Source organism: Malaclemys terrapin, chromosome 17, assembly GCF_027887155.1.
Source record: "Malaclemys terrapin pileata isolate rMalTer1 chromosome 17, rMalTer1.hap1, whole genome shotgun sequence".
Classification (NCBI taxonomy): domain Eukaryota; kingdom Metazoa; phylum Chordata; order Testudines; family Emydidae; genus Malaclemys; species Malaclemys terrapin.
Window position 1 is genome coordinate 31827 of NC_071521.1, and position 123748 is coordinate 155574.

The window sequence follows — 123748 nt, forward strand, 5'->3', positions numbered from 1 at the left end:
AATTATAATCTTTACCCATTTTCAGTTTAGAGCCAAAAATATCTAATAAAAGCTGGTGTGTTGCTAAACATCTTACAACTTAATATCCATTTTAGTTGCTTTTTAGTTACACATAAATTATGTTTCCACTTTGATAGCTTAATTACCTCAAATCTACAATGTTTCTTGGAGGTTTCTACTATTTAGTCAAATCAAATTTGGAAAGTCAAAGTTTAAAGAAAGGAGCTTTGCATGCCTTAAATTATAATGAAGCACCCTGACTGAAGAACTATATAACAAATTGTGACTCAAAGCCATAATGATTAGATTATATTTTCTTTTCTACAAAAATCATAATTTGTTTAGTACATGTTTATTACATATATTATGTTTTTGCTCATATAGCTCTCCAGAGATGGTTGACACAATTTTCAAGGCTGAATCTGTATCTGTACAGGCCAGGCATTTTACAAAGTGAAGAAGGGGCAGATTTGTTTGTATTGGTCAAGTATACTTTCAATCCCCTCATCAAGAATAAGCAAACCTCAAAGACACAAAAATAGACCCTGAGTAAAAAGAACAAAAACTGATATAAGATAGATACAGCCAGTGGAAATGAGAGCAGGGAACACACATGCTTGGAATCAAACAAATCAAAGCTAGCTTAAGCAGGCAAAGTGAAAATGAATTTCCCTTGCATAAATCACAACGAGTCAAATGTACATTGTTAATTAGGGGTTTACAATTGAATTGACATAGCTAAAGACGCAGATGAAACACCTTGATAAATGGACTCTGCACAGAGTTATGAAACAGGAGACAAAAGACAAATCATTAGCTATTTCCCCCATGCTGCTTCTCCTCTTTTTGTCAAACACAGCAGACACCAGACAATAGAGAAGAGTCTCCTTGTGCCCAAGAAAGGTAAGAATCCTTTCTTTAAATTAAATTACATACAGATGTCAAAGCATGTGAATAAAGTGATGATATCACTGTCTTACCCATTATTATGTACATTTTAAGCTTAAAAGGAATTATTAACTGCAGCAGATCTCATTTCTCACCCAACAGTGGGCATACCAGGACAAGCTACATTATCCAAGCTTTCTATATTTTCACTGTGCTACATTTGCTACACAGGTAAAGTGTGTGAAGGAGATGTGTGCAAGATTCTATCTTCTGTGGCTTCAGCTAAAACCATACTGTTGCTTTAAACGGAAAAAGAACGGTTACTTAGGCTTGGTCTACACTAAACCCCCAAATCAAACTAAGGTACGCAACTTCAGCTACGTGAATAACGTAGTTGAAGTCGACATACCTTAGTTCAAACTTACCGCCGTCCAGACCCAGCAGGCAGGCTCCCCCGTCGACTCCGCGTACTCCTCGCGGCGAGCAGGATTACCGGAGTCGACGGGGAGCACTTCTGAGTTCGATTTATCGCGTCCAGACTAGACGCGATAAATCGAACCCAGAAGTTCGATTGCCTGCCGCCGAACCAGCGCGGTAAGTATAGACAAGCCCTTACCTTCTGTAACTGTTGTTCTTCGAGATGTGTTGTTCACGTCCATTACACATTAGGTGTACGCGCGCCGCGTGCACGGACGTCGGAAACCTTTTCCCTTAGCGGCTCCCGTCGGGCCGGCAGGGCCCCCTCCCTCCCGCCAGAGCGGCGCCCCGCTCTAGGGTATATATATCCCTGCTGACCCGACCCCTCCGGTTCCTTTTTGCCGGAGACTCCGACAGAGGGGAAGGAGGGTGGGAAGTGTAATGGACGTGAACAACACATCTCGAAGAACAACAGTTACAGAAGGTAAGTAACCGTTCTTTCTTCTTCGAGTGATTGTTCACGTCCATTACACATTAGGTGATTCCCAAGCTTACCACTGGAGGTGGGTAGGAGTCAAGGTACAACTGACTGTAGCACAGCCCGTCCGACCACCGCGTCCTCTCTGGTCTGATGGTGGATCGCGTAGTGGGCTGTGAACGTATGTACGGACGACCAGGTGGCCGCTTTACAGATTTCCTGGATAGGGACCTGCGCCAAGAAGGCCGTCGAGGACGCTTGGGCCCTAGTCGAGTGGGCCCGGATCTCTGGGGCCAGAACATTGGCGAGCTCATAACATGTGCGTATACAATGCACAATCCACGCCGATAAGCGCTGTGTCAAGATAGGCAGGCCTCTCATACGTTCCGCAATGGCAATAAACAGCTGAGGTGTTCTGCGGAACAACCTGGTCCGCTCCAGGTAAAACGCCAATGCCCTTCAAACATCGAGGGTCTGTAGGCTGCGGTGATGAGGGTCCGTATGGGGTTTAGGGAAGAACACCGGTAGACAAATGTCCTGTCCCATGTGAAACTGCGATACCACTTTCGGGAGGAATTTGGGGTGCGGCCTCAGTTGCACCTTATCCTTATGAAAAACTGTATAAGGGGGTTCTGAAGTGAGGGCCCTCAATTCCGATACCCTCCTGGCCGATGTGATGGCCACGAGAAACGCCACCTTCCACGAGAGGTGCATGAGGGAGCAAGTGGCTAGGGGTTCAAAGGGGGGCCCCATGAGCTTAGTTAGGACTAGGTTCAGACTCCACGCAGGGACCGGTGGGCGCGAGTAGGGAAACACCCTCTCCAGCCCCTTGAGGAATCGGGCTACCGTGGGGTTGGAGAACACTGACACTCCCAACTCTCCCGGATGGAATGCCGAAATGGCAGCTAAATGCACTTTAATCGAGGCGGGGGCAAGCCCCTGATGCTTGAGGTGTAGTAAGTAGTCCAGGATTGACGGAACTGAGGCCTGTAGAGGCTGTATGTGCTGAGGCTCGCACCAGTGGGAGAACCTCTTCCATTTGGCCAGGTAGGTCGCTCTTGTGGAGGGCTTCCTACTACTAAGGAGAATTTGTTGAACCTGGTGAGAGAACCTGTGTTCCACATCGTTCAGCCAGAGAGATACCACGCTGTGAGATGTAGCGATGACAGGTTCGGGTGGAGCAGGCGACCCCTGTCTTGTGTGACTAGGTCGCGATGGAGTGGGAGGGTGATCGGGTCGGCTATGGACAATTCCAGCAGGGTCGTGAACCAATGCTGGCGTGGCCAGGCCGGGGCGATGAGTATAATTGTCGCCCTGTCCCTGCGGGTCTTGAGGAGGACCTTGTGGATGAGCGGGAATGGAGGGAAGGCATACCTCAGGCTCCCTCCCCACGGAATCGTGAAGGCATCTGCCAATGATCCCGGGCTGAGGTTCTGAAATGAACAAAACTGAGGGCATTGACTGTTGTCCTTGGTGGCGAAAAGATCCACCCGGGGAAAGCCCCACCTCCGGAAGATTGAATGCAGGACGTCCCGCCTCAACGCCCATTCGTGCATTTGGTAGGATCGGCTGAGGCGGTCCGCTAACCCGTTTTGGATCCCCGGGAGATACGTTGCAATGAGATGGATCGCATGGGCTATACAGAAGTCCCATAATTGGAGTGCCTCGCGACAGAGGGGAGAGGACCGGGACCCGCCCTGCTTGTTTATATAGAACATGGCGGTAGTGTTGTCCGTCAGGACTGCCACGCTGTGACCTTCTATGGTGGTGTGGAAGGTCTGACAGGCGAGGCGAACCACTCTTAGCTCCTTTAGATTGATGTGAAGCAACCTGTCTTCCCTGGACCACAAGCCTTGGGTCCGCAGTTCCCCCAGGTCTGCCCCCCAACCCAGGTCCGATGCATCCGTTACTAACGTCAGAGTGGGCAGTGGGGCAGTGAAGGGGATCCCTTCGCAGATCTGCTGTTGATCGAGCCACCAGCGGAGCGAGCCGAACACCCGATCCGGGATCGTCACCACCAGATCCAAGGGGTCTCTGTTGGGGCGGTACGTTTGGGTAAACCACAACTGCAAGGGCCGAAGCCTTAGGTGGGCATGCCTGACTACATGTGTGCAGGCTGCCATGTTCCCCAGGAGCTGCATGCAACACCTTGCCGTTGTCGTGGGGAACTTCTGGACTGAGCTTACGGCCCTCTGAATTGTCAGGAACCGCGACTCCGGGAGGCTTGCCCGCGCGGTCACCGAGTCCAGTACTGCACCTATGAAGTCCAGTCTCTGTGTGGGGGCTAACGTGGACTTGGGCACGTTGACCAGGAGGCCGAGCCTGCCCAACATCTGTAGAGCCAGCGTCACATGAGAGCGGACCTCGGCCTCCGACCTGCCCGCGAGGAGCCAGTCGTCCAAGTACGGGAACACGCGCATCCTTCTTTTCCGAAGGAAGGCTGCTACCACGGACATGCATTTCGTGAATACTCATGGTGTTGATGCCAGGCCAAAAGGCAGGACCGTAAATTGGAAATGGCGCTGGTTGACGGTGAAGCGCAGGAACCGCCTGTGGGCCAGATTGATGGCGATGTGAAAATAGGCATCTTTCATATGGAGGGCAGCGTACCAATCCCCCGGATCCAGGGATGGGATATTAGTTCCAAGGGAGACCATACGGAAGCGCGTTCTGCCCAGAAACTTGTTTAGGTCGCGCAGGTCCAAGATAGGACGGAGGCCCCCTTTTGCCTTGGGAATCAGGAAGTACCTGGAGTAGAATCCTTTTCCCCTTAGGTCTGGTGGGACCTCTTCCACTGCTCCTACTGTGAGAAGGGTCTGTACCTCCTGCATGAGAAGTTGCTTGTGAGAGGGGTCCCTGAAGAGGGACGGGGAAGGGGGATGGCAGGGAGGGGGCGAGGAAAACTGGAGGGTATAGCCCGCCTTCACTGTGCGCAGGACCCAGCGGTCCGATGTTATGCGCGACCATGCCCGGTAGAAATGGGACAGGCGGTCCTTGAAACTCAGAGGAGGATCCGGTATGAAATGTGGTACGCTGTCCTCGAGCGTAACTTCAAAAGCCTGGTTTGTTCCCTGGCTGCGGCTTGCCTGGACGTGACCTTGGCTTTGGTTAGGCGTATTGTTACGTCTCCTCCTGTTATCCCTGCCACGACGGCGGTACGGTTCGTGCCGAGGGCGAGGGTGGTACTGCCTCTGTGGTGGTTGAGGCTTAAAGGGCTTGCGCTGTGTCACCGGGGTATGCATTCCTAATGACTTTAGGGTTGCTCGCGAGTCCTTGAGGCTATGTAGCCTGGCGTCCGTTTGGTCTGAGAACAAGCCTGACCCTTCAAACGGGAGGTCCTGCAGGGTGGTCTGCACCTCTGGCGGAAGGTCTGAAGCCTGTAACCATGCCGAACGCCTCATCACTATCCCTGACGCAATCGTTCTAGCCGCTGCATCGGCTGAATCGAGGGAGGCCTGCAATGAGGTCTTGGCCACCGCCATCCCCTCGTCCACCAGGGCCGTGAACTCAGGATGTGCGTCCTGAGGTAGGGAATCTTTGAACTTGGAGACTGATGCCCAAGAATTAAAATTGTGCCTATTTAGAATCGCCTGCTGATTAGCGATCCTCAGCTGGAGGCCCCCAGACGAATAGACTTTCCTTCCGAATAAGTCCAATCGTTTTGCCTCCTTGCCCTTGGGCGCAGGGGCTTGCTGGCCATGACGCTCTCACTCGTTGACCGCCGAGACCACCAGCGAACAAGGAGGCGGGTGTAAAAAGAGGAAGTCAAACCCTCTAGATGGGGCGAAGTATTTTCTCTCCACGCCTTTTGCAGTTGGTGCACTGGAGGCCAGCGTTTGCCACACCATCTTATAGTTGGACTGGACTGTCCGTATAATCGGGAGAGCGACTCTGGAGGGCCCCTCCGGGCTCAGGATGTTGACCATGGGGTCCTCCTGTTCTACAGTCTCCTCCGCTTGCAAGCCCAGATTGAGGGCTACCCGGCGAAGCAGGTCTTGGTGCGCCCGATGATCAATCGGGGGAGGGCCGGACACTGTCGTGCCCGCTACTGCCTCGTCCGGCGAGGAGGAAGAGGTCGGGGCCTTTTGTCCATCCTCACCTTCCTGCAACCCTTCATCGCCTGGTTGTTCCTCTGGGACCTGTCCCACGGTGTGGGACTGGGACGGTACCATGCTCGGTGCCGAGTCCGCTCCCTCCCGCTCCTGCGGTCTAGAGACCGTTGCCTCCTTGTGAGAGGGCGGGCGGTACCGCGGAGAGCGGTACCCCGATGGCCCGGATCTCGAGGTCCTGGATGGGGGCCCTTGCTGGTGGTAGGCCCAGGGTGTCCAGAACGGCCATTGGCTTGGTTGGCCCCATTGGGGATGGCCAGAGGCTTCGTAGTCCCTACTAGCCTGTGCCCTATGGGCATACCCGCCGTACCGGCCCGAATCAGTCTCCGACACCACGGACGGTGATCTGGAAGGCCACGGCGGAGCCGTAGAACGGTGCCGGTCCAGGTTTGGGGAGTAGTGCCTCTGCGACCAGGACCTGGAGTAGCGTCTCGCCGACTTGGACCTGGATCGGTACCGGTGACCACGGGACCGGGAACGACTACGGGTGGTCGGTCTCGGGGAACGTACCGCCGACGCATCCCGGTGCCGACTCGAGTATGGCTGCTGAGTCGGTGCCGACCGCTTACTGAGGCCCGACTGCTGCGGCGCTTTCTGCGCGGAGGGCAACCGGGAGTCCAGCGAGGCGGAGCTCGACCGGGACCGGTGCCTTGAACGGTGCCGAGATGGCGACCGTGATGGGCGCACCATCGCCGGCTTGCCTCTGTGTGGCAGTCTCGGCGGAGTGTCCTCAGTTTGTGGAGGGCCCTCAACGGACAATGCAATGAGGTCCTTTGCTGCCTCAAATGTGTCCGGAGTGGAGGGCTGTTCCAAGAGCTCCTCCAGCCCTTCTTCCTCACTCGACGCGCCTATCCCGGGGCTCGACGGGCCTTTCGGCGCCGGAGCCACTACCGGGGCCTGTGCCGGGGCCGTGCTGGTCTTGGGCGCACTCGAGGTCTTCGCCGGCGCTAACCTCTTATGTGGGGAGCGTCCTTGGGCCTTGGGTTGGCCCTTCGATTTTGTCGGCGAAGACGACCGGTGCCGTACATGCCCCCGTTGGGTCGGTGCCGTGGGCTTCGAGTGACCCGCCGGCGCCGGTTCCCGCACCAATGCCGGGGCGCTCCGCACTGAGGCAGACGGTGCCACCGAAGTGGAGGGCTGTAACGCCGTCTCCATGAGCAGCTGCTTGAGGTGAAAGTCTCTTTCTTTCTTAGTTCTGGGCTTAAAGGCCTTGCAGATCTTGCAGCGCTCTTTCTGGTGAGCTTCCCCCAGGCAGCGGAGACACGAGTCGTGGGGGTCGCTCAATGGCATAGGCTTACGGCACGTGGCACAAGCCTTGAAGCCTTGGGCGTGCGGCATGCCCCGCCGCCCAGGGCCGGTGCCGGCGTTGACCAAGCAACCATGGCAGGAACTTTAAGTACCTAATGAGCTGTTAACTACTAAGCTTAACACTAACTACTAATAACTGATAACTGTTGTAGATACCACTAATGACTATGCTAAGGGACACTCTCAGATGAGAGACAGAGTTGTTCCAATGCCGCCACGGACGGTAAAAAGGAACTGGAGGGGTCGGGTTGGCAGGGATATATATACCCTAGAGCGGGGCGCCGCTCTGGCGGGAGGGAGCGGGCCCTGCCGGCCCGACGGGAGCCGCTAAGGGAAAAAGTTTCCGACGTCCGTGCACGCGGCGCGCGTACACCTAATGTGTAATGGACGTGAACAATCACTCGAAGAAGAAACTGGATGAAAAGGCAGCCAGAAATGCCTGTCAGAAACAGAAAAAGTTAAGTGTAAAAGTGAGATCTCAGCAAGCTAAAAAAGAGAAGGAAAACAAGGTAGTGAAAGCAGAACTAAATTGGAACACTGCTAGAATACAACAGGTGACAGTTAAGCAGCCCACAGTTATGCTCTCTTGTTTGATTGTAATTTGAAAAGTCTCCTTGTAATCTTTAAGAATATCAACCCTACTTTAACTTTCTCCTCTCTGAAACCATCAGCTGAATAAGATGAAAAGATTTTTTGAATTTCTCATAATAAAATGCCTAACCCACAGCAAGGAATCACAGTAAATCATAACAACAAATTACATTTTGTTTCTTTTCAACCTTAAAGAAACATAAGATGTAATCAGCCTTGGATGCCAAAAACTACTTGTACAGATTCTAACACTTTAAAATTGATTGTTAATTTATCAGGATAAGAGAATGTGCAGCTACATGGATTCAAGAAAAAACAGTGATTCACAAAAACAAAACATAATTGGATGGTTGTAGATTAAAAAAATATATTATAATCTGGAAAGACTTCCACCTTCATCTTGATGGGCGAACGAGACAAAACTACTAAAATAAAAAGTAACAATAATCCTCAGCAAATCAAAAGACTTAAAAAATTGTTAAAACCATCCTGCTTTTCTTTTAAATAAGAGAGATCAATTTTTTTTTGGACCTAGCTATTGGCTAAAATGAAGCTAAAAGTCCCTATTATTTAACTATATAATCCAAACATTTATCTTTGTTACAAATTGATAGATTGGATTGATCCATGCACATCACCCCACCTCCTAGAACATGTGTGCACCCAAATAAACACATGCACTTAAGATTTTTGTTGTTGTTTTTCAAATAGTTTTACTTAAATTTCTATACTTAAATACATGCATCAAAAATCAATATCATTAATAAATAAATCTCAGAGTATCTACACAATTTGATAAAGCCCTTACATACGGTAATAACTATATGATCTGACAGTCTTGGAAAAAGGATGAATGTAAAAAAATTATCTTTGTAGCAGTATAGTCTAAGTATGTCTTGTGAGGTATCATTTGAAAACTCATAATCTGCTGAAAATTACATACAATGTTACCACACGTAATTTACCAGGATGATAAAATTGTAACATTCTACTGTGTGGGATTGCTACATTTAGAAAAACAGGCACAGGCCAGTTCCTTACAGGCAGAGGGCTAGCCAACACCTTAATCCACTTGATTATGCTGATATCTGGCTATTGTGGAGTAGCACCTGGATAAACAGCCATTTTTTTGCAGGAAGAAGGGTGTGAGCAAGAATTTTGTCAATATGTAAAGACACATTCCCCAGGCCTCCTCTCACCTGAACCCCAGAGGGATATTACCTCTGTATAAGGAGAGAGGAAAAATCACCTCTCTCCTCCACTCCTCTCCACTCATAGCAGCAACACCACCTAAAGAAACACTTAACTGACAGACAGGTTCTAGCCTGGAGGCCTCCATACAGTACAGACTGTGAAGAGCATATGGTAAGAAAAAGCTTAGTTTTGAATCCATTTAACTTGCTAAATTAGGTATTACTTTGCATTTTATCTTATTTTCTTTTTAACCAAATCTCACTTTTATGCCTCAGTACTTGTAATAATTTAAAACAGACAAACAATCTCAAACATTTTGGCTGGGACCCCCTTTGAAAATATTGACAAGTTTCAGAGTAACAGCCGTGTTAGTCTGTATCCGCAAAAAGAAGAACAGGAGTACTTGTGGCACCTTAGAGACTAACAAATTTATTAGAGCATAAGCTTTCGTGGACTACAGCCCACTTCTTCGGATGCATCCGAAGAAGTGGGCTGTAGTCCACGAAAGCTTATGCTCTAATAAATTTGTTAGTCTCTAAGGTGCCACAAGTACTCCTGTTCTTCTTTTTTTGAAAATATTGCAGGCTGTGACAACCTCCCTCCCCATACCATGCCACTCTTAGTTATGCGCTGCCTTCAAAGCTGGGCAGTGATACAGCATCAGCTGCTGACCTGGCATGGTATGGTACTGCCACCCGTACTTCTGCACTGCTGCTGGCAGCGGTGCTGCCTTCACAGCTGGGCACCCAGCTAGCAGCCACCACTCTCCAGCCACCCAGCTCTAAAGGCAGCACGCAAGTAAGGTTTGCAATACCGCAACCCCCTTTCTCATCAGGGCCCCCAGTTGGAGAACTGCTGACTTTTAACTACAGAAAGAAAGAATAACAATAAAACAATTGTATTAGCTAACCAGTGCATTTGGGACCTTCCACTTGAGATAACATGGCTTCAGCGTATCATTTTCTATTAATGAAACAACAGCCTTTATATGAGCTCATGCTGTCCACTAGTGTCCTGGGCAGTACAAGATGCACATTGCTGGAGGTGAGGGGGAGTCTGAGACTGGGAATTTGCTGCTCTTCTCCTGCAGCGTAACATTGTGTGGCTGGTTGCCGACACTCATGCTGTATAGCTGGGAGTAATTCACAACCTGGAGGCTGTGTATGAACTGACCAGTAGTGGTGCTTATCACAGCAAAGCAGTGTAAAAAGCACTCCAGGTTGGAGAACTAAGGGGACACATCTGTTCAACACCCTTTCATGCACCTCTTCCCGCCCAGGCTTTGATGCAGCCACCAACCCCGCCCCCTCCTTCCCCTCCCCCCCACCAGTACAGCCATACTAGTCATAGCAACAGTCTGGGCAACCTAACCTCTGCTCGGACAAGTCCTGGCTTTTAGGGACCACCCCAGATTATCCTTGTGTGAGGCTACCATCTCGGCTGACCCCAACGATCAGACAGGGACCTGCAGAGATAAACGCTGGAGCTTTTGCTAACGAGCAGATTCCACTGCTGGGGTGGACCAACCCACAGAGATCGGGCACAGAGGGACAACCTGTAACACACCTACATTTAGGGAGTGGGCAGGCAGGCACTCCAGGCAGGGCTATTTGCCAGGAAAGTTTCCCTAAGAAGTGGTGGAAGCCCCAGCATTTTGGGTATTTTTATCTAGATTAAGCAAATTGTTATACGTTATTATTTACTACAGTGCTCTTCACTATCTTTGAAGTGGGGGCCACTTTGGGGAAAAAACCTTCAATGTGAGAGCCGGATGGGGCTGAGGGGTTCAGACTGTGGAAGGTGGCCCAGGTTAGGGCGGGGTGGGGGGTGAGGGCTCTGGCTGGGGCTGAGGGATTTGGGGTGGAGCTGTGGATGAGGGGTTTGGGGTGTGGGAGGGGCTCAGGGCTGGGGCAGAGGGTTGGGATGTGGGGTGGGGCCAGGGATGATGGGTTCAGGAGGGGGCTCAGGGCTGGGGCAGAGGGTTGGGATGCGGGGGGAGAGCTCTGGCTGGGGGTTCAGCCTTTCCAACCCTGATATTCTATGATTTTATGAAAGGAAATTTTATACAACCGTGTCCCCTAAGGAAGTTCCCGAGAGACAAGATGGAGAAACCCACGTCCCACACACAGCAAGAACCAATCCCGCACTGACCCAGTAGGATGGACCCGACGGGAGCAGCTGGGCTATCTCCTCTGATTTCTGAGGCGTGGTATCGAGTTGTTTTGCTTTCAGTGGGATATTTTCACACTGCCTGACACGGCCTCCCTGACACACACCTGCAGCTGGAACATCGCTCAGATATTTACTCCAACGAGGTTTGTAAACAACAGAACATGAAAATCTATAAAACATGAATCCACTAAGCAGCTTGTTTTAGACAGAGTCAGGCATGGTAGATGAAGTGGAAGTGTCTGCAGGTAGCACAGACCTGGGGCGGATTGATACCAGACGCAAGGAGCCTGAATCTTCCACAGGCCAGGCTCCTTGGAAATGTCAGGGCAGATGTACGGTGGTAGGGCAGGTTCCTCCGTTTTCTCCTTACACTAGAAGTGATCTGGGATCCCAGCTCAGTTCTTGAAAGGTTCCTCCTCTCACTCCTGGAGTTGGTCTATTCCTTTTCAACTTGATGCTACTAGTTTAAGAGAAGCTCCACTACGTGGCACATCTCCCTGCCTGGCCTGCAGTCAGGGAGCTGTGCAATGGAAGAGGAAGGGCAGCCCTATCAAACAGTCTGGGCTTCTCACCTCTAGAAGTAGGAATTCAAGTGAGTTCACGTTGGGGAAGGGGCTGAGGGTGAGTGATTTCTGTAGGGGGAGGGCGTCCTTCAGCTCTGCCCATTTCAGAATAATTAGCAGCCTGTGGAGCGGAGAGTCAGAACTGGGGTACCAGGGGCTGCTGGGGATCAGGACTCTGGGGCACCAGCAGAGCTTGGGAGGGAGGAACAGTCTTCTCTGGAATAATGGGGATGCTGCAGGTCAAGGCTGATGGGCAGCTGATGCAGCCCTTGTCTGCTGTGTGCCTGGCTCTCCGCTCAGCCTCACAGTCTTACTGAGGACTAACATTCACCCCCGCAAATGTGTGTGCTATCTTGCTCTCTCTCACACACGTGCGCTGGCCCCTTTCTTTCTGCCCACAAGTTTCCTGCAAGAAGACAAAGCTCTAAACACAAGAAATGCTGTTGCACGGGACACCAGGGCCTGTTTGTTGAAGATGTCACCTAAGTAGAACAAACAAAAGACTGCCTCCGCTCTGGAGAATTCCCCAGGACCGGATAAATCCCCCATCCAGAAACTGTGCCAGGAGGGGCTCAGTGCCTGCAGGCTGCACTGACTGGGGACCGTACAGGAGACATCTTAAAATGTATCTTGTGACTTGGTTGCTTTTTAAAAGCACAAGTGATCCCTGACACCAGTGCTGAGTTTACACCCATAAACCATTGACACCACAGCAATAAATGTACAAGTGGAGGGGAGTCTAAGACAGAAACCATCTGTGGGGCATTCAGAACATCCACCAATGCTCAAGAAATACACTAATCCGTCGTAAAAACAACTGATTCGCTTCAATACTCAGGGCAGCGGGCTTCTGCTATCACTGCTAAGAGGTGCCTTTAGATTATGAGCATTAGGAATGCATAGGGTCAGATGAGCAAGAGGCAATAAATGCAAAATCCTAGACAAATGTTATGTCCCCTTCCTCGGGATGGTCCATGCAGAGGATAACAGCCCACTACTCCTATCTGCGAACAGTTACTTGTTTAGGTCGAGTGGCAGGGACTTGTGCCCTGGGTTTGACTCTAGTGGGGCAGGTTGTTAAATAAACAAGGGGTGACAGTTAGGAGTGTGAGAAGGCGCCTAGGCTTTCCCACCTGCATTTCCATTTGACCCATTAGCTCGTGTAGCTGAGGGGCCCCCAGGTGCTTTCTGACCCCTTGAGCACTGAGCTGAAAGTTTCCCAGCTCCCTCCTACGGCAAGCCCAGTGTGCCCGTTTACCACATCTGATGCCAGGCTGCTAGGCAGCCCAAGGTGGCTCTGCTAGCTGGGGGTGCATATTGGGGGTGGGGGGCCAGGGTGTTTTCATGCATGGCCTCCAGGGATGCATGCAGTCTCTTCTGAGCAGAAAAGTTAATTCCTCACTGCCAAGCACCCGCCCAATCACCCACGCTTCCTCGTGTCCTACTTACCGGCTGTCCGGACCCAGGGCTGGAGTAGAAGATGGTGTACTTCCGGATGATCCTGTTCGACTTAGCTGGGGGGAAGCCAGGACACGACCATGCTGCTGGCAGAAGATGGGAAGGCTTTTATCCCGGTGCGGGAGCCTGGAACTGAGCAAGAGACAATTCATTTTAGACCCAGCAGCTTCAGCAAAGCCAGCTAGATCCACCACGACCTCCCGAGCAGGGCGCTGATTCCTCCTTCCCGTGAGGGGAAAGGCCAGACCGTTCTTCCTGCATGCCCACTGTCCGCAGGCATTCACATCATTTGAGGTCTTGTTCTAAGAGGAATTCCTTATAACCAGGAATGCCACAATTCTAGCAGGCATCAATGCTGTGGAATCCTGGCTCTGGATCCTGCCCTGGCTTGGTGTTGGATGCAGATGCTATATTGGCACAGGACCACTTTGGCTGCACAAAATGGAGGAAAGCTATTCTGGAGGCTGCACGTAGGGTACCTCCACTGCTGCAGGGCTGAGCCTTTCACCCTCCCATGCCAGGGAGGGAAGATGCTGAGTCAGCCAGAGGGGCAAAGGAAACAAGTCCAGATGACTGGAAAAAGGCTAAGGTAGTGCCCATCTTTAAAAAAGGGAAGGAGGAGGATCCGGGGAACTACAGGCCAGTCAGCCTCACCTCAGTCCCTGGAAAAATCATGGAGCAGGTCCTCAAGGAATCAATTCTGAAGCACTTAGAGGAGAGGAAAGTGATCAGGAACAGTCAGCATGGATTCACCAAGGGGAAGTCGTGCCTGACTAACCTAATTGCCTTCTATGATGAGATAACTGGCTCTGTGGATGAGGGGAAAGCAGTGGATGTGTTATTCCTTGACTTTAGCAAAGCTTTTGATACGGTCTCCCACAGTATTCTTGCCACCAAGTTCATTCCCTCGGAGGCACCTGGCATTGGCCACTGTCGGCAGACAGGATACTGGGCTAGATGGACCTTTGGTCTGACCCAGTATGGCCGTTCTTATATTCATGGTCCCTGCCCAGAAGATCGGGCAGCCCAGCAGCCCGAGCACAGCTGCAGATAGCTATGCCCAGCACACAGCAGTGTGCCCCTGACCATCTTTGGGAGATTCGCACCCTGCTCTGCCATTGCCTGAATGTGCTTGCAGGGCACAGCTTCTCTTAATGCATTGCCTCTGCCCTGGTGCAATCTAGCCTAGCTGGGTCCTCCTCCTTCGAGGGGAAGGCAGACCGGTCATCAGGCTGAGCAGGGCTGACTTTGTCAGCTCCTTGGAGTTAGATGACTGGATTAATGAGCACTAGATCAGCATAATAAGTAGAAAAGCATATGCTTGTCCAAAAAGCCCCTGACAGATTGCAGCCTGCAGTGGTCTAAAGATGTACAGAGCAACTTGGCACCACATCAGCCAGTAAACCGATTGCCCATTGAACTGGAAATACAGACGTATCAACTGCAAAATGGAACATGCAAAAACAGCAAAAAAAATCTGGTTTTTGAGCAATACAACGCTGGCAACTGCACTGCCAAGGTCACCCAGCGTCCCTGGTCTTACCCCACTGGGCCCAGAGCTGCAACTCCTCCTGTATTTTTATAGCACCTTTTATCCCCAAATGCGTTCCATCCCTACAAAAAGAGCACTGCTGAAATGCAGCCACATCTGGGGGTCAGGGTAACAGCTGACTGGCTAAGCAGCAGATTGTAGAACAGGGAAGGCTGGGGGAAGGGATATTTCTCTAAGGACTTCCAAGGAAAACCCCATCCTCTTGCAGAAAAAACTCTCTCTGGCAGGTCCTGCTGCTCTAAGAACTCACCTTGAAGCCCCACACAGAATACTGTACGGTGTATGGAGCTCAGCTTCTCCAGCTATCTGCCGCCAATAGCAGGCTCACTGGAAATAGCTACAACAGGGAGCTTAGAGGCCGTCATAAAGTGAAGGGCTGGGCCCATGCTGTCATTTACCAAAGAGTCCTGGAGAGTTCACACCAGGTGGTCCAGGCCCCACACCCATCCGCTCCTGCACTCCATGGCTCTCAGTGTGGCAGTGAGGATCATATGCATACAAAAGAGCCATGCCTGGGCAAAGCAGCTAACTTTGGGCCCATTCCTGCTCCAGCTGGACTCAGCAGCAAAGCTCCAATTGGTTTCAATGGCAGCAGGATCAGACCCGGTGGATTCACCCCTGCCCCAACCCTCCAGATACAGCCTTTCTCCGCTCACATTCCTTAGCCAAAATCCGCTCCTGCTCATGTTTTTAGACTAGAAATGTCTCCTACAACAGCACTTTAATGTACACTAATGTAGGAAACTGCACTGCCTGGCTTCCTGCCCCTCAGTCACCTAGGCCCTAACATTCAGAGCTGAGCTACATTTCAAATATATTGATTTCAGTTACAATACAGAATGCAAAGTGTACAGTGCTCACCTTATGTTACTTTTGATTACAAATATTTGCATTGTAAACAGATAAAAGAAATAGTAGTTTTCAATTCACCTCATACAAGTACTGTAGTGCAATTTCTTTATTGTGAAAGTGCAACTTACAAATGTAGAATTTTTTTTTTACATAACTGCACAAAACAATGTAAAATTTTAGAGCCTACAAGTCAAAGCATGAAAGGCCATGCAAATGTTTAGCGTATCTGGTATGTAAATACCTTGCAACATTAGCTACAACACTGCCATATGAACGCCAGTTCTCACTTTCAAGTGACATTGTAAATAAGAAGCAGGCAGCATTATCTCCCGTAAATGTAAACAAACTTGTTTGTCTAGAGTTTCGCTGAACAAGAAGTAGGACTGAATGGACTGAAATTAATCTAGTTAATTTGTTTTGCGTTAATCGCTTGCGTTAACTGAGAGTAATCGACAGCTGTAGTCCTAAGCGTGGCAAATGATCTGGTCCAAAAGGTGAATGTAGCTGAGCAATATCCCCAACAATGCAATCCCTTTCCAAAAGGGGAATTACACAAACAGGAGGCTAGTTAGCTGGCAATAAAAAGGATCAGTCACAGGGTGAAGTGCCTGCATGCTGCGTAGAAATTCTTTAAAAGGTTCATGAGTGTTGGGCTGGGCAGCTGAGTGAGCAAGCAAGCAAGCAGCTGGCGGGCAGTGATCCAGCCTGTCTCTGCTTCATCTCTGCTTCATTTCCAGAGACTTGGAGGTGGGTCCAGCTGACAGGGTGGGAGGTGTTGGGCGGGAAAGGTCACTGAAGAAGCTGGCGCTGACTGGGCAGGTGGTGTTGGGAGGGAAAGCCCAGAGGTGGGTGGTGCTGACTGGGTATGAGGCGCTGGATGGGAAAATCTTTGAGGGGCTGGCACTGACTGGGCAGGAGGAGTTGGGAGGGAAAGCCCAGAGGTAGGTTTTGCTGATTGGGCAGGAGGTGGTGGGCGGGGAAATCACTGAGGCAGCTCGCGCTGATTCGGTAGGCGGTGCTGGGCAGGAAAAGTCACTGAGGGGGGGCTGGCGCTGACTGGGCAGGAGGCTCTGAGTGGGAAAATCACTGAGGTGGCTCTTGCTGACTGGGTAGGAGAAGTTGGGAGGGAAAGTCCGGAGGTTGGTTTTGCTGACTGGGTGGGAGGAGTTGGGCTGGAAAATCACTGTGGGGGTTGGCGCTGACTAGGTAGGAGGTGTTGAGCGGGAAAAGTCACTGCAGGTGACTGGCGCTGACAGGGTAGGAGGCGCTGGGCGCAGAGCTGGCTTTAGGAAGTGCAGGGCCTGATTCGAACAGTTTTGACGGGGCCCCGGCAGGGATGACTGAAAAAAAAAAAAACCACTTAAAAAAACATGTGGGGCTTGTTCTCACCGGGCGGCACTCGTAGTCTTCGGCGGTTTGTCCTTCACTCCCTCCGGGTCTTTGGTGGCACTGAAGGACCTGCTGCCAAAGTGCTGCTGAAGACCCAGAGCGAGTGAAGGACCCGCCGCTGAAGTGCCGCCGAAGACCCGGAGAGCTGCCGGCTGAGTAAAATTTAAAAAGGAGCCTCTAGCCAGGGAAGGGATTCTCGGCCACTGGGCACGGGGCCCTCTTAGGCGCGGGGCCCGATTCGGGAGAATTGGTGGAATTGGCCTAAAGCCGGCCCTGGCTGGGCGGGAAAATCACTGAGGCGGCTGGCCCTGACTGGGTAGGAGGCGCTGGGCGGGAAAAGTCACTGAGGTGGCTGGTGCTGACTGGGCAGAAGATGTTGGGAGGGAAAGTACAGAGGTGGGTCGTGCTGACTGGGTATTAGGCACTGGATGGGAAAATCTTTGAGGGGCTGGCACTGACTAGGCAGGAGTCTCTGAGTGGGATAATCACTGTGGTGGCTCTTGCTGACTGGGTAGGAGGTGTTGGGAGGGAAAGCCCAGAGGTGGGTTTTGCTGACTGGGTGGGAGGTGTTGGGCTGGAAAATCACTGAGAGGGCTGGTGCTGACTAGGTAGGAAGCGCTGGGCGTGAAAGCCCTGAGGTGGGTTTTACTGATGGGGGAGGAGGTGCTGGGCAGGAAAATCACTGGAGGTGCCTCGCGCTGACAGGGTAGGAGGAGCTGGGCGGGAAAATCACTGAGGTGGCTGGAGCTGACTGGGTAGGAGGTGTTGGGAGGGAAAGCCCAGAGGTTGGTTTTGCTGACTGGGTGGGAGGAGTTGGGCTGGAAAATCATTCAGGGGGTTTGTGCTGAGTAGGTAGGAGGTGCTGAGCGGGAAAAGTCACTGGAGGTGACTGGCACTGACAGGGTAGGAGCTGCTGGGCAGGAAAGCCCTGAGGTGGGTTTTGCTGATTGGGCAGAAGGTGCTGGGCAGGAAAATCACTGGAGGTGGCTCGCGCTGACAGGGTAGGAGGTGCGGGGTGGGAAAATCACTGAGGCGGCTGGCCCTGACTGGGCAGAAGATGTTGGGAGGGAAAGTACAGAGGTGGGTCGTGCTGACTGGGTATGAGGCGCTGGATGGGAAAATCTTTGAGGTGCTGGCACTGACTGGGCAGGAGTTTCTGAGTGGGAAAATCACTGTGGTGGCTCTTGCTGACAGGGTTGGAGGTGTTGGGAGGGAAAGCCCAGAGGTGGGTTTTGCTGACTGGGTGGGAGGTGTTGGGCTGGAAAATCACTGAGAGGGCTGGTGCTGACTAGGTAGGAAGCGCTGGGCGTGAAAGCCCTGAGGTGGGTTTTGCTGATGGGGGAGGAGGTGCTGGGCAGGAAAATCACTGGAGGTGCCTCGCGCTGACAGGGTAGGAGGAGTTGGGAGGGAAAGCCCAGAGGTTGGTTTTGCTGACTGGGTGGGAGGTGTTGGGCTGGAAAATCACTGAGGGGGCTGGTGTTGACTAGGTAGGAAGCGCTGGGCTTGAAAGCCCTGAGGTGGGTTTTGCTGATTGGGGAGGTGGTGCTGGGCAGGAAAATCACTGAGGCAGCTCACGCTGATAGGGTAGGAGGCGCAGGGCAGGAAAAGTCTCTGAGGGGGTTGGTGCTGACTGGGTAGGAGGTGTTGGGAGGGAAAGCTCAGAGGTTGGTTTTGCTGACTGGGTGGGAGGTGTTGGGCTGGAAAATCACTGAGGGGGCTGGTGTTGACTAGGTAGGAAGCGCTGGGCTTGAAAGCCCTGAGGTGGGTTTTGCTGATTGGGGAGGTGGTGCTGGGCAGGAAAATCACTGAGGCAGCTCACGCTGATAGGGTAGGAGGCGCAGGGCAGGAAAAGTCTCTGAGGGGGTTGGTGCTGACTGGGTAGGAGGTGTTGGGAGGGAAAGCTCAGAGGTTGGTTTTGCTGACTGGGTGGGAGGAGTTGGGCTGGAAAATCACTCAGGGGGTTTGTGCTGACTAGGTAGGAGGTGCTGAGCGGGAAAAGTCACTGCAGGTGACTGGCGCTGACAGGGTAGGAGGCGCTGGGCGGGAAAATCACTGAGGCGGCTGGCCCTGACTGGGTAGGAGGAGTTGGGAGGGAAAGCACAGAGGTAGGTTTTGCTGATTGGGCAGGAGATGGTGGGCGGGGAAATCACTGAGGTGGCTGGCCCTGACTGGGCAGAAGATGTTGGGAGGGAAAGTACAGAGGTGGCTTGTGTTGACTGGGTATGAGGCACTGGATGGGAAAATCTTTGAGGGGCTGGCACTGACTGGGCAGGAGTCTCTGAGTGGGAAAATCACTGAGGTGGCTCTTGCTGACTGGGTCGGAGGTGTTGGGAGGGAAAGCCCAGAGGTGGGTTGCGCTGATTGAGCAGGAGCCGCGGGGCAGGAAAATCACTGAGGCAGCTCGCGCTGATTCGGTAGGCGGTGCTGGGCGGGAAAAGTCACTGAGGGGGCGCTGGCGCTGACTGGGCAGGAGGCTCTGAGTGGGAAAATCACTGAGATGGCTCTTGCTGACTGGGTAGGAGGAGTTGGGAGGGAAAGCCCAGAGGTTGGTTTTGCTGACTGGGTGGGAGGTGTTGGGCTGGAAAATCACTGAGGGGGTGGGCGCTGACTGGGCAGAAGATGTTGGGAGGGAAAGTACAGAGGTGGGTCGTGCCGACTGGGTATGAGGCGCTGGATGGGAAAATCTTTGAGGTGCTGGCACTGACTGGGCAGGAGTTTCTGAGTGGGAAAATCACTGTGGTGGCTCTTGCTGACTGGGTGAGAGGTATTGGGCTGGAAAATCACTGAGGGGGCTGGTGTTGACTAAGTAGGAAGCGCTGGGCTTGAAAGCCCTGAGGTGGGTTTTGCTGATTGGGGAGGTGGTGCTGGGCAGGAAAATCACTGAGGCAGCTCACGCTGATAGGGTAGGAGGCGCAGGGCAGGAAAAGTCTCTGAGGGGGTTGGTGCTGACTGGGTAGGAGGTGTTGGGAGGGAAAGCCCAGAGGTTGGTTTTGCTGACTGGGTGGGAGGAGTTGGGCTGGAAAATCACTCAGGGGGTTTGTGCTGACTAGGTAGGAGGTGCTGAGCGAGAAAAGTCACTGCAGGTGACTGGCGCTGACAGGGTAGGAGGCGCTGGGCGGGAAAATCACTGAGGCGGCTGGCCCTGACTGGGTAGGAGGAGTTGGGAGGGAAAGCACAGAGGTAGGTTTTGCTGATTGGGCAGGAGATGGTGGGCGGGGAAATCACTGAGGTGGCTGGCCCTGACTGGGCAGAAGATGTTGGGAGGGAAAGTACAGAGGTGGCTTGTGCTGACTGGGTATGAGGCACTGGATGGGAAAATCTTTGAGGGGCTGGCGTTGACTGGGCAGGAGGCTCTGAGTGGGAAAATCACTGAGGTGGCTCTTGCTGACTGGGTAGGAGGAGTTGGGAGGGAAAGCCCAGAGGTTGGTTTTGCTGACTGGGTGGGAGGTGTTGGGCTGGAAAATCACTGAGGGGGCTGGTGCTGACTAGGTAGGAAGCGCTGGGCTTGAAAGCCCTGAGGTGGGTTTTGCTGATTGGGGAGGAGGTGCTGGGCAGGAAAAGTCTCTGAGGGGGTTGGTGCTGACTGGGTAGGAGGAGTTGGGAGGGAAAGCCCAGAGGTGGGTTGCGCAGACTGAGTAAGAGGTATTGGTTGGGAAGATCACTAAGATAGCTCGCGCTGACTGGGTAGTAGGCGCTGGGCAGAAAAGGTCACTGAGACGGCTGGTGCTGATTCGGTAGGTGGTGCTGGGCGGGAAAAGTCACTGAGGGGAATGGTGCTGACTAGGTGGGAGGCGCTGGATAGGAAAATCACTGGGGGTCTGGCACTGACTGGGCAGGAGGATCTGAGTGGGAAAATCACTGAGGTGGCTCCTGCTGAGTGGGTAGGAGGTGTTGGGAGGGAAAGGCCAGGGGTGAGTTTTGCTGACTGGGTGGGAGATGTTGGGCTGGAAAATCACTAAGAGGGCTGGCGCTGACTAGGTAGGAAGTGCTGAGCAGGAAAGCACTGAGGTGGGTCTTGCTGACAGGGCAGGAGGTGTTGGGCAGGAAAAGTCACTGAGGGGGTTGGCACTGACTGGGTAAGCAGTGTTGGGAGGGAAGCCCAGAGGAGTGTTTTGCTGATTGGTCAGGAGGTGCTGGGCAGAAAAATCACTGAAGCAGCAGCTGTTGATTGGGCAGAAGGTGCTGGGTCAAAAACCATGGAAGCCAACCTCAAGGACTGGGCAGGAGGTACTGGGCAGGTAACCCTGTAGATTATACCCTTACTGGAGAGGAGACATGGAAGGGAAAGGGGAACAGACTCTTCTACTGATATTACAAAAAGTACTGGGTAGGAAACTCCTAAAGCAGCTTGCACTCACTAGACAAATGGTCCTAGGGGGCAAATGTGTGTGCAGGCTTGAGCTTACCCGGAAAAAGACACCTAGCAGGAAACCTCAAGCAGTTTGTGTTGATTAGGAAGAAGGTGCTGAGTTCTTGTGAAAGCTCTCCTAACTTCTGCAACACACAAGTGCTGAAAACTAGGAATTAGGGTAATTTCCACACAGGGAGATTACCTTGTAATCCTGCTGTCTAATGAGCCACATTTAAACTAGGTTTCAGGGTAGCAGCCGTGTTAGTCTGTATCCTCAAAAAGAACAGGAGTACTTGTGGCACCTTAGAGACTAAAATTTATTAGAGCATAAGCTTTCGTGGGCTACAACCCACTTCTTCGGATGCAGCCGAAGAAGTGGGTTGTAGCCCACGAAAGCTTATGCTCTAATAAATTTGTTAGTCTCTAAGGTGCCACAAGTACTTAAACTAGGGGAGCCTTGTTCCACCTCTGGCTGAGAGATTCCCCCTCCCCCTCCCACATGAGAAGGATTGAGGTCCTGTTTCTATTAGTCACAGTAAATTCCCCCAGAATACTTTCTACTTGGCTTTTTTGAGATTTGAAGTGAAATCTTACTTGGGACCTATCCCGGTCAGATGGAACATGGTGTGGTGAAGGGGCGGCTGTAAGGGGATGGCGGAGGCCGTGGAAAATTCGCTCCTTTTCTCAAAAAACCCAAGAAATGGCCCAACGTCTGGAAATGAACAGGGGAGGTAGGGGGCTCCCTTCGGACCCTCACTTCCATGTAATCCTTCCTCAAGTCCTTTTGCCCTGCCCAATTTACACCGCTCAGCCAACCACAACTTTCACCCTTTGTTTTCTTGTGCACAAGAAAGAACACTGTCGGACTGACGAGCGTCAACCTTGCCAATGTCATCTGAATGTACCTTGTACACGTGCTATCTACTGAGCCACACCTAACCCGCTTCACCTCTCTCTTTCTAGCAACTCAAAGGACAAAATGGACAAGACGACACAAGCACCAAAGAAACTGCAGGAAAAGGGAAGAAAAAGCCACGGCCAACGGCTGCACACACCGCACCCCTGTACCGAGGGATCGGGTTCGACACTTCTCCTCACAGGCTTAATCCCCCTTCAGGTGCCCGGTAAAAGGACCTCCCTGTAAACAAGGATCAAGGTCCATTCCTTACCAACCAAAATGCTTTATGGATCCCTTCCATACCTGAGGTGGAGCGAACCCCCTTTAAAAAGGGTTGAGGTCTCTGTGGGTTTGAGCTCCTAAGGACCTAGCCTTTAAAATTCCCCGTGCCCTTGACCTCTCCCTGTCAGAAGGGTGCAGGTCTCCCCTTTCTAACTCCTCTTGGGCCTTTGGCACTCGCTGGGCAACGACACCACCCATTTCTGAGGGAACGGAGGTCTCTCCTTTACAGCGCTTTTCCCTCTGGCCCATTGGAAGGCCCCAGGCTTAAGGATCACCCTGTAAGGAGGGTTTCGGTCTCCTTTGCCATGCAAATTAAAAGGTCACTTTGACAGGCCCGGCAAAATGACTGCCCTGTAACCAGGGTGTAAGGTCTTATACCTCTCACGCTTAAGCTAGGGGAGCCTTTCCGTGCCTTTGGCTTAGCGACTCCCCCCGACCCTCCACCACTTGAGAAGGGTTGAACTTCTGTTTCTCTTAGTCACAGTAAATTCCCACAGAATGATTTCTACTTGGCTTTTTTGAGATTTGAAGTGAAATCCTACTCGGGACCTATCCCGGTCAGATGGAACATGGTGTGGCGAAGGGGCGGCTGTAAGGGGATGGCGGAGGCCGTGGAAAATTCGCCCCTTTTCTCAAAAAAGCCAAGAAATGGCCCAACCAAGCAAACGTCACAAAGTCTGGAAATGAACAGGGGAGTTGGGGGGCTCCTTTCGGACCCTCACTTCCGTGTAATCCTTCCTCAAGTCCTTTTGCCCTGCTCAATTTACACCGCTCAACCAACCACAACTTTCACCCTTTGTTTTCTTGTGCACAAGAAAGAACACTGTCGGACTGACGAGCGCCAACTGCAGGGATTCGGACAGCTCCGTTAGTTGTGTCCGAATTCCTGGCCTTGTGTCTCTTTGGTGATAAAGAGAGGAGATTCCTCGGGCTACCTTTGAAGAGATTGATGTGGCGGTCCTTTCTGAAATGTGTTGATGTTGAGATGTTGTAGGTAGATGCGGTGGTATTCAGAGCCGGCACGTGGGTGCACCTAACCCTACTAACAGGACCGCGTCACAAGTCAGAGGGGTCTTTTTTGGTAAAGGTAGGGGGCACAAAGTTGTCATTTTCTTGGTGGGGTAGGAGGTAAGTCGGGAAGGGTGTCGCTGAGGGATGGAGGATTGATTGGAAAGGGGACACTCAGCAGGATCCCTCCCTTACCTGTTCATTTCCAGATCTTTTCACATTCAGGACTCCCCCACCCCAACAGTGTAAAGGAGGTATATTTTACTAAAAAAAGGGTGACTGCCCTGTAATCAGGGTTCAGGTCGCTTTCCCTTTTCTCCTCCCTACATTGGCCCTCTTCACGCCAAGGTCCAAAGTGAGCGCCCTCTAACTAGGGTGTGGATCTTTCCCTGCCTTTCACAAGGTAACACTGCCATTTGGAAGGTAGTTCTAGAAACCAGCCTCTTGAGAGGGTTCAGGGTTTGTCCTACTAGCTGTCCCGTGCCCTCCTCACTCACGCACTCAGCCAAGTCAAAGCCCGCGTCCTCTGCATCCACCTGGACCCGCCTTCTGCTGCAAGCTCTCCTGCGTTCTGAAAGAGATCGGTGCCGAAAAGAAGGAATTAGGGTAATTTCCGGCAGGGCCGAGTACCTTGCCAATGTCATCTGAATCTACCTTGTACACGTGCTCTCTACTGAGCCACACCTAACCCGCTTCACCTCTCTCTTTCTAGCAACTCAAAGGACAAAATGAACAAGATGACACAAGCACCAAAGAAACTGCAGGAAAAGGGAAGAAAAAGCCACGGCCAACGGCTGCACACACCGCACACACAGCACACACCGCACCCCTGTACCGAGGGATCGGGTTCGACACTTCTCCTCACAGGCTTAATCCCCCTTCAGGTGCCCGGTAAAAGGACCTCCCTGTAAACAAGGATCAAGGTCCATTCCTTACCAACCAAAATGCTTTATGGATCCCTTCCATACCTGAGGTGGAGCGAACCCCCTTTAAAAAGGGTTGAGGTCTCTGTGGGTTTGAGCTCCTAAGGACCTAGCCTTTAAAATTCCCCGTGCCCTTGACCTCTCCCTGTCAGAAGGGTGCAGGTCTCCCCTTTCTAACTCCTCTTGGGCCTTTGGCACTCGCTGGGCAACGACACCACCCATTTCTGAGGGAACGGAGGTCTCTCCTTTACAGCGCTTTTCCCTCTGGCCCATTGGAAGGCCCCAGGCTTAAGGATCACCCTGTAAGGAGGGTTTCGGTCTCCTTTGCCATGCAAATTAAAAGGTCACTTTGACAGGCCCGGCAAAATGACTGCCCTGTAACCAGGGTGTAAGGTCTTATACCTCTCACGCTTAAGCTAGGGGAGCCTTTCCGTGCCTTTGGCTTAGCGACTCCCCCCGACCCTCCACCACTTGAGAAGGGTTGAACTTCTGTTTCTCTTAGTCACAGTAAATTCCCACAGAATGATTTCTACTTGGCTTTTTTGAGATTTGAAGTGAAATCCTACTCGGGACCTATCCCGGTCAGATGGAACATGGTGTGGCGAAGGGGCGGCTGTAAGGGGATGGCGGAGGCCGTGGAAAATTCGCCCCTTTTCTCAAAAAAGCCAAGAAATGGCCCAACCAAGCAAACGTCACAAAGTCTGGAAATGAACAGGGGAGTTGGGGGGCTCCTTTCGGACCCTCACTTCCGTGTAATCCTTCCTCAAGTCCTTTTGCCCTGCTCAATTTACACCGCTCAACCAACCACAACTTTCACCCTTTGTTTTCTTGTGCACAAGAAAGAACACTGTCGGACTGACGAGCGCCAACTGCAGGGATTCGGACAGCTCCGTTAGTTGTGTCCGAATTCCTGGCCTTGTGTCTCTTTGGTGATAAAGAGAGGAGATTCCTCGGGCTACCTTTGAAGAGATTGATGTGGCGGTCCTTTCTGAAATGTGTTGATGTTGAGATGTTGTAGGTAGATGCGGTGGTATTCAGAGCCGGCACGTGGGTGCACCTAACCCTACTAACAGGACCGCGTCACAAGTCAGAGGGGTCTTTTTTGGTAAAGGTAGGGGGCACAAAGTTGTCATTTTCTTGGTGGGGTAGGAGGTAAGTCGGGAAGGGTGTCGCTGAGGGATGGAGGATTGATTGGAAAGGGGACACTCAGCAGGATCCCTCCCTTACCTGTTCATTTCCAGATCTTTTCACATTCAGGACTCCCCCACCCCAACAGTGTAAAGGAGGTATATTTTACTAAAAAAAGGGTGACTGCCCTGTAATCAGGGTTCAGGTCGCTTTCCCTTTTCTCCTCCCTACATTGGCCCTCTTCACGCCAAGGTCCAAAGTGAGCGCCCTCTAACTAGGGTGTGGATCTTTCCCTGCCTTTCACAAGGTAACACTGCCATTTGGAAGGTAGTTCTAGAAACCAGCCTCTTGAGAGGGTTCAGGGTTTGTCCTACTAGCTGTCCCGTGCCCTCCTCACTCACGCACTCAGCCAAGTCAAAGCCCGCGTCCTCTGCATCCACCTGGACCCGCCTTCTGCTGCAAGCTCTCCTGCGTTCTGAAAGAGATCGGTGCCGAAAAGAAGGAATTAGGGTAATTTCCGGCAGGGCCGAGTACCTTGCCAATGTCATCTGAATCTACCTTGTACACGTGCTCTCTACTGAGCCACACCTAACCCGCTTCACCTCTCTCTTTCTAGCAACTCAAAGGACAAAATGAACAAGATGACACAAGCACCAAAGAAACTGCAGGAAAAGGGAAGAAAAAGCCACGGCCAACGGCTGCACACACCGCACACACAGCACACACCGCACCCCTGTACCGAGGGATCGGGTTCGACACTTCTCCTCACAGGCTTAATCCCCCTTCAGGTGCCCGGTAAAAGGACCTCCCTGTAAACAAGGATCAAGGTCCATTCCTTACCAACCAAAATGCTTTATGGATCCCTTCCATACCTGAGGTGGAGCGAACCCCCTTTAAAAAGGGTTGAGGTCTCTGTGGGTTTGAGCTCCTAAGGACCTAGCCTTTAAAATTCCCCGTGCCCTTGACCTCTCCCTGTCAGAAGGGTGCAGGTCTCCCCTTTCTAACTCCTCTTGGGCCTTTGGCACTCGCTGGGCAACGACACCACCCATTTCTGAGGGAACGGAGGTCTCTCCTTTACAGCGCTTTTCCCTCTGGCCCATTGGAAGGCCCCAGGCTTAAGGATCACCCTGTAAGGAGGGTTTCGGTCTCCTTTGCCATGCAAATTAAAAGGTCACTTTGACAGGCCCGGCAAAATGACTGCCCTGTAACCAGGGTGTAAGGTCTTATACCTCTCACGCTTAAGCTAGGGGAGCCTTTCCGTGCCTTTGGCTTAGCGACTCCCCCCGACCCTCCACCACTTGAGAAGGGTTGAACTTCTGTTTCTCTTAGTCACAGTAAATTCCCACAGAATGATTTCTACTTGGCTTTTTTGAGATTTGAAGTGAAATCCTACTCGGGACCTATCCCGGTCAGATGGAACATGGTGTGGCGAAGGGGCGGCTGTAAGGGGATGGCGGAGGCCGTGGAAAATTCGCCCCTTTTCTCAAAAAAGCCAAGAAATGGCCCAACCAAGCAAACGTCACAAAGTCTGGAAATGAACAGGGGAGTTGGGGGGCTCCTTTCGGACCCTCACTTCCGTGTAATCCTTCCTCAAGTCCTTTTGCCCTGCTCAATTTACACCGCTCAACCAACCACAACTTTCACCCTTTGTTTTCTTGTGCACAAGAAAGAACACTGTCGGACTGACGAGCGCCAACTGCAGGGATTCGGACAGCTCCGTTAGTTGTGTCCGAATTCCTGGCCTTGTGTCTCTTTGGTGATAAAGAGAGGAGATTCCTCGGGCTACCTTTGAAGAGATTGATGTGGCGGTCCTTTCTGAAATGTGTTGATGTTGAGATGTTGTAGGTAGATGCGGTGGTATTCAGAGCCGGCACGTGGGTGCACCTAACCCTACTAACAGGACCGCGTCACAAGTCAGAGGGGTCTTTTTTGGTAAAGGTAGGGGGCACAAAGTTGTCATTTTCTTGGTGGGGTAGGAGGTAAGTCGGGAAGGGTGTCGCTGAGGGATGGAGGATTGATTGGAAAGGGGACACTCAGCAGGATCCCTCCCTTACCTGTTCATTTCCAGATCTTTTCACATTCAGGACTCCCCCACCCCAACAGTGTAAAGGAGGTATATTTTACTAAAAAAAGGGTGACTGCCCTGTAATCAGGGTTCAGGTCGCTTTCCCTTTTCTCCTCCCTACATTGGCCCTCTTCACGCCAAGGTCCAAAGTGAGCGCCCTCTAACTAGGGTGTGGATCTTTCCCTGCCTTTCACAAGGTAACACTGCCATTTGGAAGGTAGTTCTAGAAACCAGCCTCTTGAGAGGGTTCAGGGTTTGTCCTACTAGCTGTCCCGTGCCCTCCTCACTCACGCACTCAGCCAAGTCAAAGCCCGCGTCCTCTGCATCCACCTGGACCCGCCTTCTGCTGCAAGCTCTCCTGCGTTCTGAAAGAGATCGGTGCCGAAAAGAAGGAATTAGGGTAATTTCCGGCAGGGCCGAGTACCTTGCCAATGTCATCTGAATCTACCTTGTACACGTGCTCTCTACTGAGCCACACCTAACCCGCTTCACCTCTCTCTTTCTAGCAACTCAAAGGACAAAATGAACAAGATGACACAAGCACCAAAGAAACTGCAGGAAAAGGGAAGAAAAAGCCACGGCCAACGGCTGCACACACCGCACACACAGCACACACCGCACCCCTGTACCGAGGGATCGGGTTCGACACTTCTCCTCACAGGCTTAATCCCCCTTCAGGTGCCCGGTAAAAGGACCTCCCTGTAAACAAGGATCAAGGTCCATTCCTTACCAACCAAAATGCTTTATGGATCCCTTCCATACCTGAGGTGGAGCGAACCCCCTTTAAAAAGGGTTGAGGTCTCTGTGGGTTTGAGCTCCTAAGGACCTAGCCTTTAAAATTCCCCATGCCCTTGACCTCTCCCTGTCAGAAGGGTGCAGGTCTCCCCTTTCTAACTCCTCTTGGGCCTTTGGCACTCGCTGGGCAACGACACCACCCATTTCTGAGGGAACGGAGGTCTCTCCTTTACAGCGCTTTTCCCTCTGGCCCATTGGAAGGCCCCAGGCTTAAGGATCACCCTGTAAGGAGGGTTTCGGTCTCCTTTGCCATGCAAATTAAAAGGTCACTTTGACAGGCCCGGCAAAATGACTGCCCTGTAACCAGGGTGTAAGGTCTTATACCTCTCACGCTTAAGCTAGGGGAGCCTTTCCGTGCCTTTGGCTTAGCGACTCCCCCCGACCCTCCACCACTTGAGAAGGGTTGAACTTCTGTTTCTCTTAGTCACAGTAAATTCCCACAGAATGATTTCTACTTGGCTTTTTTGAGATTTGAAGTGAAATCCTACTCGGGACCTATCCCGGTCAGATGGAACATGGTGTGGCGAAGGGGCGGCTGTAAGGGGATGGCGGAGGCCGTGGAAAATTCGCCCCTTTTCTCAAAAAAGCCAAGAAATGGCCCAACCAAGCAAACGTCACAAAGTCTGGAAATGAACAGGGGAGTTGGGGGGCTCCTTTCGGACCCTCACTTCCGTGTAATCCTTCCTCAAGTCCTTTTGCCCTGCTCAATTTACACCGCTCAACCAACCACAACTTTCACCCTTTGTTTTCTTGTGCACAAGAAAGAACACTGTCGGACTGACGAGCGCCAACTGCAGGGATTCGGACAGCTCCGTTAGTTGTGTCCGAATTCCTGGCCTTGTGTCTCTTTGGTGATAAAGAGAGGAGATTCCTCGGGCTACCTTTGAAGAGATTGATGTGGCGGTCCTTTCTGAAATGTGTTGATGTTGAGATGTTGTAGGTAGATGCGGTGGTATTCAGAGCCGGCACGTGGGTGCACCTAACCCTACTAACAGGACCGCGTCACAAGTCAGAGGGGTCTTTTTTGGTAAAGGTAGGGGGCACAAAGTTGTCATTTTCTTGGTGGGGTAGGAGGTAAGTCGGGAAGGGTGTCGCTGAGGGATGGAGGATTGATTGGAAAGGGGACACTCAGCAGGATCCCTCCCTTACCTGTTCATTTCCAGATCTTTTCACATTCAGGACTCCCCCACCCCAACAGTGTAAAGGAGGTATATTTTACTAAAAAAAGGGTGACTGCCCTGTAATCAGGGTTCAGGTCGCTTTCCCTTTTCTCCTCCCTACATTGGCCCTCTTCACGCCAAGGTCCAAAGTGAGCGCCCTCTAACTAGGGTGTGGATCTTTCCCTGCCTTTCACAAGGTAACACTGCCATTTGGAAGGTAGTTCTAGAAACCAGCCTCTTGAGAGGGTTCAGGGTTTGTCCTACTAGCTGTCCCGTGCCCTCCTCACTCACGCACTCAGCCAAGTCAAAGCCCGCGTCCTCTGCATCCACCTGGACCCGCCTTCTGCCGCAAGCTCTCCTGCGTTCTGAAAGAGATCGGTGCCAAAAAGAAGGAATTAGGGTAATTTCCGGCAGGGCCGAGTACCTTGCCAATGTCATCTGAATCTACCTTGTACACGTGCTCTCTACTGAGCCACACCTAACCCGCTTCACCTCTCTCTTTCTAGCAACTCAAAGGACAAAATGAACAAGATGACACAAGCACCAAAGAAACTGCAGGAAAAGGGAAGAAAAAGCCACGGCCAACGGCTGCACACACCGCACACACAGCACACACCGCACCCCTGTACCGAGGGATCGGGTTCGACACTTCTCCTCACAGGCTTAATCCCCCTTCAGGTGCCCGGTAAAAGGACCTCCCTGTAAACAAGGATCAAGGTCCATTCCTTACCAACCAAAATGCTTTATGGATCCCTTCCATACCTGAGGTGGAGCGAACCCCCTTTAAAAAGGGTTGAGGTCTCTGTGGGTTTGAGCTCCTAAGGACCTAGCCTTTAAAATTCCCCATGCCCTTGACCTCTCCCTGTCAGAAGGGTGCAGGTCTCCCCTTTCTAACTCCTCTTGGGCCTTTGGCACTCGCTGGGCAACGACACCACCCATTTCTGAGGGAACGGAGGTCTCTCCTTTACAGCGCTTTTCCCTCTGGCCCATTGGAAGGCCCCAGGCTTAAGGATCACCCTGTAAGGAGGGTTTCGGTCTCCTTTGCCATGCAAATTAAAAGGTCACTTTGACAGGCCCGGCAAAATGACTGCCCTGTAACCAGGGTGTAAGGTCTTATACCTCTCACGCTTAAGCTAGGGGAGCCTTTCCGTGCCTGTGGCTTAGCGACTCCCCCCGACCCTCCACCACTTGAGAAGGGTTGAACTTCTGTTTCTCTTAGTCACAGTAAATTCCCAGAGAATGATTTCTACTTGGCTTTTTTGAGATTTGAAGTGAAATCCTACTCGGGACCTATCCCGGTCAGATGGAACATGGTGTGGCGAAGGGGCGGCTGTAAGGGGATGGCGGAGGCCGTGGAAAATTCGCCCCTTTTCTCAAAAAAGCCAAGAAATGGCCCAACCAAGCAAACGTCACAAAGTCTGGAAATGAACAGGGGAGTTGGGGGGCTCCTTTCGGACCCTCACTTCCGTGTAATCCTTCCTCAAGTCCTTTTGCCCTGCTCAATTTACACCGCTCAACCAACCACAACTTTCACCCTTTGTTTTCTTGTGCACAAGAAAGAACACTGTCGGACTGACGAGCGCCAACTGCAGGGATTCGGACAGCTCCGTTAGTTGTGTCCGAATTCCTGGCCTTGTGTCTCTTTGGTGATAAAGAGAGGAGATTCCTCGGGCTACCTTTGAAGAGATTGATGTGGCGGTCCTTTCTGAAATGTGTTGATGTTGAGATGTTGTAGGTAGATGCGGTGGTATTCAGAGCCGGCATGTGGGTGCACCTAACCCTACTAACAGGACCGCGTCACAAGTCAGAGGGGTATTTTTTGGTAAAGGAAGGGGGCACAAAGTTGTCATTTTCTTGGTGGGGTAGGAGGTAAATCGGGAAGGGTGTCGCTGAGGGATGGAGGATTGATTGGAAAGGGGACACTCAGCAGGATCCCTCCCTTACCTGTTCATTTCCAGATCTTTTCACATTCAGGACTCCCCCACCCCAACAGTGTAAAGGAGGTATATTTTACTAAAAAAAGGGTGACTGCCCTGTAATCAGGGTTCAGGTCGCTTTCCCTTTTCTCCTCCCTACATTGGCCCTCTTCACGCCAAGGTCCAAAGTGAGCGCCCTCTAACTAGGGTGTGGATCTTTCCCTGCCTTTCACAAGGTAACACTGCCATTTGGAAGGTAGTTCTAGAAACCAGCCTCTTGAGAGGGTTCAGGGTTTGTCCTACTAGCTGTCCCGTGCCCTCCTCACTCACGCACTCAGCCAAGTCAAAGCCCGCGTCCTCTGCATCCACCTGGACCCGCCTTCTGCCGCAAGCTCTCCTCCGTTCTGAAAGAGATCGGTGCCGAAAAGAATGAATTAGGGTAATTTCCGGCAGGGCCGAGTACCTTGCCAATGTCATCTGAATCTACCTTGTACACGTGCTCTCTACTGAGCCACACCTAACCCGCTTCACCTCTCTCTTTCTAGCAACTCAAAGGACAAAATGAACAAGATGACACAAGCACCAAAGAAACTGCAGGAAAAGGGAAGAAAAAGCCACGGCCAACAGCTGCCCACACCGCAAACACAGCACACACTGCACCCCTGTACCGAGGGATCTGGTTCGACACTTCTCCTCACAGGCTTAATCCCCCTTCAGGTGCCCGGTAAAAGGACCTCCCTGTAAACAAGGATCAAGATCCATTCCTTACCAACCAAAATGCTTTATGGATCCCTTCCATAGCTAAGGCGGAGCGAGCCCCCTTTAAAAAGGGTTGAGGTCTCTGTGGGTTTGAGCTCCTTAGGACCTAGCCTTTAAAATGCCCGGTGCCCTTGACCTCTCCCTGTCAGAAGGGTGCAGGTCTCCCCTTTCTAACTCCTCTTGGGCCGTTGGCACTCACTGGGCAACGACACCACTCATTTCTGAGGGAACGGAGGTCTCTCCTTACAGCGCTTTTCCCTCTGGCCCATTGGAAGACCCCAGGCTTAAGGACCACCCTGTAAGGAGGGTTTCGGTCTCCTTTGCCATGCAAATTAACAGGTCACTTTGACAGGCCCGGCAAAATGACTGCCCTGTAACCAGGGTGTAAGGTCTTATACCTCTCACGCTTAAGCTAGGGGAGCCTTTCTGTGCCTGTGGCTTAGCGACTCCCTCCGACCCTCCAGCACTTGAGAAGGGTTGAACTTCTGTTTCTCTTAGTCACAGTAAATTCCCACAGAATGATTTCTACTTGGCTTTTTTGAGATTTGAAGTGAAATCTTACTCGGGACCTATCCCGGTCAGATGGAACATGGTGTGGCGAAGGGGCGGCTGTAAGGGGATGGCGGAGGCCGTGGAAAATTCGCCCCTTTTCTCAAAAAAGCCAAGAAATGGCCCAACCAAGCAAACGTCACAAAGTCTGGAAATGAACAGGGGAGTTGGGGGGCTCCTTTCGGACCCTCACTTCCGTGTAATCCTTCCTCAAGTCCTTTTGCCCTGCCCAATTTACACCGCTCAACCAACCACAACTTTCACCCTTTGTTTTCTTGTGCACAAGAAAGAACACTGTCGGACTGACGAGCGCCAACTGCAGGGATTCGGACAGCTCCGTTAGTTGTGTCCGAATTCCTGGCCTTGTGTCTCTTTGGTGATAAAGAGAGGAGATTCCTCGGGCTATCTTTGAAGAGATTGATGTGGCGGTCCTTTCTGAAATGTGTTGATGTTGAGATGTTGTAGGTAGATGCGGTGGTATTCAGAGCCGGCACGTGGGTGCACCTAAGCCTACTAACAGGACCGCGTCACAAGTCAGAGGGGTCTTTTTTGGTAAAGGTAGGGGGCACAAAGTTGTCATTTTCTTGGTGGGGTAGGAGGTAAGTCGGGAAGGGTGTCGCTGAGGGACGGAGGATTGATTGGAAAGGGGACACTCAGCAGGATCCCTCCCTTACCTGTTCATTTCCAGATCTTTTCACATTCAGGACTCCCCCACCCCAACAGTGTAAAGGAGGTATATTTTACTAAAAAAAGGGTGACTGCCCTGTAATCAGGGTTCAGGTCGCTTTCCCTTTTCTCCTCCCTACATTGGCCCTCTTCACGCCAAGGTCCAAAGTGAGCGCCCTCTAACTAGGGTGTGGATCTTTCCCTGCCTTTCACAAGGTAACACTGCCATTTGGAAGGTAGTTCTAGAAACCAGCCTCTTGAGAGGGTTCAGGGTTTGTCCTACTAGCTGTCCCGTGCCCTCCTCACTCACGCACTCAGCCAAGTCAAAGCCCGCGTCCTCTGCATCCACCTGGACCCGCCTTCTGCCGCAAGCTCTCCTCCGTTCTGAAAGAGATCGGTGCCGAAAAGAAGGAATTAGGGTAATTTCCGGCAGGGCCGAGTACCTTGCCAATGTCATCTGAATCTACCTTGTACACGTGCTCTCTACTGAGCCACACCTAACCCGCTTCACCTCTCTCTTTCTAGCAACTCAAAGGACAAAATGAACAAGATGACACAAGCACCAAAGAAACTGCAGGAAAAGGGAAGAAAAAGCCACGGCCAACAGCTGCCCACACCGCACACACAGCACACACTGCACCCCTGTACCGAGGGATCGGGTTCGACACTTCTCCTCACAGGCTTAATCCCCCTTCAGGTGCCCGGTAAAAGGACCTCCCTGTAAACAAGGATCAAGATCCATTCCTTACCAACCAAAATGCTTTATGGATCCCTTCCATAGCTAAGGCGGAGCGAGCCCCCTTTAAAAAGGGTTGAGGTCTCTGTGGGTTTGAGCTCCTTAGGACCTAGCCTTTAAAATGCCCGGTGCCCTTGACCTCTCCCTGTCAGAAGGGTGCAGGTCTCCCCTTTCTAACTCCTCTTGGGCCGTTGGCACTCACTGGGCAACGACACCACTCATTTCTGAGGGAACGGAGGTCTCTCCTTACAGCGCTTTTCCCTCTGGCCCATTGGAAGACCCCAGGCTTAAGGACCACCCTGTAAGGAGGGTTTCGGTCTCCTTTGCCATGCAAATTAACAGGTCACTTTGACAGGCCCGGCAAAATGACTGCCCTGTAACCAGGGTGTAAGGTCTTATACCTCTCACGCTTAAGCTAGGGGAGCCTTTCTGTGCCTGTGGCTTAGCGACTCCCTCCGACCCTCCAGCACTTGAGAAGGGTTGAACTTCTGTTTCTCTTAGTCACAGTAAATTCCCACAGAATGATTTCTACTTGGCTTTTTTGAGATTTGAAGTGAAATCTTACTCGGGACCTATCCCGGTCAGATGGAACATGGTGTGGCGAAGGGGCGGCTGTAAGGGGATGGCGGAGGCCGTGGAAAATTCGCCCCTTTTCTCAAAAAAGCCAAGAAATGGCCCAACCAAGCAAACGTCACAAAGTCTGGAAATGAACAGGGGAGTTGGGGGGCTCCTTTCGGACCCTCACTTCCGTGTAATCCTTCCTCAAGTCCTTTTGCCCTGCCCAATTTACACCGCTCAACCAACCACAACTTTCACTCTTTGTTTTCTTGTGCACAAGAAAGAACACTGCCGGACTGACGAGCCCCAACTGCAGGGATTCGGACAGCTCCGTTAGTTGTGTCCGAATTCCTGGCCTTGTGTTTCTTTGGTGATAAAGAGAGGAGATTCCTCGGGCTATCTTTGAAGAGATTGATGTGGCGGTCCTTTCTGAAATGTGTTGATGTTGAGATGTTGTAGGTAGATGCGGTGGTATTCAGAGCCGGCACGTGGGTGCACCTAACCCTACTAACAGGACCGCGTCACAAGTCAGAGGGGTCTTTTTTGGTAAAGGTAGGGGGCACAAAGTTGTCATTTTCTTGGTGGGGTAGGAGGTAAGTCGGGAAGGGTGTCGCTGAGGGATGGAGGATTGATTGGAAAGGGGACACTCAGCAGGATCCCTCCCTTACCTGTTCATTTCCAGATCTTTTCACATTCAGGACTCCCCCCCCCCAACAGTGTAAAGGAGGTATATTTTACTAAAAAAAGGGTGACTGCCCTGTAATCAGGGTTCAGGTCGCTTTCCCTTTTCTCCTCCCTACATTGGCCCTCTTCACGCCAAGGTCCAAAGTGAGCACCCTCTAACTAGGGTGTGGGTCTTTCCCTGCCTTTCACAAGGTAACACTGCCATTTGGAAGGTAGTTCTAGAAACCAGCCTCTTGAGAGGGTTCAGGGTTTGTCCTACTAGCTGTCCCGTGCCCTCCTCACTCACGCACTCAGCCAAGTCAAAGCCCGTGTCCTCTGCATCCACCTGGACCCGCCTTCTGCCGCAAGCTCTCCTGCGTTCTGAAAGAGATCGGTGCCGAAAAGAAGGAATTAGGGTAATTTCCGGCAGGGCCGAGTACCTTGCCAATGTCATCTGAATCTACCTTGTACACGTGCTCTCTACTGAGCCACACCTAACCCGCTTCACCTCTCTCTTTCTAGCAACTCAAAGGACAAAATGAACAAGATGACACAAGCACCAAAGAAACTGCAGGAAAAGGGAAGAAAAAGCCACGGCCAACGGCTGCACACACCGCACACACAGCACACACCGCACCCCTGTACCGAGGGATCGGGTTCGACACTTCTCCTCACAGGCTTAATCCCCCTTCAGGTGCTCGGTAAAAGGACCTCCCTGTAAACAAGGATCAAGATCCATTCCTTACCAACCAAAATGCTTTATGGATCCCTTCCATAGCTAAGGCGGAGCGAGCCCCCTTTAAAAAGGGTTGAGGTCTCTGTGGGTTTGAGCTCCTTAGGACCTAGCCTTTAAAATGCCCCGTGCCGTTGACCTCTCCCTGTCAGAAGGGTGCAGGTCTCCCCTTTCTAACTCCTCTTGGGCCGTTGGCACTCGCTGGGCAAGGAGACCACTCATTTCTGAGGGAACGGAGGTCTCTCCTTTACAGCGCTTTTCCCTCTGGCCCATTGGAAGACCCCAGGCTTAAGGACCACCCTGTAAGGAGGGTTTCGGTCTCCTTTGCCATGCAAATTAACAGGTCACTTTGACAGGCCCGGCAAAATGACTGCCCTGTAACCAGGGTGTAAGGTCTTATACCTCTCACGCTTAAGCTAGGGGAGCCTTTCTGTGCCTGTGGCTTAGCGACTCCCTCCGACCCTCCAGCACTTGAGAAGGGTTGAACTTCTGTTTCTCTTAGTCACAGTAAATTCCCACAGAATGATTTCTACTTGGCTTTTTTGAGATTTGAAGTGAAATCTTACTCGGGACCTATCCCGGTCAGATGGAACATGGTGTGGCGAAGGGGCGGCTGTAAGGGGATGGCGGAGGCCGTGGAAAATTCGCCCCTTTTCTCAAAAAAGCCAAGACATGGCCCAACCAAGCAAACGTCACAAAGTCTGGAAATGAACAGGAGAGGTGGGGGCTCCTTTCAGATCCTCACTTCAATGTAATCCTTCCTCAAGTCCTTTTGCCCTGCCCAATTTACACCGCTCAACCAACCACAACTTTCACCCTTTGTTTTCTTGTGCACAAGAAAGAACGCTGTCGGACTGACGAGCGTCAACTGCAGGGATTCGGACAGCTCCGTTAGTTGTGTCCGAATTCCTGGCCTTGTTTCTCTTTGTTGATAGAGAGAGGAGATTCCTCGGGCTACTTTTGAAGAGATTGATGTGGCGGTCCTTTCTGAAATGTGTTGATGTTGAGATGTTGTAGGTAGATGCGGTGGTATTCAGAGCCGGCACGTGGGTGCACCTAACCCTACTAACAGGACCGCGTCACAAGTCAGAGGGGTCTTTTCTTTTAAAGGTTAGGGGGCACGAAGTTGTCATTTTCTTGGTGGGGTAGGAGATAAGTCGGGAAGGGTGTTGCTGAGGGATGGAGGATTGATTGGAAAGGGGACACTCAGGAGGATCTCTCCCTTACCTGTTCATTTCCAGATATTTTCACACTGGTGACTCCTCCCCCGCCTTGTGTAAAGGAGGAATATCTTACTAACGAAAGGGTGACTGCCCTGTAATCAGGGTTCAGGTCTCTTTCCCTTTTCTCCTCCCTGTATTGGCCCCCTTAACAGCACCCGACATAGTCACTCTGTAGAGTAGACTCTGGCCCCTCCGCAGCCTTGATACCACAGATCCCCTACCCAACGAGGAAGCACACGGCCGGTGAAGAAACTAGAGGGAGCACACATGAGGAATTCAAAGCACTGACCTCTTACTCAGAGCCAATTATCTGGGAGGCGGAAACCTGAGGACTGTTCATATCTGCTTAGAAGGATTTCCAGGTTGCTCAGGTCCACTTGTATCAGCTTCTCCTGTGGCTGGGGCTCCTGGGCGATTCCTCTGCAAACACAGCATATAACCCAAGCAGGAGCCATCACTGCCCAAAGGTCTATTGGTGTACAAGATACTGCCCTCCCTCTCCCATCCACTGTACATCAGCCCCACTTGATGAACAGTGACAGTCAACTCCCACAGTCACCCCCACCACTACCAATGGAGGATCTCGTACCATCATGCTCCTCTTCCCCCTCCCAATGCCCCAGTGGGTTGCAGATGCCCCAGACCAAGCCTGTGAGCATGCACCATTGCCCACGTTCTATGCAAGGAGACAGGACAAGGGGAGAGAGAGAGTATGTTGGCCAACATATGAGAGCTCAGAGAGAGACACATAGGAAGAAAGACAAACTCAGCACCAGTACTCACCTTTCCGGTTCCAGGCCTCTGCTCAGGTGAACATGCTCCTCCCTGTCCAGGAAGATCAACTGCTCCCAATATAGAGAAATTCTCCCTCTGCACCCAGAACAAGGATGAAAACTTTTATTACAAACCGAACCCCACCTAAAGGGAAGCAGACATCTGTACTCAGCCTTTACCACACATGTATCTTAGAGGCCACCTGGGGTATTTTTCAGAATGTAGTTGCCCTGGAGCAACAATGACACCCAGTGGCCAATCACGGCAATGCACAGAGCATGTCCCCCATGCAGCAGCAGTGACACTTGGTGGCCACTCGCGGCAAAGCACAAAGCATTTCCCTCGTGGAGCAACACAGACACTACGTGGCCACTCAGGGTAAGGCAGATATCATTTCCCCACCACAGCGCTGCACTGATACTCGGTGGCCAGCCGGGGTAATGTCTGGGCTGTCTGCCTTGGACCATCAATGCCATCCGGTGGGCAGACAGGGTAACATACAGACTGTGTTTCTCCTGGAGCAGCGGTGACATTATTCTTTCTGCTTTGTCCTTCCGCCCCCGCCAGGCTGCAAGCTCAGGCTGCCGTCAGTCATAGGGGCACCAGTTTAATAATAATGCATAGGGACCCATAAATCCTAAGGATGGCCCTAAGGGGTGCCAAAAAGCGGTGACCTGGCTTGGCAGGGAGGAACCGCCTTCCGGAGACACCAGAGAGCCAGAACATCGGCTTGCGGGGGGCAGCGAGCCCCCACCATGGAGGAGCCGGTGCGGCGCGGGGGGGAGGAGCCCTGCAAAGGCGGGAGAGCCGCTAGTGGGGAGCAGCCATGCCCCTTGCCCCTCCTGCCCAGGGTGCGGACAGGCGGCCCCCCCGGGGGCGCCAGCAGCTGCAGCAGATGCATGCGGGCAGAGGCCCCCGTGCGTCCCCCAGCTCCCCCCTTGCTGTGCTCGGGGTCTGTGGCTCCCGGGCATGTGAGCCACTGCCGGGGCGCGGGGCCCGGAGCCTGCTCTTTGGAGTGGCAGCAATGGTGGCAGCTCACACTCCCGGGAGCCGCAAAGCCTGAGCGCAGCGAGGAAGGAGCCGGGGGACGCATGGGGTCCACTGCCCGCATGCATCGACTGCATGGAGCAAATGTGACACTTTCTGGCCACACGGGGTAATGTACAAGCATTTCCTTAAGGAATAACAGTGACACCGTATGGCCTTGTGGGGTAATGCACAGAGCATTTTCTGCATTGAACAACAGTGACACTGTGTGGCCATGTGAGGTACTGCACAGGGTATTTCCTTCATGGAGCAACAGTGACACTTTGTGGCCATCGAAGATAATGCACAGAGCATTTCCTTCAAGGAGCAACAGTGACACCATGTGGTCATGCGAGGTAATGCACAGAGTATTCTCTGCATCGAACAACAGTGACACTGTGTGGCCATGTGAGGTACTGCACAGAGCATTTCCTTCCTGGAACAACAGAGACACTGTGAGGGCACGCGAGATAAAACACAGAGCATTTCCTTAAGGAGCAAAAGTGACACTGTGTGGCCACCTGGAGTAATGCACGAGAATTTCCTTAAGGAGCAACAGTGACACTGTGTGGCAATCAAAAGAAATGCACAGAGCATTTCCTTCATGGAGCAACAGTGACACTGTGTGGCCATGTTAGGTAATGCACAGAGCATTTCCTTAAGGAGCAACACTGACACTGTGTGGCCATCCAAGGTAATGCACGGAGCACTTCCTTCATGGAACAACAGTGACACCGTGTGGCCACGCGGGGTAATGCACAGAGCATTTTCTGCATCGAACAACAGTGACACTGTGTGGCCATCGAAGATAATGCACAGAGCATTTCCTTCAAGGAGCAACAGTGAAACCATGTGGTCATGCGAGGTAATGCACAGAGTATTCTCTGCATCGTACAACAGTGACACTGTGTGGCCACGCGAGATAAAACACAGAGCATTTCCTTAAGGAGCAAAAGTGACACTGTGTGGCCACCTGGAGTAATGCACGAGCATTTCCTTAAGGACCAACAGTGACACTGTATGGCAATCCAAGGAAATGCACAGAGCATTTCCTTCATGGAGCAACAGTGACACTGTGTGGCCATGTTAGGTAATGCACACGGCATTTCCTTCATGGAGCAACAGTGACACTGTGTGGCCATCCAAGGTAATGCACGGAGCATTTCCTTCATGGAAAAACAGTGACACTGTGTGGCCAGGCGGGGTAATGCACAGAGAATTTTCTACATGGAGCAACAGTGACACCATGTGGTCATGCGAGGTAATGCACAGAGTATTCTCTGCATCGAACAAGAGTGACACTGTGTGGCCATGTGAGGTACTGCACAGAGCATTTCCTTCCTGGAAAAACAGGGACAATGTGTGGCCATGCCGGGTAATGCAGAGAGCATTTACTTAAGGAGCAACAGTGACACTGTGTGGCCATGCGGGGTAATGCACAGAGCATTTCCTTCATGGAGCAACAGGGACACTGTGTGGCCACGTGGGGTAATGCACAGAGCATTTCCTTCATGGAGCAACAGTGACACTGTGTGGCCACGCGGGGTAATGCACAGAGTATTTCCTTCATGGAGCAACAGTGACACTGTGTGGCCACGCGGGGTAATGCACAGAGCATTTCCTTCATGGAGCAACAGGGACACTATGTGGCCACGCGGGGTAATGCACAGAGCATTTCCTTCATGGAGAAACAGTGACACTGTGTGGCCATGCGGGGTAATGCACAGAGCATTTTCTGCATCTAACAACAGTGACACTGTGTGGCCACACGGGGTAATGCACAGAGCATTTTCTACATGGAGCAACAGTGACACTGTGTGGCCACGCCGGGTAATGCACAGAGCATTTTCTGCATCGAACAACAGTGACACTGTGTGGCCACGCGAGATAAAACACAGAGCATTTCCTTAAGGAGCAACAGTGACACTGTGTGGCAATCCAAGGAAATGCACAGAGCATTTCCTTCATGGAGCAACAGTGACACTGTGTGGCCATGATAGGTAATGCACAGGGCATTTCCTTCATGGAGCAACAGTGACACTATGTGGCCACGTGTGGTAATGCACAGAGCATTTCCTTCATGGAGCAACAGTGACACTGTGTGGCCACGTGGGGTAATGCACAGAGTATTTCCTTCATGGAGCAACAGTGACACTGTGTGGCCATGCGGGGTAATGCACAGAGCATTTTCTGCATCGAACAACAGTGACACTGTATGGCCACGCGGGGTAATGCACAGAGCATTTTCTGCATCGAACAACAGTGACACTGTGTGGCCATGCGGGGTAATGCACAGAGTATTTCCTTCATGGAGCAACAGTGACACTGTGTGGCCACGCGGGGTAATGCACAGAGCATTTCCTTCATGGAGCAACAGTGACACTGTGTGGCCACGTGTGGTAATGCACAGAGCATTTCCTTCATGGAGCAACAGTGACACTGTGTGGCCACGTGGGGTAATGCACAGAGCATTTTCTGCATGGAGCAACAGTGACACTGTGTGGCCATCCAAGGTAATGCACGGAGCATTTCCTTCATGGAACAACAGTGACACTGTGTGGCCACGCGGGGTAATGCACAGAGCATTTCCTTCATGGAGCAACAGTGACACTATGTGGCCATGCCGGGTAATGTAGAGAGCATTTACTTAAGGAGCAACAGTGACACTGTGTGGCCACGCGGGGTAATGCACAGAGCATTTCCTTCATGGAGCAACAATGACACTGTGTGGCCACGCGGGGTAATGCACAGAGCATTTTCTGCATCGAACAACAGTGACACTGTGTGGCCACGCGTGGTAATGCACAGAGCATTTTCTACATGGAGCAACAGTGACACTGTGTGGCCAGGCGGGGTAATGCACAGAGCATTTTCTGCAACGAACAACAGTGACACTGTGTGGCCATCGAAGATAATGCACAGAGCATTTCCTTCAAGGAGCAACAGTGACACCATGTGGTCATGCGAGGTAATGCACAGAGTATTCTCTGCATCGAAAAACAGTGACACTGTGTGGCCATGTGAGGTACTGCACAGAGCATTTCCTTCCTGGAACAACAGAGACACTGTGTGGCCACGCGAGATAAAACAGAGAGCATTTCCTTAAGGAGCAAAAGTGACACTGTGTGGCCATGTTAGGTAATGCACAGGGCATTTCCTTCATGGAGCAACAGTGACACTATGTGGCCACGTGTGGTAATGCACAGAGCATTTCCTTCATGGAGCAACAGTGACACTGTGTGGCCACGCCGGGTAATGCACAGAGCATTTTCTACATGGAGCAACAGTGACACTGTGTGGCCATCCAAGGTAATGCACGGAGCATTTCCTTCATGGAACAACAGTGAGACTGTGTGGCCACGCGGGGTAATGCACAGAGCATTTCCTTCATGGAGCAACAGGGACACTGTGTGGCCATGCCGGGTAATGCAGAGAGCATTTACTTAAGGAGCAACAGTGACACTGTGTGGCCACGCGGGGTAATGCACAGAGCATTTCCTTCATGGAGCAACAGTGACACTGTGTGGCCACGCGGGGTAATGCACAGAGCATTTCCTTCATGGAGCAACAGTGACACTGTGTGGCCACGCGGGGTAATGCACAGAGCATTTTCTGCATCGAACAACAGTGACACTGTGTGGCCACGCGGGGTAATGCACAGAGCATTTTCTACATGGAGCAAGAGTGACACTGTGTGGCCACGCGGGGTAATGCACAGAGCATTTTCTGCATCGAACAACAGTGACACTGTGTGGCCATCGAAGATAATGCACAGAGCATTTCCTTCAAGGAGCAACAGTGACACCATGTGGTCATGCGAGGTAATGCACAGAGTATTCTCTGCATCGAACAACAGTGACACTGTGTGGCCACGCGAGATAAAACACAAGGCATTTCCTTAAGGAGTAAAAGTGACACTGTGTGGCCACCTGGAGTAATGCACGAGCATTTCCTTAAGGAGCAACAGTGACACTGTGTGGCAATCCAAGGAAATGCACAGAGCATTTCCTTCATGGAGCAACAGTGACACCATGTGGCCAGGTGGGGTAATGCACAGAGCATTTCCTTCATGGAGGAACAGTGACACTGTGTGGCCATGCAGGGTAATGCAGAGAGCATTTCCTTAAGGAATAACAGTGACACAGGGTGGGCAAGCGAGGTAATGCACAGAGAATGTCTTTCATGGAGCAACAGTGACACTAGGTGGCCGCTTGGGGTAATGCACGAGCATTTCCTTCATGGAACAACAGTGACACTGTGTGGCCACCGAAGGTAATGCACAGAGCATTTCCTGCATGGAGCAACAGTGACACTGGGTGGTCACACAGGGTAATGCACAGACCATTTCCTTTATGGAGCAACAGTGACACCGTAATGCCATGCGGGGAAATGCACAGAACATTTCCTTCATGGAGCAACAGGGACCCTGTGTGGCCACGTGGGGTAATGCAGAGACCATTTCATTAAGGAGTAACAGTGACACTGGGTGGCCACGTGGGGTAATGCACAAACCATTTTCTATATGGTGCCACAGTGACACTGTGTGGCCACGCGAGGTAAAGCACAGAGCATTTCCTTCATGGAGGAACAGTGACACTGTGTGGCCACGTGGGGTAATGCATGAGCATTTCCTTAAGGAGCAACAGTAACACTGTGTGGCCACGTGGGGTAATGCACAGAGCATTTCCTTCATGGAGCAACAGTGACACTGTGTGGCCACGCGGGGTAATGCACAGAGTATTTCCTTCATGGAGCAACAGTGACACTGTGTGGACATGTTAGGTAATGCACAGGGCATTTCCTTCATGGAGCAACAGTGACACTGTGTGGCCACGCGGGGTAATGCACAGAGCATTTCCTTCATGGAGCAACAGGGACACTATGTGGCCACGCGGGGTAATGCACAGAGCATTTCCTTCATGGAGAAACAGTGACACTGTGTGGCCATGCGGGGTAATGCACAGAGCATTTTCTGCATCGAACAACAGTGACACTGTGTGGCCACGTGGGGTAATGCACAGAGCATTTCCTTCATGGAGCAACAGGGACACTGTGTGGCCATGCCGGGTAATGCAGAGAGCATTTACTTAAGGAGCAACAGTGACACTGTGTGGCCACGCGGGGTAATGCACAGAGCATTTCCTTCATGGAGCAACAATGACACTGTGTGGCCACGCGGGGTAATGCACAGAGCATTTCCTTCATGGAGCAACAGTGACACTGTGTGGCCACGCGGGGTAATGCACAGAGCATTTTCTGCATCGAACAACAGTGACACTGTGTGGCCACGCGGGGTAATGCACAGAGCATTTTCTACATGGAGCAAGAGTGACACTGTGTGGCCAGGCGGGGTAATGCACAGAGCATTTTCTGCAACGAACAACAGTGACACTGTGTGGCCATCGAAGATAATGCACAGAGCATTTCCTTCAAGGATCAACAGTGACACCATGTGGTCATGCGAGGTAATGCACAGAGTATTCTCTGCATCGAACAACAGTGACACTGTGTGGCCATGTGAGGTACTGCACAGAGCATTTCCTTCCTGGAACAACAGAGACACTGTGTGGCCACGCGAGATAAAACACAGAGCATTTCCTTAAGGAGCAAAAGTGACACTGTGTGGCAATCCAAAGAAATTCACAGAGCATTTCCTTCATGGAGCAACAGTGACACTATGTGGCCACGTGTGGTAATGCACAGAGCATTTCCTTCATGGAGCAACAGTGACACTGTGTGGCCACGCGGGGTAATGCACAGAGCATTTTCTACATGGAGCAACAGTGACACTGTGTGGCCATCCAAGGTAATGCACAGAGCATTTCCTTCATGGAACAACAGTGAGACTGTGTGGCCACGCGGGGTAATGCACAGAGCATTTCCTTCATGGAGCAACAGGGACACTGTGTGGCCATGCCGGGTAATGCAGAGAGCATTTACTTAAGGAGCAACAGTGACACTGTGTGGCCACGCGGGGTAATGCACAGAGCATTTCCTTCATGGAGCAACAGTGACACTGTGTGGCCACGCGGGGTAATGCACAGAGCATTTCCTTCATGGAGCAACAGTGACACTGTGTGGCCACGCGGGGTAATACACAGAGCATTTTCTGCATCGAACAACAGTGACACTGTGTGGCCACGCGGGGTAATGCACAGAGCATTTTCTACATGGAGCAAGAGTGACACTGTGTGGCCACGCGGGGTAATGCACAGAGCATTTTCTGCATCGAACAACAGTGACACTGTGTGGCCATCGAAGATAATGCACAGAGCATTTCCTTCAAGGAGCAACAGTGACACCATGTGGTCATGCGAGGTAATGCACAGAGTATTCTCTGCATCGAACAACAGTGACACTGTGTGGCCACGCGAGATAAAACACAAGGCATTTCCTTAAGGAGTAAAAGTGACACTGTGTGGCCACCTGGAGTAATGCACGAGCATTTCCTTAAGGAGCAACAGTGACACTGTGTGGCAATCCAAGGAAATGCACAGAGCATTTCCTTCATGGAGCAACAGTGACACCATGTGGCCAGGTGGGGTAATGCACAGAGTATTTCCTTCATGGAGCAACAGTGACACTGTGTGGCCACGCGGGGTAATGCACAGAGCATTTCCTTCATGGAGCAACAGGGACACTATGTGGCCACGCGGGGTAATGCACAGAGCATTTCCTTCATGGAGAAACAGTGACACTGTGTGGCCATGCGGGGTAATGCACAGAGCATTTTCTGCATCGAACAACAGTGACACTGTGTGGCCACACGGGGTAATGCACAGAGCATTTTCTACATGGAGCAACAGTGACACTGTGTGGCCACGCCGGGTAATGCACAGAGCATTTTCTGCATCGAACAACAGTGACACTGTGTGGCCACGCGAGATAAAACACAGAGCATTTCCTTAAGGAGCAACAGTGACACTGTGTGGCAATCCAAGGAAATGCACAGAGCATTTCCTTCATGGAGCAACAGTGACACTGTGTGGCCATGTTAGGTAATGCACAGGGCATTTCCTTCATGGAGCAACAGTGACACTATGTGGCCACGTGTGGTAATGCACAGAGCATTTCCTTCATGGAGCAACAGGGACACTATGTGGCCACGCGGGGTAATGCACAGAGCATTTCCTTCATGGAGAAACAGTGACACTGTGTGGCCATGCGGGGTAATGCACAGAGCATTTTCTGCATCGAACAACAGTGACACTGTATGGCCACGCGGGGTAATGCACAGAGCATTTTCTGCATCGAACAACAGTGACACTGTGTGGCCACGCGGGGTAATGCACAGAGTATTTCCTTCATGGAGCAACAGTGACACTGTGTGGCCACGCGGGGTAATGCACAGAGCATTTCCTTCATGGAGCAACAGTGACACTGTGTGGCCACGTGTGGTAATGCACAGAGCATTTCCTTCATGGAGCAACAGTGACACTGTGTGGCCACGTGGGGTAATGCACAGAGCATTTTCTGCATGGAGCAACAGTGACACTGTGTGGCCATCCAAGGTAATGCACAGAGCATTTCCTTCATGGAGCAACAGTGACACTGTGTGGCCACGCGGGGTAATGCACAGAGCATTTCCTTCATGGAGCAACAGTGACACTGTGTGGCCACGCGGGGTAATGCACAGAGCATTTTCTGCATCGAACAACAGTGACACTGTGTGGCCACGCGGGGTAATGCACAGAGCATTTTCTACATGGAGCAAGAGTGACACTGTGTGGCCAGGCGGGGTAATGCACAGAGCATTTTCTGCAACGAACAACAGTGACACTGTGTGGCCATCGAAGATAATGCACAGAGCATTTCCTTCAAGGATCAACAGTGACACCATGTGGTCATGCGAGGTAATGCACAGAGTATTCTCTGCATCGAACAACAGTGACACTGTGTGGCCATGTGAGGTACTGCACAGAGCATTTCCTTCCTGGAACAACAGAGACACTGTGTGGCCACGCGAGATAAAACACAGAGCATTTCCTTAAGGAGCAAAAGTGACACTGTGTGGCAATCCAAAGAAATTCACAGAGCATTTCCTTCATGGAGCAACAGTGACACTATGTGGCCACGTGTGGTAATGCACAGAGCATTTCCTTCATGGAGCAACAGTGACACTGTGTGGCCACGCGGGGTAATGCACAGAGCATTTTCTACATGGAGCAACAGTGACACTGTGTGGCCATCCAAGGTAATGCACAGAGCATTTCCTTCATGGAACAACAGTGAGACTGTGTGGCCACGCGGGGTAATGCACAGAGCATTTCCTTCATGGAGCAACAGGGACACTGTGTGGCCATGCCGGGTAATGCAGAGAGCATTTACTTAAGGAGCAACAGTGACACTGTGTGGCCACGCGGGGTAATGCACAGAGCATTTCCTTCATGGAGCAACAGTGACACTGTGTGGCCACGCGGGGTAATGCACAGAGCATTTCCTTCATGGAGCAACAGTGACACTGTGTGGCCACGCGGGGTAATGCACAGAGCATTTTCTGCATCGAACAACAGTGACACTGTGTGGCCACGCGGGGTAATGCACAGAGCATTTTCTACATGGAGCAAGAGTGACACTGTGTGGCCACGCGGGGTAATGCACAGAGCATTTTCTGCATCGAACAACAGTGACACTGTGTGGCCATCGAAGATAATGCACAGAGCATTTCCTTCAAGGAGCAACAGTGACACCATGTGGTCATGCGAGGTAATGCACAGAGTATTCTCTGCATCGAACAACAGTGACACTGTGTGGCCACGCGAGATAAAACACAAGGCATTTCCTTAAGGAGTAAAAGTGACACTGTGTGGCCACCTGGAGTAATGCACGAGCATTTCCTTAAGGAGCAACAGTGACACTGTGTGGCAATCCAAGGAAATGCACAGAGCATTTCCTTCATGGAGCAACAGTGACACCATGTGGCCAGGTGGGGTAATGCACAGAGTATTTCCTTCATGGAGCAACAGTGACACTGTGTGGCCACGCGGGGTAATGCACAGAGCATTTCCTTCATGGAGCAACAGGGACACTATGTGGCCACGCGGGGTAATGCACAGAGCATTTCCTTCATGGAGAAACAGTGACACTGTGTGGCCATGCGGGGTAATGCACAGAGCATTTTCTGCATCGAACAACAGTGACACTGTGTGGCCACACGGGGTAATGCACAGAGCATTTTCTACATGGAGCAACAGTGACACTGTGTGGCCACGCCGGGTAATGCACAGAGCATTTTCTGCATCGAACAACAGTGACACTGTGTGGCCACGCGAGATAAAACACAGAGCATTTCCTTAAGGAGCAACAGTGACACTGTGTGGCAATCCAAGGAAATGCACAGAGCATTTCCTTCATGGAGCAACAGTGACACTGTGTGGCCATGTTAGGTAATGCACAGGGCATTTCCTTCATGGAGCAACAGTGACACTATGTGGCCACGTGTGGTAATGCACAGAGCATTTCCTTCATGGAGCAACAGGGACACTATGTGGCCACGCGGGGTAATGCACAGAGCATTTTCTTCATGGAGAAACAGTGACACTGTGTGGCCATGCGGGGTAATGCACAGAGCATTTTCTGCATCGAACAACAGTGACACTGTATGGCCACGCGGGGTAATGCACAGAGCATTTTCTGCATCGAACAACAGTGACACTGTGTGGCCACGCGGGGTAATGCACAGAGTATTTCCTTCATGGAGCAACAGTGACACTGTGTGGCCACGCGGGGTAATGCACAGAGCATTTCCTTCATGGAGCAACAGTGACACTGTGTGGCCACGTGTGGTAATGCACAGAGCATTTCCTTCATGGAGCAACAGTGACACTGTGTGGCCACGTGGGGTAATGCACAGAGCATTTTCTGCATGGAGCAACAGTGACACTGTGTGGCCATCCAAGGTAATGCACGGAGCATTTCCTTCATGGAACAACAGTGACACTGTGTGGCCACGCGGGGTAATGCACAGAGCATTTCCTTCATGGAGCAACAATGACACTGTGTGGCCACGCGGGGTAATGCACAGAGCATTTTCTGCATCGAACAACAGTGACACTGTGTGGCCACGCGTGGTAATGCACAGAGCATTTTCTACATGGAGCAACAGTGACACTGTGTGGCCAGGCGGGGTAATGCACAGAGCATTTTCTGCAACGAACAACAGTGACACTGTGTGGCCATCGAAGATAATGCACAGAGCATTTCCTTCAAGGAGCAACAGTGACACCATGTGGTCATGCGAGGTAATGCACAGAGTATTCTCTGCATCGAAAAACAGTGACACTGTGTGGCCATGTGAGGTACTGCACAGAGCATTTCCTTCCTGGAACAACAGAGACACTGTGTGGCCACGCGAGATAAAACAGAGAGCATTTCCTTAAGGAGCAAAAGTGACACTGTGTGGCCATGTTAGGTAATGCACAGGGCATTTCCTTCATGGAGCAACAGTGACACTATGTGGCCACGTGTGGTAATGCACAGAGCATTTCCTTCATGGAGCAACAGTGACACTGTGTGGCCACGCCGGGTAATGCACAGAGCATTTTCTACATGGAGCAACAGTGACACTGTGTGGCCATCCAAGGTAATGCACGGAGCATTTCCTTCATGGAACAACAGTGAGACTGTGTGGCCACGCGGGGTAATGCACAGAGCATTTCCTTCATGGAGCAACAGGGACACTGTGTGGCCATGCCGGGTAATGCAGAGAGCATTTACTTAAGGAGCAACAGTGACACTGTGTGGCCACGCGGGGTAATGCACAGAGCATTTCCTTCATGGAGCAACAGTGACACTGTGTGGCCACGCGGGGTAATGCACAGAGCATTTCCTTCATGGAGCAACAGTGACACTGTGTGGCCACGCGGGGTAATGCACAGAGCATTTTCTGCATCGAACAACAGTGACACTGTGTGGCCACGCGGGGTAATGCACAGAGCATTTTCTACATGGAGCAAGAGTGACACTGTGTGGCCACGCGGGGTAATGCACAGAGCATTTTCTGCATCGAACAACAGTGACACTGTGTGGCCATCGAAGATAATGCACAGAGCATTTCCTTCAAGGAGCAACAGTGACACCATGTGGTCATGCGAGGTAATGCACAGAGTATTCTCTGCATCGAACAACAGTGACACTGTGTGGCCACGCGAGATAAAACACAAGGCATTTCCTTAAGGAGTAAAAGTGACACTGTGTGGCCACCTGGAGTAATGCACGAGCATTTCCTTAAGGAGCAACAGTGACACTGTGTGGCAATCCAAGGAAATGCACAGAGCATTTCCTTCATGGAGGAACAGTGACACTGTGTGGCCACCTGGAGTAATGCACGAGCATTTCCTTAAGGAGCAACAGTGACAATGTGTGGCAATCCAAGGAAATGCACAGAGCATTTCCTTCATGGAGGAACAGTGACACTGTGTGGCCATGCAGGGTAATGCAGAGAGCATTTCCTTAAGGAATAACAGTGACACAGGGTGGGCAAGCGAGGTAATGCACAGAGAATGTCTTTCATGGAGCAACAGTGACACTAGGTGGCCGCTTGGGGTAATGCACGAGCATTTCCTTCATGGAACAACAGTGACACTGTGTGGCCACCGAAGGTAATGCACAGAGCATTTCCTGCATGGAGCAACAGTGACACTGGGTGGTCACACAGGGTAATGCACAGACCATTTCCTTTATGGAGCAACAGTGACACCGTAATGCCATGCGGGGAAATGCACAGAACATTTCCTTCATGGAGCAACAGGGACCCTGTGTGGCCACGTGGGGTAATGCAGAGACCATTTCATTAAGGAGTAACAGTGACACTGGGTGGCCACGTGGGGTAATGCACAAACCATTTTCTATATGGTGCCACAGTGACACTGTGTGGCCACGCGAGGTAAAGCACAGAGCATTTCCTTCATGGAGCAACAGTGACACTGTGTGGCCACGTGGGATAATGCATGAGCATTTCCTTAAGGAGCAACAGTAACACTGTGTGGCCACGTGGGGTAATGCATGAGCATTTCCTTAAGGAGGAACAAGTATTAGGGGGTAGCCGTGTTAGTCTGTATCTACAAAAATAACTAGGAGTCTGGTGGCACCTTAAAGACTAACAGATTTATTGGGGCATAAGCTTTTGTGAGTAAAATCCTCACTTCTTCAGATGCATAGAGTGGAAGTTACAGATGCAGGCATTATATTCTGACACATGAAGAGCAGGGAATTACTTCGCAAGTGGAGAACCAGTGTTGACAGGGCCAATTCAATCAGGGTGGATGTAGTCCTCTCCCAATAACAGATGAGGAGGTGTCAATTCCAGGAGAGGAAAAGCTGCTTCTGTAATGAGCCAGCCACTCCAGTCCCTATTCAAGCCCAGATTAATGGTGTTAAATTTGCAAATGAATTTTAGTTCTGCTGTTTCTCTTTGAAGTCTGTTTCTGAAGTTTTTTTGTTCAATGATAGTGACTTTTAAATCTGTAATAGAATGACCAGGGAGACTGAAGTGTTCACTTACTGGCTTATGTATGTTACCATTCCTGATGTCCGATTTGTGTCCATTTATTCTTTTGCGGAGGGACTGTCCGGTTTGGCCAATGTACATGGCAGAGGGGCATTGCTGGCACATGATGGCATATATAACATTAGTGGATGTGTGGGTGAATGAGCCCTTGATGGTGTGGCTGATGTGGTTGGGTCCAAAACCCCAGAACCCCGACTAGGTGTATTCTATCTGCTACCCAACATCCATAAACCCGGAAACCCTGGACGCCCCATCATCTCAGGCATTGGCACTCTTACAGCAGGATTATCTCTCCTCAGACCCTACGCTACCAGCACTCCCAGCTATCTTCGAGACACCACCGACTTCCTGGGGAAACTACAATGCATTGGTGTTCTTCCTGAAAACACCATCCTGGCCACCATGGATGTAGAAGCACTTTACACCAATATTCCACATGAGGATGGACTACAAGCTGTCAGGAACAGTATCCCTGATGAGGCCACAGCATGCCTGGTGGCTGAGCTTTGTGACTTTGCCCTCACCCACAACCACTTCAGCTTTGGGGACAACTTATACCTTCAAGTCAGTGGCACTGCTATGGGTACCCGCATGGCCCCACAGTATGGCAACATTTTTATGGCTGACTTAGAACAACGCTTCCTCAGCTCTCGTCCCCTAGTGCCCCTCCTCTACTTGCGCTACATTGATGACATCTTCATCATATGGACCCACGGAAAGGAGGCCCTTGAAGAATTCCACCTGGACTTCAACAATTTCCACCCCACCATCAACCTCAGCCTGGACCAGTCCACACAAGAGATCCACTTCCTGGACATTACAGTGCAAATAAGTGATGGTCACATAAACACCACCCTATACCGGAAACCTACTGACCGCTATACGTACCTACATGCCTCCAGCTTCCATCCAAGACGCATCACACGATCCATTGTCTACAGCCAAGCCCTAAGATACAACCGAATTTGCTCCAAACCCTCAGACAGAGACAAACACCTACAAGATCTTTATCAAGCATTCGTAAAACTACAATACCCACCTGGGGAAGTGAGGAAACAGATTGACAGAGCAAGACGGGTACACAGAAATCACTTACTACAGGACAGGCCCAACAAGGACAATAACAGAACACCACTGGCCATCACATACAGCCCTCAGCTAAAACCTCTCCAGCGCATTATCCACGATCTACAACCTATCCTGGAAAATGATCCCTCACTCTCACAGACCTTGGGAGGCAGGCCAGTCCTCGCTTACAGACAACCCCCCAACCTGAAGCAAATACTCACCAGCAACTACACACCACACCACAGAAACACCAACCCAGGAACCAATCCCTGTAGCAAACCTCGTTGCCTACTCTGTCCCCGTATCTACTCTGGCGACACCATCAGAGGACCCAACCACATCAGCCACACCATCAAGGGCTCATTCACCCGCACATCCACTAAAGTTATATATGCCATCATGTGCCAGCAATGCCCCTCTGCCATGTACATTGGCCAAACCGGACAGTCCCTCCGCAAAAAAATAAATGGACACAAATCGGACATCAGGAATGGCAACATACATAAGCCAGTAAGTGAACACTTCAGTCTCCCTGGTCATTCTAGTACAGATTTAAAGGTCACTATCATTGAACAAAAAAACTTCAGAAACAGACTTCAAAGAGAAACAGCAGAACTAAAATTCATTTGCAAATTTAACACCATTAATCGGGGCTTGAATAGGGACTGGGAGTAGCTGGCTCATTACAGAAGCAGCTTTACCTCTCCTGGAATTGACACTCCTCATCTGTTATTGGGAGTGGACTACATCCACCCTGATTGAATTGGCCCTGTCAACACTGGTTCTCCACTTGCGAAGTAAATCCCTGCTCTCCATGTGTCAGTATATAATGCCTGCATCTGTTACTTTCACTCTATGCATCTGAAGAAGTGAGGTTTTTTCCCACGAAAGCTTATGCCCCAATAAATCTGTTAGTCTTTAAGGTGACACCAGACTCCTTGTTCTTTTTAATAAGGAACAGTGACACCGTGTGGCCACACGGGGTAATGCACAGAGCAATTCCTTCATTGAGCAATAGTGACACTGTGTGGCCACACGGGGTAATGCACAAAGCATTTCCTTCATCAGGGGTCTGGGGTGGAGGTGTGGATGAGGGGTTTGGGGTGTGGAAGGGGCTTAAGGCTGGACCAGAGGTTTGGGATGCGGGGTTCAGGAGAGGGCTCAGGGCTGGGGCAGAGGCTTGGGATGCGGGGGGTGGAGGAGAGTTCTGACTGGGGGTTCAGGCTCTAGGGTGGGGCCAGGCATGAGCAGTTTGGGGTGCAGGCAGGCTGCCCTAGGGCTGGTGCCGGAGGACTCACCCCAGCAGGAGGGCCGACAGGGAGGGAGCATGGGGCTCCGGAGAAGGGCTCGCTCTCCCCCTTGCCAGCAGCAGGGAGCTCCGGGCCTGGGGAGAGGCCCACAGCAGCCCTGCAAGCCCCAACTTGCTCCCCTCCCCAGTTCCCGCCCACCCCCTACCTCTCTCCTCTTCAGGTGCCTGCCGTGTGGCCCTTTAGAGCTGCTGCACGGCTAGTTATAGCCAGCTGTGCGGCCGCGCAGCTTAGAGGGAATTTAGTGCACTTAGGCTCGATGGGAGCCGCCACTGGCTCGCGGGCCTTGCAATGCAGAACACTGATTTATTATCTGAATTATCGTAGCAAATGGCCCATGACCCCATTGTGTTAGGCGCTGTACCCAAAGGGAATAAAGAGACAGGCCCTGCCCCTGCTCTAGTCTATGCCATCTCTAACATTAACAACTCCTGGCTCATGTCCCACGTAAGAGACAGCCCCAAATCCCTGCCTTTGTATCTCCTCTGAACAACCCGGGAATAGCAACACCTGCTTCTCCAGCCCCATGATGCACCCAAACAACCCTGTAGTTCAGTTAACAGCACAGCTGCAGGGGCTGGGGGCGCTGCCCTCACAGGTGTTCCCCTTACCTTGCGCTCTGATCGGCTGGGAGCACAGAGCGCAGTTTGTATGGGAGCAGGGCAGCAGCAGCTGCTCCTGAGGACTTCCAATAAAAGTCATAAGAACGTAAAAATGGCCCTACCGCGTCAGGCCCAAGGTCCATCTAGCCCAGTATCCTGTCTTCCCACAGTGGCCAGTGCCAGGTGCCCCAGAGCTAATGAACAGAACAGGGAATCATCAAGTGATCCATCCCCTGTCGCCCATTCCCAGTTTCTGGCAAACAGGGGCTAGGGACACCATCCCTGCCCCTCCTGGCTAACAGCCATTGATGCATTTATCCTCCGTGAACTTATCTAGTTCTTTTTTGAACCCTGTTATAGTCTTGGCCTTCACAACATCCTCTGGCAAGGAGTTCCGCAGGTTGACTGTGCATTGTATGAAGAAATACTTGCTTTTATTTGTTTTAAACCTGCTGCCTATTAATTTCATTTGGTGACCCCTAGTTCTTGTATTATGAGAAGTAGTAAACAACACTTCCTCATCTACTTTCTCTACACCAGTCATGATTTTATAGACCTCAATCATATCTCCCCTTAGCCGTCTCTTTTCCATGCTGAAAAGTCCCAGTCTTATTAATCTCTCCTCATATGGAAGCCGTTCCATACCCCTAATCATTTTTGTTGCCCTTTTCTGAATCTTTTCCAATTCCAATATATCTTTTTTTGAGATGGGGTGACCACATCTGCACACAGTATTCAAGATGTGGGCGTACCATGGATTTATATAGAGGCAACATGATATTTTCTACCCTATCTTTTAACCAGTTACCAATCCATAAGAGCATCTTCCCTCTTAACCCATGACAGCTTACTTTGCGTAAGAGCCTTTGGTGAGGGACCTCGTCAAAGGCTTTCTGAAAATCATAGTACACTATAGCCACTGGATCCTCTCGGTCCACGTGCTTGTTGACCCCATCAAAGAAGTCAACGTTCAGTGGTCGAGCGCTTCTCCCTGTTGTCAACGTATGTCCCTGTCACAAACATACAACTAAGGGTACCATAAAATCCCTCTTTACCCTGTAAAGGGTTAATTCCTCTTTTACCTGCCCTGTTGTCATTTGTGCCCCCTAAACTCGCACCCTGCTCTGCCACTGCCTGAATGTGCTGAAGAATGGGGGTCTCTTGCAGGGCAGACAATGCATTGCCTCTGCCCTGGTGCAATCTAGCCTAGCTGGGTTCTCCTCCTTCGAGGTGAAGGAGGACCGGTCATCAGGCTGAGCAGGGCTGACTTTGTCAGCTCCTCGGAGTTAGATGACTGGATTAAAGAGCACTAGATCAGCATAATAAGTAGAAAAGCATATGCTTGTCCAAAAAGCCCCTGACAGATTGCAGCCTGCAGTGGTTTAAAGATGTACAGAGCAACTTGGCACCACATCATCCAGTAAACCGATTGTCCACTGAGCTGAAAATACAGATGTATCAATTGCAAAACTGACTATGCAAAAACAGCAACAAAAGTCTGTTTTTTGATCAATACAACGCTGGCAACTGCACTGCCAAGGTCACCCACTGGGCCCAGAGCTGCAACTCCTCCTGTATTTTTATAGCACCTTTTATCCCCAAATGCGTTCCAGCCCAACGCAAAGAGCAGCGCTGAAATGCAGCCACATCTGGGGGTCAGGGTGACAGCTGACCGGCTAAGTAGCAGATTGTAGAACAGGGAAGGCTGGGGGAAGGGATATTTCTCTAAGGACTTCCAAGGAAAACCCCATCCTCTTGGAGAAAAAAACATCTCTGGCAGGTCCTGCTACTCTAAGGACTTACCTGGAAGCCCCACACAGAATACTGTACGGTGTATGGAGCTCAGCTTCTCCAGCTATCTGCCGCCAATAGCAGGCTCACTGGAAATAGCTACAACAGGGAGCTTAGAGGCCGTCATAAAGTGAAGGGCTGGGCCCATGCTGTCATTTACCAAAGAGTCCTGGAGAGTTCACACCAGGTGGTACATTCCCCACAGCCATCCCCTCCTGCATTCCATGGCTCTCAGCATGGCAGTGAGGATCATAGGAATACAAAAGAGCCAGGCCTGGGCAAAGCAGCTAACTTTGGCAGGGCCGCCCAGAGGATTCAGAGGGCCTGGGGTCTTCGGCGGCGGGGCGTCCCTGCCGCCGAATTGCCGCCGAAGACCCGGCACTTCGGCGTCGGGTCCCGGGCCGGAAGGACCCCCAGCCGCGAGTCTTCAGGGCACTTCGGCAGCAGGTCCCAGAGTGGAAGAAGCTTCGGGGGCCCGGGCCCCGCAAGAGTTTTCCGGGGCCCCCGGAGCGAGTGAAGGACCCCGCTTCAGGGGCCCCGAAAAAATATCGTGGGGGCCCCTGCGGGACCCGGGACAAATTACCCCACTTGCTCCCCCTCGGGCAGCCCTGAACTTTGGGCCCATTCCTGCTCCAGCTGGACTCAGCAGCAAAGCTCCAATTGCTTTCAATGGCAGCAGGAATAGACCCGGTGGATTCACCCCCGCCCCCCCACCCCTCAATCCTCCAGGTACAGCCTTTCTCCGCTGACATTCCTTAGCCAAAACCTGCTCCTGACCATGTTTTCAGACTAGAAATGTCTCCTACAACAGCATTTTAATGTACACTAATGTAGGAAACTGCACTGCCTGGCTTCCTGCCCTTCAGTCATCTAGGCACTAACATTCAGAGTTGAGCTACATTTCCAAATATATTGATTTCAGTTACAACACAGAATGCAAAGTGTACAGTGCTCACTTTATATTACTTTTGATTACAAATATTTGCATTGTAAACAGATAAAAGAGGTGTTGGGCGGAAAAATCACTAAGTGGGCTGGTGCTGACTGGGAAGGATGTGTTGGGAGGGAAATCCCAGAGGTGGGTTTTGCTGATTGGGCAGGAGGTGGTGGGCGGGGAAATCACTGAGGCAGCTCGTGCTGACAGGGTAAGAGGCGCAGGGCGGGAAAAGTCACTGAGGGGATTGGCGCTGACTGGGTAGTAGGTGTTGGGAGGGAAAGCCCAGAGGTGGGTTTTGCTGATTGGGCAGGAGGTGGTGGGCGGGGAAATCACTGAGGCAGCTCGTGCTGACAGGGTAAGAGGCGTTGGGCGGGAAAAGTCATTGAGGGGATTGGCGCTGACTGGGGGGGAGGTGTTGGGCTAGAAAATCACTGAGGGGGCTGGTGCTGACTGGACAGGAGGCTCTGAGTAGGAAAATCACTGAGGTGGCTCTTGCTGACTGGGTAGGAGATGTTGGGAGGGAAAGTCCAGAAGTGAGTTTCGCTGACTGGGTGGGAGGTGTTGGGCTGGAAAATCACTGAGGGGGATGGCACTGACTAGGTAGGAGGTGCTGAGCGGGAAAAGTCACTGGAGGTGACTGGCGCTGACAGGGTAGGAGGTGCTGGGCGGGAAAGCCTTGAGGTGGGTTTTGCTGATTGGGCAGAAGGTGCTGGGCAGGAAAATCACTAGAGGTGGCTCGCGCTGACAAGGTAGGAGGCGCTGGGTGGGAAAAGTCACTGAGGCGGCTGGCCCTGACTGGCTAGGAGAAGTTGGGAGGGAAAGCCCAGAGGTGGGTTTCACTGACTGGGTTGGAGGTGTTGGGCTAGAAAATCAGTGAGGGGGCTGGTGCTGACTAGGTAGGAAGCGCTGGGCGGGAAAGCCCTGAGGTGGGTTTTGCTGATTGGGCAGGAGGTGCTGGGCAGGAAAATCACTGAGGCAGCTCGTGCTGACAGGGTAGGAGGTGCAGGGCAGGAAAAGTCACTGAGGGGGTTGGCGCTGACTGGGTAGGAGGAATTGGAAGGGAAAGCGCTGGATGGGAAAATCTTTCAGGGGCTGGCACTGACTGGGCAGGAGGCTCTGAGTGGGAAAATCAATGAGGTGGCTCGTGTTGAGAGGGTAGGAGGTGTTGGGAGAGAAAGCCCAGAGGTGGGTTTTGCTGACAGGGCAGGAGGTGTTGGGTGGGAAAAGTCACTGAGCGGGTTGGTGCTGACTGGGTAGGCGGTGTTGGGAGGGAAGCCCAGAGGTGTGTTTTGCTGATTGGGCAGGAGGTGCTGGGCAGAAAAATCACTGAGGCAGCTCATGTTGATTGGGCAGAAGGCGATGGGTCAAAAACCACGGAAGCCAACCTCAAGGACTGGGCAGGAGGTACTGGGCAGGTAAACCTGCAGATGATACCCTTACTGTAGAAGAGACATGGAAAGGAAAGGGGAACAGACTCTACTACTAATATTACAAAAAGTACTGGGTAGGAAACTCCTAAAGAAGCTTGCACTCACTAGACAAATGGTCCTAGGGGGCAAATGTGTGTGCAGGCTTCAGCTTACCCAGAAAAAGACGCTAAGCAGGAAACCTCAAGCAGTTTGTGCTGACTAGGAAGAAGGTGCTGAGTTCTCATAAAAGCTCTCCTAACTTCTGCAACACACACATGCTGAAAACTAGGAATTAGGGTAATTTCTATACGGGGAGATTACTTTGTAATCCTGATGTCTAATGAGCCACACCTAAACAAGGGGAATCTTTTAGAACCTGTGGCTGAGAGATTCCCCATCCCCCTATCCCATCAGAAGGATTGAGGTTCCGTTTCTATTAGTCACAGTAAATTCCCCCAAGATAATTTCTACTTGGCTTTTTTGAGATTTGGCCGAGTACCTTGCCAATGTCATCTGAATCTACCTTGTACACGTGCTCTCTACTGAGCCACACCTAACCCGCTTCACCTCTCTCTTTCCAGCAACTCAAAGGACAAAATGGACAAGACAACACAAGCACCAAAGAAACTGCAGGAAAAGGGAAGAAAAAGCCACGGCCAACGGCTGCACACACCGCACACATAGCACACACCGCACCCCTCTACCGAGGGATCGGGTTCAACACTTCTCCTCACAGGCTTAATCCCCCTTCAGGTGCCCGGTAAAAGGACCTCCCTGTAAACAAGGATCAAGGTCCATTCCTTGCCAACCAAAATGCTTTATGGGTCCCTTCCATAGCTGAGGAGGAGCGAGCCCCCTTTAAAAGGGGTTGAGGTCTCTGTGGGTTTGGGCTCCTTAGGACCTAGCCTTTAAAATGCCCCGGGCCGTTGACCTCTCCCTGTCAGAAGCCACAGGTCACTTTGACACGCCCGGCAAAATGACTGCCCTGTAACCAGGGTGTAAGGTCTTATACCTCTCACGCTTAAGCTAGGGGAGCCTTTCCGTGCCTGTGGCTTAGCGACTCCCCCGGACCCTCCACCACTTGAGAAGGGTTGAACTTCTGTTTCTCTTAGTCACAGTAAATTTCCACAGAATGATTTCTATTGGCTTTTTTGAGATTTGAAGTGAAATCTTATTTGGGACCTATCCCGGTCAGATGGAACATGGTGTGGCGAAGGGGCGGCTGTAAGGGGATGGCGGAGGCCGTGGAAAATTCGCCCCTTTTCTCAAAAAAGCCAAGAAATGGCCCAACCAAGCAAACGTCACAAAGTCTGGAAATGAACAGGGGAGGTGGGGGGCTCCTTTCGGACCCTCACTTCCGTGTAATCCTTCCTCAAGTCCTTTTGCCCTGCCCAATTTACATCGCTCAACCAACCACAACTTTCCCCCTTTGTTTTCTTGTGCACAAGAAAGAACGCTGTCGGACTGACGAGCGTCAACTGTAGGGATTCGGACAGCTCCGTTAGTTGTGTCCGAATTCCAGGCCTTGTGTCTCTTTGGTGATAAAGAGAGGAGATTCCTCGGGCTACGTTGGAAGAGATTGAGGTGGCGGTCCTTTCTGAAATGTGTTCATGTTGAGATGTTGTAGGTAGATGCGGTGGTATTCAGAGCCGGCACGTGGGTGCACCTAACCCTACTAACAGGACCGCGTCACAAGTCAGAGGGGTCTTTTCTGGTAAAGGTAGGGGGCACAAAGTTGTCATTTTCTTGGTGAGGTAGGAGGTAAGTCGGGAAGGGTGTCGCTGAGGGACGGAGGATTGATTGGAAAGGGGACACTCAGCAGGATCCCTCCCTTACCTGTTCATTTCCAGATCTTTTCACATTCAGGACTCCCCCACCCTCATTGTGTAAAGGAGGTGTATTTTACTAAAGAAAGGGTGACTGCCCTGTAATCAGGGTTCAGGACGCTTTCCCTTTTCTCCTCTCTGCATCGGCCCTCTTCACGCCAAGGTCCAAAGTGAGCTCCCTCTAACTAGGGTGTGGGTCTTTCCCTGCCTTTCACAAGGTAACACTGCCATTTGGAAGGTAGTTCTAGAAACCAGCCTCTTGAGAGGGTTCAGGGTTTGTCCTACTAGCTGTCCCGTGCCCTCCCCACTCACGCACTCAGCCAAGTCAAAGCCCGCGTCCTCTGCATCCACCTGGACCCGCCTTCTGCCGCAAGCTCTCCTGCGCTCTGAAAGAGATCGGTGCCGAAGAGTAGGAATTAGGGTAATTTCCGGCAGGGCCGAGTACCTTGCCAATGTCATCTGAATCTACCTTGTACACGTGCTCTCTACTGAGCCACACCTAACCCGCTTCACCTCTCTCTTTCCAGCAACTCAAAGGACAAAATGGACAAGACGACACAAGCACCAAAGAAACTGCAGGAAAAGGGAAGAAAAAGCCACGGCCAACGGCTGCACACACCGCACACACCGCACCCCTCTACCGAGGGATCGGGTTCGACACTTTTCCTCACAGGCTTAATCCCCCTTCAGGTGCCCGGTAAAAGGACTTCCCTGTAAACAAGGATCAAGGTCCATTCCTTACAAACCAAATTGCTTTATGGGTCCCTTCCATAGCTGAGGCGGAGCGAGCCCCCTTTAAAACGGGTTGAGGTCTCTGTGGGTTTGGGCTCCTTAGGACCTAGCCTTTAAAATGCCCCGTGCCGTTGACCTCTCCCTGTCAGAAGGGTGAAGGTCTCCCCTTTCTAACTCCTCTTGGGCCGTTGGCACTCGCTGGGCAACGAGACCACCCACTTCCGAGGGAACGGAGGTCTCTCCTTTACAGCGCTTTTCGCTATGGACCATTGGAAGGCCCCTGGCTTAAGGACCACCCTGTAAGGAGGGTTTCGGTCTCCTTTGCCATGCAAATTAAGCCACAGGTCACTTTGACACGCCCGGCAAAATGACTGCCCTGTAACCAGGGTGTAAGGTCTTATACCTCTCACGCTTAAGCTAGGGGAGCCTTTCCGTGCCTGTGGCTTAGCGACTCCCCCGGACCCTCCACCACTTGAGAAGGGTTGAACTTCTGTTTCTCTTAGTCACAGTAAATTTCCACAGAATGATTTCTATTGGCTTTTTTGAGATTTGAAGTGAAATCTTATTTGGGACCTATCCCGGTCAGATGGAACATGGTGTGGCGAAGGGGCGGCTGTAAGGGGATGGCGGAGGCCGTGGAAAATTCGCCCCTTTTCTCAAAAAAGCCAAGAAATGGCCCAACCAAGCAAACGTCACAAAGTCTGGAAATGAACAGGGGAGGTGGGGGGCTCCTTTCGGACCCTCACTTCCGTGTAATCCTTCCTCAAGTCCTTTTGCCCTGCCCAATTTACATCGCTCAACCAACCACAACTTTCACCCTTTGTTTTCTTGTGCACAAGAAAGAACGCTGTCGGACTGACGAGCGTCAACTGTAGGGATTCGGACAGCTCCGTTAGTTGTGTCCGAATTCCAGGCCTTGTGTCTCTTTGGTGATAAAGAGAGGAGATTCCTCGGGCTACGTTGGAAGAGATTGAGGTGGCGGTCCTTTCTGAAATGTGTTCATGTTGAGATGTTGTAGGTAGATGCGGTGGTATTCAGAGCCGGCACGTGGGTGCACCTAACCCTACTAACAGGACCGCGTCACAAGTCAGAGGGGTCTTTTCTGGTAAAGGTAGGGGGCACAAAGTTGTCATTTTCTTGGTGAGGTAGGAGGTAAGTCGGGAAGGGTGTCGCAGAGGGACGGAGGATTGATTGGAAAGGGGACACTCAGCAGGATCCCTCCCTTACCTGTTCATTTCCAGATCTTTTCACATTCAGGACTCCCCCACCCTCATTGTGTAAAGGAGGTGTATTTTACTAAAGAAAGGGTGACTGCCCTGTAATCAGGGTTCAGGACGCTTTCCCTTTTCTCCTCTCTGCATCGGCCCTCTTCACGCCAAGGTCCAAAGTGAGCTCCCTCTAACTAGGGTGTGGGTCTTTCCCTGCCTTTCACAAGGTAACACTGCCATTTGGAAGGTAGTTCTAGAAACCAGCCTCTTGAGAGGGTTCAGGGTTTGTCCTACTAGCTGTCCCGTGCCCTCCCCACTCACGCACTCAGCCAAGTCAAAGCCCGCGTCCTCTGCATCCACCTGGACCCGCCTTCTGCCGCAAGCTCTCCTGCGCTCTGAAAGAGATCGGTGCCGAAGAGTAGGAATTAGGGTAATTTCCGGCAGGGCCGAGTACCTTGCCAATGTCATCTGAATCTACCTTGTACACGTGCTCTCTACTGAGCCACACCTAACCCGCTTCACCTCTCTCTTTCCAGCAACTCAAAGGACAAAATGGACAAGACGACACAAGCACCAAAGAAACTGCAAGAAAAGGGAAGAAAAAGCCACGGCCAACGGCTACATACACCGCACACACCGCACCCCTCTACCGAGGGATCGGGTTCGACACTTTTCCTCACAGGCTTAATCCCCCTTCAGGTGCCCGGTAAAAGGACTTCCCTGTAAACAAGGATCAAGGTCCATTCCTTACAAACCAAAATGCTTTATGGGTCCCTTCCATAGCTGAGGCGGAGCGAGCCCCCTTTAAAACGGGTTGAGGTCCCTGTGGGTTTGAGCTCCTTAGGACCTAGCCTTTAAAATGCCCCGTGCGGTTGACCCCTCCCTGTCAGAAGGGTGCAGGTTTCCCCTTTCTAACTCCTCTTGGGCAGTTGGCACTCGCTGGGCAACGAGACCACCCACTTCCGAGGGAACGGAGATCTCTTCTTGACAGCGCTTTTCGCTCTGGCCCATTGGAAGGCTCCTGGCTTAAGGACCACCCTGTAAGGAGGGTTTCGGTCTCCTTTGCCATGCAAATTAAGCCACAGGTCACTTTGACACGCCCGGCAAAATGACTGCCCTGTAACCAGGGTGTAAGGTCTTATACCTCTCACGCTTAAGCTAGGGGAGCCTTTCTGTGCCTGTGGCTTAGCGACTCCCCCCCCGACCCTCCACCACTCGAGAAGGGTTGAACTTCTGTTTCTCTTAGTCACAGTAAATTCCCACAGAATGATTTCTACTTGGCTTTTTTGAGATTTGAAGTGAAATCTTACTGGGGACCTATCCCGGTCAGATGGAACATGGTGTGGCGAAGGGGCGGCTGTAAGGGGATGGCGGAGGCCGTGGAAAATTCGCCCCTTTTCTCAAAAAAGCCAAGACATGGCCCAACCAAGCAAACGTCACAAAGTCTGGAAATGAACAGGGGACGTGGGGAGCTCCTTTCGGACCCTCACTTCCGTGTAATCCTTCCTCAAGTCCTTTTGCCCTGCCCAATTTACACCGCTCAACCAACCACAACTTTCACCCTTTGTTTTCTTGTGCACAAGAAAGAACGCTGTCGGACTGACGAGCGTCAACTGTAGGGATTCGGACAGCTCCGTTAGCTGTGTCCGAATTCCAGGCCTTGTGTCTCTTTGGTGATAAAGAGAGGAGATTCCTCGGGCTACGTTGGAAGAGATTGAGGTGGCGGTCCTTTCTGAAATGTGTTCATGTTGAGATGTTGTAGGTAGATGCGGTGGTATTCAGAGCCGGCACGTGGGTGCACCTAACCCTACTAACAGGACCGCGTCACAAGTCAGAGGGGTCTTTTCTGGTAAAGGTAGGGGGCACAAAGTTGTCATTTTCTTGGTGGGGTAGGAGGTAAGTCGGGAAGGGTGTCGCTGAGGGACGGAGGATTGATTGGAAAGGGGACACTCAGCAGGATCCCTCCCTTACCTGTTCATTTCCAGATCTTTTCACATTCAGGACTCCCCCACCCTCATTGTGTAAAGGAGGTGTATTTTACTAAAGAAAGGGTGACTGCCCTGTAATCAGGGTTCAGGACGCTTTCCCTTTTCTCCTCTCTGCATCGGCCCTCTTCACGCCAAGGTCCAAAGTGAGCTCCCTCTAACTAGGGTGTGGGTCTTTCCCTGCCTTTCACAAGGTAACACTGCCATTTGGAAGGTAGTTCTAGAAACCAGCCTCTTGAGAGGGTTCAGGGTTTGTCCTACTAGCTGTCCCGTGCCCTCCCCACTCACGCACTCAGCCAAGTCAAAGCCCGCGTCCTCTGCATCCACCTGGACCCGCCTTCTGCCGCAAGCTCTCCTGCGCTCTGAAAGAGATCGGTGCCGAAGAGTAGGAATTAGGGTAATTTCCGGCAGGGCCGAGTACCTTGCCAATGTCATCTGAATCTACCTTGTACACGTGCTCTCTACTGAGCCACACCTAACCCGCTTCACCTCTCTCTTTCCAGCAACTCAAAGGACAAAATGGACAAGACGACACAAGCACCAAAGAAACTGCAGGAAAAGGGAAGAAAAAGCCACGGCCAACGGCTGCACACACCGCACACACAGCACACACCGCACCCCTCTACCGAGGGGTCGGGTTCGACACTTCTCCTCACAGGCTTAATCCCCCTTCAGGTGCCCGGTAAAAGGACCTCCCTGTAAACAAGGATCAAGGTCCATTCCTTGCCAACCAAAATGCTTTATGGGTCCCTTCCATAGCTGAGGAGGAGCGAGCCCCCTTTAAAACGGGTTGAGGTCTCTGTGGGTTTGGGCTCCTTAGGACCTAGCCTTTAAAATGCCCCGTGCCGTTGACCCCTCCCTGTCAGAAGGGTGCAGGTCTCCCCTTTCTAACTCCTCTTGGGCCGTTGGCACTCGCTGGGCAACGAGACCACCCACTTCCGAGGGAACGGAGGTCTCTCCTTTACAGCGCTTTTCGCTCTGGCCCATTGGAAGGCTCCTGGCTTAAGGACCACCCTGTAAGGAGGGTTTCGGTCTCCTTTGCCATGCAAATTAAGCCACAGGTCACTTTGACACGCCCGGCAAAATGACTGCCCTGTAACCAGGGTGTAAGGTCTTATACCTCTCACGCTTAAGCTAGGGGAGCCTTTCCGTGCCTGTGGCTTAGCGACTCCCCCCGACCCTCCACCACTTGAGAAGGGTTGAACTTCTGTTTCTCTTAGTCACAGTAAATTCCCACAGAATGATTTCTACTTGGCTTTTTTGAGATTTGAAGTGAAATCTTACTGGGGACCTATCCCGGTCAGATGGAACATGGTGTGGCGAAGGGGCGGCTGTAAGGGGATGGCGGAGGCCGTGGAAAATTCGCCCCTTTTCTCAAAAAAGCCAAGACATGGCCCAACCAAGCAAACGTCACAAAGTCTGGAAATGAACTGGGGAGGTGGGGGGCTCCTTTCGGACCCTCACTTCCGTGTAATCCTTCCTCAAGTCCTTTTGCCCTGCCCAATTTACACCGCTCAACCAACCACAACTTTCACCCTTTGTTTTCTTGTGCACAAGAAAGAACGCTGTCGGACTGACGAGCGTCAACTGCAGGGATTCGGACAGCTCCGTTAGCTGTGTCCGAATTCCAGGCCTTGTGTCTCTTTGGTGATAAAGAGAGGAGATTCCTCGGGCTACGTTGGAAGAGATTGAGGTGGCGGTCCTTTCTGAAATGTGTTCATGTTGAGATGTTGTAGGTAGATGCGGTGGTATTCAGAGCCGGCACGTGGGTGCACCTAACCCTACTAACAGGACCTCGTCACAAGTCAGAGGGGACTTTTCTGGTAAAGGTAGGGGGCACAAAGTTGTCATTTTCTTGGTGGGGTAGGAGGTAAGTCGGGAAGGGTGTCGCTTAGGGACGGAGGATTGATTGGAAAGGGGACACTCAGCAGGATCCCTCCCTTATCTGTTCATTTCCAGATCTTTTCACATTCAGGACTCCCCCACCCTCATTGTGTAAAGGAGGTGTATTTTACTAAAGAAAGGGTGACTGCCCTGTAATCAGGGTTCAGGACGCTTTCCCTTTTCTCCTCTCTGCATCGGCCATCTTCACGCCAAGGTCCAAAGTGAGCTCCCTCTAACTAGGGTGTGGGTCTTTCCCTGCCTTTCACAAGGTAACACTGCCATTTGGAAGGTAGTTCTAGAAACCAGCCTCTTGAGAGGGTTCAGGGTTTGTCCTACTAGCTGTCCCGTGCCCTCCCCACTCACGCACTCAGCCAAGTCAAAGCCCGCGTCCTCTGCATCCACCTGGACCCGCCTTCTGCCGCAAGCTCTCCTGCGCTCTGAAAGAGATCGGTGCCGAAGAGTAGGAATTAGGGTAATTTCCGGCAGGGCCGAGTACCTTGCCAATGTCATCTGAATCTACCTTGTACACGTGCTCTCTACTGAGCCACACCTAACCCGCTTCACCTCTCTCTTTCCAGCAACTCAAAGGACAAAATGGACAAGACGACACAAGCACCAAAGAAACTGCAAGAAAAGGGAAGAAAAAGCCACGGCCAACGGCTGCACACACCGCACACACAGCACACACCGCACCCCTCTACCGAGGGGTCGGGTTCAACACTTTTCCTCACAGGCTTAATCCCCCTTCAGGTGCCCGGTAAAAGGACTTCCCTGTAAACAAGGATCAAGGTCCATTCCTTGCCAACCAAAATGCTTTATGGGTCCCTTCCATAGCTGAGGAGGAGCGAGCCCCCTTTAAAACGGGTTGAGGTCTCTGTGGGTTTGGGCTCCTTAGGACCTAGCCTTTAAAATGCCCCGTGCCGTTAACCCCTCCCTGTCAGAAGGGTGCAGGTCTCCCCTTTCTAACTCCTCCTGGGCCGTTGGCACTCGCTGGGCAACGAGACCACCCACTTCCGAGGGAACGGAGGTCTCTCCTTTACAGCGCTTTTCGCTCTGGCCCATTGGAAGGCTCCTGGCTTAAGGACCACCCTGTAAGGAGGGTTTCGGTCTCCTTTGCCATGCAAATTAAGCCACAGGTCACTTTGACACGCCCGGCAAAATGACTGCCCTGTAACCAGGGTGTAAGGTCTTATACCTCTCACGCTTAATCTAGGGGAGCCTTTCCGTGCCTGTGGCTTAGCGACTCCCCCGGACCCTCCACCACTTGAGAAGGGTTGAACTTCTGTTTCTCTTAGTCACAGTAAATTCCCACAGAATGATTTCTACTTGGCTTTTTTGAGATTTGAAGTGAAATCTTATTCGGGACCTATCCCGGTCAGATGGAACATGGTGTGGCGAAGGGGCGGCTGTAAGGGGATGGCGGAGGCCGTGGAAAATTCGCCCCTTTTCTCAAAAAAGCCAAGAAATGGCCCAACCAAGCAAACGTCACAAAGTCTGGAAATGAACAGGGGAGGTGGGGGGCTCCTTTCGGACCCTCACTTCCGTGTAATCCTTCCTCAAGTCCTTTTGCCCTGCCCAATTTACACCGCTCAACCAACCACAACTTTCACCCTTTGTTTTCTTGTGCACAAGAAAGAACGCTGTCGGACTGACGAGCGTCAACTGTAGGGATTCGGACAGCTCCGTTAGTTGTGTCCGAATTCCAGGCCTTGTGTCTCTTTGGTGATAAAGAGAGGAGATTCCTCGGGCTACGTTGGAAGAGATTGAGGTGGCGGTCCTTTCTGAAATGTGTTCATGTTGAGATGTTGTAGGTAGATGCGGTGGTATTCAGAGCCGGCACGTGGGTGCACCTAACCCTACTAACAGGACTGCGTCACAAGTCAGAGGGGTCTTTTCTGGTAAAGGTAGGGGGCACAAAGTTGTCATTTTCTTGGTGGGGTAGGAGGTAAGTCGGGAAGGGTGTCGCTGAGGGACGGAGGATTGATTGGAAAGGGGACACTCAGCAGGATCCCTCCCTTACCTGTTCATTTCCAGATCTTTTCACATTCGGGACTCCCCCACCCTCATTGTGTAAAGGAGGTGTATTTTACTAAAGAAAGGGTGACTGCCCTGTAATCAGGGTTCAGGACGCTTTCCCTTTTCTCCTCTCTGCATCGGCCCTCTTCACGCCAAGGTCCAAAGTGAGCTCCCTCTAACTAGGGTGTGGGTCTTTCCCTGCCTTTCACAAGGTAACTCTGCCATTTGGAAGGTAGTTCTAGAAACCAGCCTCTTGAGAGGGTTCAGGGTTTGTCCTACTAGCTGTCCCGTGCCCTCCCCACTCACGCACTCAGCCAAGTCAAAGCCCGCGTCCTCTGCATCCACCTGGACCCGCCTTCTGCCGCAAGCTCTCCTGCGCTCTGAAAGAGATCGGTGCCGAAGAGTAGGAATTAGGGTAATTTCCGGCAGGGCCGAGTACCTTGCCAATGTCATCTGAATCTACCTTGTACACGTGCTCTCTACTGAGCCACACCTAACCCGCTTCACCTCTCTCTTTCCAGCAACTCAAAGGACAAAATGGACAAGACGACACAAGCACCAAAGAAACTGCAGGAAAAGGGAAGAAAAAGCCACGGCCAACGGCTGCACACACCGCACACACAGCACACACCGCACCCCTCTACCGAGGGGTCGGGTTCGACACTTCTCCTCACAGGCTTAATCCCCCTTCAGGTGCCCGGTAAAAGGACCTCCCTGTAAACAAGGATCAAGGTCCATTCCTTGCCAACCAAAATGCTTTATGGGTCCCTTCCATAGCTGAGGCGGAGCGAGCCCCCTTTAAAACGGGTTGAGGTCTCTGTGGGTTTGGGCTCCTTAGGACCTAGCCTTTAAAATGCCCCGTGCCGTTGACCCCTCCCTGTCAGAAGGGTGCAGGTCTCCCCTTTCTAACTCCTCTTGGGCCGTTGGCACTCGCTGGGCAACGAGACCAACCACTTCCGAGGGAACGGAGGTCTCTCCTTTACAGCGCTTTTCGCTCTGGCCCATTGGAAGGCTCCTGGCTTAAGGACCACCCTGTAAGGAGGGTTTCGGTCTCCTTTGCCATGCAAATTAAGCCACAGGTCACTTTGACACGCCCGGCAAAATGACTGCCCTGTAACCAGGGTGTAAGGTCTTATACCTCTCACGCTTAAGCTAGGGGAGCCTTTCCGTGCCTGTGGCTTAGCGACTCCCCCCGACCCTCCACCACTTGAGAAGGGTTGAACTTCTGTTTCTCTTAGTCACAGTAAATTCCCACAGAATGATTTCTACTTGGCTTTTTTGAGATTTGAAGTGAAATCTTACTGGGGACCTATCCCGGTCAGATGGAACATGGTGTGGCGAAGGGGCGGCTGTAAGGGGATGGCGGAGGCTGTGGAAAATTCGCCCCTTTTCTCAAAAAAGCCAAGACATGGCCCAACCAAGCAAACGTCACAAAGTCTGGAAATGAACAGGGGACGTGGGGGGCTCCTTTCGGACCCTCACTTCCGTGTAATCCTTCCTCAAGTCCTTTTGCCCTGCCCAATTTACACCGCTCAACCAACCACAACTTTCACCCTTTGTTTTCTTGTGCACAAGAAAGAACGCTGTCGGACTGACGAGCGTCAACTGTAGGGATTCGGACAGCTCCGTTAGCTGTGTCCGAATTCCAGGCCTTGTGTCTCTTTGGTGATAAAGAGAGGAGATTCCTCGGGCTACGTTGGAAGAGATTGAGGTGGCGGTCCTTTCTGAAATGTGTTCATGTTGAGATGTTGTAGGTAGATGCGGTGGTATTCAGAGCCGGCACGTGGGTGCACCTAACCCTACTAACAGGACCGCGTCACAAGTCAGAGGGGTCTTTTCTGGTAAAGGTAGGGGGCACAAAGTTGTCATTTTCTTGGTGGGGTAGGAGGTAAGTCGGGAAGGGTGTCGCTGAGGGACGGAGGATTGATTGGAAAGGGGACACTCAGCAGGATCCCTCCCTTACCTGTTCATTTCCAGATCTTTTCACATTCAGGACTCCCCCACCCTCATTGTGTAAAGGAGGTGTATTTTACTAAAGAAAGGGTGACTGCCCTGTAATCAGGGTTCAGGACGCTTTCCCTTTTCTCCTCTCTGCATCGGCCCTCTTCACGCCAAGGTCCAAAGTGAGCTCCCTCTAACTAGGGTGTGGGTCTTTCCCTGCCTTTCACAAGGTAACACTGCCATTTGGAAGGTAGTTCTAGAAACCAGCCTCTTGAGAGGGTTCAGGGTTTGTCCTACTAGCTATCCCGTGCCCTCCCCACTCACGCACTCAGCCAAGTCAAAGCCCGCGTCCTCTGCATCCACCTGGACCCGCCTTCTGCCGCAAGCTCTCCTGCGCTCTGAAAGAGATCGGTGCCGAAGAGTAGGAATTAGGGTAATTTCCGGCAGGGCCGAGTACCTTGCCAATGTCATCTGAATCTACCTTGTACACGTGCTCTCTACTGAGCCACACCTAACCCGCTTCACCTCTCTCTTTCCAGCAACTCAAAGGACAAAATGGACAAGACGACACAAGCACCAAAGAAACTGCAGGAAAAGGGAAGAAAAAGCCACGGCCAACGGCTGCACACACCGCACACACAGCACACACCGCACCCCTCTACCGAGGGGTCGGGTTCGACACTTCTCCTCACAGGCTTAATCCCCCTTCAGGTGCCCGGTAAAAGGACCTCCCTGTAAACAAGGATCAAGGTCCATTCCTTGCCAACCAAAATGCTTTATGGGTCCCTTCCATAGCTGAGGCGGAGCGAGCCCCCTTTAAAACGGGTTGAGGTCTCTGTGGGTTTGGGCTCCTTAGGACCTAGCCTTTAAAATGCCCCGTGCCGTTGACCCCTCCCTGTCAGAAGGGTGCAGGTCTCCCCTTTCTAACTCCTCTTGGGCCGTTGGCACTCGCTGGGCAACGAGACCACCCACTTCCGAGGGAACGGAGGTCTCTCCTTTACAGCGCTTTTCGCTCTGGCCCATTGGAAGGCTCCTGGCTTAAGGACCACCCTGTAAGGAGGGTTTCGGTCTCCTTTGCCATGCAAATTAAGCCACAGGTCACTTTGACACGCCCGGCAAAATGACTGCCCTGTAACCAGGGTGTAAGGTCTTATACCTCTCACGCTTAAGCTAGGGGAGCCTTTCCGTGCCTGTGGCTTAGCGACTCCCCCCGACCCTCCACCACTTGAGAAGGGTTGAACTTCTGTTTCTCTTAGTCACAGTAAATTCCCACAGAATGATTTCTACTTGGCTTTTTTGAGATTTGAAGTGAAATCTTACTGGGGACCTATCCCGGTCAGATGGAACATGGTGTGGCGAAGGGGCGGCTGTAAGGGGATGGCGGAGGCCGTGGAAAATTCGCCCCTTTTCTCAAAAAAGCCAAGACATGGCCCAACCAAGCAAACGTCACAAAGTCTGGAAATGAACAGGGGAGGTGGGGGGCTCCTTTCGGACCCTCACTTCCGTGTAATCCTTCCTCAAGTCCTTTTGCCCTGCCCAATTTACACCGCTCAACCAACCACAACTTTCACCCTTTGTTTTCTTGTGCACAAGAAAGAACGCTGTCGGACTGACGAGCGTCAACTGCAGGGATTCGGACAGCTCCGTTAGCTGTGTCCGAATTCCAGGCCTTGTGTCTCTTTGGTGATAAAGAGAGGAGATTCCTCGGGCTACGTTGGAAGAGATTGAGGTGGCGGTCCTTTCTGAAATGTGTTCATGTTGAGATGTTGTAGGTAGATGCGGTGGTATTCAGAGCCGGCACGTGGGTGCACCTAACCCTACTAACAGGACCTCGTCACAAGTCAGAGGGGACTTTTCTGGTAAAGGTAGGGGGCACAAAGTTGTCATTTTCTTGGTGGGGTAGGAGGTAAGTCGGGAAGGGTGTCGCTGAGGGACGGAGGATTGATTGGAAAGGGGACACTCAGCAGGATCCCTCCCTTACCTGTTCATTTCCAGATCTTTTCACATTCGGGACTCCCACACCCTCATTGTGTAAAGGAGGTGTATTTTACTAAAGAAAGGGTGACTGCCCTGTAATCAGGGTTCAGGACGCTTTCCCTTTTCTCCTCTCTGCATCGGCCCTCTTCACGCCAAGGTCCAAAGTGAGCTCCCTCTAACTAGGGTGTGGGTCTTTCCCTGCCTTTCACAAGGTAACACTGCCATTTGGAAGGTAGTTCTAGAAACCAGCCTCTTGAGAGGGTTCAGGGTTTGTCCTACTAGCTGTCCCGTGCCCTCCCCACTCACGCACTCAGCCAAGTCAAAGCCCGCGTCCTCTGCATCCACCTGGACCCGCCTTCTGCCGCAAGCTCTCCTGCGCTCTGAAAGAGATCGGTGCCGAAGAGTAGGAATTAGGGTAATTTCCGGCAGGGCCGAGTACCTTGCCAATGTCATCTGAATCTACCTTGTACACGTGCTCTCTACTGAGCCACACCTAACCCGCTTCACCTCTCTCTTTCCAGCAACTCAAAGGACAAAATGGACAAGACGACACAAGCACCAAAGAAACTGCAGGAAAAGGGAAGAAAAAGCCACGGCCAACGGCTGCACACACCGCACCCCTCTACCGAGGGATCGGGTTCGACACTTCTCCTCACAGGCTTAATCCCCCTTCAGGTGCCCGGTAAAAGGACCTCCCTGTAAACAAGGATCAAGGTCCATTCCTTGCCAACCAAAATGCTTTATGGGTCCCTTCCATAGCTGAGGAGGAGCGAGCCCCCTTTAAAACGGGTTGAGGTCTCTGTGGGTTTGGGCTCCTTAGGACCTAGCCTTTAAAATGCCCTGGGCCGTTGACCTCTCCCTGTCAGAAGGGTGCAGGTCTCCCCTTTCTAACTCCTCTTGGGCCGTTGGCACTCGCTGGCAACGAGACCACCCACTTCCGAGGGAACGGAGGTCTCTCCTTTACAGCGCTTTTCGCTCTGGCCCATTGGAAGGCTCCTGGTTTAAGGCCCACCCTGTAAGGAGGGTTTCGGTCTCCTTTGCCATGCAAATTAAGCCACAGGTCACTTTGACACGCCCGGCAAAATGACTGCCCTGTAACCAGGGTGTAAGGTCTTATACCTCTCACGCTTAAGCTAGGGGAGCCTTTCCGTGCCTGTGGCTTAGCGACTCCCCCCGACCCTCCACCACTTGAGAAGGGTTGAACTTCTGTTTCTCTTAGTCACAGTAAATTCCCACAGAATGATTTCTACTTGGCTTTTTTGAGATTTGAAGTGAAATCTTACTGGGGACCTATCCCGGTCAGATGGAACGTGGTGTGGCGAAGGGGCGGCTGTAAGGGGATGGCGGAGGCCGTGGAAAATTCGCCCCTTTTCTCAAAAAAGCCAAGACATGGCCCAACCAAGCAAACGTCACAAAGTCTGGAAATGAACAGGGGACGTGGGGAGCTCCTTTCGGACCCTCACTTCCGTGTAATCCTTCCTCAAGTCCTTTTGCCCTGCCCAATTTACACCGCTCAACCAACCACAACTTTCACCCTTTGTTTTCTTGTGCACAAGAAAGAACGCTGTCGGACTGACGAGCGTCAACTGTAGGGATTCGGACAGCTCCGTTAGCTGTGTCCGAATTCCAGGCCTTGTGTCTCTTTGGTGATAAAGAGAGGAGATTCCTCGGGCTACGTTGGAAGAGATTGAGGTGGCGGTCCTTTCTGAAATGTGTTGATGTTGAGATGTTGTAGGTAGATGCGGTGGTATTCAGAGCCGGCACGTGGGTGCACCTAACCCTACTAACAGGACCGCGTCACAAGTCAGAGGGGTCTTTTCTGGTAAAGGTAGGGGGCACAAAGTTGTCATTTTCTTGGTGGGGTAGGAGGTAAGTCGGGAAGGGTGTCGCTGAGGGACGGAGGATTGATTGGAAAGGGGACACTCAGCAGGATCCCTCCCTTACCTGTTCATTTCCAGATCTTTTCACATTCAGGACTCCCCCACCCTCATTGTGTAAAGGAGGTGTATTTTACTAAAGAAAGGGTGACTGCCCTGTAATCAGGGTTCAGGACGCTTTCCCTTTTCTCCTCTCTGCATCGGCCCTCTTCACGCCAAGGTCCAAAGTGAGCTCCCTCTAACTAGGGTGTGGGTCTTTCCCTGCCTTTCACAAGGTAACACTGCCATTTGGAAGGTAGTTCTAGAAACCAGCCTCTTGAGAGGGTTCAGGGTTTGTCCTACTAGCTGTCCCGTGCCCTCCCCACTCACGCACTCAGCCAAGTCAAAGCCCGCGTCCTCTGCATCCACCTGGACCCGCCTTCTGCCGCAAGCTCTCCTGCGCTCTGAAAGAGATCGGTGCCGAAGAGTAGGAATTAGGGTAATTTCCGGCAGGGCCGAGTACCTTGCCAATGTCATCTGAATCTACCTTGTACACGTGCTCTCTACTGAGCCACACCTAACCCGCTTCACCTCTCTCTTTCCAGCAACTCAAAGGACAAAATGGACAAGACGACACAAGCACCAAAGAAACTGCAGGAAAAGGGAAGAAAAAGCCACGGCCAACGGCTGCACACACCGCACACACAGCACACACCGCACCCCTCTACCGAGGGGTCGGGTTCGACACTTCTCCTCACAGGCTTAATCCCCCTTCAGGTGCCCGGTAAAAGGACCTCCCTGTAAACAAGGATCAAGGTCCATTCCTTGCCAACCAAAATGCTTTATGGGTCCCTTCCATAGCTGAGGCGGAGCGAGCCCCCTTTAAAACGGGTTGAGGTCTCTGTGGGTTTGGGCTCCTTAGGACCTAGCCTTTAAAATGCCCCGTGCCGTTGACCCCTCCCTGTCAGAAGGGTGCAGGTCTCCCCTTTCTAACTCCTCTTGGGCCGTTGGCACTCGCTGGGCAACGAGACCACCCACTTCCGAGGGAACGGAGGTCTCTCCTTTACAGCGCTTTTCGCTCTGGCCCATTGGAAGGCTCCTGGCTTAAGGACCACCCTGTAAGGAGGGTTTCGGTCTCCTTTGCCATGCAAATTAAGCCACAGGTCACTTTGACATGCCCGGCAAAATGACTGCCCTGTAACCAGGGTGTAAGGTCTTATACCTCTCACGCTTAAGCTAGGGGAGCCTTTCCGTGCCTGTGGCTTAGCGACTCCCCCCGACCCTCCACCACTTGAGAAGGGTTGAACTTCTGTTTCTCTTAGTCACAGTAAATTCCCACAGAATGATTTCTACTTGGCTTTTTTGAGATTTGAAGTGAAATCTTACTGGGGACCTATCCCGGTCAGATGGAACATGGTGTGGCGAAGGGGCGGCTGTAAGGGGATGGCGGAGGCCGTGGAAAATTCGCCCCTTTTCTCAAAAAAGCCAAGACATGGCCCAACCAAGCAAACGTCACAAAGTCTGGAAATGAACAGGGGAGGTGGGGGGCTCCTTTCGGACCCTCACTTCCGTGTAATCCTTCCTCAAGTCCTTTTGCCCTGCCCAATTTACACCGCTCAACCAACCACAACTTTCACCCTTTGTTTTCTTGTGCACAAGAAAGAACGCTGTCGGACTGACGAGCGTCAACTGCAGGGATTCGGACAGCTCCGTTAGCTGTGTCCGAATTCCAGGCCTTGTGTCTCTTTGGTGATAAAGAGAGGAGATTCCTCGGGCTACGTTGGAAGAGATTGAGGTGGCGGTCCTTTCTGAAATGTGTTCATGTTGAGATGTTGTAGGTAGATGCGGTGGTATTCAGAGCCGGCACGTGGGTGCACCTAACCCTACTAACAGGACCTCGTCACAAGTCAGAGGGGACTTTTCTGGTAAAGGTAGGGGGCACAAAGTTGTCATTTTCTTGGTGGGGTAGGAGGTAAGTCGGGAAGGGTGTCGCTGAGGGACGGAGGATTGATTGGAAAGGGGACACTCAGCAGGATCCCTCCCTTACCTGTTCATTTCCAGATCTTTTCACATTCGGGACTCCCCCACCCTCATTGTGTAAAGGAGGTGTATTTTACTAAAGAAAGGGTGACTGCCCTGTAATCAGGGTTCAGGACGCTTTCCCTTTTCTCCTCTCTGCATCGGCCCTCTTCACGCCAAGGTCCAAAGTGAGCTCCCTCTAACTAGGGTGTGGGTCTTTCCCTGCCTTTCACAAGGTAACACTGCCATTTGGAAGGTAGTTCTAGAAACCAGCCTCTTGAGAGGGTTCAGGGTTTGTCCTACTAGCTGTCCCGTGCCCTCCCCACTCACGCACTCAGCCAAGTCAAAGCCCGCGTCCTCTGCATCCACCTGGACCCGCCTTCTGCCGCAAGCTCTCCTGCGCTCTGAAAGAGATCGGTGCCGAAGAGTAGGAATTAGGGTAATTTCCGGCAGGGCCGAGTACCTTGCCAATGTCATCTGAATCTACCTTGTACACGTGCTCTCTACTGAGCCACACCTAACCCGCTTCACCTCTCTCTTTCCAGCAACTCAAAGGACAAAATGGACAAGACGACACAAGCACCAAAGAAACTGCAGGAAAAGGGAAGAAAAAGCCACGGCCAACGGCTGCACACACCGCACCCCTCTACCGAGGGATCGGGTTCGACACTTCTCCTCACAGGCTTAATCCCCCTTCAGGTGCCCGGTAAAAGGACCTCCCTGTAAACAAGGATCAAGGTCCATTCCTTGCCAACCAAAATGCTTTATGGGTCCCTTCCATAGCTGAGGAGGAGCGAGCCCCCTTTAAAACGGGTTGAGGTCTCTGTGGGTTTGGGCTCCTTAGGACCTAGCCTTTAAAATGCCCTGGGCCGTTGACCTCTCCCTGTCAGAAGGGTGCAGGTCTCCCCTTTCTAACTCCTCTTGGGCCGTTGGCACTCGCTGGCAACGAGACCACCCACTTCCGAGGGAACGGAGGTCTCTCCTTTACAGCGCTTTTCGCTCTGGCCCATTGGAAGGCTCCTGGCTTAAGGACCACCCTGTAAGGAGGGTTTCGGTCTCCTTTGCCATGCAAATTAAGCCACAGGTCACTTTGACACGCCCGGCAAAATGACTGCCCTGTAACCAGGGTGTAAGGTCTTATACCTCTCACGCTTAAGCTAGGGGAGCCTTTCCGTGCCTGTGGCTTAGCGACTCCCCCCGACCCTCCACCACTTGAGAAGGGTTGAACTTCTGTTTCTCTTAGTCACAGTAAATTCCCACAGAATGATTTCTACTTGGCTTTTTTGAGATTTGAAGTGAAATCTTACTGGGGACCTATCCCGGTCAGATGGAACATGGTGTGGCGAAGGGGCGGCTGTAAGGGGATGGCGGAGGCCGTGGAAAATTCGCCCCTTTTCTCAAAAAAGCCAAGACATGGCCCAACCAAGCAAACGTCACAAAGTCTGGAAATGAACAGGGGACGTGGGGAGCTCCTTTCGGACCCTCACTTCCGTGTAATCCTTCCTCAAGTCCTTTTGCCCTGCCCAATTTACACCGCTCAACCAACCACAACTTTCACCCTTTGTTTTCTTGTGCACAAGAAAGAACGCTGTCGGACTGACGAGCGTCAACTGTAGGGATTCGGACAGCTCCGTTAGCTGTGTCCGAATTCCAGGCCTTGTGTCTCTTTGGTGATAAAGAGAGGAGATTCCTCGGGCTACGTTGGAAGAGATTGAGGTGGCGGTCCTTTCTGAAATGTGTTCATGTTGAGATGTTGTAGGTAGATGCGGTGGTATTCAGAGCCGGCACGTGGGTGCACCTAACCCTACTAACAGGACCGCGTCACAAGTCAGAGGGGTCTTTTCTGGTAAAGGTAGGGGGCACAAAGTTGTCATTTTCTTGGTGGGGTAGGAGGTAAGTCGGGAAGGGTGTCGCTGAGGGACGGAGGATTGATTGGAAAGGGGACACTCAGCAGGATCCCTCCCTTACCTGTTCATTTCCAGATCTTTTCACATTCAGGACTCCCCCACCCTCATTGTGTAAAGGAGGTGTATTTTACTAAAGAAAGGGTGACTGCCCTGTAATCAGGGTTCAGGACGCTTTCCCTTTTCTCCTCTCTGCATCGGCCCTCTTCACGCCAAGGTCCAAAGTGAGCTCCCTCTAACTAGGGTGTGGGTCTTTCCCTGCCTTTCACAAGGTAACACTGCCATTTGGAAGGTAGTTCTAGAAACCAGCCTCTTGAGAGGGTTCAGGGTTTGTCCTACTAGCTGTCCCGTGCCCTCCCCACTCACGCACTCAGCCAAGTCAAAGCCCGCGTCCTCTGCATCCACCTGGACCCGCCTTCTGCCGCAAGCTCTCCTGCGCTCTGAAAGAGATCGGTGCCGAAGAGTAGGAATTAGGGTAATTTCCGGCAGGGCCGAGTACCTTGCCAATGTCATCTGAATCTACCTTGTACACGTGCTCTCTACTGAGCCACACCTAACCCGCTTCACCTCTCTCTTTCCAGCAACTCAAAGGACAAAATGGACAAGACGACACAAGCACCAAAGAAACTGCAGGAAAAGGGAAGAAAAAGCCACGGCCAACGGCTGCACACACCGCACACACAGCACACACCGCACCCCTCTACCGAGGGGTCGGGTTCGACACTTCTCCTCACAGGCTTAATCCCCCTTCAGGTGCCCGGTAAAAGGACCTCCCTGTAAACAAGGATCAAGGTCCATTCCTTGCCAACCAAAATGCTTTATGGGTCCCTTCCATAGCTGAGGCGGAGCGAGCCCCCTTTAAAACGGGTTGAGGTCTCTGTGGGTTTGGGCTCCTTAGGACCTAGCCTTTAAAATGCCCCGTGCCGTTGACCCCTCCCTGTCAGAAGGGTGCAGGTCTCCCCTTTCTAACTCCTCTTGGGCCGTTGGCACTCGCTGGGCAACGAGACCACCCACTTCCGAGGGAACGGAGGTCTCTCCTTTACAGCGCTTTTCGCTCTGGCCCATTGGAAGGCTCCTGGCTTAAGGACCACCCTGTAAGGAGGGTTTCGGTCTCCTTTGCCATGCAAATTAAGCCACAGGTCACTTTGACACGCCCGGCAAAATGACTGCCCTGTAACCAGGGTGTAAGGTCTTATACCTCTCACGCTTAAGCTAGGGGAGCCTTTCCGTGCCTGTGGCTTAGCGACTCCCCCCGACCCTCCACCACTTGAGAAGGGTTGAACTTCTGTTTCTCTTAGTCACAGTAAATTCCCACAGAATGATTTCTACTTGGCTTTTTTGAGATTTGAAGTGAAATCTTACTGGGGACCTATCCCGGTCAGATGGAACATGGTGTGGCGAAGGGGCGGCTGTAAGGGGATGGCGGAGGCCGTGGAAAATTCGCCCCTTTTCTCAAAAAAGCCAAGACATGGCCCAACCAAGCAAACGTCACAAAGTCTGGAAATGAACAGGGGACGTGGGGAGCTCCTTTCGGACCCTCACTTCCGTGTAATCCTTCCTCAAGTCCTTTTGCCCTGCCCAATTTACACCGCTCAACCAACCACAACTTTCACCCTTTGTTTTCTTGTGCACAAGAAAGAACGCTGTCGGACTGACGAGCGTCAACTGTAGGGATTCGGACAGCTCCGTTAGCTGTGTCCGAATTCCAGGCCTTGTGTCTCTTTGGTGATAAAGAGAGGAGATTCCTCGGGCTACGTTGGAAGAGATTGAGGTGGCGGTCCTTTCTGAAATGTGTTGATGTTGAGATGTTGTAGGTAGATGCGGTGGTATTCAGAGCCGGCACGTGGGTGCACCTAACCCTACTAACAGGACCGCGTCACAAGTCAGAGGGGTCTTTTCTGGTAAAGGTAGGGGGCACAAAGTTGTCATTTTCTTGGTGGGGTAGGAGGTAAGTCGGGAAGGGTGTCGCTGAGGGACGGAGGATTGATTGGAAAGGGGACACTCAGCAGGATCCCTCCCTTACCTGTTCATTTCCAGATCTTTTCACATTCGGGACTCCCACACCCTCATTGTGTAAAGGAGGTGTATTTTACTAAAGAAAGGGTGACTGCCCTGTAATCAGGGTTCAGGACGCTTTCCCTTTTCTCCTCTCTGCATCGGCCCTCTTCACGCCAAGGTCCAAAGTGAGCTCCCTCTAACTAGGGTGTGGGTCTTTCCCTGCCTTTCACAAGGTAACACTGCCATTTGGAAGGTAGTTCTAGAAACCAGCCTCTTGAGAGGGTTCAGGGTTTGTCCTACTAGCTGTCCCGTGCCCTCCCCACTCACGCACTCAGCCAAGTCAAAGCCCGCGTCCTCTGCATCCACCTGGACCCGCCTTCTGCCGCAAGCTCTCCTGCGCTCTGAAAGAGATCGGTGCCGAAGAGTAGGAATTAGGGTAATTTCCGGCAGGGCCGAGTACCTTGCCAATGTCATCTGAATCTACCTTGTACACGTGCTCTCTACTGAGCCACACCTAACCCGCTTCACCTCTCTCTTTCCAGCAACTCAAAGGACAAAATGGACAAGACGACACAAGCACCAAAGAAACTGCAGGAAAAGGGAAGAAAAAGCCACGGCCAACGGCTGCACACACCGCACACACAGCACACACCGCACCCCTCTACCGAGGGGTCGGGTTCGACACTTCTCCTCACAGGCTTAATCCCCCTTCAGGTGCCCGGTAAAAGGACCTCCCTGTAAACAAGGATCAAGGTCCATTCCTTGCCAACCAAAATGCTTTATGGGTCCCTTCCATAGCTGAGGCGGAGCGAGCCCCCTTTAAAACGGGTTGAGGTCTCTGTGGGTTTGGGCTCCTTAGGACCTAGCCTTTAAAATGCCCCGTGCCGTTGACCCCTCCCTGTCAGAAGGGTGCAGGTCTCCCCTTTCTAACTCCTCTTGGGCCGTTGGCACTCGCTGGGCAACGAGACCACCCACTTCCGAGGGAACGGAGGTCTCTCCTTTACAGCGCTTTTCGCTCTGGCCCATTGGAAGGCTCCTGGCTTAAGGACCACCCTGTAAGGAGGGTTTCGGTCTCCTTTGCCATGCAAATTAAGCCACAGGTCACTTTGACACGCCCGGCAAAATGACTGCCCTGTAACCAGGGTGTAAGGTCTTATACCTCTCACGCTTAAGCTAGGGGAGCCTTTCCGTGCCTGTGGCTTAGCGACTCCCCCCGACCCTCCACCACTTGAGAAGGGTTGAACTTCTGTTTCTCTTAGTCACAGTAAATTCCCACAGAATGATTTCTACTTGGCTTTTTTGAGATTTGAAGTGAAATCTTACTGGGGACCTATCCCGGTCAGATGGAACATGGTGTGGCGAAGGGGCGGCTGTAAGGGGATGGCGGAGGCCGTGGAAAATTCGCCCCTTTTCTCAAAAAAGCCAAGACATGGCCCAACCAAGCAAACGTCACAAAGTCTGGAAATGAACAGGGGAGGTGGGGGGCTCCTTTCGGACCCTCACTTCCGTGTAATCCTTCCTCAAGTCCTTTTGCCCTGCCCAATTTACACCGCTCAACCAACCACAACTTTCACCCTTTGTTTTCTTGTGCACAAGAAAGAACGCTGTCGGACTGACGAGCGTCAACTGCAGGGATTCGGACAGCTCCGTTAGCTGTGTCCGAATTCCAGGCCTTGTGTCTCTTTGGTGATAAAGAGAGGAGATTCCTCGGGCTACGTTGGAAGAGATTGAGGTGGCGGTCCTTTCTGAAATGTGTTCATGTTGAGATGTTGTAGGTAGATGCGGTGGTATTCAGAGCCGGCACGTGGGTGCACCTAACCCTACTAACAGGACCTCGTCACAAGTCAGAGGGGACTTTTCTGGTAAAGGTAGGGGGCACAAAGTTGTCATTTTCTTGGTGGGGTAGGAGGTAAGTCGGGAAGGGTGTCGCTGAGGGACGGAGGATTGATTGGAAAGGGGACACTCAGCAGGATCCCTCCCTTACCTGTTCATTTCCAGATCTTTTCACATTCGGGACTCCCACACCCTCATTGTGTAAAGGAGGTGTATTTTACTAAAGAAAGGGTGACTGCCCTGTAATCAGGGTTCAGGACGCTTTCCCTTTTCTCCTCTCTGCATCGGCCCTCTTCACGCCAAGGTCCAAAGTGAGCTCCCTCTAACTAGGGTGTGGGTCTTTCCCTGCCTTTCACAAGGTAACACTGCCATTTGGAAGGTAGTTCTAGAAACCAGCCTCTTGAGAGGGTTCAGGGTTTGTCCTACTAGCTGTCCCGTGCCCTCCCCACTCACGCACTCAGCCAAGTCAAAGCCCGCGTCCTCTGCATCCACCTGGACCCGCCTTCTGCCGCAAGCTCTCCTGCGCTCTGAAAGAGATCGGTGCCGAAGAGTAGGAATTAGGGTAATTTCCGGCAGGGCCGAGTACCTTGCCAATGTCATCTGAATCTACCTTGTACACGTGCTCTCTACTGAGCCACACCTAACCCGCTTCACCTCTCTCTTTCCAGCAACTCAAAGGACAAAATGGACAAGACGACACAAGCACCAAAGAAACTGCAGGAACAGGGAAGAAAAAGCCACGGCCAACGGCTGCACACACCGCACACACAGCACACACCGCACCCCTCTACCGAGGGGTCGGGTTCAACACTTTTCCTCACAGGCTTAATCCCCCTTCAGGTGCCCAGTAAAAGGACTTCCCTGTAAACAAGGATCAAGGTCCATTCCTTGCCAACCAAAATGCTTTATGGGTCCCTTCCATAGCTGAGGCGGAGCGAGCCCCCTTTAAAACGGGTTGAGGTCTCTGTGGGTTTGGGCTCCTTTGGACCTAGCCTTTAAAATGCCCCGTGCCGTTAACCCCTCCCTGTCAGAAGGGTGCAGGTCTCCCCTTTCTAACTCCTCCTGGGCCGTTGGCACTCGCTGGGCAACGAGACCACCCACTTCCGAGGGAACGGAGGTCTCTCCTTTACAGCGCTTTTCGCTCTGGCCCATTGGAAGGCTCCTGGCTTAAGGACCACCCTGTAAGGAGGGTTTCGGTCTCCTTTGCCATGCAAATTAAGCCACAGGTCACTTTGACACGCCCGGCAAAATGACTGCCCTGTAACCAGGGTGTAAGGTCTTATACCTCTCACGCTTAATCTAGGGGAGCCTTTCCGTGCCTGTGGCTTAGCGACTCCCCCGGACCCTCCACCACTTGAGAAGGGTTGAACTTCTGTTTCTCTTAGTCACAGTAAATTCCCACAGAATGATTTCTACTTGGCTTTTTTGAGATTTGAAGTGAAATCTTATTCGGGACCTATCCCGGTCAGATGGAACATGGTGTGGCGAAGGGGCGGCTGTAAGGGGATGGCGGAGGCCGTGGAAAATTCGCCCCTTTTCTCAAAAAAGCCAAGAAATGGCCCAACCAAGCAAACGTCACAAAGTCTGGAAATGAACAGGGGAGGTGGGGGGCTCCTTTCGGACCCTCACTTCCGTGTAATCCTTCCTCAAGTCCTTTTGCCCTGCCCAATTTACACCGCTCAACCAACCACAACTTTCACCCTTTGTTTTCTTGTGCACAAGAAAGAACGCTGTCGGACTGACGAGCGTCAACTGTAGGGATTCGGACAGCTCCGTTAGTTGTGTCCGAATTCCAGGCCTTGTGTCTCTTTGGTGATAAAGAGAGGAGATTCCTCGGGCTACGTTGGAAGAGATTGAGGTGGCGGTCCTTTCTGAAATGTGTTCATGTTGAGATGTTGTAGGTAGATGCGGTGGTATTCAGAGCCGGCACGTGGGTGCACCTAACCCTACTAACAGGACCGCGTCACAAGTCAGAGGGGTCTTTTCTGGTAAAGGTAGGGGGCACAAAGTTGTCATTTTCTTGGTGGGGTAGGAGGTAAGTCGGGAAGGGTGTCGCTGAGGGACGGAGGATTGATTGGAAAGGGGACACTCAGCAGGATCCCTCCCTTACCTGTTCATTTCCAGATCTTTTCACATTCAGGACACCCCCACCCTCATTGTGTAAAGGAGGTGTATTTTACTAAAGAAAGGGTGACTGCCCTGTAATCAGGGTTCAGGACGCTTTCCCTTTTCTCCTCTCTGCATCGGCCCTCTTCACGCCAAGGTCCAAAGTGAGCTCCCTCTAACTAGGGTGTGGGTCTTTCCCTGCCTTTCACAAGGTAACACTGCCATTTGGAAGGTAGTTCTAGAAACCAGCCTCTTGAGAGGGTTCAGGGTTTGTCCTACTAGCTGTCCCGTGCCCTCCCCACTCACGCACTCAGCCAAGTCAAAGCCCGCGTCCTCTGCATCCACCTGGACCCGCCTTCTGCCGCAAGCTCTCCTGCGCTCTGAAAGAGATCGGTGCCGAAGAGTAGGAATTAGGGTAATTTCCGGCAGGGCCGAGTACCTTGCCAATGTCATCTGAATCTACCTTGTACACGTGCTCTCTACTGAGCCACACCTAACCCGCTTCACCTCTCTCTTTCCAGCAACTCAAAGGACAAAATGGACAAGACGACACAAGCACCAAAGAAACTGCAAGAAAAGGGAAGAAAAAGCCACGGCCAACGGCTGCACACACCGCACACACAGCACACACCGCACCCCTCTACCGAGGGGTCGGGTTCGACACTTCTCCTCACAGGCTTAATCCCCCTTCAGGTGCCCGGTAAAAGGACCTCCCTGTAAACAAGGATCAAGGTCCATTCCTTGCCAACCAAAATGCTTTATGGGTCCCTTCCATAGCTGAGGAGGAGCGAGCCCCCTTTAAAACGGGTTGAGGTCTCTGTGGGTTTGGGCTCCTTAGGACCTAGCCTTTAAAATGCCCCGTGCCGTTGACCCCTCCCTGTCAGAAGGGTGCAGGTCTCCCCTTTCTAACTCCTCTTGGGCCGTTGGCACTCGCTGGGCAACGAGACCACCCACTTCCGAGGGAACGGAGGTCTCTCCTTTACAGCGCTTTTCGCTCTGGCCCATTGGAAGGCTCCTGGCTTAAGGACCACCCTGTAAGGAGGGTTTCGGTCTCCTTTGCCATGCAAATTAAGCCACAGGTCACTTTGACACGCCCGGCAAAATGACTGCCCTGTAACCAGGGTGTAAGGTCTTATACCTCTCACGCTTAAGCTAGGGGAGCCTTTCCGTGCCTGTGGCTTAGCGACTCCCCCCGACCCTCCACCACTTGAGAAGGGTTGAACTTCTGTTTCTCTTAGTCACAGTAAATTCCCACAGAATGATTTCTACTTGGCTTTTTTGAGATTTGAAGTGAAATCTTACTGGGGACCTATCCCGGTCAGATGGAACATGGTGTGGCGAAGGGGCGGCTGTAAGGGGATGGCGGAGGCCGTGGAAAATTCGCCCCTTTTCTCAAAAAAGCCAAGACATGGCCCAACCAAGCAAACGTCACAAAGTCTGGAAATGAACAGGGGAGGTGGGGGGCTCCTTTCGGACCCTCACTTCCGTGTAATCCTTCCTCAAGTCCTTTTGCCCTGCCCAATTTACACCGCTCAACCAACCACAACTTTCACCCTTTGTTTTCTTGTGCACAAGAAAGAACGCTGTCGGACTGACGAGCGTCAACTGCAGGGATTCGGACAGCTCCGTTAGCTGTGTCCGAATTCCAGGCCTTGTGTCTCTTTGGTGATAAAGAGAGGAGATTCCTCGGGCTACGTTGGAAGAGATTGAGGTGGCGGTCCTTTCTGAAATGTGTTCATGTTGAGATGTTGTAGGTAGATGCGGTGGTATTCAGAGCCGGCACGTGGGTGCACCTAACCCTACTAACAGGACCTCGTCACAAGTCAGAGGGGACTTTTCTGGTAAAGGTAGGGGGCACAAAGTTGTCATTTTCTTGGTGGGGTAGGAGGTAAGTCGGGAAGGGTGTCGCTGAGGGACGGAGGATTGATTGGAAAGGGGACACTCAGCAGGATCCCTCCCTTACCTGTTCATTTCCAGATCTTTTCACATTCGGGACTCCCACACCCTCATTGTGTAAAGGAGGTGTATTTTACTAAAGAAAGGGTGACTGCCCTGTAATCAGGGTTCAGGACGCTTTCCCTTTTCTCCTCTCTGCATCGGCCCTCTTCACGCCAAGGTCCAAAGTGAGCTCCCTCTAACTAGGGTGTGGGTCTTTCCCTGCCTTTCACAAGGTAACACTGCCATTTGGAAGGTAGTTCTAGAAACCAGCCTCTTGAGAGGGTTCAGGGTTTGTCCTACTAGCTGTCCCGTGCCCTCCCCACTCACGCACTCAGCCAAGTCAAAGCCCGCGTCCTCTGCATCCACCTGGACCCGCCTTCTGCCGCAAGCTCTCCTGCGCTCTGAAAGAGATCGGTGCCGAAGAGTAGGAATTAGGGTAATTTCCGGCAGGGCCGAGTACCTTGCCAATGTCATCTGAATCTACCTTGTACACGTGCTCTCTACTGAGCCACACCTAACCCGCTTCACCTCTCTCTTTCCAGCAACTCAAAGGACAAAATGGACAAGACGACACAAGCACCAAAGAAACTGCAGGAAAAGGGAAGAAAAAGCCACGGCCAACGGCTGCACACACCGCACACACAGCACACACCGCACCCCTCTACCGAGGGGTCGGGTTCGACACTTCTCCTCACAGGCTTAATCCCCCTTCAGGTGCCCGGTAAAAGGACCTCCCTGTAAACAAGGATCAAGGTCCATTCCTTGCCAACCAAAATGCTTTATGGGTCCCTTCCATAGCTGAGGAGGAGCGAGCCCCCTTTAAAACGGGTTGAGGTCTCTGTGGGTTTGGGCTCCTTAGGACCTAGCCTTTAAAATGCCCCGTGCCGTTGACCCCTCCCTGTCAGAAGGGTGCAGGTCTCCCCTTTCTAACTCCTCTTGGGCCGTTGGCACTCGCTGGGCAACGAGACCACCCACTTCCGAGGGAACGGAGGTCTCTCCTTTACAGCGCTTTTCGCTCTGGCCCATTGGAAGGCTCCTGGCTTAAGGACCACCCTGTAAGGAGGGTTTCGGTCTCCTTTGCCATGCAAATTAAGCCACAGGTCACTTTGACACGCCCGGCAAAATGACTGCCCTGTAACCAGGGTGTAAGGTCTTATACCTCTCACGCTTAAGCTAGGGGAGCCTTTCCGTGCCTGTGGCTTAGCGACTCCCCCCGACCCTCCACCACTTGAGAAGGGTTGAACTTCTGTTTCTCTTAGTCACAGTAAATTCCCACAGAATGATTTCTACTTGGCTTTTTTGAGATTTGAAGTGAAATCTTACTGGGGACCTATCCCGGTCAGATGGAACATGGTGTGGCGAAGGGGCGGCTGTAAGGGGATGGCGGAGGCCGTGGAAAATTCGCCCCTTTTCTCAAAAAAGCCAAGACATGGCCCAACCAAGCAAACGTCACAAAGTCTGGAAATGAACTGGGGAGGTGGGGGGCTCCTTTCGGACCCTCACTTCCGTGTAATCCTTCCTCAAGTCCTTTTGCCCTGCCCAATTTACACCGCTCAACCAACCACAACTTTCACCCTTTGTTTTCTTGTGCACAAGAAAGAACGCTGTCGGACTGACGAGCGTCAACTGCAGGGATTCGGACAGCTCCGTTAGTTGTGTCCGAATTCCAGGCCTTGTGTCTCTTTGGTGATAAAGAGAGGAGATTCCTCGGGCTACGTTGGAAGAGATTGAGGTGGCGGTCCTTTCTGAAATGTGTTCATGTTGAGATGTTGTAGGTAGATGCGGTGGTATTCAGAGCCGGCACGTGGGTGCACCTAACCCTACTAACAGGACCGCGTCACAAGTCAGAGGGGTCTTTTCTGGTAAAGGTAGGGGGCACAAAGTTGTCATTTTCTTGGTGGGGTAGGAGGTAAGTCGGGAAGGGTGTCGCTGAGGGACGGAGGATTGATTGGAAAGGGGACACTCAGCAGGATCCCTCCCTTACCTGTTCATTTCCAGATCTTTTCACATTCAGGACACCCCCACCCTCATTGTGTAAAGGAGGTGTATTTTACTAAAGAAAGGGTGACTGCCCTGTAATCAGGGTTCAGGACGCTTTCCCTTTTCTCCTCTCTGCATCGGCCCTCTTCACGCCAAGGTCCAAAGTGAGCTCCCTCTAACTAGGGTGTGGGTCTTTCCCTGCCTTTCACAAGGTAACACTGCCATTTGGAAGGTAGTTCTAGAAACCAGCCTCTTGAGAGGGTTCAGGGTTTGTCCTACTAGCTGTCCCGTGCCCTCCCCACTCACGCACTCAGCCAAGTCAAAGCCCGCGTCCTCTGCATCCACCTGGACCCGCCTTCTGCCGCAAGCTCTCCTGCGCTCTGAAAGAGATCGGTGCCGAAGAGTAGGAATTAGGGTAATTTCCGGCAGGGCCGAGTACCTTGCCAATGTCATCTGAATCTACCTTGTACACGTGCTCTCTACTGAGCCACACCTAACCCGCTTCACCTCTCTCTTTCCAGCAACTCAAAGGACAAAATGGACAAGACGACACAAGCACCAAAGAAACTGCAAGAAAAGGGAAGAAAAAGCCACGGCCAACGGCTGCACACACCGCACACACAGCACACACCGCACCCCTCTACCGAGGGGTCGGGTTCGACACTTCTCCTCACAGGCTTAATCCCCCTTCAGGTGCCCGGTAAAAGGACCTCCCTGTAAACAAGGATCAAGGTCCATTCCTTGCCAACCAAAATGCTTTATGGGTCCCTTCCATAGCTGAGGAGGAGCGAGCCCCCTTTAAAACGGGTTGAGGTCTCTGTGGGTTTGGGCTCCTTAGGACCTAGCCTTTAAAATGCCCCGTGCCGTTGACCCCTCCCTGTCAGAAGGGTGCAGGTCTCCCCTTTCTAACTCCTCTTGGGCCGTTGGCACTCGCTGGGCAACGAGACCACCCACTTCCGAGGGAACGGAGGTCTCTCCTTTACAGCGCTTTTCGCTCTGGCCCATTGGAAGGCTCCTGGCTTCAGGACCACCCTGTAAGGAGGGTTTCGGTCTCCTTTGCCATGCAAATTAAGCCACAGGTCACTTTGACACGCCCGGCAAAATGACTGCCCTGTAACCAGGGTGTAAGGTCTTATACCTCTCACGCTTAAGCTAGGGGAGCCTTTCCGTGCCTGTGGCTTAGCGACTCCCCCCGACCCTCCACCACTTGAGAAGGGTTGAACTTCTGTTTCTCTTAGTCACAGTAAATTCCCACAGAATGATTTCTACTTGGCTTTTTTGAGATTTGAAGTGAAATCTTACTGGGGACCTATCCCGGTCAGATGGAACATGGTGTGGCGAAGGGGCGGCTGTAAGGGGATGGCGGAGGCCGTGGAAAATTCGCCCCTTTTCTCAAAAAAGCCAAGACATGGCCCAACCAAGCAAACGTCACAAAGTCTGGAAATGAACAGGGGAGGTGGGGGGCTCCTTTCGGACCCTCACTTCCGTGTAATCCTTCCTCAAGTCCTTTTGCCCTGCCCAATTTACACCGCTCAACCAACCACAACTTTCACCCTTTGTTTTCTTGTGCACAAGAAAGAACGCTGTCGGACTGACGAGCGTCAACTGCAGGGATTCGGACAGCTCCGTTAGTTGTGTCCGAATTCCAGGCCTTGTGTCTCTTTGGTGATAAAGAGAGGAGATTCCTCGGGCTACGTTGGAAGAGATTGAGGTGGCGGTCCTTTCTGAAATGTGTTCATGTTGAGATGTTGTAGGTAGATGCGGTGGTATTCAGAGCCGGCACGTGGGTGCACCTAACCCTACTAACAGGACCTCGTCACAAGTCAGAGGGGACTTTTCTGGTAAAGGTAGGGGGCACAAAGTTGTCATTTTCTTGGTGGGGTAGGAGGTAAGTCGGGAAGGGTGTCGCTGAGGGACGGAGGATTGATTGGAAAGGGGACACTCAGCAGGATCCCTCCCTTACCTGTTCATTTCCAGATCTTTTCACATTCGGGACTCCCACACCCTCATTGTGTAAAGGAGGTGTATTTTACTAAAGAAAGGGTGACTGCCCTGTAATCAGGGTTCAGGACGCTTTCCCTTTTCTCCTCTCTGCATCGGCCCTCTTCACGCCAAGGTCCAAAGTGAGCTCCCTCTAACTAGGGTGTGGGTCTTTCCCTGCCTTTCACAAGGTAACACTGCCATTTGGAAGGTAGTTCTAGAAACCAGCCTCTTGAGAGGGTTCAGGGTTTGTCCTACTAGCTGTCCCGTGCCCTCCCCACTCACGCACTCAGCCAAGTCAAAGCCCGCGTCCTCTGCATCCACCTGGACCCGCCTTCTGCCGCAAGCTCTCCTGCGCTCTGAAAGAGATCGGTGCCGAAGAGTAGGAATTAGGGTAATTTCCGGCAGGGCCGAGTACCTTGCCAATGTCATCTGAATCTACCTTGTACACGTGCTCTCTACTGAGCCACACCTAACCCGCTTCACCTCTCTCTTTCCAGCAACTCAAAGGACAAAATGGACAAGACGACACAAGCACCAAAGAAACTGCAAGAAAAGGGAAGAAAAAGCCACGGCCAACGGCTGCACACACCGCACACACAGCACACACCGCACCCCTCTACCGAGGGGTCGGGTTCGACACTTCTCCTCACAGGCTTAATCCCCCTTCAGGTGCCCGGTAAAAGGACCTCCCTGTAAACAAGGATCAAGGTCCATTCCTTGCCAACCAAAATGCTTTATGGGTCCCTTCCATAGCTGAGGAGGAGCGAGCCCCCTTTAAAACGGGTTGAGGTCTCTGTGGGTTTGGGCTCCTTAGGACCTAGCCTTTAAAATGCCCCGTGCCGTTGACCCCTCCCTGTCAGAAGGGTGCAGGTCTCCCCTTTCTAACTCCTCTTGGGCCGTTGGCACTCGCTGGGCAACGAGACCACCCACTTCCGAGGGAACGGAGGTCTCTCCTTTACAGCGCTTTTCGCTCTGGCCCATTGGAAGGCTCCTGGCTTAAGGACCACCCTGTAAGGAGGGTTTCGGTCTCCTTTGCCATGCAAATTAAGCCACAGGTCACTTTGACACGCCCGGCAAAATGACTGCCCTGTAACCAGGGTGTAAGGTCTTATACCTCTCACGCTTAAGCTAGGGGAGCCTTTCCGTGCCTGTGGCTTAGCGACTCCCCCCGACCCTCCACCACTTGAGAAGGGTTGAACTTCTGTTTCTCTTAGTCACAGTAAATTCCCACAGAATGATTTCTACTTGGCTTTTTTGAGATTTGAAGTGAAATCTTACTGGGGACCTATCCCGGTCAGATGGAACATGGTGTGGCGAAGGGGCGGCTGTAAGGGGATGGCGGAGGCCGTGGAAAATTCGCCCCTTTTCTCAAAAAAGCCAAGACATGGCCCAACCAAGCAAACGTCACAAAGTCTGGAAATGAACAGGGGAGGTGGGGGGCTCCTTTCGGACCCTCACTTCCGTGTAATCCTTCCTCAAGTCCTTTTGCCCTGCCCAATTTACACCGCTCAACCAACCACAACTTTCACCCTTTGTTTTCTTGTGCACAAGAAAGAACGCTGTCGGACTGACGAGCGTCAACTGCAGGGATTCGGACAGCTCCGTTAGTTGTGTCCGAATTCCAGGCCTTGTGTCTCTTTGGTGATAAAGAGAGGAGATTCCTCGGGCTACGTTGGAAGAGATTGAGGTGGCGGTCCTTTCTGAAATGTGTTCATGTTGAGATGTTGTAGGTAGATGCGGTGGTATTCAGAGCCGGCACGTGGGTGCACCTAACCCTACTAACAGGACCTCGTCACAAGTCAGAGGGGACTTTTCTGGTAAAGGTAGGGGGCACAAAGTTGTCATTTTCTTGGTGGGGTAGGAGGTAAGTCGGGAAGGGTGTCGCTGAGGGACGGAGGATTGATTGGAAAGGGGACACTCAGCAGGATCCCTCCCTTACCTGTTCATTTCCAGATCTTTTCACATTCGGGACTCCCACACCCTCATTGTGTAAAGGAGGTGTATTTTACTAAAGAAAGGGTGACTGCCCTGTAATCAGGGTTCAGGACGCTTTCCCTTTTCTCCTCTCTGCATCGGCCCTCTTCACGCCAAGGTCCAAAGTGAGCTCCCTCTAACTAGGGTGTGGGTCTTTCCCTGCCTTTCACAAGGTAACACTGCCATTTGGAAGGTAGTTCTAGAAACCAGCCTCTTGAGAGGGTTCAGGGTTTGTCCTACTAGCTGTCCCGTGCCCTCCCCACTCATGCACTCAGCCAAGTCAAAGCCCGCGTCCTCTGCATCCACCTGGACCCGCCTTCTGCCGCAAGCTCTCCTGCGCTCTGAAAGAGATCGGTGCCGAAGAGTAGGAATTAGGGTAATTTCCGGCAGGGCCGAGTACCTTGCCAATGTCATCTGAATCTACCTTGTACACGTGCTCTCTACTGAGCCACACCTAACCCGCTTCACCTCTCTCTTTCCAGCAACTCAAAGGACAAAATGGACAAGACGACACAAGCACCAAAGAAACTGCAGGAAAAGGGAAGAAAAAGCCACGGCCAACGGCTGCACACACCGCACCCCTCTACCGAGGGATCGGGTTCGACACTTCTCCTCACAGGCTTAATCCCCCTTCAGGTGCCCGGTAAAAGGACCTCCCTGTAAACAAGGATCAAGGTCCATTCCTTGCCAACCAAAATGCTTTATGGGTCCCTTCCATAGCTGAGGAGGAGCGAGCCCCCTTTAAAACGGGTTGAGGTCTCTGTGGGTTTGGGCTCCTTAGGACCTAGCCTTTAAAATGCCCCGTGCCGTTGACCCCTCCCTGTCAGAAGGGTGCAGGTCTCCCCTTTCTAACTCCTCTTGGGCCGTTGGCACTCGCTGGGCAACGAGACCACCCACTTCCGAGGGAACGGAGGTCTCTCCTTTACAGCGCTTTTCGCTCTGGCCCATTGGAAGGCTCCTGGCTTAAGGACCACCCTGTAAGGAGGGTTTCGGTCTCCTTTGCCATGCAAATTAAGCCACAGGTCACTTTGACACGCCCGGCAAAATGACTGCCCTGTAACCAGGGTGTAAGGTCTTATACCTCTCACGCTTAAGCTAGGGGAGCCTTTCCGTGCCTGTGGCTTAGCGACTCCCCCCGACCCTCCACCACTTGAGAAGGGTTGAACTTCTGTTTCTCTTAGTCACAGTAAATTCCCACAGAATGATTTCTACTTGGCTTTTTTGAGATTTGAAGTGAAATCTTACTGGGGACCTATCCCGGTCAGATGGAACATGGTGTGGCGAAGGGGCGGCTGTAAGGGGATGGCGGAGGCCGTGGAAAATTCGCCCCTTTTCTCAAAAAAGCCAAGACATGGCCCAACCAAGCAAACGTCACAAAGTCTGGAAATGAACTGGGGAGGTGGGGGGCTCCTTTCGGACCCTCACTTCCGTGTAATCCTTCCTCAAGTCCTTTTGCCCTGCCCAATTTACACCGCTCAACCAACCACAACTTTCACCCTTTGTTTTCTTGTGCACAAGAAAGAACGCTGTCGGACTGACGAGCGTCAACTGCAGGGATTCGGACAGCTCCGTTAGTTGTGTCCGAATTCCAGGCCTTGTGTCTCTTTGGTGATAAAGAGAGGAGATTCCTCGGGCTACGTTGGAAGAGATTGAGGTGGCGGTCCTTTCTGAAATGTGTTCATGTTGAGATGTTGTAGGTAGATGCGGTGGTATTCAGAGCCGGCACGTGGGTGCACCTAACCCTACTAACAGGACCGCGTCACAAGTCAGAGGGGTCTTTTCTGGTAAAGGTAGGGGGCACAAAGTTGTCATTTTCTTGGTGGGGTAGGAGGTAAGTCGGGAAGGGTGTCGCTGAGGGACGGAGGATTGATTGGAAAGGGGACACTCAGCAGGATCCCTCCCTTACCTGTTCATTTCCAGATCTTTTCACATTCGGGACTCCCACACCCTCATTGTGTAAAGGAGGTGTATTTTACTAAAGAAAGGGTGACTGCCCTGTAATCAGGGTTCAGGACGCTTTCCCTTTTCTCCTCTCTGCATCGGCCCTCTTCACGCCAAGGTCCAAAGTGAGCTCCCTCTAACTAGGGTGTGGGTCTTTCCCTGCCTTTCACAAGGTAACACTGCCATTTGGAAGGTAGTTCTAGAAACCAGCCTCTTGAGAGGGTTCAGGGTTTGTCCTACTAGCTGTCCCGTGCCCTCCCCACTCATGCACTCAGCCAAGTCAAAGCCCGCGTCCTCTGCATCCACCTGGACCCGCCTTCTGCCGCAAGCTCTCCTGCGCTCTGAAAGAGATCGGTGCCGAAGAGTAGGAATTAGGGTAATTTCCGGCAGGGCCGAGTACCTTGCCAATGTCATCTGAATCTACCTTGTACACGTGCTCTCTACTGAGCCACACCTAACCCGCTTCACCTCTCTCTTTCCAGCAACTCAAAGGACAAAATGGACAAGACGACACAAGCACCAAAGAAACTGCAGGAAAAGGGAAGAAAAAGCCACGGCCAACGGCTGCACACACCGCACCCCTCTACCGAGGGATCGGGTTCGACACTTCTCCTCACAGGCTTAATCCCCCTTCAGGTGCCCGGTAAAAGGACCTCCCTGTAAACAAGGATCAAGGTCCATTCCTTGCCAACCAAAATGCTTTATGGGTCCCTTCCATAGCTGAGGAGGAGCGAGCCCCCTTTAAAACGGGTTGAGGTCTCTGTGGGTTTGGGCTCCTTAGGACCTAGCCTTTAAAATGCCCCGTGCCGTTGACCCCTCCCTGTCAGAAGGGTGCAGGTCTCCCCTTTCTAACTCCTCTTGGGCCGTTGGCACTCGCTGGGCAACGAGACCACCCACTTCCGAGGGAACGGAGGTCTCTCCTTTACAGCGCTTTTCGCTCTGGCCCATTGGAAGGCTCCTGGCTTAAGGACCACCCTGTAAGGAGGGTTTCGGTCTCCTTTGCCATGCAAATTAAGCCACAGGTCACTTTGACATGCCCGGCAAAATGACTGCCCTGTAACCAGGGTGTAAGGTCTTATACCTCTCACGCTTAAGCTAGGGGAGCCTTTCCGTGCCTGTGGCTTAGCGACTCCCCCCGACCCTCCACCACTTGAGAAGGGTTGAACTTCTGTTTCTCTTAGTCACAGTAAATTCCCACAGAATGATTTCTACTTGGCTTTTTTGAGATTTGAAGTGAAATCTTACTGGGGACCTATCCCGGTCAGATGGAACATGGTGTGGCGAAGGGGCGGCTGTAAGGGGATGGCGGAGGCCGTGGAAAATTCGCCCCTTTTCTCAAAAAAGCCAAGACATGGCCCAACCAAGCAAACGTCACAAAGTCTGGAAATGAACTGGGGAGGTGGGGGGCTCCTTTCGGACCCTCACTTCCGTGTAATCCTTCCTCAAGTCCTTTTGCCCTGCCCAATTTACACCGCTCAACCAACCACAACTTTCACCCTTTGTTTTCTTGTGCACAAGAAAGAACGCTGTCGGACTGACGAGCGTCAACTGCAGGGATTCGGACAGCTCCGTTAGTTGTGTCCGAATTCCAGGCCTTGTGTCTCTTTGGTGATAAAGAGAGGAGATTCCTCGGGCTACGTTGGAAGAGATTGAGGTGGCGGTCCTTTCTGAAATGTGTTCATGTTGAGATGTTGTAGGTAGATGCGGTGGTATTCAGAGCCGGCACGTGGGTGCACCTAACCCTACTAACAGGACCGCGTCACAAGTCAGAGGGGTCTTTTCTGGTAAAGGTAGGGGGCACAAAGTTGTCATTTTCTTGGTGGGGTAGGAGGTAAGTCGGGAAGGGTGTCGCTGAGGGACGGAGGATTGATTGGAAAGGGGACACTCAGCAGGATCCCTCCCTTACCTGTTCATTTCCAGATCTTTTCACATTCAGGACTCCCCCACCCTCATTGTGTAAAGGAGGTGTATTTTACTAAAGAAAGGGTGACTGCCCTGTAATCAGGGTTCAGGACGCTTTCCCTTTTCTCCTCTCTGCATCGGCCCTCTTCACGCCAAGGTCCAAAGTGAGCTCCCTCTAACTAGGGTGTGGGTCTTTCCCTGCCTTTCACAAGGTAACACTGCCATTTGGAAGGTAGTTCTAGAAACCAGCCTCTTGAGAGGGTTCAGGGTTTGTCCTACTAGCTGTCCCGTGCCCTCCCCACTCACGCACTCAGCCAAGTCAAAGCCCGCGTCCTCTGCATCCACCTGGACCCGCCTTCTGCCGCAAGCTCTCCTGCGCTCTGAAAGAGATCGGTGCCGAAGAGTAGGAATTAGGGTAATTTCCGGCAGGGCCGAGTACCTTGCCAATGTCATCTGAATCTACCTTGTACACGTGCTCTCTACTGAGCCACACCTAACCCGCTTCACCTCTCTCTTTCCAGCAACTCAAAGGACAAAATGGACAAGACGACACAAGCACCAAAGAAACTGCAGGAAAAGGGAAGAAAAAGCCACGGCCAACGGCTGCACACACCGCACACACAGCACACACCGCACCCCTCTACCGAGGGGTCGGGTTCGACACTTCTCCTCACAGGCTTAATCCCCCTTCAGGTGCCCGGTAAAAGGACCTCCCTGTAAACAAGGATCAAGGTCCATTCCTTGCCAACCAAAATGCTTTATGGGTCCCTTCCATAGCTGAGGAGGAGCGAGCCCCCTTTAAAACGGGTTGAGGTCTCTGTGGGTTTGGGCTCCTTAGGACCTAGCCTTTAAAATGCCCCGTGCCGTTGACCCCTCCCTGTCAGAAGGGTGCAGGTCTCCCCTTTCTAACTCCTCTTGGGCCGTTGGCACTCGCTGGGCAACGAGACCACCCACTTCCGAGGGAACGGAGGTCTCTCCTTTACAGCGCTTTTCGCTCTGGCCCATTGGAAGGCTCCTGGCTTAAGGACCACCCTGTAAGGAGGGTTTCGGTCTCCTTTGCCATGCAAATTAAGCCACAGGTCACTTTGACACGCCCGGCAAAATGACTGCCCTGTAACCAGGGTGTAAGGTCTTATACCTCTCACGCTTAAGCTAGGGGAGCCTTTCCGTGCCTGTGGCTTAGCGACTCCCCCCGACCCTCCACCACTTGAGAAGGGTTGAACTTCTGTTTCTCTTAGTCACAGTAAATTCCCACAGAATGATTTCTACTTGGCTTTTTTGAGATTTGAAGTGAAATCTTACTGGGGACCTATCCCGGTCAGATGGAACATGGTGTGGCGAAGGGGCGGCTGTAAGGGGATGGCGGAGGCCGTGGAAAATTCGCCCCTTTTCTCAAAAAAGCCAAGACATGGCCCAACCAAGCAAACGTCACAAAGTCTGGAAATGAACTGGGGAGGTGGGGGGCTCCTTTCGGACCCTCACTTCCGTGTAATCCTTCCTCAAGTCCTTTTGCCCTGCCCAATTTACACCGCTCAACCAACCACAACTTTCACCCTTTGTTTTCTTGTGCACAAGAAAGAACGCTGTCGGACTGACGAGCGTCAACTGCAGGGATTCGGACAGCTCCGTTAGTTGTGTCCGAATTCCAGGCCTTGTGTCTCTTTGGTGATAAAGAGAGGAGATTCCTCGGGCTACGTTGGAAGAGATTGAGGTGGCGGTCCTTTCTGAAATGTGTTCATGTTGAGATGTTGTAGGTAGATGCGGTGGTATTCAGAGCCGGCACGTGGGTGCACCTAACCCTACTAACAGGACCGCGTCACAAGTCAGAGGGGTCTTTTCTGGTAAAGGTAGGGGGCACAAAGTTGTCATTTTCTTGGTGGGGTAGGAGGTAAGTCGGGAAGGGTGTCGCTGAGGGACGGAGGATTGATTGGAAAGGGGACACTCAGCAGGATCCCTCCCTTACCTGTTCATTTCCAGATCTTTTCACATTCGGGACTCCCACACCCTCATTGTGTAAAGGAGGTGTATTTTACTAAAGAGAGGGTGACTGCCCTGTAATCAGGGTTCAGGACGCTTTCCCTTTTCTCCTCTCTGCATCGGCCCTCTTCACGCCAAGGTCCAAAGTGAGCTCCCTCTAACTAGGGTGTGGGTCTTTCCCTGCCTTTCACAAGGTAACACTGCCATTTGGAAGGTAGTTCTAGAAACCAGCCTCTTGAGAGGGTTCAGGGTTTGTCCTACTAGCTGTCCCGTGCCCTCCCCACTCACGCACTCAGCCAAGTCAAAGCCCGCGTCCTCTGCATCCACCTGGACCCGCCTTCTGCCGCAAGCTCTCCTGCGCTCTGAAAGAGATCGGTGCCGAAGAGTAGGAATTAGGGTAATTTCCGGCAGGGCCGAGTACCTTGCCAATGTCATCTGAATCTACCTTGTACACGTGCTCTCTACTGAGCCACACCTAACCCGCTTCACCTCTCTCTTTCCAGCAACTCAAAGGACAAAATGGACAAGACGACACAAGCACCAAAGAAACTGCAGGAAAAGGGAAGAAAAAGCCACGGCCAACGGCTGCACACACCGCACCCCTCTACCGAGGGATCGGGTTCGACACTTCTCCTCACAGGCTTAATCCCCCTTCAGGTGCCCGGTAAAAGGACCTCCCTGTAAACAAGGATCAAGGTCCATTCCTTGCCAACCAAAATGCTTTATGGGTCCCTTCCATAGCTGAGGAGGAGCGAGCCCCCTTTAAAACGGGTTGAGGTCTCTGTGGGTTTGGGCTCCTTAGGACCTAGCCTTTAAAATGCCCCGGGCCGTTGACCTCTCCCTGTCAGAAGGGTGCAGGTCTCCCCTTTCTAACTCCTCTTGGGCCGTTGGCACTCGCTGGCAACGAGACCACCCACTTCCGAGGGAACGGAGGTCTCTCCTTTACAGCGCTTTTCGCTCTGGCCCATTGGAAGGCTCCTGGTTTAAGGCCCACCCTGTAAGGAGGGTTTCGGTCTCCTTTGCCATGCAAATTAAGCCACAGGTCACTTTGACACGCCCGGCAAAATGACTGCCCTGTAACCAGGGTGTAAGGTCTTATACCTGTCACGCTTAAGCTAGGGGAGCCTTTCCGTGCCTGTGGCTTAGCGACTCCCCCGGACCCTCCACCACTTGAGAAGGGTGGAACTTCTGTTTCTCTTAGTCACAGTCAATTACCACAGAATGATTTCTATTGGCTTTTTTGAGATTTGAAGTGAAATCTTATTTGGGACCTATCCCGGTCAGATGGAACATGGTGTGGCGAAGGGGCGGCTGTAAGGGGATGGCGGAGGCCGTGGAAAATTCGCCCCTTTTCTCAAAAAAGCCAAGACATGGCCCAACCAAGCAAACGTCACAAAGTCTGGAAATGAACAGGGGACGTGGGGGGCTCCTTTCGGACCCTCACTTCCGTGTAATCCTTCCTCAAGTCCTTTTGCCCTGCCCAATTTACACCGCTCAACCAACCACAACTTTCACCCTTTGTTTTCTTGTGCACAAGAAAGAACGCTGTCGGACTGACGAGCGTCAACTGTAGGGATTCGGACAGCTCCGTTAGCTGTGTCCGAATTCCAGGCCTTGTGTCTCTTTGGTGATAAAGAGAGGAGATTCCTCGGGCTACGTTGGAAGAGATTGAGGTGGCGGTCCTTTCTGAAATGTGTTCATGTTGAGATGTTGTAGGTAGATGCGGTGGTATTCAGAGCCGGCACGTGGGTGCACCTAACCCTACTAACAGGACCGCGTCACAAGTCAGAGGGGTCTTTTCTGGTAAAGGTAGGGGGCACAAAGTTGTCATTTTCTTGGTGGGGTAGGAGGTAAGTCGGGAAGGGTGTCGCTGAGGGACGGAGGATTGATTGGAAAGGGGACACTCAGCAGGATCCCTCCCTTACCTGTTCATTTCCAGATCTTTTCACATTCAGGACTCCCCCACCCTCATTGTGTAAAGGAGGTGTATTTTACTAAAGAAAGGGTGACTGCCCTGTAATCAGGGTTCAGGACGCTTTCCCTTTTCTCCTCTCTGCATCGGCCCTCTTCACGCCAAGGTCCAAAGTGAGCTCCCTCTAACTAGGGTGTGGGTCTTTCCCTGCCTTTCACAAGGTAACACTGCCATTTGGAAGGTAGTTCTAGAAACCAGCCTCTTGAGAGGGTTCAGGGTTTGTCCTACTAGCTGTCCCGTGCCCTCCCCACTCACGCACTCAGCCAAGTCAAAGCCCGCGTCCTCTGCATCCACCTGGACCCGCCTTCTGCCGCAAGCTCTCCTGCGCTCTGAAAGAGATCGGTGCCGAAGAGTAGGAATTAGGGTAATTTCCGGCAGGGCCGAGTACCTTGCCAATGTCATCTGAATCTACCTTGTACACGTGCTCTCTACTGAGCCACACCTAACCCGCTTCACCTCTCTCTTTCCAGCAACTCAAAGGACAAAATGGACAAGACGACACAAGCACCAAAGAAACTGCAGGAAAAGGGAAGAAAAAGCCACGGCCAACGGCTGCACACACCGCACACACAGCACACACCGCACCCCTCTACCGAGGGGTCGGGTTCGACACTTCTCCTCACAGGCTTAATCCCCCTTCAGGTGCCCGGTAAAAGGACCTCCCTGTAAACAAGGATCAAGGTCCATTCCTTGCCAACCAAAATGCTTTATGGGTCCCTTCCATAGCTGAGGAGGAGCGAGCCCCCTTTAAAACGGGTTGAGGTCTCTGTGGGTTTGGGCTCCTTAGGACCTAGCCTTTAAAATGCCCCGTGCCGTTGACCCCTCCCTGTCAGAAGGGTGCAGGTCTCCCCTTTCTAACTCCTCTTGGGCCGTTGGCACTCGCTGGGCAACGAGACCACCCACTTCCGAGGGAACGGAGGTCTCTCCTTTACAGCGCTTTTCGCTCTGGCCCATTGGAAGGCTCCTGGCTTAAGGACCACCCTGTAAGGAGGGTTTCGGTCTCCTTTGCCATGCAAATTAAGCCACAGGTCACTTTGACACGCCCGGCAAAATGACTGCCCTGTAACCAGGGTGTAAGGTCTTATACCTCTCACGCTTAAGCTAGGGGAGCCTTTCCGTGCCTGTGGCTTAGCGACTCCCCCCGACCCTCCACCACTTGAGAAGGGTTGAACTTCTGTTTCTCTTAGTCACAGTAAATTCCCACAGAATGATTTCTACTTGGCTTTTTTGAGATTTGAAGTGAAATCTTACTGGGGACCTATCCCGGTCAGATGGAACATGGTGTGGCGAAGGGGCGGCTGTAAGGGGATGGCGGAGGCCGTGGAAAATTCGCCCCTTTTCTCAAAAAAGCCAAGACATGGCCCAACCAAGCAAACGTCACAAAGTCTGGAAATGAACTGGGGAGGTGGGGGGCTCCTTTCGGACCCTCACTTCCGTGTAATCCTTCCTCAAGTCCTTTTGCCCTGCCCAATTTACACCGCTCAACCAACCACAACTTTCACCCTTTGTTTTCTTGTGCACAAGAAAGAACGCTGTCGGACTGACGAGCGTCAACTGCAGGGATTCGGACAGCTCCGTTAGTTGTGTCCGAATTCCAGGCCTTGTGTCTCTTTGGTGATAAAGAGAGGAGATTCCTCGGGCTACGTTGGAAGAGATTGAGGTGGCGGTCCTTTCTGAAATGTGTTCATGTTGAGATGTTGTAGGTAGATGCGGTGGTATTCAGAGCCGGCACGTGGGTGCACCTAACCCTACTAACAGGACCGCGTCACAAGTCAGAGGGGTCTTTTCTGGTAAAGGTAGGGGGCACAAAGTTGTCATTTTCTTGGTGGGGTAGGAGGTAAGTCGGGAAGGGTGTCGCTGAGGGACAGAGGATTGATTGGAAAGGGGACACTCAGCAGGATCCCTCCCTTACCTGTTCATTTCCAGATCTTTTCACATTCAGGACTTCCCCACCCTCATTGTGTAAAGGAGGTGTATTTTACTAAAGAAAGGGTGACTGCCCTGTAATCAGGGTTCAGGACGCTTTCCCTTTTCTCCTCTCTGCATCGGCCCTCTTCACGCCAAGGTCCAAAGTGAGCTCCCTCTAACTAGGGTGTGGGTCTTTCCCTGCCTTTCACAAGGTAACACTGCCATTTGGAAGGTAGTTCTAGAAACCAGCCTCTTGAGAGGGTTCAGGGTTTGTCCTACTAGCTGTCCCGTGCCCTCCCCACTCACGCACTCAGCCAAGTCAAAGCCCGCGTCCTCTGCATCCACCTGGACCCGCCTTCTGCCGCAAGCTCTCCTGCGCTCTGAAAGAGATCGGTGCCGAAGAATAGGAATTAGGGTAATTTCCGGCAGGGCCGAGTACCTTGCCAATGTCATCTGAATCTACCTTGTACACGTGCTCTCTACTGAGCCACACCTAACCCGCTTCACCTCTCTCTTTCCAGCAACTCAAAGGACAAAATGGACAAGACGACACAAGCACCAAAGAAACTGCAGGAAAAGGGAAGAAAAAGCCACGGCCAACGGCTGCACACACCGCACACACAGCACACACCGCACCCATCTACCGAGGGGTCGGGTTCGACACTTTTCCTCAGAGGCTTAATCCCCCTTCAGGTGCCCGGTAAAAGGACCTCCCTGTAAACAAGGATCAAGGTCCATTCCTTGCCAACCAAAATGCTTTATGGGTCCCTTCCATAGCTTAGGCGGAGCGAGCCACCTTTAAAACGGGTTGAGGTCTCTGTGGGTTTGGGCTCCATAGGACCTAGCCTTTAAAATGCCCCGGGCCGTTGACCCCTCCCTGTCAGAAGGGTGCAGGTCTCCCCTTTATAACTCCTCTTGGGCCGTTGGCACTCGCTGGGCAACGAGACCACCCACTTCCGAGGGAACGGAGGTCTCTCCTTTACAGCGCTTTTCGCTCTGGCCCATTGGAAGGCTCCTGGCTTAAGGACCACCCTGTAAGGAGGGTTTCGGTCTCCTTTGCCATGCAAATTAAGCCACAGGTCATTTTGACATGCCCGGCAAAATGACTGCCCTGTAACCAGGGTGTAAGGTCTTATACCTCTCACGCTTAAGCTAGGGGAGCCTTTCCGTGCCTGTGGCTTAGCGACTCCCCCCGACCCTCCACCACTTGAGAAGGGTTGAACTTCTGTTTCTCTTAGTCACAGTAAATTCCCACAGAATGATTTCTACTTGGCTTTTTTGAGATTTGAAGTGAAATCTTACGGGGGACCTATCCCGGTCAGATGGAACATGGTGTGGCAAAGGGGCGGCTGTAAGGGGATGGCGGAGGCCGTGGAAAATTCGCCCCGTTTCTCAAAAACGCCAAGAAATGGCCCAACCAAGCAAACGTCACAAAGTCTGGAAATGAACAGGGGAGGTGGGGGGCTCCTTTCGGACCCTCATGTCCGTGTAATCCTTCCTCAAGTCCTTTTGCCCTGCCCAATTTACACCGCTCAACCAACCACAACTTTCACCCTTTGTTTTCTTGTGCACAAGAAAGAACGCTGTCGGACTGACGAGCGTCAACTGTAGGGATTCGGACAGCTCCGTTAGCTGTGTCCGAATTCCAGGCCTTGTGTCTCTTTGGTGATAAAGAGAGGAGATTCCTCGGGCTACGTTGGAAGAGATTGAGGTGGCGGTCCTTTCTGAAATGTGTTCATGTTGAGATGTTGTAGGTAGATGCGGTGGTATTCAGAGCCGGCACGTGGGTGCACCTAACCCTACTAACAGGACCGCGTCACAAGTCAGAGGGGTCTTTTCTGGTAAAGGTAGGGGGCACAAAGTTGTCATTTTCTTGGTGGGGTAGGAGGTAAGTCGGGAAGGGTGTCGCTGAGGGACGGAGGATTGATTGGAAAGGGGACACTCAGCAGGATCCCTCCCTTACCTGTTCATTTCCAGATCTTTTCACATTCAGGACTCCCCCACCCTCATTGTGTAAAGGAGGTGTATTTTACTAAAGAGAGGGTGACTGCCCTGTAATCAGGGTTCAGGACGCTTTCCCTTTTCTCCTCTCTGCATCGGCCCTCTTCACGCCAAGGTCCAAAGTGAGCTCCCTCTAACTAGGGTGTGGGTCTTTCCCTGCCTTTCACAAGGTAACACTGCCATTTGGAAGGTAGTTCTAGAAACCAGCCTCTTGAGAGGGTTCAGGGTTTGTCCTACTAGCTGTCCCGTGCCCTCACCACTCACGCACTCAGCCAAGTCAAAGCCCGCGTCCTCTGCATCCACCTGGACCCGCCTTCTGCCGCAAGCTCTCCTGCGCTCTGAAAGAAATCGGTGCCGAAGAGTAGGAATTAGGGTAATTTCCGGCAGGGCCGAGTACCTTGCCAATGTCATCTGAATCTACCTTGTACACGTGCTCTCTACTGAGCCACACCTAACCCGCTTCACCTCTCTCTTTCCTGCAACTCAAAGGACAAAATGGACAAGATGACACAAGCACCAAAGAAACTGCAGGAAAAGGGAAGAAAAAGCCACGGCCAACGGCTGCACACACCGCACACACAGCACCCCTCTACCGAGGGGTTGGGTTCGACACTTTTCCTCACAGGCTTAATCCCCCTTCAGGTGCCCGGTAAAAGGACCTCCCTGTAAACAAGGATCAAGGTCCATTCCTTGCCAACCAAAATGCTTTATGGGTCCCTTCCAAAGCTGAGGAGGAGCGAGCCCCCTTTAAAATGGGTTGAGGTCTCTGTGGGTTTGGGCTCCTTAGGACCTAGCCTTTAAAATGCCCCGGGCCGTTGACCTCTCCCTGTCAGAAGGGTGCAGGTCTCCCCTTTCTAACTCCTCTTGGGCCGTTGGCACTCGCTGGCAACGAGACCACCCACTTCCGAGGGAACGGAGGTCTCTCCTTTACAGCGCTTTTCGCTCTGGCCCATTGGAAGGCTCCTGGCTTAAGGACCACCCTGTAAGGAGGGTTTCGGTCTCCTTTGCCATGCAAATTAAGCCACAGGTCACTTTGACACGCCCGGCAAAATGACTGCCCTGTAACCAGGATGTAAGGTCTTATACCTCTCACGCTTAAGCTAGGGGAGCCTTTCCGTGCCTGTGGCTTAGCGACTCCCCCGGACCCTCCACCACTTGAGAAGGGTGGAACTTCTGTTTCTCTTAGTCACAGTAAATTACCACAGAATGATTTCTATTGGCTTTTTTGAGATTTGAAGTGAAATCTTATTTGGGACCTATCCCGGTCAGATGGAACATGGTGTGGCGAAGGGGCGGCTGTAAGGGGATGGCCGAGGCCGTGGAAAATTCGCCCCGTTTCTCAAAAAAGCCAAGAAATGGCCCAACCAAGCAAACGTCACAAAGTCTGGAAATGAACAGGGGAGGTGGGGGGCTCCTTTCGGACCCTCACTTCCGTGTAATCCTTCCTCAAGTCCTTTTGCCCTGCCCAATTTACACCGCTCAACCAACCACAACTTTCACCCTTTGTTTTCTTGTGCACAAGAAAGAACGCTGTCGGACTGACGAGCGTCAACTGTAGGGATTCGGACAGCTCCGTTAGTTGTGTCCGAATTCCAGGCCTTGTGTCTCTTTGGTGATAAAGAGAGGAGATTCCTCGGGCTACGTTGGAAGAGATTGAGGTGGTGGTCCTTTCTGAAATGTGTTCATGTTGAGATGTTGTAGGTAGATGCGGTGGTATTCAGAGCCGGCACGTGGGTGCACCTAACCCTACTAACAGGACCGCGTCACAAGTCAGAGGGGTCTTTTCTGGTAAAGGTAGGGGGCACAAAGTTGTCATTTTCTTGGTGGGGTAGGAGGTAAGTCGGGAAGGGTGTCGCTGAGGGACGGAGGATTGATTGGAAAGGGGACACTCAGCAGGATCCCTCCCTTACCTGTTCATTTCCAGATCTTTTCACATTCAGGACTCCCCCACCCTCATTGTGTAAAGGAGGTGTATTTTACTAAAGAAAGGGTGACTGCCCTGTAATCAGGGTTCAGGACGCTTTCCCTTTTCTCCTCTCTGCATCGGCCCTCTTCACGCCAAGGTCCAAAGTGAGCTCCCTCTAACTAGGGTGTGGGTCTTTCCCTGCCTTTCACAAGGTAACACTGCCATTTGGAAGGTAGTTCTAGAAACCAGCCTCTTGAGAGGGTTCAGGGTTTGTCCTACTAGCTGTCCCGTGCCCTCCCCACTCACGCACTCAGCCAAGTCAAAGCCCGCGTCCTTTGCATCCACCTGGACCCGCCTTCTGCCGCAAGCTCTCCTGCGCTCTGAAAGAGATCGGTGCCGAAGAGTAGGAATTAGGGTAATTTCCGGCAGGGCCGAGTACCTTGCCAATGTCATCTGAATCTACCTTGTACACGTGCTCTCTACTGAGCCACACCTAACCCGCTTCACCTCTCCCTTTCCAGCAACTCAAAGGACAAAATGGACAAGACGACACAAGCACCAAAGAAACTGCAGGAAAAGGGAAGAAAAAGCCACGGCCAACGGCTGCACACACCACACACACAGCACACACCGCACCCCTCTACCGAGGGGTCGGGTTCGACACTTCTCCTCACAGGCTTAATCCCCCTTCAGGTGCCCGGTAAAAGGACCTCGCTGTAAACAAGGATCAAGGTCCATTCCTTGCCAACCAAAATGCTTTATGGGTCCCATCCATAGCTGAGGCGGAGCGAGCCCCCTTTAAAACGGGTTGAGGTCTCTGTGGGTTTGGGCTCCTTAGGACCTAGCCTTTAAAATGCCCCGGGCCGTTGATCCCTCCCTGTCAGAAGGGTGCAGGTCTCCCCTTTCTAACTCCTCTTGGGCCGTTGGCACTCGCTGGGCAACGAGACCACCCACTTCCGAGGGAACGGAGGTCTCTCCTTTACAGCGCTTTTCCCTCTGGCCCATTGGAAGGCTCCTGGCTTAAGGACCACCCTGTAAGGAGGGTTTCGGTCTCCTTTGCCATGCAAATTAAGCCACAGGTCACTTTGACACGCCCGGCAAAATGACTGCCCTGTAACCAGGGTGTAAGGTCTTATACCTCTCACGCTTAAGGTAGGGGAGCCTTTCCGTGCCTGTGGCTTAGCGACTCCCCCCGACCCTCCACCACTTGAGAAGGGTTGAACTTCTGTTTCTCTTAGTCACAGTAAATTCCCACAGAATGATTTCTACTTGGCTTTTTTGAGATTTGAAGTGAAATCTTATTTGGGACCTATCCCGGTCAGATGGAACATGGTGTGACGAAGGGGCAGCTGTAATGGGATGGCGGAGGCTGTGGAAAATTCGCCCCTTTTCTCAAAAAAGCCAAGAAATGGCCCAACCAAGCAAACGTCACAAAGTCTGGAAATGAACAGGGGAGGTGGGGGGCTCCTTTCGGACCCTCACTTCCGTGTAATCCTTCCTCAAGTCCTTTTGCCCTACCCAATTTACACCGCTCAACCAACCACAACTTTCACCCTTTGTTTTCTTATGCACAAGAAAGAACACTGTCGGACTGACGAGCGTCAACTGTAGGGATTCGGACAGCTCCGTTAGTTGTGTCCGAATTCCAGGCTTCTGGGTACACGTCTGGCTCTGTTGATTTGTTTCTTTATTTCCTTGTGCGGGTATCGTAGTTTTGAGAATGCTTGGTGAAGATCTTGTAGGTGTTGGTCTCTGTCTGAGGGGTTCGAGCAGATGCGATTGTACCTCAGTGCTTGGCTGTAGACGATGGATCGTGTGGTGTGACCGGGGTGGAAGCTGGAGGCATGAAGGTAGGCGTACAACAGAGCCAGACGTGTACCCAGAAGCCTCCTGCTACAAGACAGGCCCAGACGAGAAACCAACAGAACTCCACTGGCCATCACTTACAGTCCTCAGCTTAAACCTCTCCCACGCATCATCAGTGATCTACAACCCATCCTGGACAATGATCCCTCACTTTCACAGACCTTGGGAGGCAGGCCAGTCCTCGCCCACAGACAACCTGCCAACCTTAAGCATATTCTCACCAGCAACCACGCACCGCACCATAACAACTCTAACTCGGGAACCAACCCATGCAACAAACCTCGATGCCAACTCTGCCCACATATCTACACCAGCAACACCACCACTGGACCTAACCAGATCAGCTACAACATCACCGGCTCATTTACCTGCACGTCCACCAATGTTATATATGCCATCATATGCCAGCAACGCCCCTCTGCTATGTACATTGGCCAAACTGGACAGTCACTACGCAAGAGGATAAATGGACACAAGTCAGATATCAGGAATGGCAATATACAAAAACCTGTAGGAGAACACTTCAACCTCCCTAGCCACACAATAGCAGATGTAAAGGCAAAAAAACTTCAGGACCAGACTCCAAAGAGAAACTGCTGAGCTCCAGTTCATCTGCAAATTTGACACCATCAGATCAGGATTAAACAAAGACTGTGAATGGCTATCCAACTACAGAAACAGTTTCTCCTCCGTTGGTGTTCACACCTCAACTGCTAGCAGAGCACCTCACCCTCCCTGATTGAACTAACCTCGTTATCTCCACACTGATATATACCTGCCTCTGGAGATTTCCATTACTTGCATCTGAAGAAGTGAGGTTCTTACCCACGAAAGCTTATGCTCCCAGTACTTCTGTTAGTCTCAAAGGTGCCACAGGACCCTCTGTTACTTTTTATGAAAGTCGGGGTGCTTATATACCCAGTGAAAGTTGGCAACTGTGACTCTGGTCCCTTCCCCAGCCTTAATCCCACAGAGCACTATATTCAACGAGGAGGCACACGGCCTTTGAACAAAACTGGAGTGAGTACAGATAATGAATTCCAAGCACTGACTGGTTACTCACAGCCACTAATGTGGAAGGCAGAAACACGAGAACTATTCATGTCTCCTTAGAAGGATGTCCAGGCTGCTCAAGTCCACTTCTGCCATATTCCTGTCCAGCTAGGGCTCCTGGACGATTCCTCTGCAAACTAATAAAGCCAAGCAAGAACTATCACTACACAGAGCTCTCTTGGTGCGTTGAATCTTGCCCTCATCCCTGCCTCTGTCTCCCATTCCATCTACATCAGCCCCAGACGAGGAACAGAGACTGAGCTCACACTATCAGTCACCGCTCTACTCTACTATCCACTGCCCCGCATGGTTTTCGTACACCCCTACTTCTCCATGGCTCCCGACACCTGGCCTGTGGGGATACACACCTAGCACCCCTGACTGTGTCCTACGAAGGGTGCATGTTGGGGAGCAAGGAGAAAGGCTGAGGGGCCCCATGGGTGGTGGGAGGGACTGGGGGGAAGGGTAGGGATAGGGGTGCAGGTTGGGGAATGTTGGAGAAAGGAGAAAAGGGCACTGGAGGGCCCACAGATCTAGGGACAGAGTGGGGTGCAGGTTGCGTTGGGTTGGGGGTGTTGGGAGGGAGGAAAAAAGGAGGCTATGGGGCCCAACGGATGGGGGGATGAACTGGGGGGCTGTTGGGGAGGAAGGCGGGCTGAGCAGTCCCTACAGGTGGAGGCATGGATGGAGGCGCAGGTTGTGGCGAGCTGGGAGAATGTTGGAGAGAGATGGGGGCTGAGGAATGAGTGGAGGAATGAATTGAGGAATACAGGCATGTGGGTTGGGGAAAGTTGTTGCAGGCTGGGGGGTGTTGGGGAGGGAGGGGGGCTGAGGGGCAGGGATGGGGGAAAGGTAGGGATGGAGTGCAGTTTGGGGTGGCCTACGAGGTGTTGCAGGAAGAAGAAAGGAGGACTGAGGGGCCCAACGGATGGGGGGGGGATAGACGGGAGCGGGTTGGTTTGGGCTAGAGGAAGGGGGGTGTGGGTTGGAGAAGGTTGCAGGCATGGGGGGCGGCGCGGGTGGGTTGGGGACTGGGGAAGCAGGTTGGGGTGGGCTGGGGGTTTGGGGGGGGACTAGGAAATTTGCAGCAGGCTGGGGCGTGTGAGGGGGACGAGAAAAGTCGTGGGGGGCGGGTTGGGGAAGGTTACGGTGGGTTGGGGACCGGGGAAGCGGGTTGGGGCGGACTGGGGGTGCAGGTTAGAGAAGGTTGCGGGGGGGGCGGGGACAAGAAAGGTTGCGGCGGGCTAGTGGGTGCGGGTTAGAGAAGGTTGCAGCGGGCTGGGGGTGCGGATTAGAGAAGGTTGTGGTGGGCTGGAGGTGTGGGGGGACAGGGCAGGCTGAGTGTGCGGGGGGACAGGGGAAACGTTGCGGCGGGCTGGGGGTACGGGTTAGAGAAGGTCGCGGTGGGCTGGGGGTACGGGGGGAGGTTGTGGCGGGCTGGGGGTGCAGATTAGAGAAGGTTGCGGCGGGCTGGGGGTGCAGGGGGCTGAGGAAGGTTGCGGCAGGCTGGAGATGCGGAGGGACGGGGGGGTGGTCGGGGGGAGCAGGGGGGCAAGGGAGGGTGCAGCGGGCTGGGGGTGTGGGTTAGAGAAGATTGTGGCTGGCTAGGGGTGCGGGTTAGAGAAGATTGTGGCAGGCTGGGGGTGTGGGGGGATGGGGGGGCGAGGGAGGTTGCAGCGGGCTGGGGGTGTGGGGGGGACGAGGAAGGTTGCGGCAGGCTGGGGGTGCGGGGGGGGACGAGGAAGGTTGCAGGGCCACCCACAGGCCTCAGGCCCCACAGGGGCCCCCATGAGAATATAGTATTCTATAGTATTGCAACTTTTTTTTATGGAAGGGGCCTCCGAAATTGCTTTGCCCCAGGCCCCCTGAATCCTCTGGGCGGCCCTGGGAGGTTGCGACGGGCTGGGGGTGAGGGTTGGGGACCGGGGAAGTGGGTTGTTGTGAGCTGGGGAAGGTTGCGACGGGCTGGGGGTGAGGGTTGGGGACCGGGGAAGTGGGTTGTTGTGAGCTGGGGAAGGTTGCGACGGGCTGGGGGTGCGGGGGGGAGGTCATGGCAGGCTGGGGGGGCAGGTTAGAAAAAGTTGCGGTAGGCTGAGGGTGCGGGGGGCGCACTGGGAGTGCAGGTTAGAGAAGGCTGCGGCGGGTGTGTGAGGGTGGGGGGATTGCGGTGTGTGTGTGTGCGGAGTGCAGGTTAGAGAAGGTTGCGGTGGGTTGGGGACCAGGGAAGCGGATTGTTGCGGACTGGGGGTGCAGGTTAGAGAAGGTTGGGGGGGCAAGGAAGGTTGCGGCGCGCTGGGGGTGCGGGTTAGAAAAGGTTGTGGCAGGCTGGGGGTGTGGGGGGACAGGGCGGGCTGGTGGTGCGGGGGGGAGGTTGTGGTGGGCTGGGGGTGTGGGGGACAGGGCGGGCTGGGTGTGCGGGGGGACGGGGGAGAGGTTGCGGAGGGCTGGGGGTGCGGGTTAGAGAAGGTTGCAGCGGGCTGGAGGTGCGGGGGGACAGGGACGGGCTGGGGGTGCAGGGGGGAAGTTGTGGTGGGCTGGGGGTACAGATTAGAGAAGGTTGCGGCGGGCTGGGGGTGCGGAGGGACAGGGACGGGCTGGGGGTGCGGGGGGGGAGGTTGTGGTGGGCTGGGGGTACAGATTAGAGAAGGTTGTGGTGGGCTGGGGGTGTGGCGGGACAGGGCGGCCTGGGTGTGCGGGGGAACGGGGGAGAGGTTGTGGAGGACTGGGGGTGCAGGTTAGAGAAGGTTGTGGCGGGCTGGGGGTGTGGGGGGACAGGGCGGGCTGGGGGTGCGGGGGGACGGGGGAGGGGTTGCGGAGGGCTGGGGACCGGGGAAGCGGATTGTGGCGAGCTGGGAAAGGTTGCGGCGGGCTGGGGGGTCCGGGGGGGGGAGATCGTGGCGGGCTGATGGGTCGGGGGGGGGGAGATCGTGGCGGGCTGATGGGTCCGGGGGGGGAGGAGATCGTGGCGGGCTGATGGGTCTGGGGGGGGGGGAGATCGTGGCGGGCTGGGGGGCGGGCGGACGGGGGGCGGGCTGGGGGGTCCGGGGGGGGGGAGATCGTGGTGGGCTGGGGGGTCCGGGGGGGGGAGATCGTGGCGGGCTGATGGGTCCGAGGGGGGGGGGGAGATTGTGGCGGGCTAGGGGTCCGGGGGGGGAGATCGTGGTGGGCTGATGGGTCCGGGGGGGGGGAGATCGTGGCGGGCTGGGGGGCGGGCTGGGGGGTCCGGGGGGGGGAGATCGTGGCGGGCTGGGGGTCCGGGGGGGGAGATCGTGGCGGGCTGGGGGGCGGGCGGACGGGGGGCGGGCTGATGGGGTCGGGGGGGGGAGATCGTGGCGGGCTGGGGGGCGGGCGGACGGGGGGCGGGCTGATGGGTCGGGGGGGGGGAGATCGTGGCGGGCTGATGGGTCCGGGGGGGGGAGATCGTGGCGGGCTAGGGGGTCCGGGGGGGGGAGATCGTGGCGGGTCCGGGGGGGGAGATCGTGGTGGGCTGATGGGTCCGGGGGGGGGATATCGTGGCGGGCTGGGGGGTCCGGGGGGGAGATCGTGGCGGGCTGGGGGGTCCGAGGGGGGGAGATCGTGGCGGGCTGGGGGGCGGGCGGACGGGGGCCGGGCTAGAGAAAACTGAGACGTGTTGACACGGGAGCGACTGGCGCAGAACAGAAGCCGAGTTCCCCGGCGTACCGCGGTTGGCGTCCAGACCGATGATATCACTTCCTCTTCCGACAACTTCCGGCCCCGCTCTGCAAACGGAAGGTGTATCGCCAAAAGCGCCTCCCGCCCAAACAGAGGGCGCTGGGCCCCGAGCCGGCCCCCGCCTCTCCCACGGTGCCGCTGGATCTGCGGTGGCTGATGGGAGTTGTAGGCCGGGGTGCACTACATCTCCCACAAGCCACTGCTTCATTCCTTCCCTCCCCCCCAGCGGGGCTTAGCTGGGCACATGGCAATAGTGGGGGCTGTGGATGGGCGCCGGGGGTGGGGGTCTTACGGGGTGTGTGTGTGTCCTGGGGAGGATTGAGGCTGAGGGGCAATGGGGGGCAGGTGGGAGATGGAGAATAAACAGAGAGATTCGGGGCTTCTGGCAGTTTTGGGGTGTCGAGTTGTGGCTAGGCCAATCTGGGTTGAAGTCGGGACAGGTTGCTTTAGGACGACCCGCTCAGGGGGCATGGGAATGGGCAGGAGCAGGAGGGATGCAGGGCATAGGAGAGAGTAGAAGATTTTGGATGAGGAGGATGGGGGTTCAGATGCCCCAGGGGAGGAAATGAGAGGGATTAGGGGGCTTTATCTAGGTGAGTGGAGGAGGGTGAGTGCCGGGGGGGAGGTTGGTAGGAGCAAGAGCTGAAGTGGTTTCAGAGGAGGAAACTAAGGCACATAAGCCAAGGAGGGAACGCAAAGTTGATGGGGGGGATGGCTAAGGGTGCCCCACTGTAACCTACTGTCCCCAGTCAGGGGAGGGGTCACCCATCCCCCTCGCTGTGAGGTTGGCTGCTCCCACTGGCAGCAGAGCTCAGGGATGCTCCCTCTGTGACTCGCTGTTGCACATATAGAGGGCACGTCTCATAGCAGCTTGTGCTTCTCACCACCCCCTAGCAGCTAGAAGTTTCTGGCGCCTCACTCCATGGTGGGAGAAAGCACAAGACACTCCCATCGCCCCTGCCACCTCCATACCTTTTTCTCCTCTATCCAACCCTCTGCTTAGTGCCTTGCCCCTGCTGTGACATCTCAACATAGAGATGGGGCAAAAGGGTACCTGCCAAAATCCTGGGATAGCTCCCCTCCAGCACAGTACATGTGGTTAAGAGTGAAGGGAAAAGGGAGTACCCTGCCCCCTCATCCCACATGTTGAGTAATTTGTGATGTAAAAAAACCTGCTCTGACGGTACAAACGGAGAAACAGATCTTCCTATACATTATTACAGAGATTAAGTGGCACTGTTATGCAAAGGTGCGTTGGAGTCAGAGATGCTAGAATGCATAGTCCACCACCACACATTTTTATTTAAAAAAACACTACCAACCTATCAGAATACATCCTTACTCTATAGAGTAAGCTGCCAGTGTGATAAGCATGACTGAGATACTAAAGAACTCAGAGTTATATGTAGTTAAAATTGTCTGTATTGTTCCGGGGTGTGATGGTTCAGCCTCAACCGTGCTTGTTTCTCCATCTGTAGAGGGTTAAGGATTACATTCTCCTGCTCCTGCCAGCCAGAATCTTGTGTCTGAAGCAGATTTCAAGGCAGTAATAGAAGTTTAGGGTCACCGCTTTGTTGTAGGTTTACAATTAGCATTGTGAAATAAGTAAAAGAATGAAATAATTGTTTTCTCTTGCATTTCAATTTGATGTTCCTGTTCAAATATTCTGTGTAAATCAATCCTGTTTTGTGCATGAATGAGGAGTGTGTGTGTTAGAATATAAGTGTGAAGGCAATCACCAGACCAAATGTTCTAGCAGGACAGAAAAAGGCGCTAGGAGATTACAACATGCCCCTATTGAGATGTCAAAGGAGCGCAGATTGATGACTCTAAAAAACAAGGCAAGCACCTATCAATTGGGACAAGATAGCTGTGATCAAAATCAGCATGGGGTAAGTCCCCGAGAGACTGATGAAGGAATAAAATAAGCAATAAGAACAATTTTAGAAAACAAGCACTCGTCAAACAGCAATTGATTACAGCATAACGATGCAAAACTCATTGGTCCCAATGAAGTTAGATCACTATATCAACGGGGTGCTTTGCCATGAAATTTTGGGTTCGTCCTGCCAAGACTTCCCCGGAGCATCGTGTCACAACCGACAGAACCTGGCTCCTTCCTACCCATAATCAACCTAGCTGGCCACTAGGTTGCTCCAGACTCTGTACTGGTAACTACAGTGTGTGTGTGTGTGTGTGTGTGTGTGTGATTGAATGCATATGCTAATTGTATCTCCAATAAATGCGGCATATTGCCTTTTCCTCTGAAAAAGATCCTGTGTGCTATAAGCATAACACAGTAGGGGTGGGATGGTGGAAGAAACAGGAAGGGAAGCATTCTGGGGAATACATTTTCAACACCCAAGTGGGTCTTTGCAAACTTGTCAATATGATGTATTTATGTATTTTTAATCACACCTCCAGCGGCACCAAATAGCACATAGGGCAGCACATTCTGCAAACAAAGGTAAGAGACTACAATTCCCCTGCTGCATCAAGGCACACTGCACTAGAAGCACACCTGAGAAGCAGCAGCAGCTTTAAGTCCTTGTTCCCCCGTCCCACCCACCCACACACACACACACACACACACAGAATCTGCACAGAGAGCTATAGACGTCTGTCATAACTATAAAGGGAAGGGTAACAGCTCTCCTGTGTACAGTATTCTAAAATCCCTCCTGACCAAAATCCTTTTACCTGTAAAGGGTTAAGAAGCTCAGGTAACCTGGCTGACACCTGACCCAAAGGACCAATAAGGCAACAAGATACTTTCAAATCTTGGGGGGGGGGAAAGCTGTTGTTTGTGGTCTTTGTTTGGGAGCTCGTTAGCTCTTGGGACTGAGAGGGACCAGACAACAATCCAGGTTCTCCACATCTTTCTAAACAAGTCTCTCCTATTTCAAACTTGTAAGTAAATAGCCAGGCAAGGCGTGTTAGTTTTCCTTTGTTTTCTCAACTTGTAAATGTACCTTTTACTAGAGTGTTTATCTCTGTTTGCTGTACTTTGAACCTGAGACTAGAGGGGGATCCTCTGAGCTCTTTAAGTTTGATTACCCTGTAAAGTTATTTTCCATCCTGATTTTACAGAGAGGATTTTTACCTTTTTCTTTAATTAAAAGTCTTCTTTTTAAGAACCTGATTGATTTTTCCTTGTTTTTAGATCCAAGGGGTTTGGATCTGTATTCACCAAGGAATTGGTGAAGAGTTTCTCAAGGCTTCCCAGGGAAGGGAATAAGCTTTGGGAATGGTGGCAGCGGACCAGAGCTAAGCTGGTAGTTAAGCTTAGAAGTCTTCATGCAGGCCCCCACATTTGTACCCTAAAGTTCAAAGTGGGGAAGCAGCCTTGACAACGTCTATGTCCCAATCACCACTGGACACATGCAGGTGAACATGGCTTTGAAGGGAGGCTGTAGACCAACAGGCAAGGAGAGAGAGCATGTTGGCCAACACCTTAGAGAGAAGTAATGAAGGAAGAACAAACACCACCTGTAGTCACCTTCCGGGTTCCAGGCCTCTGCTCAGGAGGACATGCTTCGCCCTGCCCAGGGAGATCAAAAACTCACAAGATGAAGAAATTCTCCCTCTGCACCCAGAATGAGCAGGAAATCTTTTATTAGAAAACAAGCTGCAGCTAGAGGGAAGCAGGAGTCTGTACTCAGCCTTTCTACACATTTATCTTAGAGGCCAGTCAGGGTAATGCACCGGTGTCCCCTGGAGCAGCAGTGACCAGTCAGGATAATGAACAGACTATTTCCCCTGGAGCAGCCGTGACAGCTGGTGGTCAGTCAGGATAATGCACAGAGTGCATCTGCCCTGGAGCAGCAGTGACACCAGTGGCTAGTCAGAGGTAATGCATGGACTGTCTCTTCCATGGAACAGCAGTGACACCCAGTGGCCAGACAAGGTTATGCACAGAGTGTTTCTCGAAGAACAGTAACACCCCAGGGACAGCACCAGCCTCTTCCGGTGGTGGTGAATAGACAAAAATGTGGCAGCTGCAACCCTCTTTGCCATGAGGCCCTGCCCCTTCTGTGGTTCCACCCTCTGCTCCTCCGCAGCGAAGTGCCAGCCCTGCCTCCTCTCCTCCAAGGCTCTGGCCCATGGCCATGTCAGAGGCCAGAAGCCAGAGTCGGGCAGGGTGAAGCAGTTGCTGCACTAGCTGATGTCAGAGTGCAGGCAGCCGCAGAGCTTCCCCATCTTGTCTTCCTGCTGCTTGGGACCCCAGGGCTGTGGCTGCTCCTCAGCTCCCTACTACCCTTTGACCGCTCACCGCCTGTAAGAGCCTCCCTGGTACGGGGTCCAGCTAGAGGGCCAACACAGCCCTCGGGGAGCAGGACTCAGGAACCCAGGCCAGAGCACATCAGTCCGGGATGCTGTGCTGAGCCTTGGACCCTCCACCTGCCCTGGGTGGTAAACCCTTGTGAGCGGACACACGGGCCAAGGGCTATGCCCCGCTCACATCCTCTGAAGCAAGCCAGAGTTGGTAGGGAGGAGGACTAGAGTAGCCACCACACAAAATTCAGTTAAAGTCAAGTATTCATTAAGCTAATTTTTCCTACTGGGGACTAGGCTGCTGCAACAGGGATGGGATGGGAGGAGCCTAGGGTAACTTCTAGGGAACAAATTTTTAGGCCTGACTGGAGTCTTTGCAAAAGCAAAGTTACAACCCCACCCCCCCACCCCACCCCTGCGCACACACAAACACACACACAAAACACCCTACTGATCAATCACTGAACAGACATCCAGCTGCCCCAAGCAGTGCCCAGGTCACCACAATCTAGAAACACAGGCCAGAGAAGACAACTCCCATGAGGTATCAGGGCCGGTGAGGAGCTGCACTAGAAATACACATTAGATCAGGGGTAGGCAACCTAAGGGTATGTCTACACTACGGGATTAATCCGAATTTAGATAATTCGGATTTGAGAAACAGGTTGTATAAAGTCGAAATGAGTGCGGCCACACTAGCACAGTAATTCGGTGGTGTGCGTCCAAGTACCGGGGCTAGCGTCGATTTCTGCACCGTTGCACTGTGGGTAGCAATTCCATAGCTATCCCATAGTTCCCGCAGTCTCCCGCGCCCATTGGGATTGTGGGTTAAGATCCCAGTGCCTGATGGGACAAAAAACATCGTCGCAGGTGGTTCTGGGTACAGCCTCACTTCCTCCCTCCCTCCCTCCCTGCATGAAAGCAACGGACGGCAGACAACCATTTTCGCGCCTTTTTTCCTGGGTGGGTGAACACTGCAGACTCCATACCACGGCAAGCATGGAGCCCGCTGAGGTCAAGACAGCACTCATGAATATTGCAAACACCTCGCGCGTTCTCGTGGAGTTTATGCTCAGCCAGGACCAGAAAAACGAGGCGAGGAGGCAGCGGCGGCGGCAGCGCAGCGACAAGCATGATGAGGACATGGACATGGACACGGACACAGAATTCAGTGAAACCACAGGCCCCGGTGCTTTGGAGATCATGTTGTTAATGGGGCAGATTCTATCCATGGAACGCCGATTCTGGGCAAGGGAAACAAGCACAGACTGGTGGGACTGCATAGTGTTGCAGGTCTGGGACGATTCCCAGTGGCTGCGGAACTTTCGCATGCGTAAGGGCACTTTCATGGAACTTTGTGACTTGCTGTCTCCTGCCCTGAAACGCCAGAATACCAAGATGAGAGCAGCCCTCACAGTTGAGAAGCGCGTGGCGATAGCCCTGTGGAAGCTTGCAACGCCAGACAGCTACCGGTCAGTCGGGAATCAATTTGGAGTGGGCAAATCTACTGTGGGGGCTGCTGTGATGCAAGTAGCCAAAGCAATCACTCAGGTGCTGCTACGAAAGTTAGTGACTCTGGGAAATGTGCAGGCTATAGTGGATGGTTTTGCTGCAATGGGATTCCCTGTGGTGGGGCAATAGACGGAACCCATATCCCTATCTTGGCACCGGAGCACCAAGCCACCGAGTACATAAACCGCAAGGGGTACTTTTCAATGGTGCTGCAAGCACTTGTGGATCACAAGGGACGTTTCACCAACATCAACGCGGGCTGGGCGGGAAGGGTTCATGACGCTCGCGTCTTCAGGAACACTACTCTGTTTAAAGGGCTGCAGCAAGGGACTTACTTTCCGGACCAGAAAATAACCATTGGGGATGTTGAAATGCCCATAGTTATTCTTGGGGACCCAGCCTACCCCTTAATGCCATGGCTTATGAAGCCATACACAGGCAGCCTGGACAGGAGTCAGGAGCTGTTTAACTACAGGCTAAGCAAGTCCAGAATGGTGGTAGAATGTGCATTTGGCCGTTTATAAGGTCGCTGGCGTTCATTATTGACTCGCTCTGACCTCAGCCAAAGAAATCTCCCCATTGTTATTTCTGCTTGCTGTGTGCTCCACAATCTCTGTGAAAGTAAGGGGGAGACCTTTATGGCGGGGTGGGAGGCTGAGGCAAATCGCCTGGCTGCTGATTACGCGCAGCCAGACACCAGGGCGATTAGAAGATCACACCATGAAGCGCTGTGCATCAGAGAAGCTTTGAAAACCAGTTTCATGGCTGGCCAGGCTACCGTGTGAAATATCTGTTTGTTTCTCCTTCATGAAAACCCTCCCCCTTTACTGACTGATTTTCTGTAAGGAACCCACCCTGCCCCTTCCCCCATCTTTCTTTCAAACCAAATAAAGTCACTATCATTTAAAAATCATTTATTCTTTATTAATAGATTAGAAAAAGAGGGAGGGAACCCGGGTGGTATTTGGGAGGAGGATTGCTGGGAAGGAAAAAGCCACAAAGAAAAGGTTAAAAAAATGACAGCCTTTTGCTTGGGCTGTCTACTGGGGTGGAATGGGAAGGTGTACGGAGCCTCCCCCCCCGCGTTCTTACACGTCTGGGTGAGGAGGATACGGAACATGGGGAGGGGGGAGGGTGGAACAGGGGCTGAAGCGGCAGTCTGTTTTCCAGCAGCCGTTCCTGAACCTCCACCAGATGCCGGAGCAGCCCCAGCGTTGCATCCTTCATCCTCTGGTCTTCCTGCCGCCATCTCTCATCTCGATCGTCTCTCCTCTCCTCACGGTGGTCCCTCCTCTCCTCACGTTCACTGACTTCTTTCCTATACTTTGAAACTGTTTCCTTCCACTCATTCAGATGAGCTCTGTCACTCCTGCTGGATTGCATAATTTCAGAAAACATGTCCTCCCGCGTCTTCTTCTTACGACGCCTTATCTGTGATAACCTTTGGGATGGAGGAGGGAGGCTTGAGGAATTTGCAGCTGCTGTAGGGAGGGGAAAAAAGAGAGAATTGTTTTAAAAGCTACATTTTGCAGAACAATGCTTATACTCTTTCACGGTGACCAACACTGTTCACATTACATAGCACATGTGATTTCTGTGCAAGGTCGCATTTTGCCTCTTAATGCTGAGTGCCTGTGGCTTTGCTGCTAGAGATCACAGGTCTGGGCAACAGAATTCGGCTTGCATGCGGCCATGGTAAGCCATTGTTTTACAGCTTCTGCACCCTCCTTTCCCACATACCAAGCATAGCCTGTAGAGTGCTGCAGAAGCCTGGCCAATCTCAGCCAGTTGGGGGGGGGGCAGTGGGGGGGGGCTTGTCTGGGCCCCTTCAGGCAAGTAGAGTGCTGCGGTTTTTCTGTTAACATTCAGCAGCACCAGAAAACAAACTAACCCCCCCCCCCCCCCCCCCCATGAATTCTCTGGGATGACCACGGTACCCCTCCCCCCACCGCGTGGCTGGTATCAGGGAAGATCCCTGCAGGCACCAAACTACCCCCCCCCCCGCCGCCGACCCCCCCCCCTCGCCATGAATTCTCTGGGATGATCACGGTACCCTCCCCCCACCGCGTGGCTGGTAACAGGGAAGATCCCTGCTAGCCAAACGCGAAAAACTCAGGGCCAATTTCCCATCTGCGCTTGGCTAACTGCAGGGAAGGATTTATTTTCTGCCACAGGCAAACAGCCCAGTAGGAACGGCCACCTCTGTCCCCTTAATTAAGTTCCCGTATTTCAACCAGGTTACCAGGAGTGATATCACTCTCCTGAGGATTACACAACAAGATAAAGAACGGATGTTGCTTGAATGCCAGCAAACACCGGGACCATACGCTGCCAGGCTTTGTCAGGCAATGATACCAGATTACTTGCTGCAAGCATGGCGTGGTCAAGTGTCCTACCATGGAGGAGGGAATAAGGATGCACTGCCCAGAAACCTTCTGGCAAGGCTTTCGGAGTACCTCCAGGAGAGCTTCATGGAGATGTCCCTGGAGGATTTCCGCTCCATCCCCATACACGTTAACAGACTTTTCCAGTAGCTACAGACTTTTCCAGTAGCTGAACTGACCGCGAATGCAAAGTCAGGCAAAGTAATCATTAAAAACCGTTTGCTTTGAAAACAAGTTTTATATTTTAAAGGGTAAACTCACCTGAGGTCCCTTCCATGGGGTCAGAGTCTTGGGTACTGGCTTGGGAGGCTTGGGAGGGTACTTCAGTCAGGGTGATAAAAAGATCCTGGCTGTTGGGGAGAATGGAGTGCTGTGTGCTCTCTGCAAGCTCATCCTCCTCCTCCTCCTCTACCCCATCGGCAGAATCCTCAGGCGTCGAGACTATCCCCAACCCAGAATCCACGAACAAAGGTGGGGTAGTGGTGGCAGCCCCCCTAGAATTGCATGCAGCTCGGCGTAGTAGCGGCATGTCCGCGGCTCTGACCCGGAGCGACCGTTTGCCTCCTTTGTTTTTTGATAGGCTTGTCTGAGCTCCTTGACCTTCACGCGGCACTGCTCAGAGTCCCTATTGTGGCCTCTCTCCATCATGCCCTTGAAAATTTTTTCAAAAGTTTTTGCATTTCGTCTTTTAGAACGAAGTTCTGCAAGCACTGAATCCTCTCCCCATACAGCGATCAGATCCAGTACCTCCCTCACGGTCCATGCTGGTGCTCTTTTTCGATTATCAGCCTGCATGGTTACCTGTGCTGATGAGGTATCTGTGGTCACCTGTGCTCTCCACGCTGGGCAAACAGGAAATGAAGTTCAAATGTTCGCGGGGCTTTTCCTGTCTACCTGGCTAGTGCATCCGAGTTCGGATTGCTGTCCAGAGCGGTCACAATGATGCACTGTGGGATAGCTCCCGGAGGCCAATACCATCAAATTGCGGCCACACTAACCCTAATTCGAATTGCTAAAATCGATTTTGGCGCTACTCCGCTCGTTGGGGTGGAGTACAGAAATCGATTTAAAGGGCCCTTTACATCGAATTAAATGGCGTCGTTGTGTGGACGGTTACAGGGTTAATTCGAATTAAAGCTGATAAATCCGAATTAAAGTCGTAGTGTAGACCAGGCCTAAGGCACGCGTGCTGAAGGCAGCACGCGAGCTGATTTTCACTGCCTGGGTCCTGGCCACCGATCCGGGGGGCTCTGCATTTTAATTTAATTTTAAATGAAGCTTCTTAAACATTTTAAAAACCTTATTTACTTTACATACAACAATAGTTTAGTTATATATTATAGAAATAGACCTTCTAAAGATGTTAAAATGTATTATTGGCACACAAAACCTTAAATTAGAGTGAATAAATAAAGACTCGGCACATCACTTCTGAAAGACTGTCGACTCCTGCATTAGATGTTGCCAAGGAAGATCAGTAGCTCTCAAGATGGAGAAATTCTCCACCTCCCCCTAGAGCTAGTTGGGAACCTTTTATTGGATATTAGCCCCAGCCAAAGGGAAGTACTCTCTCTAGTCATCTGAGCTGTCACCAGAGCCTTTAGGAGACACACACTTATCTTAGGACAACAACAGCTGCTTTGCTCCCCGCTGGTCTTGACTGGCCCCTGTCTTGAGGCCAGGCTAGTTTTGCTCTCCACCTCAGGACAGAGCTGAACTACTCTGCTACAAGTGTTCCCTTGCAGAAAACACAACCCAAGAAGAAAAAGTTAGTGGCAGAGACAGCAATGGTATTTAGCTCTGGCTCTTGCTATTCCAGAGGGATTTTTTCTACACCCCTTGAGACAGTAACAGCTAACTGAAGAGGCATCTGGCTGCTCCTGCACCCAAAGCAATCACACTGCACAGCAGACTATTGTTCCTCCCCCTTGCCTTTATCCCAAAGAGGTCTGTACCTAACCAGAATGCTCATTTCCTCTGAAAGGAGCTAGAGTCAGTACAGACAAGGAGCAGAGTGCAGTGACCAGTTATTCACACCCAGTGATGTAGAAGGCAGAGAGTTGAGGCCTGAGCATCTCTGGTTACAGGCAATTTGCCCTCCTGGAAGATAACCATAATTCAAGAAAACTAATGCTTTCCGTTCCCGGGGCCCTGACAACTCCAAGTGGGAAGCCAGGGCTCCCACAACCGTCACATGCCCCAGTTATATTCAACGACTTTTTTTCTCATGGACCCACCCCATGCTAACATAACACGTTTCTCTCCATAGACAAGAGTGTTTGCAGCACTCTTTCAATACTTAGTTTAAGTAAATTTCCATTTGCACCTACTCCCCAGCTCGCTGTCTGGTTTCCATTCCTCTGAATGGGCTCAGGGTGGTTGCTCCTTCTCCTGGTCTCTCCTCCAGGTTGGCCATTCTCTCATCTTCCCAATGTCATTAGGAACTGAAAAGAGAACGTAGGCCAGCACTGGCGTGTGGAGGACAGACATGGGCAGGCAGGTCACCTGGCTTCTGCTTCCTGGAGCCCCCTTCCCTAGTCCCCTCCAGCCAAGCCAGTGCTTGAAGTGATCAGCTCTGGTAAGAGACTACAGTCCTGCAGGTCTCTCCCTACCGCCATCCCAGCCCATGCCTGGCCAGGATGCTCAGGTCCTCTGAAGGACCAGAAGATGGTTTTCTTTGGCTGTACTTGATATTGTGTCCAGTGACTCACACCCAGTGACTTGGAAGGACAGACAAGGAATAACAGAGGGTCCCGAGTTGCAGGCAGGTTTTCCTCCTTCACATTCAGTCTTGGGGAGCAGGGTGATGCTCCTAGCCCATTAACAGCCAAATGCGAGGCTCCAACCTCTCCAGGACCCAGCCCATGCAAACAAGAAGAATCTCTCTGTTCTCAGGGAGGCACCTTGCTACTCAGACACTGGATAGAGAGACATCATTTCAGCAAAATACACAGCTGCTCCTCCTCCATCACCAGACAGAATTCTCTGGCTACTCAGCTCCTGCTAAGTAGGATGTCTAGGCAGCTCAGGTCCTCTTCTTCCAGCCCCTCATCGGGTTGGGCTGCGCCACTGGCCTGGACAAGTCCTCTGCAAGCACAGCAAATAACCCAAGAGCCATCGCTTCCTGAACTTGTGCTGGGGTGTGAACTTCTATCTTCCCTGCCTCACCTGCACTAGAGCAGACCTAGATTAAGAGAGAGAGTCAACAATGATTAAAGCTAAGATTATATCACGGAGGTCACAGAATTCAGTGACATTTTCCGCCTCAGCCCTGGGGCAGTGACACTGGAACTGTCAGCCGCTGGGGGCCCCGTAGTTATCAGCCACCGGTGGCAGCAGGGGCCCCCTTCAGCTCTCAGCAGCCAAGGGTGGTGGGGGAACTCCCACAGGCC

The 123748-nt window shown here is 52.4% G+C and overlaps 1 long non-coding RNA gene across 2 annotated transcripts; it reads right to left on the reverse strand.

Annotated features, from left to right (window-relative positions):
- Nucleotides 1-33467: 33467 nt before the first annotated feature.
- LOC128825181 (uncharacterized) lies at nt 33468-112235 on the reverse strand. Of its 2 annotated transcripts, none has more exons than XR_008442630.1 (5): nt 112174-112235; nt 108503-108629; nt 38168-38254; nt 37674-37804; nt 33468-33855 (listed from the first exon to the last, which is right to left on the reverse strand). It is a non-coding gene; the product is annotated as an uncharacterized LOC128825181 (long non-coding RNA). The 2 variants fall into 2 exon arrangements; XR_008442629.1 differs by lacking the exon at nt 33468-33855 and adding an exon at nt 35556-35809.
- Between the last annotated feature and the right edge of the window lie 11513 nt (nt 112236-123748).